The following is a 102043-nucleotide window of genomic DNA, read 5'->3' as shown; positions in this document are numbered from 1 at the left end:
AACAGAATTGACTGCAAATACTGTAGCTAATGGAAAAAAAATGACCAAAGATCTCATGCAATCAGTTAGTGCTCAGAATGTGTGTTGGAGATCAGTCTCAGCTACTACTATGCCAGGTTTTAGAGCATTATCTATACAACTGACTTAGTTAAAGCTACTTTTAGGTTTTTCAGGTTGCTTGGCTGTGGCAGCCAACTTGAATCAGGTTAACTTTAAAAGTTAGTCAGATGTATGCACATACACAGAGGCAAAAACAATAGCTTCTCAGCGGTGGGCAAGAATTAGGATTTTTAATGACAGTTATTTCTTTAGATCAAGCATAGAGACAAATTATGGAACCTTCAACCAAAATGTTTAGAATCAGAAATTTGTTAGGTAGGTAGGTAGGTACATTTATTTTGTTAAAGCGTGAATCTACAGGTGTGCTATCTTAAAGCTTTAATGGTACAAGTGAGGATCTGATCACTTTTATTATGGATATCTTCATCTTTAACAGCATGTTGATCTGCGTCACAACAGCTGAGATTAATGAGAATTCCATTATTAAAATATTTAGCTTATTGAAGCAGGGACCTTATGGGTGATTGAGAATATAATTCATCCTGTGGGATGAAATTCTCTCAACACTTTTTTCCGTCTGGACTAAACTGAGCCAGCTGACTAACACAGTCAGCCTTAAAGCAACACAGTCACTGAAATCTAATTTACACAAAGGCAAAGCTGTTAATTTATGTGACGGCAATAAAATATATGCACCAAAATATTCCTGACTTTGCAGCTAAAGTCATTTCAATTTTAGCTGATGGAAAAAGCTGGAAAATTAGCAAATTGAGACATTGGCTTTTGTGAACTGGCTTCCACTTTTATGACTTTTTTTCTGTTTCTGATGACAAACTGAATTTGACAGCAAATTTAATATTTGGACAAAATAAAATAAAATAAAATAAAATAAAATAGATCAAGATTCTAATTTGAATCAAGTTTATGCTCCAAAGCTTCACAGGATCTTTATTTCTGAGCAGGCAGGACGTGTATTTACACTTTGTGGTCTGTCATGTTTGCCTGGTCAGGGTATCAGTAAAAGGTCTGATAAAGCTCAGAATAAAAACTGATAACAACACACCTGCTGTTTGCAGTTGACACAGATATCAGCGGTGGTGGAAATCTGGGTAGCTGGTTGAATGAGTCATTGTTTGGGCTGGGTTTGCTGTAAGACAGAAAACCAGAGCAACTCGCACATAATGGAAGAGGCAGGCTTCTCGTCACTGTTGCTAAGCAACCGTGGGAGCTACAGACCCAAATCCCCACGGTGGTGAGCTGATGTTGAATTAGGTGGGGTGGGAGGGGGTGAAAAGAGGAAAATCTGTGGAGGAAATGCTTCTCTATGTGGGAAGGTGAAGATGGTTTTTGTTGGGTTTTTTTTGGAGAGGGGGATTTTGTGGAGCTTGTCATCTGGGTGCTGTTCTTTTTTTATCTGTTGAAAATACAACTAAAAGAGACAGAAACAGGAAAAAACATGCGTTATATTGCTTTTTTGTGTCCCCCCAGAAAGAGACACTTAATCTTATTTTCCTCTAATCCTCACCAGTAGTACAAACACATAGATTTTAAAGAGAACAGCTGGAGAGTCTCCCATACTATATATATGAAACGAAACTCTAAATAGATATAAGCATGCTCCTTGGTGTTTTAAAAGCCATGTGTGGTGTATCTGCAGTTCTCTGAAGCAACTGCAGTGGTGCTGCTGCTGCATAAATGCAGCCTCTGCTGTGATTTGCATTTCAGCCGCAGTGAGAGTGAGATCACAAAAAGCAGCAGAGAAGGGATTGTTGAGGCTTTCCTCTCACTGCTTTGAAGCGTCCAATTTCAGCTCACTGAGAGCCCAGAACTCTGATAGGGGAAACGTGGCCCAGCGTATGCTGTCACCTGTGGGTTAGATCTTCTGCTGAGCTCGTCTCCAGACAGTAATCACATAATCACAGGGTGATGATACAAGGGTCTGCTTACAGCTGCTTAATGCCGTTGTTGTGGTCAGAATCTGTCCAGGTCTGCCGAGGCAACGCTAACTTTTTATTATACATCTGTAAGTTTCCCTTTTCTGAAGCTTAAACTAATCTATCTATTTAGTTTTTCACCTGATTTATCCATTCTGCCACGTTACACATGTGCATCTATCTAGGTGACAAAACAGGCGACGTGACTCGCTAAAGTCTTCATTAAGATGAAAAATGAATACTTGTGTCTTTGTGAGGCCATACTGTATGTCTGAATTGGCAGAATTCTCAGCTGTGTCACAAAAGCCATGCAATCATAGCGAGTATTGTGGCAAAAACAGTAAATGTGGGATATTTCGACATTAAATATAAAGACACACACCACCAAACCTTATTTGGCTTAATATTAAGAACACTTAACTGTCAGCAGGGTCAAACCAGAAAGTATCGTACACGTAAAATACAAGTTAGTGTCTTTTGGAGTTATTTGTTTGTGGATTAGCTCATCAGTTTTTGCCTTATAAGAGGTTAAACTAGCTCTATCGGGCTTCACTCACGCAGATGGTGGCATTTATGTTGGTATTCACTTCCTTATCTCTGCAGAAAAGATGTTTGCTCTTTGGAGGTCAGAAGGTTCATATTCTAGGTTTTCAGATCTGAAAACAAACACAAATTAAAGGCCTAGCATTCCTTGAAGGAATGCGAATTGCCTTTCATGCCAGAGTTTTAGGCTAAAGACATCTTGTGATGAGAAAGGAGAATTATGGTGCTTTTGGTCAAATCTTGCTAATGACATTATGCACAATCTCATGCAATATTGCAAGATATATTAGTGCTCCAAGTAAGTGTTTTTAATGGCTCAGCTACCTCCACATCAAACTTTAGCTCCGTATTTGTACATTTTATAAAATTATAGCCGCGTTTATGTTTGCTAAGGTTGCTTAGCTGTGGCTGCCATCTTGAATCAGGTTGACTCCAGAGTTGTTGTTAAAATCTGTTCATTGCTTCAGGAGATATTTTGCTAACAGACAAATAAGGTTAACTCCAATAGTTGATGTAAGGTTTTAAGCATATTCTGAGTGCAATGTAAAGCACTGTGGAGAATGACTCTCAGCTACTACCAGACCTAATTTGAGCTCAATATCTTTAAAATCGGCTGAGTTATAGCCATGTTTTGTGCTGGCTGTGGTGGCCATCTTGAATTGCTTTGACACCAAATGTTCATTAGTTTTTGATAAACATCCAGAGATTACATTCTGAGAGTTTTCATTCAATTTTTTTGCCCTTTTGCCTTCAGCTGTGGGTGATAAAGATTAAGAACACAAAATCTTAAACAGTCACTCGTCCAATTAAAGCTTTTATTTAGTAATTGTTTAAAATATCTAAAGAATGATTATTTCTAATAAAAATGGGTAAAAAAATATTCATAAACTTCAGTTTGGGACTAATCTGATAATAACAAACTACATGCTTCTATAAGTTTTAAAAACTAAAAACCTGCATGTCTGTAAGAAACAGTGATTCTCTGCTTGAAAATCACTCTACTTTTCAAGACACAAGCCATTTATTGATTGCCTTTTATATAAACGTCATTCAGTGATAGTAACATATAGAAAACACTTTTTTTCCTCCAATAAAAATTGGACTTGTGACGTGAAACTAACATCCAGGAGGTTATTCACCTTTCTTTCAGTTGTTTTTCATCAACAAACTTATTTCCCATCTGAGTGCTATGTCTTGTCTTTTTTGCCACTTAGACAAAATGTTTAGCAAGTAATTTCTTTTAAAAATAAACTATTTATGCTTATCTGACTTCCAGGTTTAGAGATTCAGTTTAATCATAATCTATATTTTTGCTTTTTTATATTTTATATTTGATTTTAGAAATGTATTTTTGCTTACTAAGATATACATATTCCTGCATCTATCAATGCAGTCATCAGCTTCTATGCCTGATTTACTTAAATTATTACTAATGGATGTTATATTTGATAGTATTTTCAGAAGAAAAATCTGCTTTGCAAAATTAGGCCGCGTGGAAACAAATCAATTATATTCTTAATATATGTTTAAATATTTTATAATTCACATCAGAGCGTAAAGAAACATAGGTTGTATTTGCTGAAATTGCAATTTTAACATAAATATCTACAAAAATTAAACTCTGATCCAAGTCCCAACATGTGAACCTCAACTACCGCAGAGGGGGGGAAGGGGGCGACGCCAACCAACTGACCTAAAACACAGCTCCATTTTACTCTTCATATTTAATGCCCAATAAAATAAAGTCCTTCTTCGATTTTTAATCGTCCAAAACGTTAAAGAAAATATTATTATTTTTCTGCTGGAAGTCGGGAACTGAGAGTTGTTTGTTTCGTCCACCCCTCTCGCTCCGGCTGAAGGTGGTACGGTCCAGAATGTGAGGCTGCACGGTCGCCCCCGCTCCAGTTCATGGTAAACCCGACGAGCCCACTCCCCGGGAATCGAACGCGTCTAACGGCTCTAATCTGGCGCGTGTCGCCGGGATGCTGGAGGAGAACCCGTGAAGCGCCGGAGGGAGCGGGGGCGGGGGTGGGGAGGAGCGGCTCCTTGACCACCACGCTTCTGTCGCCGCGAGCGGAATGAAGGTCGGCTTTGTCTCGTTTACATGTGTTATTATTGGCCGTAAACACGCAGAAATCCGGTCCGCATGAGAGGGGCTCCGTCGCCGAGTCTCAGCCGTTATTTTAAAAGCCCCTTGACGGCGGAGAAGCAGCAGCAGCAGCCACACCGGGAGCCGAACCCCCGAGCCGCGGCCGCTTGACAGGTGCCGTCGCAGGGCTCCGGCCGGAGAGATGCCGCCCGTCCAGAGGACCATGTCTGATCTTCGGACCCGAGCAGAAGGTACGTAGGAGCGGCTCGGCTCGGCTCGGTTTTATGTCTGCGGGGCGCTTCTGAAGACCGCGTTTCCCCTCTGCACGAAGATTGTCTTTGGACCCAAACTGCTCGGAGGCCGTCCGGTCTCTACTGTGGAAGTCCAGAAACTTGCCAGCCGTGATTAGGGGTCATGAAAGTTTTATGCTGAAGTCTGCAGGGACAATAAGCAGAAGGCTCTGTCGGATAGGGGAGGCATGTTGATAAAATGTGATCACCCACTCCCTTCTGCACGTTTGCAGATAAAATTATAGTCATTTATGCACCTCTGAGGAAGTGACCCAGCAACCCCCCTCCCCTCCCCTCCTCCTGACTGGGACAGCCCTGTCCGCCCCCCCGCCATCATGTGATGCTGCTCACTTGCAGCAGATACAACTTTAGAGGAAACATCAGTCCAGGGGAGGATCTCTGCAACAGTGCGGGGCTAATAAAACAGGCTCTGTGAGTTAGGCTGGGACTCCCACTGTTTCACTGCACCACCACTGGTCCTCCCCACCTCTGCTGGGTTTGCCCGGGAACAAAAATTAAGGATGCATTGCTGTAGTTGAGTTTAGCCCCTATGGCTGGACCCTAGGGTTGTGCATCTCTGGTCTGTGGCAAATACGATACACACTTAGATATGCTGCCAACGATTCGATTCGTTAAATTACGTGGGCAGCAAAATGTTACAATTCAGCTACTAATTTTGGTGCAGTTTAGCCTCTAATCCTGGTACGATGCAATTCAGTATGAGTGTGTTTCACCACGTTGAGATCCAGTGCATTATAACACGACAAAACAAAGGTATGGTCCTGTGTCATTTATTGAAGTTAAATATTCACCTAGTTAAAAAGTGACAGATCTTGCTTGAAAACTGCAAGTTTTTATACACAAAAAATAAGGCTTAGTGCTAAAAGAACAAACCTGCCAGCAGCAGACATATTTATTACTCTTAATTAACTCAGCAGTGAGCATCAAGATGTGTTTTCCTACATTATAAAGAATAAAAACAGGCCTGCGGTTGCGTTGTGGTCATTGCCGCGGTCTTGTAATCCTGAGGTTGCAGGTTCGATCCCAAGTTGCAGCAGGAAGAAAGAAAGATTGGTAAATCTTAAAGTTTGCTCGCTGTGGCAATCCCTGAAGAAGGGAGCAGCTGAAAGAACTTAACACAAGTTAAGCTTTTTTTTTTTTCTGGAATATTAGTTGATTTACAGCTTTGAGCACATTTTCAGTGTTTGTTGCTGTTTACGCTGGTGCTGCTGCAGTCCTCTTGAACTTTAGATGTCACTAAAGAGAAAACAATATGGCAAAAACTGCAGTCGGAAGAACGGCTGTCCACTGTTGAAGAAACAAACGTAACCTCACTTTTGTCATTTTTTAAATTTGTGGATGCCTGTAGAAACAAACCTGTTTCTTTACTTTTAATTAGTACAAAAACTTCACCCGATGCGTTTAGATTTAATCTACGCCCGGCCACTTTACGGACGTGTGTCCGTGAATGGGCTGATCCTCACATCCCTACCGGACACATCCAGGATCTCTGCTGGCTTCAGGTGCACAGTCTGTCAGAGTTTCTTTATGAAGTACTTTAATCCCTCACATTACTGGTTTTTGGCTGATCCTAAGCTCTGATCTCAGAACAGTGGCAGAATTTATCTGCAGCAATCAATATTATATCCCATGATTTATGAGGCTTACTGCAGTTTCTATTTTTCTTCACAGTAAATGTAAAGTGCTGCTGTGGTCTGTTTTTTATTTATTTATTTCCCTTCTTTTTTTTTTTTTTTTTTGCTTGGCCCAAGTTTGATTTATAACCTGCTAATACTCAGTCTGACTTATGGCTCATGAGTATATTATTTGGCCACTAAAGCGAGTAGTAGAGTGAATTTGGATGAACCTCGTCTCATTTGCCTGTTTTTATGTACTTCTAGCTAACTCAAAATGTTCTGCTTAAGGCAACATAAACTCACTTTATATTGATTAGGTATCCACTAATAATGTTTTGTAAATGATTATAAATGTTGTTTATCTAATAGTAACCAAACATTGTGGCCATGGTGTAAACACCAATAATATTTTCATGCAGAAACCTCCCATGTATTTACTTCAGTCACTTCTCAAGCATGTTAAATAGCTGCCAGTATGTTTGAAAGAATACTGCTATCCACTTTTATTACGTTGATTCATTCATCCTGCTCTGCCAATAACCTGACACTTCAGATGGGTTGCTACAAACACTTTTGAAAATCAAAAGTATTTAAAAAATTGAAAGTTAACTGTGTAAAGAATCTGTCTTTTATAATCTATAACAATCAAGCTTTAATTAATTTGATGACTGGCCTATTTCACTACAGACAAGTGTAAGAAAAGCACCGGTATATTCTCGAGAACTTCTGCTCATTAGCATTTTTGCAGAACATCATGCACAGCTACAGAAGTGGAACGTACACCTATGCTTTTTCTACTCTGTCTGCTGTGAGGTAGGCTTATTGGAGCATAGTTTGCACAGCCTCTGAATTATTTGAGTGTGTTGTTAGTTGGCCTTCCTACAAACCACCCGTATCTTCTGATGTTGGATACTGATCAGTCCAAACCGTTTCGATTCAGCCACAAATGGTTAGAAAATGGGTTCCACCTTCATCGTCACACACTTGAGCTGAAACCTTCACCACTTTGAAGACTGGTTGCTTCACAAGCTCACCAGAGCTGCAGAGCAGAACAAGGACGCCATAAAGTCTTTGGGTGCGGAGACAGTCGACTACTTTCAATGGCTGCCAGCGGGACACGATGGTGGAGTTCAGATCTGCTCCCCCTTCCACTGCAGCAAATCCTGTGGGGAAACGGTTCACAGCCTGCTAACTGGCAGCTCGCATCAAGCTGAATTTTCCCCACATTCATTTATCCCTGTTCCAGCTTTCAAGAATCCTATATGCTATAAACAGCCACCTTTTAGCTCCAATCTACATTCAAGTCAAAAACCCTGGAGCACGAGATAAGTCAGGCTTGCCTCGTTCTTTCAGTGAATGATTGGAAACAGCTGCAGAGAATAAGTTCTTCCCTGTTTCTCCTCGAACCTGTAACATACACATGCTGCACATTAGGATTCAAACTGCCTGTAACTGTTGTGATATTTTTTTAAGAAAACAATTCAGCGTTTTTTTGTTTTGTTTTCTGGCGAAGTGGCTGGAGTCGGTAGTAGTTCTGCGACTTTAATCTGAAACTGTAGGAGTTTGTCATCTTGTCAGCTTATCTTAACAGTAACTGCGCCGTTATTCCAGAGATGGTCTTGAGCACTGTGCTGGTAAAGGTCTAAATAATTTAATAGAAATATAGATTTTCTCTAAAATTGTTGACCGTGTGGCTGCTGCAGTCAGAAGACTAGGCGCATTAATTATGCAGCAGCTATTGCTGTCATGCTTACACTACTTTTTGAGGTTTTATTAAGTCCTTTACTTGTGTGTACCCTGTTTTCCTCCTGCTTCACTGAAAACAAGAGTCTTGTGATCCATTTTCAAATCACTTTTGTGAATGTTTAATGGAGCTAGCTCGATAACCTGTGTTGGAGCTTGGCCCTTTACGTACATACGTCATGGCTTTATATGAAGTTTTGCTTAATCACGCTCCTGTTGCACAACTTTTTCTTTTTTTCTAAGAACCTAAGTACACTCCCAGCCCTCAGTTTTATATTTTAATCACCACAGTGCATCAGGCAGACTGTTTGTAGCAAGGGCAGCCCTCTCTGCCAGGCTTACCACCTAATCCATCAGTGGCCTGTCCGTCAACTTTTCCTGCTGCACCCCCTCAGTCTTGTCCATCACGTGCCACTTCCCTTCGTGCCACTCTTCTTTACTGTGCTGTGGAAACATCCAGCATCACTGGCAGCCTGTCTGAACGCATTGCCAAAATAACCCCATCCAGTACACTCGGAGTGCATGTGACATGAGAGGCTGCATGTTTAATGTGTGAAGCAGCAGTGCAGGACGGGTACCTCTCATACACAAATGGTGATGTATACAGTAACTCTGCTAAAGAAAGAACCGATCAACAAATCCCACATGTTAAGAGTAGACAGCATCTGGTTTGTAATCTTAGCCTGCATGATTATCTGCAGACAGGTGGAATCCCCTCACAGTTTGGACTAAAGATGAGGAAAGGCAGTTAAATCTGTCATTTGTTCCCCTGCTTTTTAGTTTTGAATGTCAGAATACTTTCTTTTCTGTCAGACAAAGCAGACTGGTGTTTCTTTTAAGCATTATGCCTCTCTCTACATTTCTGTGTGTCTTAAGGTTTAATTTCCAAGTGTCAATGAAGCAGGATGTTCCCCCTGTAGCATTTCAATAACACCAGCTAAGCCTCAGCCTGTCTGAATTGTAGTAACAGCATGAAGAAGGAGACTAGAGGGGGATAGATTTCTCCCTTCTCAGGGGATCAAGAGGTACCTATGTGCCTGGTGGATAACTGGCTGATAATAATGTGGCACAAAAGCCCAATACGGCACTAAATCCCCTGTCTGGGGCCGCTGGTGTGTCATATTAAGTCCCTTCAGGCCTTTCTACTCCATGTGCCAGCACGGGACATCTCTTCCTCTCTGTTTTCCCCTTAATGTCCTTGCCTTCATCAGTTACCTGCAGCCAGAGTAATATGTGTTTCATCAGCTACTCCGTTTCACTCAGCTCAATGATTCTTCTCTTTCTTCAAGGCAAATTGTGTGGAGGAGAAGATGTAAAAAACACTCATGTGCGTCTCCACACAGAGACTGATGCAGACATAAAGCAGATGCACTTACTCAGATGCGGAGACAATCGAGACAGCTCCATTGTTCATTAATGCCTGATGCCATGCTGACCTCAGAAAGAAAAACCCCTGCACTGATGAGTGTGAGGGTCACAGTTGATAAGTTTAGTCATAATTTCACAAGTGTTTATGTCCTAGTAATTTTGGTAACCATTAACTTGACAAAGTGTTAAAACAGAGTTCAAACCATCTCTAAAAACTAATAACAAAATATAGCTACAGTTGTGATCAGTAGTTTATGCACCCATCACTGGCGTGAACTTTCCAAGTGTCAATGAAGCAGGATGTTCCCCTGCTTCATTCATAAATCAATAAGATTTATTCAAACTATTTTTCTCTCTGAGACACACAACTTCAATGAGTTTTAAGAACAAGAATTGGGTGCACTAGTTAAAATTTATTGTGAATTTTTTCTAATTCACACAGGGTCAAATTGTATTGTTAGGAAATGCATTGTATTGTTGGGAAACCCAGCTGTGTCCAAGTTTCATCCGTCTAGCTGAGTTGAGGTGAAGTTGAAGAATTAGGGGGTAGACCTCCTTCATTGTTCCATCCACTTTGTGCATTGCACCAGTACCACTGGCAGAAAAAAGCCTTATCTTCCAAACAGACTTCCTTTCATTGTGGCCAGACTTTTCAGTTTTTGCATCGTCTGACTATAAAACCTTCTCCAGGAGGCAGTTGGCTTGTCCATGTGAGCAGCTGCAAATTTCAGTGGAGCTTGAAGGTGTTGCTTTTGGAGGAACAGTTTTTTTTTTTCTTGTTGGTCACCACCCTCTCAGTCCACAGCAGTGTAAAACTGGCCTAAGGGTGGACAGTGACAATTTATGGCCTTGGTCGTTTTTTTGTTGTTCCTGAACATTTTAACTAGGTTCATGGTGACAGATGATTATTGGTCAATTCAATGAGTTCCTCCAAACAATTTTTCTTTTATTTCGGCAAAGACATATACCAGCTGCAGTCAGTCATGATCACTAACAAGAAACAACAACATAAATTCATTTTTATTTAGCAAAGCTAATTATGTAATGAATTAGGGTAACACATAAGACATTTAGTTTAGTGTTAATCTGAAAGATCTTAACCAAAACAATGAATCATAAACGAAACATTTCGTTATCCTGATGAGTTTTGAGCTGTGCTAAGCATTTAATTAGATCACTTCAAGTTTGTTCAAGATTGTATATTTTAAGCTAGCAGTAAGGAAAATAATCCAGAAGCTTTTATTTAGCCTTTAGTTATAAATGTGCAATATATCAGGTATTAACTTGTTTTTATAAACATGACAGATTCAATCAGGGGGATGTTCTCAACGATTTTTGCTATTTGCTTTGTAAAGTTTTTCTCTAGATTTTCTGTTCTAATGTTCATCTGTGTGATGCTCTCAAACAGCAGGAAAATCCAAAGAAGCTGCATAAGTAGGAGGACAGCCAGGTGTGACTGTGTCACAGCGGGATGATGAGGTCAGGCGGAGAGGTGTTGGCAGGCACTCCATAGGAAAGTAACACCATCAATGGTGGGGAAAATGAAACTCCTCCTGTCCTTGACCCCTCCCTACACCCCTCCATCCCACTGCCAACACCACACCCACCCTCCAAGAGCTTCTGCATTTTATGACCCGCATCCCATCTCAGCTAAATTTATATTCAACTGGGTCACAGTGCTGCTTCTATAGATAGATAGTTTGGTCTAAAAACATCCATAAAAATGTCCAGTATTGTTTTATAATGCAGAAGTTACAGCCCCGTCGACAGGCTTTTTTCACATCGATTTAAAGAGTACTCTGAAGTTTAGTCTGAATAAATGGGCATAAGTGATCTGGACCCAAATCCAAAAACAAGCTACCTCAAAACAAATTGTTGCTTCATCTACATGTTTTCATTTATAATCCCATAGTTTTGATACATATATGGATCATGTTCTATATACAGTGATGCCAGCAACACAAAGTCATCACCTTTATGCGTACCTGTTCTCCTGCAATCAAAGATACACCAGAACTGGTATTAATAGATGACCTGTTCAGAAGACTGAGACCTAAATCAATAAGACAAGGACTGCATCTATGGGCACAGGGAAGGTGCTTGGGTTGTGCAGATGTCTAGCTTCCTCTATAGTTGTGGCCATCAGAGGGAATGATATTTAGTTTTTTTAACAAGCTTGTAAGATCTGACACATCAGGTCCTACAGCATGGATTAATAGTCATTTAGATATTACATCTATTTATAGAAAGCCTGCGAAGGGAATGAGTCTGGTTCACGTTTTAAGTATTTCACCCATGTTTTAAACAGTTTTAATTCTGAAATTAATTACGCGTCTCCATTTGTAAATACCCCAATAATGCAGTCTTTTTTGTTCAGTGTTTAGCTTTTTTATTGAGCAAAACTGACCATAAAAATTGATAGTATTATATGTTTATTCTCTGTTCAGCCACGCAGGGATCCTGGTTGTTGAAAGAAATATTGAATAGTTGCTCTGTTCATCTCTTTTGTTTTGATCTTTTGATGAATCTAATGTCAGTTGTGTTTACTCCATGGTAGTTCAGACACTTGTCATTTCAGGCAGCATGAATAAACAGTCATATCATTTGTCTCCGGAGCCGAGTCTTACTGAACAAGTCGGACATAAAACAACAGCCCGGTTGTCACATCTGATCCGTCTAACCCTACAACAGTAACAACCATTGACTTGGTCTGTTGCAGCTGAAAGAAGCTGCTAAAGTAGTCCCTAAAATTTGTTTTACATGACTTAGTACAAATTAGTACAAATTAATGAAAATTTTACCTTTCAATGAGTAAAGCACTGGTGCATCTTTCATTTTCAGACTGACAGAGGGAAATTGAGTTGCAGCAGTGAGAAGAAAATCTAGCCATGATGATTTGTGAGAATTTAAATAGGCATTTAAAGTTTAAACAACTTACCATGAAGCCCACATAGGAAATGTTTCTTTTAGTGACGCACTTTTGTCGAGTGCTTTGAGCCAAAAGCAAACTAACTACAAGACGCTCTCGGGTATCTACACTGGTTTTGTGTTTAGTTTTAATTGGCATATATTAGCATGTGAACAAGCTGTGATAAGATATCCCTAACGTCAGCATTTTAGCACGCTCGTTTTCAGCATGTTGAAAAGCTGGTGCTTCAACCACATGGGGCCTCACCTCATTGGAAAAGGTGTTCATGCTGTGTGTGTGAGTGTGTGTGTGTTAATCCAACATCAGTTTGATACAGTAGGTGTGGTTTCAGTGAAGATGAGGAACACTGCCAGTGTGGCTGGCATTCAGAGTTTTCAGATCTTCCTTGTTTTCAGGCCTTTTGAATTGTATATACCATACGCCCTGGCTTTTGATCATTCATAAAGTCGCTCACAGTGCGACGGCTTCTCTCCCTGTAGATCCCTCGCTAAGCTCAGCCGGGCCGGCCCTGTGACGTCACTGCCAGCCCCAGCTGCCTGTGCTGTCCCCGGACTTTCCGTCCTACCATGGTCTGCCTTAGCCTATGAGGAGCCAGACTGAGCCAAACAGGAAGGGGGGATTAATTCTGCAGCTGTCCTGTTGTTGTTGTTGTGAGTGGCGGTCACAGCACTGTGATCTGATAAGCGACTTATGGATGTTGCTTAGATTAAGGCAGTACCTGCAGTCCCGATCAGCCCTTCTTTCCATTCACAAACGGTGGAAGATAGGGAGGAGCTTTCATCTCTGGGACTTCAGTTACCATGAATAGACTGTAGCTGCTTTGTCTACTGAAATATTCATCTAGCCTGAATAATCATGTAGAGATCTTTCTTTAGCAGCAGTGAGCAGATACAGTAGTACATGTTATAATAAGCTCTCTTGGCAAGGAGACAAAGACTTAAAAATTATATCAGTTTGGAAATAATTTGAGACTTATAACAATAGGTTAGGATAGCAAGCTGACACGGCTGAACTCTTTCAGCTCTCTTTGGGGTTTTGTTACATTTTGGCCTATATGTGAAACATTTCCATAAATGCCAAGTCACTTGTAATTCTTCTGTATTTTGTATTTTTTTTAGAGAAGTGTATTTTTGTTGATCTTGTTGTTAGTGACTGCGGTTTGGCTGCTTTTCATTTGCTGATGTTAGATTAGTGTTGTTGGCTTCAAGCAGCACACCCCCACCCACCTTGTTATTATTGAATACATTTTGTGGGAGCCTGATTCTGTCAATGCCACAGGCCTTTTCCCCCACACTTTATTGACCATCCTATCAGTCTCCGGGGCTCATCAGTTCTTGTTCTGTCTCTGGGTTGGACTGAACAAAAAATATTGTACAACTTGGGATTTATTGATGCCTTTCTAAAGATTTATGGATCCAGTTAATTCATCACAGTGTGATCAAAGATAGAGTATGTACTAATTGATATTAAACATAAACCAAGTTTCTGTCCTAAAAACAAAGCAAAACAAAAAAACAACACCAACAGGTTATATGCCAGAACAAGAATATTCTGTAAACTTTCTTTGCTTTTGTCTAAAATGAATATTTGACATGTTTGTTCATGTATCTGTAATGAGGAGTGCTCGGTAAGGCTGACAAGACTAACAGGAAGCCCAGCATGTCTTGGCCAAGCCTTCCTGAACAGTTTTTTTCCCCCTTCAATTGAGCACCCTGTCCAAAATGCATGCCCTTTTGTGACTATTGTTCCACCGGTCTGTATATATTGGCTGACACAAGCAATAATCTTGACATCTGGCCTTCATCCAAATGCATTTCAACTCTTGGAGGCAAAGATCCTCCCTCTGGAGGATTCCCCTTCAAGCTGTCTGTTTTCCTCTCTGTTTCTTCTGAGCTTTATTTAGCGCTTCGTTATTGTGGTTCAGTTAGCCAGATACGATACCGATTAGATATTTTGCGCAGTGTCTATCTATCTAGTGTGCCATTTTTGCTAGTTTCAGTTCTTACAAAGACATCTGTGGCAGCAGCTCACTAAAATATTCACAGCCATATTAGACCAGTATTTGCTGCCTTTGACAACTTTTGGGCTTTTCTTCTTCTTTTGCTCTCAAATCCAATTAAAGTGTTCAGCCTGTAGCCTTTAATTGGATCAGGTGTGTAAGAATAGATGCTGCAGCAAAACCTGATCAGCTTGTGAATGCTTTTGCATAATAATAAATAAAATTGGTGATCATTTCAGTCATTACCATATTCTCTTTTTAAATTGCTCAAAATTTGCAAGATGTATTAGACATTTTGTGCAAAGTCAAGGAAAGAACCTCAGTATTATTTTAAACTGTGAAGATTACTCAACTTAATGAATGAATATATATAACTTCTACCATCCAAGTTAAAAATGGAGGTGATATATTGCAGTAAAAGTTACACTAAATGCTGTACGAGTTGAGCAAAATCATCTTTAACTATTTATTATGTATCCAGTAATGGCACACCCATGCGTTCTCAAATAATTTATTAAATATTAGCACATAGAAGGTGCTCCAGTGCAAATACATTTATTTGCCCAGTTATTCTGTCAGCTACCCAGTCAGTATGTTTCTGTCTGCTGTCTGAGCCTGCCTGTCATCCTGCAGATTGACTCCACCCTCACTGTGTCGTACTGCTGCTTACTAAAGTTAGTCCACGTTCTGCCTCCCAGCCTCAGTCTCCTTGCAGTAATGGCTCCTGAATTAGTTTTCCTCTTGCTGTAGGTTCTGGCTGGAGAGGCCCTCAGGCTTGCTGTTGATGCAGCGGAACAAAAAATATCTGGATTTGATGGACCTTTTTCTTTACTTAAAGCAACACAAGGACTCTATCTTTCTTTTTTATTTTTTTTTTAAACTTTGGGCTCTCTCAGAAATGTGGAGTATAACAATGTTTTTGTAAATCAAACCCCCAACTGAGCCTTGCTTGTGGAAATCCATACAGTTAAATCTGTTGTCATGCTGGAGACGCCAGAAGAGACTTCATCGGAAACTACCAGAAGTGCCGAGCAGCAAGGTAGGAGGAAGTTACAGGACCTCAAAAAAATAAGAGTGTACATTTGAATACTACATCACTGACAAATGTTACATTCAACAAAAGACAAGAAGCAGACAAAAATGAATAATTTCTTCTACAAGGATTACTTCTTTATTGCTTTAAACTGATCTTATTTGGAACTTGTGTCAAACTTAACAACATAACCTCTAAAAACAAAACAATTAAAACATTTTTAAATGATTGTGACTTTTTTATATTTATAAATCTACACATCAGCAACTTTGTCAAAACAGTCTAGTAAAATAAAAGCAACCAAAATAAAAGAAGCGAGGTGATCAGCTTCATCAGGCTGGTTTCTGTCATTCATCATTTTTTTTTCCTCAAGGCTTGCAAGCAAAAGCTAGCCCAAGGTTTACTCTTTTGAGTTCTTCTTCTTATCTAAACTTTAATTTAACTTGTTTAGACTTGATTAAACATGTATCATTCTTTATTGTCGGCTTCAAGTGTTCCTGTAAAGCGAAACTAATTTCTCTTGATCTTGCCAAGTTATGAAGGGCAGTTTCTCAGCTCCTTGGTGCTCCGAGGCAGTTTTGGGCCCGGGAATGTGCAGAATAAATGGCAATATCCTCTCAAAACAAATCAAAAGCCCATTGTTTAGGTTTCACATACTTCTCAAAAGTTGACTTTTGGTAGACTATTCTGAGATTGCACTAAGGTGTGCCTAATCTGAGGTTTTTTTTTATTATTATATACTTTTTGTATTCATACCTAGATTCAGATATACTAAAATACCATTGAAGCAGTGTCTCCCACCTTTAGTAAAAACAATTTTAAGCAAACTTCTTCATAATATTTGAGCCATTTGGCTAACAGGCTGAATAACCCTTTGCAGAGGTACTGGAGAGGTCCTGTACTGTAAAGAGTCTAAAACAAAACAAAACAAAAATATCATTTTAACAATTTTCTTTCAGTCATACTGTACATACAGTTATTTATATATTAATAAGTTTGTTTCCAGGTCTTTGTGTCAATGCTGCTAAAGGAAAGAGAGGGGAAAAAAAGTTTAAGGTCACTAAGAAGAGTACAACCAGCAACTGGTGCATTGCAGCACCTGGCCTACTCCAGCACTGTGGCTCCTGCTGCGAAGCCTCATTCAGAACTCAGAGACGCAGCATCAATCACATCTACTTAACCACCTCCACTGGGCTGCTGCTTCACACGGGTCTTATACTGCAGAGACCGTCACCGTCTACACTAGTCCCATGTTTTTACTGTCAACATGCAGTAAACGCTAATTCCTTGATAACCAAATCTGCTCAGAGTTTTATCTTTGTTGAAAACTGTTTTCTAGTGTACAAGAGCCATAATCAGTGTATAAATTGGTGTATAGCTGGTTTCTGTTGATATCATATGGAGTAGTCACTTAAATGCCACCCGATGTGTTTTGAGGAATAATTTTGAAATGAGAGAACAGCAGAAAGAAAGAGGACTGGAATGTATTCACACGTTATAAACAAACCTGTCTCTTTGAATTTCTTGGGATCTGGGTGCACAGTGTTCACCCCAAACTGCTTTCTGAAAGTTGGGTTATCAAATTCTTTCTTCAACTTTTAGGTAATGTTTATATATAATTTGTGCCTGAAAACCATTGTATATAAAGAGTAACACACAAAATGATTTACTTTATTGTATTTGGGTTCAGAAGCCTTATCCTTCTTCAGACTTGGTGAGGCAGCTTGGTTTCGAGTAAATGTCCTTTCCTCACCTTCGCTCAGTGCAGTTCTAACCACCTGTCATTACAGCGTTTCCAGGTGAACTACTGCATGAAAGTTGTTAATTTGGGCTTGATGGGAAATTAGCTTCTTGACACAAGACTGAACTGTAACGTTTGGGTTACCTCTTCTCAAGGAAGAGCCTCCATACCACCAAGGCTGTGTTAAAACAGTACATCAGCCCCTCAAATATATAATGCTCAGTCACATGGCTTTAGGTGGAGTTTATACTTTTTCTGTAAATGCGTACAAACTACATAGATCAAAACTTTAACTTCCACGGAGATGAACCTGTTGGAGCAGAAGATTATAACCAGCCAACATCTCTCTGGCTGCACACACAAAAATAAACAAGTAAAGTAGAGGGAATCCTTAGTACAGTAGTACTGTATACATACAGCCTGTACTGGTGAACAGTGGTGTACTTTGTTCCTCTACATACTGTAAGTTGTAGACACCACTGCTGTCCTAACACACTGATTTGCTTCAACAGTAATCCGATAAAGCACCTTTGCTGATGTGACATCTTGCGTAACAAGGTCAGGATAACCAACCAGTGTTTTCCCTGGCGACCAAATGACTACGGCAGCTATTTATTTTTAGTGACAGAGCACATGGTAGAGAGAGAAACCATCAAGAGAAGATGTTAGGAGAAGTTAGATACTTCTTTAGTATTTTTATGCTAAACATTTTGTAACCAGGACTAAAAGGAGCCATGTAAATAATCTAAAAATATAAATTTGGTAATCCTCTGGGCGAAGCTAAGTGGACTATTAAAATAACAAAGGCTGTAATGGAAGATTCAGGGTTTGTGTTACATGAGTGAGAAAGTGTTAGATGTAAGGTGAGAACAAGAAAGGAAGCAAAGAGAAGAGAAAGTGGCAGCTTTGACTGAGAGGACTGCGTCAGTTTTCTACTTTGTTTCCTTGACATGACATGAAGGAAATACTGCAGTCCAGGCTAGGGTTACGACTGGGTCATATCATGTAGTGACTCAGGTTACAGTACCTCAACACTTTGAATGTTGTTGTTGTTGTTAACGCCTCAAGAAGCTGCATTCTCTCACTCGCTGCCTTTTTTCCATTTTAAACTAAATAGTTTCAAGTAATAATGTTTGTAGATATGAAAGCTATGCTATGACTGCTTTACCTCACTTCCTCTGACACCACAACCACTCCACATTACTGAAGGCTGTCCAGCCCACTGAGGATCACATTCATGCAACCTGATAGTCCAGGACTACGCTTGACTTTAGAGTTTTACAGTGGTGCTTTCTTGGGATTGCTGTGGACAGTGTTACAGATATATTTCATTCAGCTCAGTTCATTTCAATTCACTTTAATTATATAGCACCAATTCATGACTAAAGCTGAGTCAGGAAGCTAAACAAACAAGCAAAATATGCAAATACAGCAGTCTAAGCACAGGGAAAGTGTAATTTGAACCCCATGAGCATTTTTAATTCTCTTCTTAAAACAAGACTGTAAAAGGGACTTTTTTCAGTAAGAAAATGTATTTTAGGTTGGTAAAATTTTACTTTTCAGTCTTGATACTTTAGTAGAAATCATTAGTCAAACATATGAACTGCTGGAATTATAAAACAGCTGGTATACACATAAAGTATAATTTTAACTAAACATTATTTTTAGCATTTATAAATTAATTAAAATGTTTTAAAACACTGAAAATAGGTCAGATATATCTGAACATAATTTATGCTGAAATAACTGATGCAATCCCTGTCTTGTGTTGTTCCCTCCATATCATCTGGAGGGCTTTATATTGGTTTCTCAAATATAGTTGTGGTATTTTTCATTTTAAATCACACCCTGTAAGGCTAAGAGACATGTTCAGGTTTCAGGGGAGTGCCAAAATAAGAAAGCTTATCTATTATGGGGACAAGTGGAATTTAGTAAAAAATATGTTGTTTAAATGTGTCTGAGTTTATGTTTTTATCAGTTTTGTGAATCCCATTGGTCATCCTGTCCTCGGTAGGTTTTAAGCACTAGAGAACTTTAGTTCAGCGTCTGTTTTGTGTCTATCTAACATACGTATGAAGGGCGTAACTGCTGAACAGAGTTTGCATCTGTGATGTTAGATCTTGGTTACAAAGAAAGCCACTTGCCAATCAAAACTTGCAATAAGTTACATGCATAAGCATTGTTGCAGCCCACATGCAGCCCCCATCAGGTCTCAGTAGTGTTTATTTAGCCAGCAGAGTTTCAACCTACTTTGTTGAACTCAGTAGGAGCAAAGCGGGGCCTTGTGTTTCCACAGATGTAGGCAGAGTGTTTTACCCACGCAGGGAGAGGGTTTTCCAACACAGAAATGTTGCTTCTCCCAATCCTAACTATTATATTCAGAACAGGGAAAATAATTTAGAAATGACAGAGTTGTCAGTGCTTCATTTTCTGCATCAAAAACTGATGATTGATTCTTAAAATTGAGGTAATGCATGTTTTTAGTAAGACAAACACTGAGAATGATGAAGAAATAAACATGATAGTAGTAATGCACATGTTGAATTTTCTGGACTCCAGACTGAGGCAGATATATTTTATTTTGATTAGTTTTGAGGACTCTACCCAACAGGAAATTCTGAGCTTTAATCACACACTTCCTGCAACAAATAGTCCTTAAATATAAGCATGGAAATGCCTGAAATGTGTCTAAACTAATGAGACGAAACACTGATCATCAGAGGCTTTGTTTTTTAACTTCTGATTTAACTGTTTGTGGAGGAAAAGAACAACCTAAACATTAAACTGAATGTGAGCTCTAAGATTATTGAAGTTTAGCAGAGGGACTTTGTATTTCTTTACTTTTTCATCCACCTGCTTCTTCCATTGGAAGCTATCAGCCAACCAGATCCCATTTTCTCTGTGGACGTGGCTCTAATGCCTTTAATGCCTTTAATGCCTTTGTTAGGAGTGATAGATGAACTGAAACTCATCAAAGATTTGGAATAATAAAAATAAATGTCGGGCTATATATTTTTTTTCTTTAATTCAAGCTTTTTGTGGAAGTTTTATTCACACAAATGAAGCTAATAACAGCTAAAGTGTAACTTTTAGGCTCATCCCCCGAGCCACAGATAACCAGAGAATTATCAGTGTTGTTTTCACACTGTTAATATAGCACTTATATTTTTGTACTTAATTATATAACTTTCTCTCCATGAAACGTTTGTGCTGGAGATAATAGTAGGAGAGCTGGTTTCACTTACATGTCATTTGTCAAGCTCTTTTTACAAAACACTTTCTCACTCCATTAGGAGAATAGAGTAATTTTAAAGTAAAGTAAGTTTCTATATATCTTATTTGGAATGTCCTAGACACCTTTCTGAAGAATGTAATGAAAAGAATGCTTTCAAGGCCCTCTTTATTTGCTGCAGTGACAATAAAAAGGTAAAAGGTTTAAATTATGCTGTATAATCAGAGCCTCTTAAGTAGGAATGGGCATTTTAAACACAAAACACTCTTTGTGTTTGTCTGTAAATTATGTGATTTTTCTTTGAGTGTTCGACCACTGAGTTCTGCAGCTGAAATATCCTCTAATAAAACAGAAGTTTAGGACAAAATGACAGCAACAGACGGGACGATACTATAAGTTGTTTTTAGTTTCTTTTTTTTCAGGAAGGGTGGTGAGCAGGAAGTGTGTTTAAAAAAAAGTACAGTCAGTTTTTCAGACTTCAAAGACTCCTTTGAGGACTTTAGGACACATAAAAAAACCACAAAACTTGAGAAACTATCTATCTTTTGTTTGTTCTTATGGTGTTGTTTATTTTTTAACTTTAAACGAATATATCCTTTCTTTCATCCTGCAGGATATGAAAAGACAGAGGACACATCAGAGAAGACATCACTGGCTGACCAAGAAGATGCTCGACAGATATACCTCAACCGGCCTCAGTTCACAAAGTTTTGCAGCAATCGAGTCAGGTAAGGAGGGACGAATGCACAGAAGATGATGGGAAATATCAAAGCAACTTATACATTTCTGAATTTATGAGGTGCAAACAGTGCTACATGTGTGGGAGCATTGAGTCTGTCTGATTGTCGTTTCTCTCAAATGGAAATTTTGTTCTTTAGTTTTGTGTGGTGTGAAATCAAGTGACACCCACTCACAATGCTGTTACAATGGTAACTAAGAAATGGGCACAAAAACAACTGACAAACACAGTATTGTTCTTCACTAAAACCAGAGAAACAGGACACAACAGTCAATCCCTCGAAATGTTAAATCTGCGTTTTGTGAGATTTATAACAGAACAAGAAGACGGCCAAGGCCTTTTTTCCCATCTGATAAGAAGCTGATGAGCTCCTGTGTTTACTTTTTAAAGTGTAATCTCAGCTGAGTTTCATGCTGAAGCCTTTTTTTTTTTTTTTGGAGTAAATAGTTTTTAGTTTTGACCTGGTATTGGTAAACCAGCAGTCTTAAAGGCTTTCGATGGTGACCTGAGGTGTACCAAGCAGTAACCTTGAAACCCATAAGCAAAACAGTTAAATTATGGCTGGATTTGACTGTTTAGACTTTCTGTAATATCAGTCTGGTGAAGATTTCACAGTAATATTGAAAATTTCGACTTTTATACGTATTTAGTTCTTTGTGCAGCAGAGAAAGAGAACGAGCTGTTTAACAGGTACAGCTAAAGCAGTTACTTTAGTTTTATAAATTTAAATAAAATCAAATTATAAACGGAATCAAGATTTGTTTCACCAGCAAGTAATTTTACATGTTTCAGACTGACCTTTTTATCCTGTTGCTTCTCTTTGGGCAGTTCAACCTTTTTGCATCAAAGGTCAAGTTTGTTCAGGCACACCATCAAGAAATATTACTGTTCTCATTCCTGCTGCATGAGCAGCTTCAGATGTGGACAGGATCAGTGAGCGCAGACGTGGCTGTAAACTGAACTGGAACAGTATATATAAAAACACTCGGAAGTGTGTGTAAGGCTGTACTGTTTGTCTTAAGTCTTGACATGGCAAATAAAAGCAAGCAGCTCAGACATTTGCAGAGTTATACAGTTCGTTAAATGACTTAACTATGAGAAAACCAATGACTGCAGATTCTCAATTATTTTGTTTTCTTGAAGGTTTCATATCTTACTATATAAAAGCATATACTTTATTAATAAAAAAAGAATATAAAATCTGTTTTAGAAATCATTAGAAAGTGTAATCTGTGTTCTGAAGCTGAAAGTAGTTTGACAGCTGAACGCTAAAAGTTTACTACAAACACTGATCCTCTTCATTTTATACCTGTTGGTTAATTTATTTGATTTAATAAATAATAGATTAGACATACATTGCATTTTGCGCTGTTTGTCAGAAATGTAAGGACATTATATGACACCCCATCTCCAACAGTTAAGGACTATGAAGAGATGAAGTCACTTCAGCTTTTTTTTAGCTGTTCATTTTGTCAACATCTGTTGAAACTTTGTAAAAACATCAGGTGTAGCATAGTCCTTGGTCAGCTGGGTTCTTTACAGAGTCAGTCCTCTGAGTTGAACTCAAATGTACATGCATGTGCACAGCCTTGACACCTGTATAAAACCACTTTTAGGCACTTCTGCTTTTCAGGGCAGCATAACATCATGTGTTTAGAGCAGGTGCAGACCAATGTTGGGATCATTTGGTGGTTTTTCACTTTTCACAGGGCAGTGATTTTTGTCTTTCTCTTATTCAAAGGACTTGTATATAAAGAGTCAGAACGAGGAGTTATCTGGGTGAATATTTAGATAAATCGTAAGCTGTAGTTAGGTGCTAATGTGAGCCAGTATGTTATAAGCATGACAGTGTTGTATAATCAAACAGATATAACTTGATGTCTACCTCATAGCTACATCAGAATCTCAATTCTTACCTAACTTTAGCTATGATACTATGTGTTTTGTAACACACCAGATTTGGTAATGTATACATTAACATGGCTTATGTTACTGTGAAGAGATTAAAGCAGGTTTAATAGGCAGGACTTCTGATGCTGATGAACTGGCTTTTGTTGAGTTGTCCTCAGATTTCCAATTCCAAATTGTGGTCAAAGATTTGCCTCAGACCTTGGAGGCTCAGGTTCTTCTAAAGATCCAAATTGCTCAACAAGATTGGTTTCTGTCTCAAAGTGACCTGTGAAGACTCTTCCTACAGGGGCACAGCCTGTGATTAACAATAAATCTAATCCTACAGGCAGACAGAAAACACATATTTCTTGGTCTCACTTCCTCTTATTTATTTTTGCACTGCAGCAGCTCTAAAGTGACAGGCAGCGTCCTCGGCTACCATGGATTGTTTATTCAGCTGCGCTGCTTGCTGGCAGATCTGGTTGTAGTGTAAATGTGATTATTCGCTGAGATGTTGACAGTTCATCCTGTGGCAAACAGGAGTGGCTTTGCAAACCATGCCACTGTTGGGTGTCATTAAATACTGCTTGTGTGGAAAACATGGGACTGAGGTATGAATAGACACGTGGGCAGACACTCAGTGACACAGACACGCACACAGAAATTGCTATAATTGTCTTGGCCTTACTCACCTAATCAAATCAACTTCTCGTTTTACATTCCTCAGTTTATCGGTAGATTTCCCAAACAGTTAAATACTAAACTTCATGTGACAGCCACCATGTCAAAGGACTACTATTTGTAACGCTGCAAACAAACATACAGGAACATGTTGCATTTATAGTTTACTGGTCCAGTCATTGGTGTGACTTTAAGCTGTGTGTGCTGTTGTTTGCAAGACACTACCACTTTAATACCGATCTGACCATTAAATCATCCTGTAGAAATGATGTTTAATGTAATGCATTTAACTCCAAAAATCATTACAGAAATGACAGACACTTAAAGATAACTATGCTTAACATGCTTGACATACTGTTTACATTGGTAGTCATCATCTGTCAGCAGTTACTTAACATTTGCTTCAGTTTGCGGCCCCTGGAGGCCCCTACCATAAACTGCAAACAGCATATATGTGTGTTGTCATCACCAATCAGCCAACATTTAGCAGGTTTTGTTTCAAAGGATTTTCATCACCTGCTAAATGTCATCTAAGTTTTCTGTTCTGTGCACAAGTTATCTTTTGAACATTCTAGTTTTAATGCAGTTAAAAAACATCTTGTGTGTGTTGTGTTGTGTGTAGCTAAAATAAGACGAGACTATGTTATTAATGGCGGTGAAACTGTCCTGTGATCTGTAGTTTGTTGCTATAATTAGGATTTCATGAGGTATGAATGAAGGGTGGAGTTTGAAAACTCATTAGACAAACAGCAAGAGATAAGTGATCTTAAAGAAAGGACAACAGATCATTGCAAGGTAAAAACAATGAAGCCAGCCTTTTAGGGAACAACCATCAAAGCTTTCCAGACATTTGTCGTTGGACCTCGATGGACCAGCTGTTGGTAACACGCCTGAGCACTTCGGTGCTTTAAAACACCCAGTGGGATCGTTCTTTTCTATTTACATAAAGACACTCCATGTTTTTTTTGTCCCACTTGTATTTGCATATCTCATCCAGCCTATTTATTTGCCTGTTTTTACGATCATAATAATAAAACTGAGCCTATTTTGATCATTGCAAATCCACATTTATATCCTTGTTTATATTGACAACATACCTGTTGGACGGAAGGATAATAGAGCTGCACAATATATCCAAAATTTATTGTCGTTGCAAAATTAGTGAGCCCAATATCAGTATCTCAGAGACTGGTTGGACTACAATAAATCACAGGCCATAATATTTCAAGTACCATGTATTCATCTTCTGCATGCTAATTATTTATTTGGTCAATCCAGATGACTCTCACAACTGATATTATCAATGAAATAATAATCAATAATACTGCACATTGCAAGTTTTTCTAATATTGTGGAGCCCTGATAGGTAGCTGGAAGGAAGTAAAGGTTTTACTCTCTTGTCATATGTGAAATCTAAATTCTGCTAAGTTTATTACATTAATATATTCTAGCTTCTTGGCCTTTTACTGATCCAGTCTGAGTTCCTTCCTGTATTATACTTGAAGTACTTGTGTTTGCTTTTAATATTGATTATGTTCATATTTGTAAACATTTAGCCACAAAGTAAAAAGCCTGAATGTGATTAGATTTGTGGTTATTTAGGTCATGGAAAGTAAGTCTGCATTTTCCATATATTTTCTATAATTTTGCATTGTGGTTGTGGTCGTTCTCCAAAGAAAGTGGTTCTAACAGACATGCAGCAGCCTGAGGAATGGCTGTTTGCCTTTAGACAAGCAAGTGACTTTACTGATATCCTGTCTGAATGCTTTGCTGCGAGTCTGTGTATATGCAAAGCCTTGCCATTGGCTTGGCATGCAACTTGTTATAAATCTTCTCCTAAAGTGGCTGCTCTGACTGGCCCCTTTAATGCAGCTGTAAATCAGACTGCTGGAGACCTGGTTGTGGGACGACAGAAAGTTCCTCTGGTCTCAGTATCCCAGCGTCATGGCCAGTCCCACAGGAGCACAGCGACATAGTTCAAATATGTCTCCAAGTCTTTATGCCCCCTCTGCCAGCTCCAGTCTTCTCTCTAATTATTCTTTATTATTTATCATTGCTCAGTGCACTGCCTCATGCACATTTCTCTGTAAGAAGGAGATTGTTCTTGATGTTGTACTTGTATAGCTGATGCAATCTCATGAAATTATATTCCTTTACTGAAAGATGTTAAATTCCAGGTCTGTCTGTCTGTCACGTCACCAGATTTGACAACTAACCTATTTTATTCCTTTTGTTTGTCTCCTGCTCCACCGTCTGCCTCCTCGTTTCCTGCTTGATCTGGATCTTCAGCACAGCCAAATATAATGTTCTCACCTTCCTCCCTCGATTCCTCTACTCGCAGTTCAGAAGGGCAGCCAATGCTTTTTTTCTCTTCATTGCACTCCTTCAGGTAAGACGAGTTCGTTTTGCTGCTTCTGTGACACAAAAATAACCACGAAAATAGTTGAAAGCATCAAGACTGAATGAAGGCTTCTCTCATATTTACAGTTTAGCATCACACGCTGTAGTATGCTACTGGACTTTTTTTTTTTTTTATTCCTTTGCGATGACCTAGACACAGTTTTCTTGAAGGTTATGTCTGTAATTTCATATGCACTCACACACACACTCACACACACACAAACACACTCAGACACAGTGCTTTTTATATAGCCCGATAATGAATAATACATTCAAAACTTTGCAACTTGAAAAGGAAACTGCACTTTACGTACCAACTCAACACACTCACACTTCTTACTATATAAACTGTACAAAACGTGTATCTGCGTCACTGTTTGTGTCAGTGTTTTGGTCTTCTTGTGCACCCTTACTCCTGCACTGCAGTACAGAAACAACTTGTGGTGTAGGGCTATGAGTAATATTGTAGGGTTGGTTTTAAAAGTTTACCATTACATCGGTGTCACGTCTTGTCTAGGGATGGCCAGGATGTGACATGAAGGTGATCTGTCTTGCTTTTTATGAAATAAAGTGATTTATTTACTATTATTTTTGAACTTACAAGATGGAGTTTAACAACATTAGGGCCAGCTCAGGCAGAAATAACAAAGGAAACGCAAATTATCTTGATATCAATTCACTCACAAATATACAAAATAAAAAGAACCAAAGGACAATCTCTTGCTGGTTGGGATGCACAAAGAATGGATGATGACATCATCACCTCTGCTCCTCGCCTTAATGCCGTGCGGTCTCATCAGGCAGCCAATCCACATCCAGCTCTTCAGTTTTGGCTCTCCAATCGTGGCTTGGTTACCTGGACGCTAATTTGCAAACACTAGATGCCTGCACACACATACAAACACACACACACACACACCTGATGACAGCAGTCGAAACAACAGGTTAAAAAAATAAGCTTCATGTGGGCAAATAGTTTTATAACTGTTTAATTATCAGCTCTGCTTCTGTTTTGACTGCAGCCTAACGGTGTTCCACAGATCTCAACATTATTGGCACTGTTTTGATTTAGCGGAACAAAGGCTTTCCAGCAACAAAAAGAAATTCTTTGGTTTTCCTGTAAAAGTCACTACTTGTTCCCTTTAAGAATATCTTAACCTTCAGCCACTAGTTATTACTACGATTCAATTCTGAAATCTCAGGAGTTTAGAGCTTTCCAGGGAACAGAAACTGAGGTGCTTCAGGTTTTGTCTTTCTATGTGAGCTGACAGGCTGTCCCACTTTAATGGGAGCACTGTGGATGGGAAAGAAGTCCATTCAAGCAGCCAGTGTGAATCTTCATTCCCTGCCCTGTCAATGTTGTGACCTTGAATAAAACATCTATGCAGATGAGAGAGACACAAAATCAATTTTGTTCAAATTTCCTCCCAGCAGTGAAACATTGACTGTCTCCTGTGGTCCTGGCTTGGCTTTAATTATGCTGCTATTTAACTACTAAGACTTGAGAAGAGCTGTAATTATCATGTCCACATAACATTTAGAGAGTTTTTTTTAAACATTTTTATGTAAATGTAGATTTAATCTTGTTTGTTTGTTGGTGACATATGCCATTACAGAATTTTTAGATATATTTTTTCCTATACTTTGTAGTTTTTCTGTTTTATTTTATTTTCAAAGTTCAGTAATCCAACAGAGAGGTAATTTACCAATATAAGATTTCCACATCAGTGATGTGATGTGTAACAAGTGACTTGTTGAATAAGACCCACTTGCATAAGGTATTGTTGAAATGCCACAGAGACTATTTGAATGATAGGTTTACCAGTTTTAATAGTCCAGGATACCACATATAGGAGGGAAAGTATAACAAAAAAATTAACTTCAGTAGTTATTTATTGATTATTAATGTATGTTATCAGTTAGCATTGCTCTAACCTATTATAGCTGCTTGTATGGATCAAAAGTGTTTAGGAGGTAAAACAAAAAACTTGGCTTCAGTTAGAATTCAGGCAGTTTGCAGATTATATCCATTTATTTTCATGCAGTGACCCAAAGGTCACATTTCTTTTGCCTTTTTTCATTTAAAAAATTATTCATGTTTTCCCCAACTGGAATAGGTTCTTTCAGATCGGATTTGTTTTTCTGCTGGGCTGGGTCAGCCTTTTACTGAGTCCTACCAAATGTAATAGCAGCGTCAGAGGCACTGAGGCATAATCTTCAGAAAAAAATATCAAAAGTTGACGTAACTTCTTCACTTTTGCTCTTCTTTAGCAAATCCCAGATGTGTCCCCCACTGGTCGCTGGACCACTCTGGTGCCGCTGCTCTTCATTCTGGTGGTGGCTGCAGTCAAGGAGATCATTGAAGATCTGGTAAGAAAAAAAACTCAAGAATCCTCTGATTTTCTGTTTTCAGTTTTTAATTGTAAATTTTTTTAGCTTAGTTTGTTGAAATATTGTTCTTCTATAGTGTTGTTCACATTTTTCCTTGATTTATGATGCATCATGTGTTGTATAAACACTTTTTGTTTTCTAAATGATATCTGAGTTTTTAAAAATTACATCATTATTACAGAAACAGGAAAGTATTCTCTAGGTAAAATAGGTCAACAGCCCTCAGTAGCTGAAGTGGCTTATTGTGCTTTAAGGACTGTCCACATTTCCAGACTGTGTGGGCTCCCGTGCAGTCCGTCCTGAGTGCTGGACTTTACTCTGTGAAACCAAATACAAGGCGGTGATGGTTATTCGACCACAGCAGGATTCTCCTCAACTTTAGACACATCATCAGACACACTCATGCAAACATACCCATTCATCTCAGGGGTCCCAGCTGGGCCTACTGGACCTGAATACTAATTTAGTCAATTAACCTAGATACAGACTGCTCATGCACAAAGGCTGTTAGTACCAACAAAACAAAACAACTGTCTGCCCCCGAGCACGTCTGAGCTGCTGAACAGATGCTCGAGAAAAAAGCAGTGTAGGTTATTTGGTGGCAGAGGTTGATTTTAAATATCTCTTTTGAAAGGGTCTTCTGCTGTGCAACCTAACCCGAGAGCTAAAAATGGATTATTGTTTGAGAGTTTATTAAAGTGTGTATTAAAATACACAGATTTTGTTTTTAGTTTTTGTTCCACCAAAGTCTGTCTTAGCAAAGGGAGGGAATGTTGCATTCTTCTGTATTGCAGTGACACTGCAATGCGATCCCCTGTGCAGGTCCCATTGGGCAGTTACTCTATATTATCCTGTAGCGTCTATCGCGTGCCGAAGGGGCCAGCGCAGCACTTTTTCTCCTGGCCTGTTGTGAAAAACATGGGAACAGAGTGGTGATGACTCCTTCTCTATTGCTGAAGGTCACCTGCACGCACACACACACACACGTCTATTCTCTGCACTGTGCTGTCCCTCACAAGTTGACCTGACAGAGCAGCATTGACCCCCTAACTCCATGAATCATAAACAGCGTACAGCACATGCCTTCCTCTGTCGTGGGCAGTCTCTGCTGCATTGGGCTCAGGATGTTTGTTCAGAGCTGCTCAGCTGTCTTTCAGCTAAAGATGTGACAGGAGTGGGGGTATAATGGTGTGAAAGTGAGCTGGAGTGTTTTTTACTGTACTCCATGGTGTGATTTTACACAGTATCAGTTTCTGCCCTCATAGTTGACCAAAGAAGTAAATGACACAAAGCCAAAGAGGCTTCTTTAATCTTTAGCTGCTTTTTATATTTCAAAGTCTGCAGAGGCTTGATGCTGCAGTACTTTTGCGTTGCCTCTGTGTTTCACTCACTTTCTGTTGCAATGTGGTTACACACATTATCTAAATATGGAGCATATCCTTTTTCCTGCATCCACTGAGACAGCAGGAGTTTAAGAGTCAGGGATAAACAAGAGAGAAGCAGCAAAAGTTGTAGAGTTACTTCCATGAATTCTCTAAATACTAGAGGGTCTGTATGACAGTGAGGATGAATGAAAGTTGCTCTTGAACAGAGCATTGTGAATGGCTTCTGCTAGCGTAGTTTTTTTAAAGGTATAATGCAGTCCAAAAAGGACTGAATCCATGTGGCCCAGACATGTCTGTTTATTATGTTGCAGGGTCTTAAAATCGGATTGAAAAAACTGACATATTAAAGGGACATTGACGCTCACCTGTTAAAGGAGACACCATTTACTAAAGCTGAGTGTTTGCAGCAGCAGCCCTGGGTTGATTTCAGTTTGGGCCCTGTGGTATATGTAGTTTTTTTAAAGGCTGCTGAATCTCAATAATACTAAAGGACTGTTCTGGTGCTGCTTTTGTGCTTACCCACTAAAACATAAAATGAGAGGAATTTAGATTAATGACTAGATGGGACAAAATGACATAAAACCCTTAAAGAAAATGAATGTATTTGATCATGTATGCTGGTGGTTGATCATAAAAAGTAACCGCTCTAAGCTTCGATCTGAGAGTTGATAGCAGCTGTATAATTAAACAGATGTTTTTGTTACTGTAAGGCTTGAGTGACAGTCTTGGAGAATCACATTAGTTTTAAATTAAATTAGACTAAATTGATACATATATCCTCCTCTTGTAAACAGGTTGTTAGCAGAAATGGGAGTGGATACGTCCTCTCCCCGCTAATCAAAAAGAGCACACGTTGCTCTCAGGAGCTCAATTTAAAAACACAGTAATCATTTTAATGAGATGGATGCAGCAACATGTTATTACTCAGCGTGATGCTGGTTGACAAGCTGTCCCTTGGAATTAGCTGCACAAGTCACAGTTGACTGCGTGACTGTTTCACAAACAGGCAGGACATGACGGGAAGCGGTGGTGGTCATATACAGCATCTACTGTACACACCGCAAGGTTTTCAAGGAAGATTCTCTGTATCATTTGGAGCCTGATTTCAAAATTCCTTTGTCTATTTGCAGTGGAATACTTCAAATATCCTAGTTTAAATTTAAATAAAGCAAAGAAAAACCCTCCCTTGACATATTTGACCCCGCAGATATTTGAAAAGCTTCTTAATAGGTTAGTTCTTGAAATTAATCCATGCATGATCCATGCAAGAAACTTTTCTTAACTAAAGCTGTTGGGCTATAGATGGTTCCCTCAGAGCTACGTGACAGTCTTTATATCAACACTTTAATCCTTCTTGATTTTTCCATCTGTCAGATGAGCCTACAAGGAGAGCTGGTCCGAGTTAAGCATCAGATTTAGTAAGATTTAGAGCTCCTGCTGGGCCCACACATGTAAAAATGCAGCCATTGTATTGTGGAATATTGATTTGGACGAACAGCTGAATGATGTGAGTCAGCACAGTTGGAAAGGTTGTGGAAGTCCTGGTGTGAAAATCACTCCGCAGTCAGTTAAAGCCTAATCTTTCTTTGGCTTGTAAATGCAAACTCGAGTAAAGTCCATCTCTCTCGTTCTTTATTACACTTAAAATCAGAGCGGCAGCGTCATTTAGGACATATAGCTGTTGTAAAAAGTATTGGATTCATTTCTCACCAAGAGAGAAGAGGATGCTTGGAGAATTCTCTTCAAGTTGCTGTTTTCACAGTTGATCTTTTTTTGTTTACAATATTTATAACAGAGTGTAACATGTACACAAAGTAATTATTGTTCTTTGTTACAGAAACGCCACAATGCTGACAGCGTTGTCAACAAAAAGGAATGCCAAGGTACTGAAAATGTTTTTTTCTGTATGATGTATTCTAGATGTGTTATATTACAAGAAAGCAAGTAGGTTCTGATTAAAAAAAGAACATCTTAATGCATGGTTTTATGATGGCACCAGTATCGTTTCCTAACAATAGGCTCCTATTTTTCTGCATCTTCTTGTTTTGACTTCCTCTCTGTTGCTGCTGTAACTTCCTCTTCATCACTCTCATTACTCACCACAGTGCTGAGAAATGGTGCCTGGGAGATTGTGCACTGGGAAAAGGTATGTGCTCACAGTTTGTCACTCTGCTTCTTATTTTATTCATGTGGAGCTGAAAAAAATGACATGACTCTGATTACTTATTGTGCTGCTGTTACTGAAAACACACACACACACACACACACACACACACACACACACACACACACACAGAGGTTCTGACATTTTTTCTCTGCACACATCTTATACAATACAGCCTAAACTCATGAAGGCAGCGTGTCCGTGTGGATGGTTTCTGGAAGGCAGGTTTTCAATCTTTTCCTTGTAATAAAGCTATTTCATTTCTATTGCCTGAGCAGTTCAGTTAAAAAAAAAAGTCTGCAGACAAAACACCAGGCAGTGCAAGACTCAGCTCCATTTGGGCCTCGTTTGTAGCACTCCTCTTTCTGTTTGAAACTACATTATGGTTGTAGTCAAACAGTTTAACCATGTCTAGGCTTCCTGTAAACATGCTTCAATCCTTAGTTGATTAATAATCAGAATTATTTGTACAGATTTTAGATAAAATAGGCTGACATTAGAAAATCTGCAGATGTTGCTGTCTTGTGATGAAAACTTTCTTGTTATCAGCATTACTCAGTGCCTCCTTGCTAGCTTTAGTTTAGTGTGGTTAAAACGTGTGTTTACATGATCAAAGTAGGTGGAGAAATGAGAAAGGGAGAGAAAAACCACATCTCACCAAGAGGAAGAGAACGAGAACTGTGCTGCCAAAGCACTAAAGTCTGTGGAAATGGATTGAGACACAATTTTAGAGAGTTGTTTTACTGTATGTGCATAAAACCCCCCAAAAGGAAGCTACGATGCTAACTAGAGGTTCACAATATACCACATAAAGAATTCCAGCTGCTTTACATTTTCTGTTCAAGCCACAGATCCAGTGTAGGGTGGAGCATGAATTATTACTGAGGAGATGTAGAAACTCTCATACTCAGACATTATTCCAACAGTAGTCACAGTTGATCGTTGCATCAATCAGCATTGCACCATCAGTCCAAATATACTGTTACTCCACAGGAGTTCATTTGCTGTATTCATTTTCTTTGTGAGGATGTCTCATCCCAAAGCACACACAGGATTCTGTAAAGAGCCCAACTTTAAATAATTGATAGTTTTTCCTCCTCTGCATGCATATTATAGAAGCTGCTTCTGGTCCAAATTTTGTTTGGCCTTTAAGTTTTATAAAAAGTTTCTTTTTAGGGCAGCTTGAATTGGGGTCCTCACTTCTTGTTTTTGCAGAAACAAAACAGTGTTGTGTGTTTTGCATTCATATAATTTAAATTTGAATCAGAATGTGAATCAGGCTTGTATACATTTTTAAGAGTCATTAGAACGGTAGTTTAATTTAAAGCACATCTTAGCCCTATAAGTGTTTATTTAGGCTCCATGTTTCTTCTGTTTTTGTGTATTTTTTGATGCATTGGAACTGTTCAGAGTTCAGCAGTAACTGAAAGATGACTCCAGCTGTTCCACCAGTGTCTTCTCCTTACAATTAAATGTTCCTGTGCTTTAATGTTTCACCGTTCTTTTCCTTTCCAGCTGTAAATTTTTATTCCTGACGCTGATTTTGCATTTTCTGTGCTGTTTTATAGCCATCCCCCAGCAGTAACCAGTTTATTTTCACAGATTGAAGTGGGGGATAATATTAGAGTAAATGGCAGTGATTTCGTTCCTGCGGATGCTGTCATTTTATCATCCAGGTAGAGGAGACCACCCTGCTACCAGGCTGTGGAGATCTTCTCCCCCCTTTCTCCTTTTCCTCTTGCACTTTCAGCTCACCCTGAAGAAGTGATGGTTAATTATTGCTTTATTCCAACAAGTCTAAATTAGATTAAAACGTCCCTGTTTGAAAAACACACTTAAAGTAAATCCAATTTTAAAACATTTGAACACAGTTTGATGCTCTGATTTTAGTGGTAACCATCATTTCTTCAGACGGGCTGGTGGTAATGTGATTTTTGATTAGATCTGACCAGTCATGTCATCATATGCATTTATTTCTCCTTCGCCTTTTCAGAAACCATTTAGAATTGCTAAAGATTTGACTTGTAAAGGTTTTAAAAAAGATCCTGCACTGGCACAGCATTTTCTCTTTTCTTTTCTAAATGGTTAGTGAAAAGGAGAACAGATGAGCAGCCATACCTGTAAGCATACAGGACTAACCATTGTGCTCTTCACATCTCCCTGAAACTGAACCGGTTGTCTCTCTCCCCTTGTATGTTTGCTGTGTGTCTTTTTATCCTCTCCATCCCTCCTTTTTTTGTTTTCTTCCTCCTCTCTGACTCTCCTGTGCAAACAACTGCCACACTTCCTCTGTCTCGCCCCCTGCTGGTGTGTGGTTGGTAATATCAGGTGGCTGTGGGAGAAGTAGTCAGAGCTGCAAATGGGGATCACCTCCCGGCTGACCTCGTCATACTGTCGTCCAGGTCAGGAAACCAGCAACATTACCAACAACAAAAAAAAAAACAGCGGTGGGAGAGATAGGGGCTGTGTACCAACCAGGATGGACGCAAATCAGACACTTTATTTTCCACAGTAGAGGAAAGAAGGGGCCTGTGAAAGTAAAAGAAGACATTCCTTTACTTGTCTTTTCCATTTTCACTCAGTTGTGGTTTGGCATCAAACTACCAGCTGTTTATACAGAGATCTTGGCTGATGTTATGTAATGTAACTGTGGATATCTTTAAATATAAGCCTGACACATCTAACTTTGCTTAAAGTGAATTTAGACGTGCAGTGTTACATTACAGGAGCACACGCTGCTTCTGTAGCGTGCTGTTGGTTTTTGGGTGTGAATATATTTTCCCGTATTCCTGCCCATGCATGGCTCGTTTTGCACCCTGAATGTAAATATTTAATTGGATCCGTCAAGTTTGCATGCCGTCGTTTTCCAAGATGCAAAGGTGAAAAACCATCTTGGATTTCTAGATGTGCCTACTTTCCACAAGATGTTGCTGCTAATTGAATGAGCCTCCACTGGGTTCATTAACTCATAATTAGTGCTGCAGCAGTGGCCTGTTGTTTTATGAATGTTACAGATTTTTAAAATTCACTTCCACTTGCCATTAGAAGAGAATTCTGCTAATTTGATTGAGTTTAGACTCACCTTCACTGGCTTCCAGCAGTACATTAAGGGCTTTGTGTCTGGTATAAATTGAATATTCTGTTAATGGAGTTGCTAACCAGCAGCCCAGCTGAACTTTTACCCGCCGGCATGCTCTAACCCTCTGTTGCTGAGCGCAGAGTCTGTCTGGGGCCCGTTTGCCTGCTTTGTTTTGTTGTGCTTGGTTCTCGCTCCCGTCACCCCCCCCTCTGATGTCTCTGCTCTCTGTGCAGTATATTTGAGGTTTTTCTTAAAAGCCAGTTAAACTCAAAGAAAACAGCAGCACCAAACAAAGATGTTATGTCCCCGTCTTGAAGATGTTTGCTGCACATTAAACCGACGATGTCAGTAAAACATTGATGGCGTTTTTTTGCTGACATTCATCATCTTTGTTTGCAGTGCTCTAGTCTTCTGCTGTTTTTCTGTTGTAGCCCCCTTCTCTGTTCCAACTACAAAAACTCAGATACTATTAACAGTGAGAATTGATCGTTTGACAATAGTGTCCACTATTACCATTATTACAATTTATAGCCTTTTAGATTTAATATACTTTAAAATACAGTATCATTAAATACAGATTACTGCTCTATCATAAATCTACTCCAAGTGTCCATATCCTCTCCCTTCACAACAGTGAACCACAAGGTATGTGCTACATTGAAACATCTAACTTGGATGGAGAGACGAACCTTAAAATCAGACAGGTGAGTCTCTTCCTTTTAGTTCCATCTTTCTTAATATAAGTTACTGTCCATATAATGGTGGCTAAAAGGTAAATTTCTTTAATGTTGCTTTAACTACAACAACAGGGTCTCCAGGTGACCTCGGACATAAAGGACATTGAGAGTCTGGTGCGTCTCTCTGGGCGGATGGAGTGTGAAAGCCCAAACCGTCACCTGTATGAGTTTGTTGGGAACATCCGCCTGGATGGGCACAGGTGAGCTCCGTTTTAAAGCTGCTCATCATCTGCCACACGTTTCATCTCTGCGGTTCAGCAGCCAGACAGACGGCAGCGCTCAGGTGTGACGTCTGAATCTACACATTAAAGGACCTGATTCAGTTATATTTAATTAAAGCTTTACTTTGGAGACGATTTATAAATAGCTGCTAGATAGATCTATCGAAGTTTATTTTGAACATTAAACAAAAGATATATATATAGACACTGTATGCACATTTACATTAATTCAATTTTCCAGTTTTACCAACATGTATCAAAAAACACAAAATCCTGTTGTTGTTTTTTTTTTACTTATTTAAATGCCACTGAGTTCTCTTTAATTGTATTACATTTCCATCTTTTTTATCATTAGTTACTTTTACCTTGGTAATCAAAACTGCACTAATTTTTAATGAAGGTGATGTCTGTATTTTAAAAATATTTACATAATATGATAAGGATCTATTTTGTGTCTGGGTTTTTTTTGGAAAGAATCTATTATAATAACTTCTTCTTAGATTTATGATTACATGTGCAGGTCAACACATACTGATTTAGAAGTAGATAAAGTATTTGTATGATGTTTACTTTCACAGCACGGTCCCTCTGGGTCCAGACCAGATCTTGCTGCGAGGAGCCCAGCTGAGGAACACACAGTGGGTCCACGGTGTGGTGGTCTACACAGGACACGACACAAAGCTCATGCAGGTGAAACCATCAAGTTGAAGTATTCTGCAGTTACAGTCACTCTGCACTGGTAAAATGATAGAAATTAGAGAATATTTCCAAATACTAAAAAGGAATGAGTTTTTGTTTTCAGGCTGTTCATTTTCTGTACACAGTTTGTTAAAAAGGCATTCATTAGCTAAATGTTCCACTTGTCTCAGAGCAGTAAGAAGCCGTTTTTATGCTTCCCTTCTTCAAAATGTCATCTTGTGTTACCCAGAATTCCACTCGGCCTCCTCTGAAGCTGTCCAACGTGGAGCGCATCACAAACTTTCAGATCCTCGTGCTGTTTGGCTGCCTGCTGGGCATTTCTCTGGTCTGCTCTATCGGCCAAACCATCTGGAAGTACCAGTACGGCAATGACGCCTGGTACATGGACCTCAACTGTAAGAGTCCCAGCAGCCCTCGCTGCACATCTTATTCCACATATTTTATCTCGCTTGTTCATATCAGCTTATTGTTTTGGTCATTTCAAGTTCTTAAATGCTAGTATGTGTTGTGTTGTTTTATGTTGCCTCAGTTCATTTGCTTTTTGTATAACAAGTGAAATATGTGGCAATGTGGGAATAAGTGAATTCCCTGTTAACTGAGAAAACACAGTAGTGACATGGCTAAATGTGCTGTGAATGAATCTCATTGAAAGAAAAATGGTTGAATATCACTGCTCTGCTTTACTTTTTTGTTCCTTTCTAATGTTCTGTTTGATTTTTTGTTTTCTTTGTTGTCATTTGTTAACAGCTCCAGGTAACAACCATTTAAAAGCCTTGGCCATCCGTGAATGACCCTCCCTTACTAACCCCTTACTGAAGCTCTGCCTTTGCTAAGCAAATGAAGCCCCCTACCCTCACCCCGTATATGGCTGCCCTACTTTGTACGGGCCTATGCCACGGACGAGCTCATACCAGGGATCCAACAATAGGTTTTTCCCCTCCAGCTCTCTTATGCCTTTGTCTGATTATTTTCAGTGCCTGATACAAACAATGTTTCACTTTTTCTCCATTTTTCTTTTGTGCCCCGTTAAACGCTTTGCAGTTTACAAGCTTCAGATTGTCCTTTTTTTTTGTTTGTTTGTTTTTAACAGTCTCATTTTTTTTCACGAGAAACAAATAGCAGTATTTCGTTTGACTGCAAGCGAGACACAACTGTGCTCTAGAGGCTTTTTATAGAAGGAGGCTTATACATGTTTGTGACGTGAACATAATGTGTTGCAACCCATGGAGCAAGTGCTGACATTTTCTAAATGCCTCTGCCTCTTTTTTTCCTCGTGTGGATTTTTCAATGAGCAAACAGAGAAAAGAGTCGGTTGTTGAAAACCTGCTTAAATTTACTTGCATTCATGAGCCATCCTACTCATTTTAAATTACCATTACGACAGTAGAGACAGTTATTCTGTTGAGATGAAGCTCTCAGCTTGGTATGCAAAGTGTTTAACGTGACACGGTTGCCATTATTCTGTACCCTGATAGGCCTTTTTTTAGAACAGGTTGTGCCCTGGTCAATGTAAGCTTGCATTAAAACTTATATCTTTCCCTCCCACCTCCTCCAGGCTGCTATATTCATATATTGGTCTTATAGAATTTAAATAATGTCAGCAGTAGCATTAAAAGCTTATTCTAAAACATTCTGTATGATGACGGGAAGTGTAAGTTATAAAGCAAGCATTCATCTTTAAATTTCTCTTCCGTAAGGAGTTGTTGAGGCTCTGTCCAAAGCATATTATCTTACCTGTGACAAAAGAGAGGCGAAGGAGAATGTCATATTATACTGATTCCACTTTGTTTTCCTAAAATATTGTAACTTCCCTCGATCAGCAACATTTGTAGAGTAGAGTCAGGCCCAGCACTTATCACACATGCCCATGTCACAGAAACGTGTGATCATGCAGGCTGGTTGATTAATAAATTAGACTTTGACCCGGTGTAAAGTGCTGACAATAGATGTTGCAACTAATACAGGGTCTGGGAGCAAAGATTTACTGCTAATTGTTCTGCATTTATGGCTTTGCTTCAGTTTGGTCCGTTAAATTTAGCTGGAAAGATGCTTGAAAGGTCATACGCTTTTAATTTTTAAAAATAAATCTGCTTAAGTATAATCCAGAAATAGGGCTACCCATCTACAGTTTGCCAAAAGATCATGTTAGCAAGCAAAAAGTGTTTTAAAAATGTTTTGGGACAGATGAAAACAAAAAAGTATGAATTTGTGAGGAATCACACCTGATAGAGACAACACTAATGTAGTTAGCAGTAATGGATATGTTATTTCATTAAAGAAACATTTATTTTTGTCCTTCTTATGTTTTCTTCAACTACTGTTAGAAATGCACCCAAATCTTTTCATATTTATATTGAAATACCACACCCTATCAGGCACCACTGCCTTAAAACTCCTACAGATGGTTTTAGACTAATAACCAATTTTTTCTGCAGACTATCTCAGCATAATGCTTCTGTTTTTGCTGAAGGTACAGAAAAAAATTGTTTGTTCAACTTAAGATTTCAGGCAGATTTCAAACAGCTGTGGTCTTCTCCTCCAGTATGCAGTAGGGCTGCTAAATTCTCGAGCACTTGGCTTAGAATAATTAAATTAAACTGAATCTTTCTGTAAACACACTTGGAACATTTTGATATTCTCCTTAACATTTCTTTTTGTGACAAAGAAAAAGAAAATTTGCAGTCGTGACCTGCAACAACGCATGTCCTGGTTTGATAGTTTCTTTTTTTTAAAAATAACTCTAGTCTAATTCAGCATTTGCTCCTAGGAATGACTAGAATGAGACGACATAGAGCTCACTAATAACACCTAACATTCTTGGTGGCATAATCCATCCACTCTTTTCCACTTTTTGCCGGTTGAGAATGTGCTATGGACTGAATCTCCCTCCTTTGTCTTGAGAGCATCTGAAATGTTTGTCTTCCCCCTCACTTCTAAAAAGAAGTTCTCCCTCTTACATGTGTTGTCGTAGCAGTAGCTTCCATTCCTCCACTTTCTTTGTGCCATCTTTGTTTTTGAAACTGTGCCATGTGAAAGGGCTGACCCTCTCAGTTGCAAAGCTAAGCTCAAGGCTTGGGTTGAGGAAGGTAACATTTGCACCTCCTGCAAGCTGAGGAAAGGTAAATCACATCCCTCCTGTTTTCATGTTTGGTGTCAGTGGGGTTACATGTTTATCATTAGCAGCTGTTTGGGGCTTTTGCGGGACCAGCATCCTTTTGCAGTGCTTTATAGAGTTCATTGCCTGGATCATGCTGGATGCCAAGGCTGCTGCTGTGACACTAATGAGATACTTCAGTCCCTGCTCACTACTTTGAATCTCTGGGACTTTAAATTGGATTGCTAATCGGTTGAGTTAAAAGAATGAGGTTGGGTGGAAGAAAAGGTTAATTCCAGCTAATGCACAACATTGGCCCAAAACATTTTCTAGTCTTGGATAATGTTGATCCTTAGCCGGAAGGAGCCTTGGGCATTTTCATTTAACTAACTGATATTTACAAATCAACACTGATAGGTCTCTTGTGTATCATTCCCCTTTTTCCAAAACGTATCCCCTGACAGATGGCGGGGCTGCTAACTTTGGCCTCAACTTTCTCACGTTCATTATCCTTTTCAACAACCTGATACCCATCAGTCTCCTGGTCACACTGGAGGTTATCAAATTCATCCAAGCCTTTTTCATCAACTGGGTGAGTTAAAGCCACTGTGAACAATTCAACTGAGCTCTTCTTGGAGATACATGCTTAGCTTTCTCTGTAGAATCTGTAAAAGGGAACATCACTTTTCTGTTTTACCTCAGTGTTTACGTATATTCCAAAAATTACACAACTTACATGCACGTGTTTATGCTTTATTTCATAATGTTGCAGGCTGTGACCATATAAATGTCAGTAAAATAAATATAAACATTACAGTTTATTACAAAATGAGTGAAATGCATGAAGACTGGATGAATTAAGGTGGTTAAATCTTAATTTATTTACTGATGTAACCAACAGCTGGTTAAAAAACAAATGAACAGGAACAGAAATGAAGACAGAAAAGAGAAGTAAAATAAATGTTTGTATTGAATTTAGGTTTGTTAGGTTGCCACAACTCAGCGTGAGGATTTTTCAAATGTGCAGACATTTAAAAACAGGCAGGGTGTTTTAAGATACGGATTAAACATTCCCACTTAGTCCATACTTATGTGTTGTGGAAATGAAAATAATGCAACTCAGGCTCAAATCTAAGACATCCACAGTGTGATGAACGTGGCAACAGCCCTGCAGAACAGATGTCTTTTCTTTTGGTTATTCTTGGAGTGTAATTGGTGTGTTCGATGGTAGTGTATTTGCAGAACATATCCTTTATATTTTAACATATATATCATTCACGAACATTAAATGAGCTGAAATAACATCTCATAGACCACATTTTGCCAAGCTGAACAAAATATTTCTGGAGAAATCCCATAAAATTTAAGATCACCAAAGGAACTTTAAGGAACTTTATGTTTTGTGGTGCAGTAATGCTGCATTTTCTTAGAACTCTGAGTAAAAATTGCATACCTAGTCTCAGACTGAAAATCCAAGTTCAGTTTTTGTTTGGTGCTCACTGTGATGACTTTAGATTGATAATATTTTCTTTGACCGCTTTAAAAACTCGGACTGATTATACAACACTGTAGTTCCTTCAGCTTAATAGTTTGCTCCCAAAAAGCTGAAAAGAAAGTCTATAAATTATGTAAAGAGAGTAGCAAAGTCAAACATATCTGAAACCTACATAAAGTTAAACATATGATTGGAAACCAAGATTAAAGTCCTCTTACATAACCCGAGGAACTAGGCCAGCCTCAAGTGTCTTGACTGAAGAATCATTCATCTTTTTTTAACTAACCCGCAGTTTATTTTGAGTCCATTTATTCATTAAATCTTTAATGAGCTCCTCAGAAGTCATTTTTAGCCACATTTAAGATAGATGCTTTCCCAGTTTGTTCTGTTTTCTTTAAAGAGATTTGGCTGTCCAGGTAGAAGTGAAGCATCGGTTGTTTTGGGGTTTGGTTTTTGCTTTAATTGCATCGGGTGATTTCTTCCAGGACACAGACATGCTGTATGAGCCCACAAACACTCCTGCCATGGCCCGCACATCCAATCTGAATGAAGAATTAGGCCAGGTAAACAATATTATATTGTATAATTCCTGATTTAAAAGCATTTGTTTAGACTTTTAACCTTTTTTTTTTTATTCATATAGGTGAAGTACATTTTCTCTGACAAGACAGGAACGCTGACCTGCAACGTGATGCAGTTTAAGAAGTGCACCGTCGCTGGTGTGGCCTATGGGTAAGTCCGGTTTTCTTCCCCCTTTTCACTTTCCCCGACTTTCTCCTCACATCCTGTGCCGTTGCCTCCCACTTCACCTTCATTAAATGCAGAGTATGCATCAAAGTGCATCTGGCGTTTCTCTCCTTCCTCACCTTCTCATTAGCAGCTGCATCAGTGCTCCTGTGAACGTAAACTATAAATAAAACATGAACAGACACTTGCAAGCATAGACCCTTTCAACATCTTCCTCGCAGGCTCTTGTGTTTGTAAAAAAGAAGTAATTCAGCTTTTTTCCTCCGTCTCAGTTGCTCGGAGTGTTTTGTTTACATGTTAAAGTACAGTATCTTATTATAAACCAGAGTTCACAGTTCACACAGATTTTACGTTTGCACCAGCTTTACTCTCACAAATAAAACAAAACATTTTTAGTTACATTTGAACATTTCATCAAGTCGGGAATTGGTGTTTTCCACTAAAATTTAAATTTCACGCTTAGATAAATAGCCTCAACAAATGTAAAACAAGTGGGCGAGCAGGGAACCAGGAAGCAAGTGCAGGCGTGACAGTGCATGATTAATCCCATTAATACTCAATTAAAAGTGTGATTGATGAAGTACACTGAAAGACAAAAATGATCCTTTATCTTGATTTCTTGCTGCCGAGGCTTTCATCGGCTCCTTGTTGATTTTCTCTGCTGATCCTCGAGTCAACAATATCACTAAAGTGGTTAAAGTTTAACGACTGATCACAGATTACTCTTCGGATTGTCTCTGATATTTATCTTTTAGGACCGTGTGTGCTAATTAAAAGCAAATGTGAGCTTTTTCCCTTTTATAGTAATAAGTGCTACAAAATGTCTCTTTTTTGTGTCTTTAGTGTTATTTAATTGGGTCAACCTGCTGGTGAACAAGTCTTAAAAGTCGAAAATGTTTATCCTTATTCTTTTTAAACATCTCCCTCTAATGCATCTAATAAAGATGGGTAAACATGTATCTGCTGATGCCATAGTTTGGGCTGCATTTCCTCTATTTTTAGTTCAAAGAATATAAGAAAGGCGGGTTTAGTGCAGTTGAATCTGAGGGTTATTGTTGTTTATTCCTCATTCATTCATTCAAAGAAAACAAGCTCCAGTTCCTCCATGTTCTTAGACGCTTTCATAGATCTCTGGTCAATAAGGAAATATTCAGTCGTAAAAGTCTGAAGCTAGCTAATTTTTATGTTTAAATCTGAAATTAGCATGCTAGAAAACAACCTTTGAAACCATTTAAAGTTCTAAAATTGTGTAGAAGAATAAAGAATCCAAAGATAACACAGACGTATAAATGTACAAGCCTGTGCTTAGTTTCCACAGAACAGCATCGCTTGTAATTTGGTGCCAGCGCGCACACAAACCCCCCACTGACGCTGCCGCCTGCATGTGTTCCTCATCACAAATTAAGTGCTGCTGTAATTAATAAAGCTGTCCCCAAGGGCGCAGACATTAATTAATTCCACTGGATTGGAGTCCAAATCTGAAGGAGAAATAGTGTTATGTTGATGAAAGGCTCTCAAGACCCGCCTGACCGACTAGACTGGAGTAACAGCATTCTTTTACACGTCTTCAAGTGACTAAGCTTACAAAAAATTCAGTTTTGGTTATAATAATTATGATAGTTTTAAAATAATTTGTCAAGCAGATTTGTCAGATTTGTTTATGTCTATATGTTTGGTTAGACGTGTCAAGTGGACGTTTCTGTTGGCGCAGATGATTGCAATGTTTCTTTACTGAAAGGAAAAGAGCAAAAGGCTCACAGCGCTAAGTGCTCACAAATCAAACGGAGAGCTGTAATGTCCTGTGGAGCACGCTTGTTATTGTTAACAAATTCTGCACTCTCTGTCTGAGATGCAAAAATTTACATTTAGTCATAAAATGGTTTATTAATTAGAATAAAAGTGGGTCAAAACTTGCACAGAAATTCCAGACACATTTAATTAACATTCCTGAAAATATCTTCGTAGTTTGTTTTTCGGACTCTGCTGCTTTTCATCATGACTGAAACAGAACCACTTGTTTTGTAGCGGTTTGCAGCTAACGGTGGGTAAAGACAGGATCATCTTTAGCAGCTAAAGCTGTCAGCTCTGTTAAAGCTCACAGATTAATGCATCAGGAAACAGAGTAAATATTCCATGCAGAACCACCACTGAGCACCAAACCTGTTGGAGTCACACAAAGCTTTTTAATGAGTCTGCGTTATTTTATTTTATTTATTTCTTGGACTGAATTACATGTTTTTTGTTTCTCATAAATTGACTTAAGGTTATACTGCGAGTCACGAGTTAAACTTGTTGTGATGGTTAAAAGACCACACATCCAAATGCTGAGGTAACCTAAACTCCAGCTGGTTGGTGAGACATCAGTCAAACTCCATCAGTGAGGTGTGTGTCATATACTGTCATCTACTGATGGGGCATTCAATGACAAATGAAGAATCAAAACCTTTTATTTTATCAGGAGGAATCAAAATTACTTCAACAAGCAGTCAGATTTTGTAATTGTTCTGCTGGAAAGTTTCTCATGTCTTTAAAAAGGTTCATTTCAATTTATTTATGTAGCACCAATTCACAACACAAGTCATCTCAGGGAAATGTACACAACATTAACAACCAAACAACCAATTTACATGCAGTCCGAGTCAGATCTATTTATTCTCAGTTATTAGACATTTTCAGGACCTTTTGTTCTTGTGTTTGTAGTAACTTTATTATGCTTTCAGCCACGTACAAGCTCCTTTTAAAGGCACAACATGAAGGTGTTTCTGTTTTCTCCCTTCATGCTAAGCCTAATTTTAACATTTGGTGCGTGTAGTATGTAGCTCCTGGCAGTACAGTAAACCTAATAAAAGAAAATAAATAATTAGAAGGCTTGCTTTAATCCCCTAACTCTAACACCTTACATTTGACCTATCATACTTTAACCCATTTTAACTCCAAACCTGGCGTCTGAATGTTAACGTAAGACTTTGTCAACAAGATGCTTTTTGTTTCCACCTTCGCTTCAACAGTCACGTCCCTGAGGCTGAGGAGGGTAGTTTTGCAGAGGACGACTGGTAAGATGATGGGTGTACGATGGTGGTCGTTTATTTTCCTGCTTTTGTGATGTATTAGTGCTGCGTTGGCTTGTGGAAATTGTGACCTTGTTTATTTTCTGTGTGCGTGCAGTACTTTTGGAACCTGTTGTATGTGACTGTGTGTATCTGTTGATGTGAAAGGACAGTCTTAATCAAATAAACCAGAGGTTGTCATTATTTGTGGCTCAGTGAATGTCAGCGGGAATGAATTAAATGAAAACAGGCTTTTCACTGAGTAATGCATATTGTTTTTGAGGCTGAAATTACGCAGCTCGTTCTCCTGTGAACATCTGTCTAAGTTTGGCATTGGCAGCTCCACCCATTTCTAGTCTCGTTCTCACACATCTGCAACACTCACACACACAGTTCTCACAGATTTGCAGCATGGGTGTGGCTTCTCCACTTTGCATGGGGTTTTGAAGTCTGATAAGATGTTGAGTTTTGCTGCCTAAAAAGATGTTGCAGGCTTCCTTGAAGGCATGTCTCCTTATTAATGTTTTCTTCCTCTGTGAAACCTCTAAGCTAGGCTGTAGACCTGCATTTCATGAGTTGGATTTCATTGTTACTTTAACATAGATTTAAAATAATAGAGCAAAAAGAACTTGTAACAAAGCTAATGTTTCCAGGACTGAACACTGCATGGCACCAAATGTCTGACCAAACTCGGTTATAAGTATGATTTTTTTTTTCTTCTTAACTAGTAGAAGTCTAGTGTCTGTGGCTTTGTTTTGATCTGGATCTGATGCCTGATTATTGACTGTGAACAGCCAGCACTTGTGTTTCCATAGCGACAGGACCTCTGTTTTGCTGGCAGATAATCAATATCTTCCCATCCCTCTCAGCGAGTCTCGCGCCTCACAAATTTCATCGAGACAAAAAGACGTGTTAAGCTGCTCCACTGCTGCCATTAATAAAAATAAAAAAAAGGTTCTGAGCTCCCTACTCTGTTCCAGGGTGAGGAAAGAAAGAAAAAACATGTTCTGATCATTTTGACATCAATTTAACTTTTTTTTTTACATCATATAATGAATAAGTAAAACTGCTTACACTAAGATTGCTAAAAGTTATAAACCATTTAATCAAACCATCCTAATGTCTTAGCAGGAAAATCATAATTGTTTCAGTCTTTTTGACATGTTTGAATAAAACCTACAAGTGACTGATTTTTCTAAACCTTAAAGTAAAGTGAGTAAAATTAGCTTCAGTCTTACTTTTTCATTTCATTTCAGGCTTATGTTTGCTTCCCTCCTGTCTGTTTTCAGGCTGGCAGGTTGGCTCTCATGGAGCTGTACATCATATCATGTTAAATTAGAAAGATTCACGATTGCTGATGGCGTCCTCTGGAACATGCCAGTCAATCATGGGTGCCACGGGCGAAGCTGCTGTCTCCATGATCTATAGGACCAGAATCACAAATTGATCCTTGCTGGAAGACTTGCAACGAGCCGGGTGGCTTCGTGTTAATATCACTTTGACAAATTTTAAGAATAAGAAAACATAAAAAAATATTCTGAAAATACATTTTTTCTTTGTCTTTTACTATATTTCTAAGTATGTTTAGTCAGTCACTTTATCTGGGTTTGGCTCTGTTTATCCTTCTCCACATATTGTTTATATTATTAAAGCAAAGGAGCAGCACCATTTATTATCTGTGGAAATGACTGAATTTAGTAAGATTAAGACAGAGGACTAAATTAATAAATATGATTCTTTATGCATTCTGAAACAGTTATGTCCCATTTCAGGACATTGCCTCTTCAGATGATGATCTTCTGATGGTGTGACTGAATCCCAGCCGTCTCTTCATAAATGACTTTATTGAATCTCTGGAAGCCAGCATTTGCATTTTGCCTGTTTTGTAGTGGATTTAACAAAAGCCAATACTACTGGCACACAGAACTGCCTTTGCTATTAACTGTTAGAGGTTTGCCAGCACTGAGGTAATAAATCAGATGAGAAGCGGAGCCATTTTCTCAGTGACTTCTTTACAGTCTTATTCTCCTTTTCCACATGAGGCTTTACCTGTAACATGACAATATTCTTTGGTTTTGCCCTTTTATTTATAAAAGCCATCTTGATGAGTCGTTCAATTCTGGGAAATTGTAATGTGTGCATGTATTTTTTTTCAGAAACTTTTATACCATACTCCACTTTGCTTTTGGTGTTTTATGTTAGTGTTTTGATGAGCTGACCTCTCCATTTCCTCTTTCTCAGGCACAGCACACACTCATCAGACGAGGCTGGATTTAATGACCCGAGCTTACTGGAAAACCTCCAAAGTAATCACGTAAGTAATGTCAGGGATCCCCATCGCCTGCCTCCAGAGACTGCTGCTCCTGCTGAGGCCAAATTAAGAAGGATTTTGGATCTGATCGTGTGCAGTTATGAAATGTAGTCTTTCCATTTTAAGTAAACAGTTTTGGCATGTATGTCGTTCCTTCAAAATGGCAAAGTAGAGACCAAAGAGCTTAATATTGTTTTCATGAAAACAGTGCTGAGAGGTGAAATGCTGTTTCTTTGTACAATATTTAAATTAAAATCAGACAAACACCCCAATAAGCCCTTTTGGACAAGATGGAGAGAAGCCTCATTCCCTGCTTCAGAGTGAGAAACTCAAGAGACCCCGGAAGATCAAGCAAGAAACTATCTATCATAAATTACATACAATCTGCAGCGTTTGCAATCCCTTTACATGAATTAAGAGGAGCAGTAATGACCATCTGCAGTCATGAATTCGGAGAAGACTATGATTGATTTGCTCATGAGTCATTCCGCTTCAGAACCGAGTTGAGAATGTCAGATCTAATTACGTACAATATTGGCGCCAAGGGAGAATGGTAATCCCACTGTGATGTTTGCTTTGTTATGACAGCAGAATCTGTTCACACAATGGGTTTGTCTAAGGTCTGCTTCGGCTACATACTGATAGCCCCTCGCCCACTGCTAATTACCAACCACAGTTCTCAACCACAGTCTTTTTTTTAATCATTTAGAACAATTTTGCTCATGATTACTAAGTTGGGGCTTAGATGTAAGGCTTTGTTTATGATTTTAAATGGTGCAAAGCATTATAGTGCTTAAACAGACCATTGTTTTCATCTAATATTTTCTATTTTCTTTTAAAGCCTATTCCAATGAAATTTAAAAGTTTGAATTTTTTTATCATGCCTGCACATTGTTGTTCTAAGACCTTACATGAATAAAGCCAACATTACCATTGTTGAATTGTAGTTTGCAAAAAAAGGCTCTAATAAACAAAAACTAGCAGGATTTTCAGATCTAAGGACACTGATCTTCACAACTTTCATTGTAGGACTGCTGTTCTAAAACAAGGTCTGTGTAACATGAGCAAGATTTTATTAGCTCTTTAATTACTTAACAGATTCAAACTAAAAAGTCAGAGTATTTGTGCAAAGATATCAGCTTTGCAAAAAAAGTAAGGAGCTGTTTTTTCCCCCTAAATATGTAATTATTCCTTTAAATTGGGGAAACAAATGCAGATTATTTTAATCTTCTAAAACCAAAATTTAATTAACATTACTTTCACTTATATTACACTCCTGTAGGTGCTAAAATAAATGATAAATTTTCCCTAACACCTGATGTAATTAAAGTGCCAACACCTAATGGCTGTCAGGAGTGTTTTTACTGAAACTGTCCTCCTCCTGACCATTACCAGCAGTTTTGCGTGGCTGCAGGCTGTTCAGAGAAGTATTCTTGACACAGTGTTGAGGGGGATGGCAGAGTAGAAGAGAAGGGATTTAACAACTCTGACAATAATTAGCATTCCCTCTGGTGCTTTCATGTTTCCTGGATTTGCGCTCCATCTGCAGAGTTTCAGCACCTTTTGTGGGTGTTTACTCGTGGGCACGCTTACTCCTCCTGCTTCACTTTTCTCCTGACCCTTCGATGCTTTGCACTCTGAGGTGAGACAGTGTTTGTCACTGCAGCTGTGGCACAAGTTAGCCAGGAGTTAGTGGGGATGATAGCTGGCAGCATTCTGTAAACAGTTGCATCTAATCTCACAATCATAACAAAGTTCAAACGGATTTACCTCTCTGTGCTGGTTTTCACCATCCTGAGACAACGACACACGTCTCTGTGCTTCTTTTTCTATAAAGACCTACAGAAAGAAATCTTGACATTTGTGGAATATTTAAAATATGTATCCCAAACTATCTTTTTCTTATTAAAAATAACTCTAATGTTCACTAAATAACACTATATTAAAAAAAAACATTAAATCTATGAAAACAGAAGTGTAAACACAGCCATTTGTAACTCTGAGAGTTAATTTCCTGGACTTTTTTTGGGGACTGACACGCCCTTAATCTTGAGCTCTAAATTTAGTTCCCGCATAATATCTGTCTCTGTTACACTCTCATACACCCAGACATACACACCAACATGTCCTTCAGAGGGTACCTGTCAGCCCAGAGCAGATTAGCATGCTGCCAGGAGACAGAGCCGCCTCTCACAGCCACCTGGACTGGAATGGACTCTGTATTTTCACTCACAAGTGTCTCTTTGATTCACCCTCTTTGTCCCCATCATTTATTTTCGCCTTTGTTCTTTTCATCATCGTTCTCAAGGCCAACATAAAGAAAAATACGTTACACTAAGCTTTAGTAGTCAGCTTTGTGTTTGAAAAAGGCGAGTTGAACACTTTGCAGCATCCCTGAATAGTATTATCAATCTATTTGTGTATTCACTGTGTAACTGTGGGTTGCTGGAATCTGTATTGATTGCTCAGAGTGATGGTAAAGTAGGAACTGGAGTGTGCTCAGCCTGTTTTTAGCCCATTGTTAACAGTAGTTTGCAGCCAGGCTCCTGTTGGTGCTGTTGCTGGATTATTCAGGCCTTCTGTGGCCCCGAAGGCCGCTGGTTTCTCTGACTCAGTCATGGTCGCCGAGTCCAAACTGCTGGTCCTCCAGTGTTAGATAGGAGCTTCAGCAGATGCCTGTCTGAGTCCACCCCACGGCAAATTAGTCATACTGTTCTCTTCATTAATGTAAATGCCCTCAGTATGTAGGTTGGGCCCTTTTTTCCATTAGCTGAGGTTAGTTTATATTGGATGAAAAAGCATGACTAAATGTGTGTCAGAGCTTGAATCTTGCAGGCCCATGTGACCCATTGGCTTGTTACCAGTGGTTATTTGTTTCTTTAAACCTAATTGCTAAGAACTGAAGCCACATGTTTTGGAGATACTGACAAACAGGCTGGTTTTGAAAAAAATGTGACTCGAGTTTCTTTTGTCCTCAACTTTAAATCTGCAATAAATTATTTTTTATAACCCACGGATCAGGACAAGATGTTTAAAGCGCTTCTTGAAGGTCTTTTATAATTGTTCTGCGTCTGTCACATGTTTTATTTAAGAACATTAAAAGTCAATGTGCCCTTTCTGCTTTCTGTAGCCCACAGCTGCTGTTATCCTGGAGTTCATGACCATGATGGCCATCTGTCACACTGCAGTCCCCGAGCGCATGGATGGAAAAATCACCTACCAAGCTGCTTCTCCAGGTATCACACTTTCTGTGTATAATATATATATATCTTCCTTTCAGTTCATGTTGTAATTGTTAGCAGCAGTTATTCTCAAATGCATCCTACAATCTGATTAAATTTTCTGTTTATTATATAAAAGCAAGATATGCACTCTTGAGCTTTGTGTCCTAAAAGAGGTAGAGACTTTCACCATTAAATACGATACACTTGATACATGATACACTTTTAAAGGCAAGCAGCGAATTAGGAATTTAAACCATTGCATATGGGAGAGCAAAGGTGCAATATGAACTTCACTTTTCCATCAGTATCAAACACTTACGTTCACACTCCATGTGTTTAAAAGTGGGAAATAATTAGCTCTGGCACATGCAGCCTTCAGGGGGCACAAGTGTCAGAATTAAAGAAAGTGTTCCTGCGCTTCTGTCTTAGATGGTGCTCGGAGACAGTTTTACTGTATTTTTAATTCCAAACTGCTGCTGGAGAAGTTGGTAATACACCAGATCGTTAGCTACAGCTCTGCTAATCCACATCATAAAATGCTGGCCCTGCTTCCAGGTGCTTTGTAAAGATACCGAGCTTGTTGCTTCTCTGTAATGTTTAATTTTCCATTTAGTTACATTCGGCTAAGCTGAGGGAGCAGAGTGCTATGGCCTCTTGACTTCAGTATTTCATGCCATTTATATTCAATAGAGCACGCGCGAGAGCCAGAAATGCTCTGAAATAAAGTTTCCTGTTTACAAATTACATGGTGTGTGTTACTTTTGATTTCTTTAGTGGTCTTTCAGTCATTCAGAGTAACTGACCGAGGCAGCTGTCTGTCAGAAAAACATGGCCTTCGACATTATCTTCAAGTCAACAACAAATATTGGAGAAAGGAAGGAATGCCTCTCACATCCGTAAAGAAATCAAAGCAGTTTGACAGCTTCAACCAGTAGTTTTCTGCAGTCACATCAGTTGTTTTTTTATCATTGTAGAAGGATACTAACAAGTTTATTCACATCTAAATATATCCCAGGATGTCCCAACTGTGATTCTTTAAATAAAAAAAAATAATGTTCTAATTCCATGTTATCTGCAGACACTCAGTGGTTTGGGAGGTACCTTCATGTTTTACATTTTGCACTTTTTTGTCGTTGTTTCCCAGATGAAGGAGCTCTGGTGAGAGCAGCTCGAAACCTCGGCTTCGTATTTTCTGGACGAACTCCAGACAGCGTCATTGTGGAAATGGTAAGTGGAGACAAGTTGGATGGGAGCACAGCAAGCTACTGGGCTGATGGATGGATTCTCTTAAGCTTTTAAACTCGCCTCATGATGGCCTGGTGTGACTTCAAATAAGAAAAAAAGCCCAGACTATAGCATCAGACAGCGAAACTAATGACAAGAATTTAAGCTAAATCCAAGGAAGATAATGTAAAATACACAATTTAAAGCATGTGTCATTAAATACTGAGAAAAATTATAAGTTCATAAGCTGATATCAGTAATCTGGATTAGGTGATACAGTGTTGATGAATAAACTATAAAAAGTCAGCAGATATTTTGCTTTCAGACAGTTTGGTGTGCTGCTTTCAGGAATAAAAACACATCACATCTGTTGTAATTATATCCCAACCTGAGAGGGTGTGTCCTCTCCCAGACTCAGGTCACACATCCTGTCGTTAGCCTAATTACCTAACCTGATAACTGCACTCAGAAACCCTGAGGCTAAAAGGCCAGAACCATTTTAATTTTTTTTTTTTGTCTGAGGTCAGAACATTTTGTGTTTCCTTCCTCCTAATCTTCATTAGACCCTCTAAAGCTCTAAGCGTCTACTTAATCACTTTGTCTTGCACCTAGCAGTCCTCACAATTAGGGAAGTTAATTGAATTTTACCTTGTTATTTTCCCTCCGTCAGCTCAGGAGAGGCGACTGATAAACACATTTAAACTGCAATTAAGGCTGATTTGAAAAGGATGGAAGGGTCTGCTTGTGTTACTGAATATAAGCTGTCCGATAAAACAAAGATAGAGGTGTCTCTTTCAGACCATTTTAACTTGTACATTTCTTTTATTTAGCTCGGAACAGAGGAGAAATACGAACTGCTTCATGTGCTGGAGTTTACAAGGTAATTCTTTGAGAACTGTAATTATTTTAGGTATTAAATTCACTGCGGTAGTGTCTTTTTATGACTTGGAGAAACTTTTAGTTTTACTGAGATATCCATCCCTTTTTTAAATTACAGTTTGAATTTTGTTACAGCAGACATTGTGATGATTGAGCTTTGTCTTCGTGTTATTGCTCGACTCCAGAAGGGCTGTGTGTGTGTGTGTGTGTCTGTTAGCTAAATACCTCATGAATTACTTGACAGATTTTAATTAAACTTTCAGAAAGTAATCTTTAGATGTACATCTGTAACTGATTTCCTTTTGGTGTCAACCCCATCCAAAATGGCTGCCACAGCTACCTCACCTGAGAAAACGCACAAATGGCTGTAACTCAGTTTTACAGATATTGAGTTAAAGGTAAAGTTACCAACACATACTCCAGGAGCTAACACATCTTGTGAGCTCGCCCATTACATCGTTTGCAAGGTTTGATCAAAACCACAAGCATTTCTTCAAGAAATGCCACGCCTTTATTGTACCTTTTACCAGTTTGGCTTTTTTTGTTTCTTAGCGCGAGGAAGAGGATGTCGGTCATCATGCGCACCCCATCTGGGAAGATCCGCCTCTACTGCAAAGGAGCCGTGAGTGCCCGTCTCTCTCCATGGCAACGCATGACAGCCCATCATCACACATCGTTGCCACGCACACACACACACGATTCGAATGCTCCTCTCATCGCTTCTCGCTTATATCAGGAAATGTTGTCAATGGGCAGCAGAATAAAATGTCACACAAACAGACACACACACTGAGTGTCACATGAAGACGCTCAGTCTGCAGAACCTCCTGGATTGTTAGCAGCGACACTACGCTGAAAACATCATGTTTTTGTGTAGATCTAAGAATTGGAGAACAGGTTTCTGTTCAAACTCAACAATAAAAGTAAATCAAGTTCAACAAAGCAGTCATTAGTCAGGTTTACAGTTAAAATTAAAAATAATTTTGCTCAAAGAGGGCTAACATTAAGAATTATGGTTACTAAACATATTAATAGTTATGTATTTTTAAAGCTTTTCTGACATTTAGGCATGGATTATAATGTAGAAGGCTGTGTGTGTGTGCTGCTCTGTTTGAGGCCAGGATGTTACTGTTTCTCCTCTCAGGGTGTCACTAACCAATGAGAGTTTGTTTCCCTCCAGGACACAGTGATCTACGACCGTCTGGCAGACAGCTCGAGGTACAAAGAGATCACATTAAAGCACTTGGAGCAGTTTGCCACCGAGGGTGAGTGGAGAAACATCGCCCCCTGCCTTAGGTTGCCTCTAAGCTGCAGCACACGCTCCTCATTTATTTATGGTTATAATCATATTCTCCACTTTGGAATTACAATGAGTTTGATTTTCCAAAGATATTTTCCTCCAAAACAAATATTTATTTGAAGTGTGAAGGGTTTTTTTTTCCCAGGTATATTAAAATCTAGCAGTGCGCTTTTCGATGAAAACAGCAGACACTATTCCTTGTGTTCCTACTGCCCCCTTGTGAGGCACCAGGAAAATGATGTCATCAGAAATATTTGATGTGAGCTAAATATAGCACTCAGGACAGATTTTGAAGCTCTTCAGACAGTCGTTTGGAAAGAGCTGAAAATTGATCAATTCAGTTCAGTTTGTTTATATAACTCCAGTTCACAACAAAAGTCATCTCAGGGCGCTATATACAAAGAAGGAACAAATCAATAATGCAATTTAGTCCACAACAAATCCAGATTATAATCCAATTATAGTTAATTCAGTCCATATTGTAATACAATCACAGTCAGTACATTATGAAAAGTTTCTAAATAAAAAGTTAAAAAGCTTTCTGTCTTCTAACAAAGTGATGAGGTCTTTATTTAACAGGATCTTTACTATTCCTGGATAACTTACCTTTTTATTTTTGTGTCAAATAAACATAGACCAGATAGAATAGATGTGTGTAAATTAAACTCTGGTCAAATGGTGGCACATGCAATTTTTTGCATTAGTTTTCCTCTGGATGTTCAAATAAAAAATCGTTTTTATTTTTCTTCTATGGTTGATCATTTAAATGAGACGAGGGGGAAAAGGTAAAATTTGTCACGTACATCCATTAAACATGACTACACTATGAAAATGTATACATGTAGTTAGCAATCAGTCTGTAAGGAGCTCCATATGATGACATCTGTACAGAAAGTTTAAGCCACATTTTACTGATTCAGGTCCTCATGTCTCGATCTGTATTGATTCAGATTAATTCCTTCGATCTGGGTGACATTTCTAACGTTATTTAGAGAGCTACATGTTGTCAGGAGGTCATGACATCCGACCTGGGTGTTTTTAATCTTTCAGGGCTGCGCACTCTGTGCTTTGCGGTGGCGGACATCAGTGAGTCGTCCTTTCAGCACTGGCAGGAGATCCACCACAGAGCCAGCACCTCCCTTCAGAACCGAACCCTGAAGCTGGAGGAAAGCTACGAACTGATAGAAAAGGTGTGCCGAGAAAAACGCTCACATCCTGCTTTTGTGCAATTACTTCCTGTTCCCGTGACACTTTGTGTCCCTTGAACTTCTAAAAAAACAAAAAAAAAAACTTCTTCTTTCTTTAGATTTGCAAATTTTAAAAAAAGGTGAACTTAATTAAGTAAAAAAACAGCTTTAGATTTAATTACCTCCTGCGAGTTTTCATACAAACCATCCTTTGGGAAGGCATCTACAGTCAGAGTGAACTTGACATGAACTCTGGTGTAACCAGTGGGGGAAGCACAATTATGTCTGTAAACGTTCAAAAATGTGCCGATTTTGTGCGAGACTGAAGATTTTACCAGCAGGTAGTATTGGTTTTCGGTGAGGTCGGGCTGTATGGAAGCGTTAGTCAAACACAGGAAGCCACAGCTGTAAATCAGCCTCTTGGCATGTCTTGGTGGCTGCTCCCGGCTGCCCGAAACAAATGGAGGCAATCAATCATGAGGCAAACATAAAAGCTTTGAAAGAGGGAAATGTAATGAGCGCTGCTTAATGATCCGAGTGTGGCACTGCTGCTGCCAGGGGTTTGGGGTTCGTTGCAGATCGGGGCCACCCACACCTAAAAATATACACAGTGAGGCCACATGAGGGCACAATGGAGTTGTGGTCAAATGCTACAGAGAGGAAGAGACTTTTCAGCAGTGATCGAGAAGATTAATCTGAAGTCAGTCAGGTCGTGTTCAGGTATGTTATTGTGGAAGAATTTCTTTTTTTAGCATGATAAATTCTGTTTTTAGATATTAAAATTAAAGTGTAATTTTACTCCATTTCTGTTTTGTTTCTTTGAAAAACCTTTAAAATAAAATGTATTATTAAAATTTATGAATTATTTCCATTACTTTTACTGTAATAATTAATTATTTTAGTGTTGCAGCAATATTTCAACATCACAACCTTTGGATTTCTAACTTTGCTTTGTGCTTCAGTATATTACTGTAAACTACTGGAAGACATTTCTCCTGACTCCAGAGATTTGATTAAGCTTGAAAACCTAAATTAATTATTTCTGGCTAGGGCTGCACACTATATCTAGAATTTACCATCAGTTCAATATCAATATTGCAAAGGACTGCTTGGACTGCCATAAGTTATTATATTTCAAGTACTATGTATTCATATTCTATATGCTAATAATATATTTGGTCAAAGCAACACACTCTTACTGGCCTTGATGCTCACATCTGGTTTAGATGATGGCTATGACCATGCAGAAGAGAAAGTGAAGAGTTGGGAAAAACGTGGTTTATTCCAGTTGTTACTGTCATTGCAGTATTAAACAGTAATGTTGCACATCACAAGCTTCTTTAATATCATTCAATGCTACTTCTGGCCCAGTTGCACTTGACCTTGGTTAGCCATCATTTAGGAAACAGCGTTTTTCAGGAAGATCTCCTGACGACTGATCAGTTTACACACTTTAGCTCCAGTAACCTTAGTTACTTACCTTAGATTTAGACTTTTACAAGCCTCTGTCTTAATGCCCTAATGCGTCGGCTCTGAGCTGAAAAAAACACCTCCTTAAAATGATAACATAACAGCCCCACGCAGCTTCTGAGTACTCAGTGGAATCATGGTGGTTCTTTTATGATAGCCTTAGGAACATTATAACATTTAGCATCAAACAGTCAAATTGGGACAAAGCAGATAGTGTTTTGTTTGTCCCAAGGCTTTAATTCCCCATGTTATGTGATTCACAGTGATTAAACCGGACAGAACTGCAGCGGGGACAGGCGAGCAGAACTCGGGTCGCAACTTAAACAGTTTCCCCGGCCTTTCCTCCGCTGCTGGCTGCCGTCTCCCCTCAACCCCTGGGTCTTGTCAAATTTTTGGCCTCATGATGAGCCCTTACAAGTCTTTAACCAATTCCAAAGAACCACAGAGTTTCCTGGGAAAATCCAGCCAACTGTATTTGTGGCTGAGCTGGTGTGGCTAAAATCATGCCCAGAGATGTGCACCCACAGGGGCGCAGTAATTGATCCAAAACCGCCTAAGCCCATGGCGGTTTTACTTTGTAGTAAACAAACGCAGCTGATGAGAAGAAAAACACGGCTGATTGAGTGACACAACCCCGACTCAGATTTTTGTCTGACACATGAGGTTTTAAAGGCTTTCCTCTGTTATGTTCCCCACTTACAGACTTTTTTTTTTTTCCCTCTCTACTTTCTGTGGAGCAGAACCTGCAGCTCCTGGGGGCCACGGCGATCGAGGACAAGCTCCAAGATAAGGTGCCTGAAACCATCGAGACTCTAATGAAGGCCGACATTAAGATCTGGATCCTGACTGGGGACAAACAGGAAACAGCCATCAATATTGGTAAGAAACAACAGATAGGCTTTCTAGCCTTTAAACTTTGTTCTGCATGGATCCTGTTCTGACGTGTGTCATTTAAAGTGCCGTGCTGCTTCTCTCTCAAGTCATCAACGGCACACTTTTTAGATTTCTGTAGCTGTGCAGCAGGATATGTTTTTAAATCTGCCCCCTTTCACCTAGAAACACTGCTCTCACACAGACGAAAGCCCAGCTCTGCTACCAGCTGCATAATAAGAAACTGATGCTTGAATTGCTAACACATGTAAAGTAAAAAACATCCATAGCTGTTTGCATTATAGAAGCTTTTCCGTTCATGTTGCTGCATCAGGACACACTTTAGCCTTGTTTATGTACTTCCCTCTCACAGGTACCCCAGTCAGTGCCGTGGTCATTCCTCACCCAGCACCATAAACTACTGACAAGTTGAATGTTTCTCTGTCACACATATCTTGTGAAAGCATCTGTTGCAGAGTGATATATGAGCACTCCAGACTCATATGAAATAAATAAAATGCAACTATACATAAGCAGACTCCTCTCACACATCTAACTTCGTCAGACATTTTAAAGATGTTATCAGAAAGGCAAATAAGTAATGCTGGTTGACCACTCCAGTTCATTTACATGCCCTTGTATGAGAATTTTCTGATGTTAGGAAATACCAAAAGTATATCAGGCTTGGATACAGCTAACTTGGTAGCACAGAGTTTAGACAAATAGATATCAAAGGTAGCTCCGTTTGTGGCTGCACCTACCACTGAGGCCTGCCTGAATCAGCTCTTTGTGCCCACTGTGCCCAGATGTGAGGGGGCTCAGCAGAGCCTAATGCTCACTGCAAGTATTTTTACAGCTCTGCTTTTTTGACAGAGTTGCTCGGTAAAAACTCTGCTCACTATTGACTTTTCCCCGTACTGAAAGATTATATCATTGCCAAGATGATAAAGCGCTGCGCACTATTCCAAATTGGGCTTAGACACAAGAGAGTAAACACAGTTTCTTATCTGTCCACACAAATGTCAGCTCTTAATCAACATGTGATTCTTTCTGAATGCTCTCTGAAGTAAAAATATGCATCTTTAATTGTTGCTCCCCAGGCATCGCAGAGATTACTGTGACATGAGTGTTGTTTCACATTCCATAAGGCCTGTGGGACCAGAGTTTAGTTCCGCCTGCAGTGGAGAAAGGGACAGGATTTAACTTTGGTGAAATAAAAAAGAGCTCTCAAATGAGCTCAAACGTAAACACATTAAGCGGAAGGGCTGTGTTAGACATTGACGAGGGGGGAGGGAATAGAGACAGCGTTGAGATGGAGAGACATTTTCCACACAGCGGCAAATCTTTGGACGTTTGCACCTTTGCACTTAACAAAACAATCTGCCAGAGCCCAGACTGAAGCCTGTTTGGTTTTAACTCTGAGGGTGAAACTCACTCATTTCCTCTGTGTGTGTGTGTGTGTGTGTGTGTCTGCACTGTTGTATTAAACTGAGTGTTTCTGTATGTTTTGTGCATGCTCCTATCTCATTTCCACTCACAGAAAAAGCCACCCATGTATTCCCAAAAAGACAGGTTATGTGGTAACCTCCTTAAGAAAACTCAAATCTCTTTCCAGACAGAAGCAAAGTGTTGAAACCCACAAATATTTCTGTGGTTATGCCACAGATGGCTGCCTTCTCGTACATCTGCAGCACTGAACTGAAGCCTTCAGTCTTGGTTCATGAAACATTTCTGTTCTGAGAAGCTCCCTCCACCACTTGCTGCTGATCCCGAGTGTCTGTCCCAGCCAAGAGCTGAGCGGAGCGCTCCCCAGGGAGCCATGTTGGGTAACCCAGAGTTGTAACTGCCTGTTAAAACAGGAAACTGACAAACTCTTGTAAACCAAACTCATTAGTCATGTTCTAAGACACTGACTCTTGTTGTTTACATTTTAATTGCTTCCTCTTAAACTGTTGTATTGCTTGTTTGATTTTGTCAACTTATTTTTGTTGTTTAATATATTTTTTTGTTTACTATAGATAACTTAAATGGGTTATTAAACCTTTTATTAACAAAACTTTTTATAAACCAGTAGGATTGACACTTTATTAAAGATATATATTCTAACCCATATGTTTAACTACTTGTGTTTTCAAGTCTAAAAAATACTTTAAAAATGCAGAATTTAATTTTGTTATGCTCTCTTCTATCTCAGGACATTCCTGCAAACTCCTAACAAAGAACATGGGCATGCTTGTGATCAATGAAGATAGTCTGGATGTAAGTAGAAAAGATTTTGCCACAAATGCTACAACTTTAATTCTTTACAGAAATAATATTCAACCAAAATATGTACACTTCACCTCTGTTTACCTTAATATTTAACCAAAACTATGTCTTTTTAAAATGTTTTGCACCAATCTGATCCAAAAAGTTTCAGTTCCTGCTGTAAAGATCTGTTGTTGCAGGATGTCAGGGAGCTAAAGAGAAAGCAATAAATTAGTTGTGTTTCTTTTTTAAAGTCATTAAGAGACACATGACATTTTTATTAATGTAAAAACAGAATTTATGCTCCAATTAGTGCTTCTAAATACCTGAAAACAAAAAAAACTTTGACAAAAGTTAATGTAATTTCCTAAATAAAACTCTGAATACTTTTGTCACAGGCATTTGAGTATCCTCGCGTAATCTCTCCAAAATAACTGTCTCGATTTTGAAAGGATAAAGCTACAGGGAGCCTTCCTCATGAACCCACCACACATCCTCAAATCCACGTTTAACATCGTTAAGACGCCCAACAGTGAAGTCTGTTAACCCCCCCGCAGGAGGGCCTTGTCTGTTGTTCCTGGGATTGAAAAGGGCAAGTCCCTGCAATTTCAGCAAGAAAGAGCCGAGCTCAGAAGCCGAAGCCAAGACTCCGCTGGGTTCGGTTTGTCAGACATGAAGAGGAAAATGCCACGAAGTGGTGGCCGGCAGGGCAGGCGGGTGTTTCTGGGTGATGACGGACGGCCTTCACTCTGTCAGGCGTTTGTTAAGCGTGATAAATGGAGCTGAGGTAGAATGTAGGGTCGGTGCATTCACGAAGCGCACAGACCAGCGCTTCGAAATGTCAGCTTCCATTCTCCTGTGGTTGAGCAGATGCTTACTTAAGGCAGTTTGTTAAAACTCAGGAAGAGAAAGCTCTCCGCCAACAGAGAGCCAGGCCGCAGCACGAGGAGGTCTGAAAGTACTGTGAATGAGGTTTATTGGTTTCCTTTTTTTTTTTTTTTGTTGCTGTTTGAAGATTGTAATCAAAGCAAAAACTTATATTTAGTTGGGGCTAAATTTTAGTAAACTTTCTCCAAAATAAATTGTTTGGAAATACTTTTTTTGTTTTAAAACATTTTGAGAGCAGAATAGTGTTTTGAATATTGAAATATTAATTGTTGCAGAGTGCAGGTTTAGCCAGATTTGTGTCATTATTCAAATTTCTACAGAAATTTACTTTCGAAATAAAGTTTTTGATTGAAACACTAAAACATTACCTGCTGGAGTGTATGTCTAAACACTTCTAACCAAGCTGAAACAATCTCTATTTGTGGACTTCCAAGTTGAGGACAGATGATGACATTACATCCATACAAATGACCAGATTCCACATCGTGAGTGTCACGTCCTGTTGGCTGCATCACTCAAGACCTATATCAACAATGGAGCTCAGTCTTTATGGGACGCTCTTGTGGATCTCTGAATGGACACCACATACCCGCTCCAAAAACCAAACAGTAGCTCATCACATAGGCTGAACTGGTGATTATAGCCATAACAAAGAGGCTTTAGGGGGAGACATGTAGCATTAGTGGTAAAATTCCTCAGTGCAAATAAGGAGGGAAATGAGCGTACTACTTGAGGAAATGGTAAACTCTGCTTATCGCACTTTTATAATGGATTGGTTGTGTTCTAAACAAAGTGAATTCTTTCTCATACTTAAGTTGTATACAGGAGCTCATTCATGCATTGTCATGGAGATGGAATCAGAAATGGCTCTGATAACTCAGCTGGAGTAGTTGCAGTTGAACGTAAATATCAGAACCTTTGGGCCCTCTGGCCTTAACACACATGCGTCTGTCCGCTGCTCATCTCCTCATGCTGTTTTACAGATCCCATCAGGGCCGGATAAGTCCTCACAGCTGCTCTCCGCTTGTATCCTCCTGCTCGCTTTCTCTCCTGTTAATCCATCATCTCTCTCCGTGCGTGTCTCTCACTCTCCGGCTCTCGCTTTGTGAAACTCAAAGCCCCTCTCTCCAAATATTTCCCTTAAGCTGAGGTTTCAGAGTTTTGTTATGCCAAGCGAAAGTTGCACGGTCCCCACGGTACAATCTGAATGCTTTGACATATCTGACCTCCACGCCAGGCCAGACCCCTTCCTCCTCCGTTTCTGGTAATAGCCACCATTTTTTAAACTATTTCAGCTGTTTGAGCATCTGCTGAGCACTTTATGTTAAACACGTTCAGTTTCATCTTTACGTTTGACCTGCCTGATTGCTATAAAAGCTAGTATTTATATATGTTTACTTAAAACATTTAGACTTTAGTACATATATACTGCAATATTACAAAAACAGTTTTTTTTTAAATGGTTAATTTATGCTAATCATGTTATTTATTGTGCTATACCAATTTATTTGTGATTACTGTAGTGTTTTTAAGATAAAACGGTGTTGTTCAAATCCTAGTTTTTATGTGCTGATGACTTCACCATATGTGGAGAGGACAGAACGCTGAAAACAGTAATGGTCTTAGCCCTGCGTCCATTCAGACACCACAGTGGGACAGTTGGGCTTCTTGTCAGTCTTGTATTTATATCTTTTCATTGTCTCTCATCATCACGGTCGGATATAGTGTAAGGAAAACAGAATCTGTCCACAGAACTGATCAGTGTTAATGTCTCAGAGTCTGAGTGGAATATATCTGAAAATCATAATAAACATGTAAAATATCACGAGCAGCTGCTCTGCAGCAGTTTGAGATTAGTTAACAGATTTGTCTATTTTATGAATGAATAATGACTGGAACACTTATTAAGTTTGTCCTTTTAGACACAAGATTAATTATATAATAAAACTGTGCTTTCAGTGCACACTTGAACCCTCATTTTACCCGCCACATTTCTGGAGCTCAGAAGTTTGAACAAGGCCTGAAACACCTCATGATGAAAGTCACATTATCATTTGTAAACAGCGTGATGACATGAGTTCACGGAGCTCCTAAAAGCACTTACAGTACAGCAGGAAAATAATCCAAAACACAAGATAATCAATATCCAGAGTTTATTCTCAATGTAAAAGTGTTTAAATGTCTTTTAATGGACATATCAGTTATAGTTTGGTAAAATGCTGAAATAATAAAAATGATAGAGAATCAATTAAGTCTAACACCTCTGAATGGAAGATCTTGTTCTACATTATTGCGAGGATAATACAGTTACTTTGTGTGAAGTGCTATGATGCATAATATATTGACAAAAACAGTAAATCCAATATTTGTACCCATTTGAACATTAATAGAGTACACAACAGATACTTTTTTGTGTACATTCTGCCTCAAGAGCCATTTGTGAATGACATCAAAACATGACAAAAATGTTAAGACTACAGAAAATCTTTTTAACTCAGAAACCTCCAACGGGAACAAAAGGAAATCTTTGAAATGTTGGGACAGAAATGTTTGCTCATTTCCTTCAAAAACACCAACATTAAGGCTCGACATACAAGTCACTGAATGCAACCAATATTTTTTATTTTTTCTGTTGTTTCTTCATACAGTCAACAAGGGAAACACTTAGCCACCACTGTGGAATGCTGGGAGATGCCATTTACAAAGAAAACGACTTTGCTTTAATTATTGATGGAAAGAGTCTTAAATATGCTCTGACGTTCGGAGTGCGCCAGTACTTCCTGGATCTCGCTTTGTCCTGTAAAGCCGTCATATGCTGCAGGTAAGATTTACCCCTCGAGCAGTAAAATAAACCTGATACAGAAAGAAGGAGGATGGAACATTCAAATAGGGCGGCAACTACTAATAGTTTAACACCATTAAAGTCTTAGTAAAAAGTCAAATAATTCCTATTACCCAACACTGATCCTTATGTCCTCAAATGTGAAATATTTGTTTAAAACATATCACTTATTTGACACAAAGGTTAATTCTTTTTATTGAAACCTTTTAAAAAGTACGACACTAATAAATTAAAATGGTGACCTGCTGAGGCCACATAAATAACAGGAAGTGCTTCAGGATTCGAGTGACCCTGACGGCGTATAAGGCCTGAACTCAACACCATGTTGTCACAACTGCAAACCTTTACGTGCCACACTGTTACTGTGTACCTAATGTCAATTTTTACATTTATTCCCCCCCTTACCTCCACCTGCCTGAGCCTGGAGCGCGCTCTGTGGCCAAGATGATACACCAGGGGAATGAATGAGGCCTCTTAAACCTCAGAATGTAAACATTAAGAGTTTGGCTCTAAAAGACAGACCTGCAGTTTCCAACATTATCGTCAGAGAGTTGGTGCACAAAGAGAAAGCTCTGGTGTTTTACTAACACCTGCAGGCTTTGCTGGGAGGCATGAGGTTCATGATAAGTCCTGTAAATAAGGTGGTCATTTCCAACTTTTAGTGTTTTTTTTTGTTTTGTTTTTTTTTTTGTGACGTAAATATGAAAAAATAGAGAAAGTTTTTGAGACTGACTTTCAGAAATCAGCCCTTAAATTTTAAAGTAGTAGCTGAAATCTTTAAAATGAACTCAATTAATTCTAAAAGCAAATATAAAATACATGAAAGTCATTGCTGAATCATCAATGGAAGACACTTAAAATAAAACTAGCATTTCTAAAGAAAAGTATTTTGTCCCTTGCCTTGTATGGCAAAGATTAAAATTTTAGATTTTACATGATCTGTTAGCCTTCAGAGTACGTGTTGAGGATGACTCCCAGCTACCACCACTCAAAGATTCAGTTCAGTATCTGTAAAATCGACAGAGTTACAGCCATTTTTGTTTTTGCTAAGGTTGATTTGATGAGGGAATCGTCTTTAATAATATATTAAGTTGTAGATGAACATGTTCTGAGAGTTTCATTAAAATTTGTCCACTGGTTCATGAGATATTTTGCTAACAGACAGAAGTAAAAACAGACAGAATATGATTATGTGCCAGTAAATATATAAAGTGCTGTAACTGACTATAAGTTGAAGGAATCTGTGCATACAGGACAACATAAGCTAAACCGGATAATTATGGAAATCTACTTTTCCTTGATTTTAACCTAAAAACAACATTATATACACTTTGACTCATTTCTCTTGGAGAGCGGTCAAAGAACACGAAAACTTCCAATGGGTGGAGTAAATACTTTTTATGGGAGCTGGAGACAGATGTGGTTTCGTGCAGTGTCAGCAGCTGGCTGGCCTGGCACGAAGGCGCTCCAGTGGAAAGGTGTAACGCTCCCTCCTCACACCCTCGTGTTTCTCACACACATTTATTCATCTCATCCAGCCAGCAGCAGGTAATAACTGTCTGAGCACCAAGATAAGAAAGAACTTGTGATTTTAGACCAAACCTGAACATTTCGGAATTCATATTAGTTTTCGGCACACATCAATAATCATGTCTAACTGTCAGAACGTGGACTTTAAAGACTGCACTATCACCCTCCTTTGTAGAGATAGAGTTTATAGAACGGAATCACATCTGGAGGCTCAGATAGTGATGAATATGAGCTCATGTGATACAATTCCCCCCAGTGTTATAAAATAGTAATTTAATTATTCTGATTTTGAAATCTACTTTTAGAGATTTTAAGCTCTAGTTTGTAACGTTGATTACTTGACTTACTTGTCTTTTTGCTCTTTTTCTAGAGTTTCTCCTCTTCAGAAGTCCGAAGTGGTTGAGATGGTAAAGAAACAAGTGAAGGTGATCACCCTGGCCATCGGTGACGGTGCTAACGACGTGGGAATGATCCAGACGGCTCATGTCGGTGTGGGAATCTCAGGCAACGAGGGTTTGCAGGCAGCGAACTCCTCTGATTACTCTGTTGCTCAGGTGAGCAGGAAGAAAGTGGGGAAGAACCACCAGCACAATAAAGAGCTTCGCATATCTTGGTGATAAGCAAACCCATTTATAGTCACAGACAGGCAGAGAAAAAGTAAATTAACAGATGACACTGTTTGACCTAAATAATGTGAAATTAATAATTAAACGTGCTAAAACAGTGATAAGAACCCAGGCATACTTGAGCAGAAACAGAACTACAAACCAGATTATGACACTTTAACAATTAAAAACAGAAGAGATCAGAGTATGTTTACGTTGAAGCTGCATGGTTATTCGTTGGTTTAGCAGCGCTGTTACTAATTGCCATTCCTGCCACTGCCTTCTCATATAATATGTGTAAGTGATAGGTTTGCACATTGTTCCAAGTAACAATGGGGCCATATGTCTGAAAGGGCTTTAGCTTTTACAGTCAAGTACTAACACCTGTAAAACAAGCGTCTGGTGACACCTAATTCCCAACATAACTCTGCAGAAACGGTTTCTGGCTAAATGCTACTTTAAAAGCAATGCTACACATCCTGGTTACCAGTTTGTTTGAAACTCTGCATCGAAATGGGATACGTGGAAACAACAAAGTCCATTGAGTTTCAGTGTCACGGCTCCGTTAGACAGTGAAGGCTCGGTGCATCATGTTTCTTTTAAAGCTAAAGGGCGTCAGAGTTTGGGCAACAAACAGCCCACTTTCTGCACTTCAGTGTACAATTACTATTCAAGACAAGTGAATGCATCTGAAGTGTGTCCTTTAATCCATCTAGAGTGTGTTTGTCCTTCGATACCAGGTGGTCTCATAATGTCTTTAGGTTGGGTCCCTGCTTCAAATTAAATTTCACCTCCAGACTGTAACTGTAATTTGCTGACTGCAAACTGAAATCAGTCTTGGGAAATTGCATAACTTGTTTTTCCTATTCCTGTACATGAATTATGATAATGTCCCAGAGCATCAGATGTTCCTCTTGCTGCTGTAGATTTCTAGGTGGTTTGTTTCCACAATGGTCTACTTGAAGAACTCTGAGTTATCTGTCTCAGTAAGTGTAGCGTTGAGGGGTTTTGGGTCGAGGCACCTCTGCTGTCCGTCTGTCATCAGCTGAGCTCTGTTCTAACTGATGTTTGATCCAGCAAGGGAGGTCACACAAACCGAGGCCCACCTCTGAGCTTTTATTTCAACAAAGACTTCTCTGATGATGCTGAAAGATGGGCGCACCCTCAAATAAACAAACTCGTGTTACTCAAAAACAAATTAGGTCAAACTCTTCTCCTCCTACCTGCCATCAGTTTTATAAACTTAAATCCTTCGCCAAACACTTTATTTCTTTGCTTTCTACATCCTCACCACAACAACCTATGCAGAGAGAAGCAGAAATGGACTGCATCTTGCTCGTAACAATGTGAATACCTCGTTTTGAAGTTCGGATTGAAGGACAGTCATAGTTTTAAACACGTATCATTTGACATGTTTGTAAGAAGATATGAGGCTGCAGTGTTATCGCACTGATCAGCCAGAAATTTGCGCTGAATTTAAAAGTTCACCATAAACTCTAAATAATAATATAATTATGAAGCATTTATTTACCATTCCCAGTCTTAGGAGACCCGTACCCCCCATACGAACCCCTCTAATTGCAGCAGCTTAGAGCTCGGCCTTACAGACTGTAAGTGGACCTTTCTGGAATGTGTTTGTGAAAGTGTATTTGGCCAAAATGCCTCATCAGTCCTTCAGTTTTCAGTTGAAAAATGACAAAACACTTTCTTTAATGTTGAAGCTCTTCAAGCTGTTTTAGAATTCCAGACGTGATGTGTAATTATGAAGAACCATTAGACTTGTAGTGTACTCGGACTCCTGCTCTTCATTCATCATGTTGTTGCCCTCCATTTACTCCCTCCCTGCCTCCCTGCCTCGCAGTTCAAATACTTGAAGAATCTGCTGCTCGTCCACGGAGCCTGGAATTACAACCGTGTAGCCAAGTGCATCCTGTACTGTTTCTACAAGAACATTGTTCTCTACATCATTGAGGTGAGTTCTGCTTAGTGTCTTTGAAGACTGAAAGCAGAATCAAATAAAGAGCAATGAGTTTGATGAGCAGCCAGTTTGTTCTGTTGTTTGGTGAGTTTTGACATTTATGGACACAATGAACACAAATGAATACATTCACGGACTTAGACACTCAATATTTTGGAAAGAAATCTTTATATCACTAACAAAAAGTTTGTTTTTAGGAAGGTTTTCCCAATTTTTTAATCAACTTTTTTATTCGACTCCATTTTGTACATATAATAATTGGCAGTTAAAAACATTTATTTCCCTTTCATTCCCTTCTTGTCAAATAGTTTTCTTGCACTTTGCTTTTTTAAATATTTTAATGATATGATTTGTCATATTCCAACTCTTTCAGATGAACCAAATGTGGTTCTATAAGAACGTTTCACCTCATCCCCGTGAGAATGTGCAGTTCACTCAGTCACACAGCCGTGTTGTCAGTGACTGAGGTTTATATAGTTTTACACACGTTAATCCCAGCACATGTTTGTTGGTGTAGGGTGGGTTTGATGTTATCTGACAGAAACCAGAGCGAGTACAGATAGCTGCTTCAGAGGGATCACCAGGAATGACCCGGCAGGCTAAGTACTTCCTATCAGCAGCAGCTTCATCACTGTCAGTGCCCGCAGGTCTTCATCCATCTTTCCACTGATTTCTTGGATGAAAGTAGCAACCTTGGCTTTAAACTCCGACACTGCTGAGAGTTTGTCTTCCATCACAAACCAGAGATCTATACAACAAACCAGGATTTAGGGCTTAGCATAAGTACAGGTTTACCAATGTTTTTTTTTGTTGTCTTGAAGGTGGTTGACCTCTGACCTAGTTACATCATTATGATAATTTATTTACTGAACCTAAACCTACGAGTTAGAGACGCTCTAAACACTGAAGCTGACTATCCTCTTTAGGGGAAATATTGAATGGAGATGCTTTGAACCACTTATCTTTAACAGTTTTTATGAAAGCTGTAAACGTTGTACTCTTTAAATGTGTAGACTTTGCTTCTATTGTTGGAAATTTTTAAAATCACTGAAGTATATATATTTTTTTCTTTTCCTTCACACTTGTGCACCAGTTTCAGACTGTATATTTTCTTAAACTCCCCCTACAGAAAGCTTTCTCTTCAGACGTTTGTGATGCATTTAGGTTATATTCTTCGTTTTAATCTCTCATATTAAATTTAGCTTTGAGTGTATTTATTTTTCTGTTTATTCTTGGAAATTAATTGTTTTAGTTTATATTGCTGACTTGTTCCAACGCTGTTAGCTTTTGTCAATTTTCTTATCTCTTGAGTCTGAAAACTCGAGTTGACAGAGTTGATCAACAGGTTTGTTAGACTAATAAATGTGATCTTAATTGCTAGGATAACAACACATACTCTGAGTATAATGGATGTGCTTTACCATACATGTCCCGGGAGGTTTTATTGGAGAAACAGAACTGTGTTACAAAGTTAGAATGTGCTCCTTGTTGAACATTACAACCAGAGCAAAGCTTTTGTGCTGCTGAGATTTAGTCAGTAGTAAAACTCATCCTCGGTTTTTCTGTGTCCTTGAATTCAACACACTGCTTAAATGAAACCCAAGCAAGACAGATAAGAGCAAAGGAACAAAAAGAAAAGACATGATTTACACTTTGTCTCGTTTCCATGAGCGAAGCCAGTGGCAATCAACATAATCTGTTCCTGAAATTTGAGTCCTGTAACATTTTCTTTTGTTCATCTGTTTCTGTGACACTTGACCTCTGCTGCCTTTTTTAAATCCTCATTCTAGTTTATGTGCCATGAAAATTCAGCCGGCTACCCTCAGCATTCCAGTGTGTCTGCTTCTGCTTATTCTTACATACATATATATATATATATATATATATATATATATATATATATATATATATATATATATTATAAAATGTCTTTTTTTCTCCAGGCTGAAACCACACTTATGAATCTATTACACTTGTTCCGTCATGCTGCCCTTTTTTCAGATCAGGTTAAATACAAGTTATACACACAGATCTAGAATAACATTTAATTTTCAGCTAATTTGATTATCTGATGACAGCACCATTGCATTTATGAAAATGTTACATTTTAATGTTAAAGATAAAAAAAAATTCCCACCCTTCTAAACGTATACATTTCAGACAATAAAAACCCATTTAATCTTATTTTTGCTCTTCGTCTTTTATGTCAGTACTGAATTTACCTCAGCACTCGCAGAGCCTATAATCAAATCAAAACCTGTGCAGGGTTTTGTATCCAGCTACAGCTGCTTTTTGAAACTCACCGGCTCTCTTGTCAAAGGTCTTTTACAAAAACTGGAACATAACATCTATAGTTCCAGCACACCTTTTGTTGCCCTCTAAAGGCCCAAGTCCCCTCCCCTCATGCTGTGCTCCTTAAGGGGACTGAAGTAGATAATAGAGCATTTCTTGACTGTTTCACTGCCTCAGTATTTCAAATGTTCCCGTTGTGTAAGACCCTGACATATAACACACTGGCAGCCTCGGGGTTTGAGTAAAAGCTGCGTTTGTTGCCTTAATAGGTTTACATTTGAGCTCCCGTGTTTTTTCTCTTCGACTTTCAGACTAACTCTCAAGGAGAGAATCGGGGATGTTGACGGGAATTTTAACTTTTTGTTCGCAGCGTCATTGTCCGGTACAGTGAGTGTGGCAATTTGAATGCCAGGGCTGGGAGACTGGGTTCTTAGGCCCCTTTTCATCTCGCTCTCTTTCCTTTGGGTCTTTGATTCCCCATAAAAGACACAGAGCAGGAGGTTAGGGACCCTTTTGCTATTGTGGAAGATTTAAATGGGAGTTCAACTTAGTTTGAAACTCTTGGATCATCTGAGGCTTTTCTGAGAGTCATTAATAGTTAATTATTGATAAGTAAGAATGTAAGACTAGAACTTTATTCAGCGATTGGCAGGTGCAACCACTTTATAGTTTTAAAGTGTTTAAGGATTGTCATATTTGACACATGACTTTATATATTAATTGAAAATTGAAAGAATTTTAAACATGTGGCCCAGTTTTTTTTAGTGGACTTCAGGCTTTAATTCAGAATGTTGACTTTGCTAGATTTCACAACTGACTAAGGAATAGTGGTAAAAAAGAGCTGAATTCAGCCACATTAAGGCTAAGAAACGTTTCTAAAAGAAGCCATAGCAACTAAATTCAAATGAACGATCTTTGTGGCCACGCGGTTGATTGACATATTGCTGGGTGCTTCATAGTGGAGTGATGGACAAGTGGCATTTATGAGGCAATTACATGAAAGCTCATTGAGTCGAGCTTTGCGTATTTGGAGACCGCTCGGAAAAAGAGAGCAAAGCTTGCCGACCAGTTTCACTGAATTAATCCACAGAGGCCGAGACTGGTATTGTAAGAAAACCTCTCTTTATAGCTTCACATATTTCCAGCATATTTATCAGCTCCTTTATTTATTCAACATTGCTAGCTTTGTGTTCAAATTCTAACCTTAAGAATATCAGGACTCACACTGCTGGGGACAGACATCCTTCCCACCCCCACCTCCCAGCCAATATTTCTACACAAGGCCGCAGCGCTGTGCAGCAGCCTTGGAATCTGTGATTTCTCATTTGCTGATGAATATGCAAGTCTTCTTACCCGCTTGCCCCTGCCCAATCCTCCCCTTTATTGTAGCTCCCACTCTGCTCCATCGCTGTTTTCACGATGTGCAGCGAGGGAAAGAGGCCAGCCACACCCCTCCACTGAGTGGCACTCAATGAGGAGAAGAAAAGGGGAAGTAAAATCCTGCCTGGTACTTCCCCTAATGAGCAAATCAATGCATCTGTCCCTCAAGAGATGGAGAGAGTGAAAAAGAGGGAGAAGCTTTTGGGACTTTGACGACTAGGCCAAAATACTTGCACAGAAGCAGTTACCACACTCTATGAATGGGAGCCTTTTTTAACTTAGCACAACAATGTATCAGCCCAAAGGCTCTTATTGAGCAGAGCAGTAATTAATTCAGCAGTTTGACCTACCCACTAGCCTCTCGTTAGCATTGCTTGAGCCATGCTAATAGTTGAACCTGCCTCATGACTTGAGCTCCATCCATACATAACCCATAGCAACGGCATCTGAATGCATTCCTAAACAAGCCAAGATCCAAACATCTGAGACCGTTGTGGTGCTGTGAGTCGATGTCTTTGCATTCAGAGCAACATGGTCCCATATTCAGCTGAACATCCCTCCCTCCTGTTAAAGAAATAAATCATAGGAGAGTGCACCTGAGTGTGGCCTGGGATCTGTGTTAGTTGGGTGTGGCAGGGTCTGGGCATACATACAAAAAGATGGGCTTCATCTGCTGCCCCCCATCATTTGTTTTAATGCATGCGCTGACACAATGCAGTGAGACAGACCAGTGTGCAGACTGGTATTGGTTGTGCAGACAGTGGCAGCAGCGGGTGGGGCCGTCAAACAGCCTTTGTCCCCATCTGAAAATTTGTAGCAGTTCATCCCTTCATAATGACGTTAAATGAAGCGAGGAAATTCTTGGTAGGCCATGGCCAAAAACACAGCTCCCCTTATGTTCTCTTGACTGTTTTGGCATGAGCAAAAAGCCTGTTCTGGATCACAAATTGTCAAAGTGCAACACTGCGAGGTGCACATTCTGATTCAAATTGGAAAAGTTTTCAGTTTTTGCAGTCAGTTCTACTTCTAAATGTCTCAGATCGATGATCTTTGCAACAATAAATATTTTTAAAGGCTATGTTGCTTCTGTTCTATGTTCAGTACCTTATTTTGTGTTCAGGTAAATATAAGCCATTAAGCCAGAGTGATGAGTCACTTTTCCACACAGCAGATGGTTTACATTACTTTTACCTCTATTTCCAAACATAAAGTCAGTCAAAGTCTTTCTTATTGAGCTTACCTAAGTGACGTTGGCCGTGGAACTAACCTCATCTGTCTTTCACATATCATCAGGTGGAGCAAAGTGAAAAATACCAGAATGTGATTTACTGTGATAAATACAATAGACAGTTTGCAATGTGAAGTTGGAAGTCTGAGAGGCTTTACAACGTTTTGTCATTTTTTCCCTCATGGATCTGATTTTGGCCCCTCTCACTTCCTTGAATTTAAAATGTTGCCACAGTCTAATTACACGTTGATTACAGGTCACCACTTTGAACCAAACTAAACCACATCAGTTTAAGAACTGTGACAGGAAACATTCAGTTTTGTTCAGCTGAATTCCTTAAACAGTCCTCACCAGAGGATGCAGCACCTTTAAAGCAGTTCAGAGTATATATACCAGCTGGATCCGTCCTGTTTTTGAGTCATACACATAATGTGATGCATCCTGCTGCCTTTGAGTTCTGGCAACAAATAAACGAACAATAAAGAATGTGGTATGTTCTGTTAACGCAACAACCTTATCTCAAATCTAACACCAGTTATCACTAATCCGACCTGTAACTATATTTGAAAGAGCATTTTGTGGCATTTTGTGTTGTTTCACCATCTTGTTTCAGAGAGGCCTCCACTGAAGTGGTTCACTGATTCAAATTACAGCATTAGAACTACTTGTCATTATAGTTATAAAATAATGAAGTACTTAAAATTAAAATGATTATGAGTTTGGTATTTGAGTTCCAACTGCTATTATTCCACTGCCCTGACTCTTGACGTGTGATTTTTTATTTTTTATTTTTTATTTTTTGTCTTCCTCAGATCTGGTTTGCATTCGTCAATGGCTTCTCTGGACAGATTCTGTTTGAACGATGGTGTATCGGCTTGTATAATGTGGTGAGTGTTGATATTTGTGCTGTAAAAATTCCACTTTACTCTTCTACTCAGTTACCTTTTCGACTCAGAGCTGATTACCTGTAGTACCTTAAAACTAATCTGTTTTGCACCAGTATGGCATTTACATTGTGAACATTGTCTTCGTTATTTATGACCAGATGTCAAGTCCCCACTCCCTCTGTGGCCTAAGCTATGTGCTGAATGTGGAAGAACAACAGCTTTGCTTGCACCACAGAGTGTAGTTAGTAAAACCAGCTACATTTGGATGTTCAAACGATTAGGAAGACTGGAGCAACAAGTGAGCTGGCTGCTAATTTTGGGAGTCCCGCAGGGCAGTCTAACGGGACTGCTCCTAATGAACTCATATTTCATAACTGTCGTAAATTAAACAGGCAAGAAAGAAATGTGCACGTTGTACGGCAGTGAGTTCATACTCAAACTTTGAATTGGAAAGAGTTCCAATCTGTCAATAAAAATGGTTGGAAGCAATTTATTGGATGAACTGTCAATCCAGACAAATACCTCCTGTTTTATCAGTTACATAATAAACCACAACCCAGATAATGAGTGTGATACTGGGGGGTGAAAAGAGAATTTCAGTCTCTTTTTAATAATTCCCCAAACTGGGGGAATTCCTTTGGCTCAGTGGGAGTTTGTTGGAGGCAGTGGTCTGAATCCGCCCCTCTATAGAGATCTTCCTGGGCTTGGCTGTGAATAAGAAAGGAGCCCAATGGAGCATGTCCTGTTGGCCCATTGGTCCTGCAAACTGAGGCCTGCTGCCTCCCACTCCAGATGGGCCTGTGGGGATCTCACACCAACCAGCCCCTCAGTCACACAATACCAGCACTCCTCTCCCAGCAGCTGCTATATAGAACATTACACCATCTCTAAGAAATTACACTTAAATACTAGCTTCTTGGTCCAGAACATTCCAGATGTTCATTGGACGTAGGTTTTACATATGAACAGACTAAGAGCATGACGAATCAAAATAAGAAACCCCAAAAGGTTTAAGGTCAGTGGTCTTCAATAACTGAACTTAAGTGTGCTGCAAGTAGAGAATAGAGTGCAACAAAGTGTTTTAAAAGTTAACCGTATGGAGGTGATGGGAATGACACGAGACAAGCATCTGCTGTTTCAATTAGAACATTTGTAGCTTTGCCTAAAATTGTCAGATTTTATCTCAATGATTGTTGTGTTTTTGTGCTTTTTTTTCCCCTCTAATGTAGCTCTTCACCGCTTTACCGCCTCTCACTTTGGGGATATTTGAGCGCTCCTGTAGGAAAGAAAATATGCTGAAGTACCCAGAGCTCTACAAAACCTCCCAGAATGCAATGGGTTTTAATACCAAGGTAATCTTTGTTGGTCATGAGCTCTCTCTTTTGTTTTTTCTTCATCTGCATAAAATCACATTTAAACAGAATATTGTTGGTGCAGATTTTTGTTTTAGTTTTTAATTTTTTTGGAAATATTTACAATTTAACCAATGCAAATTTATTAATTTAAAATGATTTTATTCTGCATAAGCAAATGCTTCACTAGTTGAATAAAAGGGTAAAAATCCAGCTCTTTTAAACAGCTACTTTAACGTTAGTGACAGGAGAACTTCCTTTTGTTGCCGTGAGGGATTTATCTGCCGTTTCAGCGACCTGGCAGCTGGAGTTAGTGGGTCCCCCCTCATGGTCTGGCTTGGCCCAGTTTGGTCTAATCTGGCAGGTTTTTGGGGGGCTGTCTGTTAGCTTTCCCCTGCTGGTAATGAAGTCGTCTCCTCCTTCCTCCTTGCTGAGCCGCGGACTCCTGGACCCTCCTCACAGGCGTGGTGACCTGGTTAGCACCACTTGGAGGTGGATTAAAGGCGGATTGGCCATGGTGGTCAGGGGCAGGAAAGGTCAGATGGGTTTGGGGATGCAGCAGAAAGAATGAGCAAAAAGGGAATGAAGAGCATCCTGTCATTTTGTGACAGAATTTGTTGTGGAAAATTGAACAATTTGTTTAAGGAAAAGGAGTCGTTTGTTCTGAGGCCAAGGCTATCAGATCACATTAAAGCCAGACGGGATTTGACAGCACGTTCCCAGTCAGGCTTCACCCCCAGAGTTCTGACCAAAAAACTCCTCTTTGGTTTTAAAATTAAAGTAAAAGTAAATCAGATTTTATTGGGCTTTAGGGGACAGTTAAAAGTAGCAGGGCAACTCTTCCACACTTTAAAAAAAAACAAGAAGTCTTTAAAAAAAATCCAAATAGCTGTATTAACAACTAAAAATGATCTAACATTGTCACATTTTTTAAAATTAAATTATATTTAGAAACCAAAATTATTTTAAGAGTCTGAATTTGTATGTAAAATACAAAAAATATTGTTGATCAATTGTTTGGTAGTTTGGTCAAAAATGAGTTTCAAGAAATAAAGCCTTCTGCACAAACACTTATTATAAGTTTTGTAAGACATAAAGCTACATTGTTCATTTTATTTACAATAATTACTTTGTAGAATAAAGCTGAATGACCACGCTTCTTAAATTTTATATGAATTCGGCTGTACGGAGGATTCTTCCTTCATTAACTTTTTAGGTTATTTCATTAATTATTATTATTGTTTCTGTCTAAGAAGGATCACAGAATTATTTGTCTGATAGTTAGAAGCATATGAACCTCCGTTTTGTTTGGGCCATATTTTCCAAGACCCATAAATGATGACTCGGGCAGGTCAGCAAGTTGTTTTTGCTGGCTTGTCCCCTCTTTTCCCGAGATATTTTCCTTGCAGCTGGCCCGAGGCGAGGCGAGAAAATCCAGCAGGAATTTGGCCCCTGGAAACCTGTCTTTCTGCACCCCCCGGCCCTTTTGTACACAACAGATACTGTCTTTGTGAATTAAAGCTGTTTGTGTTGAGGTACAAGCAGGAAGAGGCCCGGGGTGTTATAGACTCGAGGCGGGGGGTTCAGCTTTGTCTCTCATTCACTTTTAATTACATATTCAGCACACTTCAGTCCCCACAATAAACACTCCACTTATCCAGCCTTAATAATAACTGCAGCCTAACGACAACTATCACCCCTTACACAACTCTACTGCTTCTCTTAAGCTCTTTTTCCCCCTCTTCTTACCTCACCCGTTCATAAAGGAATGGAAAGGAGAGGGCAGCTCTGGAAATATTTGGCTCCATATTAATTACTGGCTTTCATGTCTTGCTTTTTTTGGCAATTATGGCTTTCACAAAGGGCCAAATCTTCACAGGACAGAGCAGGCATTCATTCAGAGTGGATCCTACGCAACTTATAGGGGAAACAAGAAAAAGAGATACCCAGATGGGTTAAGGGCTGAAATAAAGCATCCCACTGTGACAAATTATTACAAACTTTTTAAAAACGTCATTAGCGCTCATGATTGCGGAGAGGAAGCTGGGACTTGTTTGCCCTCCCTGCAGAGTTTAGGATAAAAGCTGACAGAGAGCTGAGCTTGTCAGCGTGAGACTAATTGGCATAAATGTGATTGTTACATTTTTTTAATACATGTTTGACCACAGAGCTCAAGGACTGGGGGTTTGCTCCCCGCTCTGTGTATTGGAGTTTGTGTACACAGTGAGAGGGTGAGGTAATCCAGGGTGGGGGTGGCTGCCATGGGACTTTGTTTAGTTGGCAGGAAAGGTGATGAGGTTGTACCACTGAGGTCAACATATATAAAAATCTACTTTTTTTTCCTGTCATTTATTACTAAGCTTTTTTATTTTGCACTTACAGTATGTTACTCTGCTTTCCCCTTCATTTCCGCATCCTTCCCTGGCAGAATATTCGGAGCAACCGAACAACGTAAAGCAATGTTGCTGGTTATTTAACCTCCAGAAATCTTGTGAAACTCACATTTTTCAGTGTAAGTGAGCTTCCAGCTTGGCACCTGCCAACAGCCATTTTCAGTTCACCTCCTCCATCATCGGCAATTTACTTTCTGGCCTTGACGAAGTCTCATCCGTCAGAATTAACGCCACAGTCTGGGTCAGAACAGGGGAGGAAAAGAGGGCACAAGTGTGGAGCGATTCTTGGCCGAACAGATTTCACGGCTGTTTCATGCTACATTGCCCATTAGTGTTTTATTTGGCTCTGCCACTGAATAAAATACATTTGAAACAAGGTGGTTTTGGAGTGGGAGTATTGATTTAAACGACTCATCCAAAGGGTGCGGGTTCGCAAAGACAGACACTCACAGACGGTTTTCCAGACTCCTAATAATTACCATAAAAACGATTTAATCTCTGTCAGCTCCATCAGTCTTCCTGTGTCTGCTATGAGACCCGTTTTTGCTTATTTAAACGTTCCTCTCACTTATTACTGTCCCACCTTAAATTCTTTTAGGAAGAAAATGAAAGTTTAATGAAAAGTAGTGAGTGGATATTCTCCTCCTGCACCACAGACGTTAATGTTTGATATTCTTAAGCGTTCGGTTTTACCAGTTTTTCCTCGAAGGTCACTTCTGTCCTGTTATTTTATTCTAATAAAGTAATTATTTTAAAAGTTAAAACCTCAGCACTGATTTTGCCTGCTTGCTTTTCACTGCTAATGCCCGTACGGGGCAGCCTCTCTCCCCCTCCATAATACTCAGAGGATATACAACGTGTCTGTCAGCGGGGGGGCCATTGAGCGAGGAGGCCCCGACAAAACCGCCACTTAGCCCAGCGCTGGGCTGGCACAAAGGGCCCAGGTCAGGGGTCACCTGGAAAGCTGGAGCTCCCCACACCCTTTTCACATGCTTTTTCTTTTTTCTTCCCACTTTGTCTTTCCCTCTCACTCAACCCCCTCCCCCCTCCCTCCTCGCCCCCTTCCCCTCCGTCCCTCTCCCTCTCGCTTCTGTTTTGCAGGTCTTCTGGGCCCATTGTCTGAACGGCCTCTTCCACTCCGTCATCCTCTTCTGGTTCCCCCTTAAAGCCTTCCAGCATGGTTAGTGGCTCCCAGAGACTCTCAGTGGACGGGATAAAAAGGGAAACCGGTCAAACACACACACTCTGTCTTAATTACTGCTCTCTTCAACTGTCCGTTCATGAATTGCAAACATGTGGCGTCTCCGGTCTGAGAGACATGCGGTAACTAGCATGCGCTCATGTTTGAACCGGTCCTTTGCAGCTACAGGCACATCATTTCTTTTTTTTTTTATCATTTCCACCTACTGATAATACTTTTAGTGTCCATAAGGATGTGTCTGTACAGAAAAATGACACTTTTATGCTATTTCAAATCCATTTAGAGGAACTTCAGATGTACGAGTTTGTAAATCTAAAAAATGCAAAGTTTCTGTGTGTGTGTGTGTGCAAAGAAAATGCGGATTCTTAAGCCTGTAGGTCTTGGCTGGCCAGAGCCGAGGACCACACAAGTTTGGGTCTGCTTTCCAAACAAAGGCGCCAAGCCCGTTCACTCTGACTGACAGGCTGTCAGCACAGCCTCGGCGCTCAGAGGACATGTGACCGGCCGGAAGTAAAGGGGAGCAGAACCTCTTTGTCTGCCGACAGTCGCGCTGTTGATGTTTGAACCGCAGCCCAAACTCACATTAACGTTTGGTTTGTTTTAATCTTATTGTAAAATATGAGTCACAGCTTCATCAGTCGAATAAGTTCGCTCTGATTCAGTACAGAATTAGCCAGGAAGTTTAATTTCTGACCATCATGAAGGAGCCACAGTTTAATATTCCAGCTTCACTTTATCTCAGATCCTGTTAACAAACTTCCAGCGTCACTTAAAGAAAAAAACCTGACAAGTTATTCATTTTTTTCTCTCTGAGTGTTTAGCAATAAAGCTCCCTCAGTTAGGCACTCAGAACGATATCCGGTGCGCTGCGTGACACACACAGACTTGAAGAAAGACAGTGATCTGTCTCTAAAAGCCTCTTTTTGCTGATTCTCCTAACAGATACGGTGTTTGGCAGCGGACAAACTCCAGACTATCTCCTCTTAGGGAACATGGTTTATACAGTAAGTACATCAATCTTCTTGAGTTGTTGCCGAGTCCAGTGTTGGTGAAGAACCATCAGAAATGCTTTTCTTACTCGTGAATTCTTTTCTTCTGTCTTTCATTTGATGATGAAGATAAAGCAAACATCAGGTTTTATCTATGAAGCATTTTACAAAACATTACAAAGCGCTTCAGATACATGGTTTTAAATATACAGTATATGATCAAATTCTATTAAAAAATCACAGATTACCAAATGTCAGAGGTTTAATGAGACTGTGGTTTGTGTTTCTACAGTTTGTGGTCATCACAGTTTGTCTGAAAGCCGGTCTCGAGACCTCGTCCTGGACCATGGTAAGGAAAGGACTTTTACTTTCACCTGTTAAAGTTCTGTGAGCTCCATCATTTAATATGGCTGCTGATCCTTGTGATACGTTTTACACACTTTCCGTATCTCTGAATGTCTTTACGGTTTTGCTCCTGGGGGGCTTGTAAGAGTGAAACCGGTGAAATGTATGGAAACTCATTCAAGTTGGCACTCTTAGGCCCACATGACAAAAACCGCTCAACAAATCTAACTGTAACATTTATAAGTACAGTTTCAGCCCTCTGTACACTGAATAAAAATGCTTTTGTTTTTCAACAGTTCAGTCACATCGCCATCTGGGGAAGCATCGTCCTGTGGGTGGTGTTTTTCCTGATCTACTCCTCCCTGTGGCCCCTCATAACTCTGGCACCCGACATGTCAGGCGAGGTAAACAAACAAACGCTTTCATGTGGTCGGATGCGTACATCTTTCCTCAGCACTGCCGGTGTAATCCTCTGACCCCGACAGACCCGTAGCACCTTATGACTTACTTTCTGCTGGTGGGAAAGTCCTGAGGAAAAAACTCCACCAGGTTTTTACAAGTCGGGCCAGAGGAGTGTAAACTGTCAGACCTCTGGCTTGTGTTGCTTAATGACTTAATTGGGCCAATTTTCCTCAGTGTTTGTGTTACATTTCCCTCTCTGGGCTCTGAGTATCCACAGATGATGCAGAAATAATGAAGAGGTCTGCTAATTAAACGAGGAAAAATGGAGTCCAAAACCTCCACAGTCTTCACAAACAAACTGAGTTTAAATGTTCTTTATAGTTTCATTAAATACCACAAATATTAAAAAGTGCCATTTTCTTTTAAAAGTTGTTTTTTTGGACATGTGAATGGAGCAGATTTACTGGTTCACTGCAGGTGTTCAGGAGGAAACTCATAAACATTTGACATTTCCCAGTTCAACCTGGGGGGAGGGGGGCCGAGGTGTCTTTTCATTAAAGAACAAAAACTCAGTAGGAGCTTATTTAGGACAAAAAGGCTGAATACAACCTGCCGAGGAGGAAAATAACCTCCTACAGTAAATATTGTCTTTGCAAGGATGCTGGTAAACAGATTACATCATCTTTTATTATTGGGGCCTTTTAACAATGAAAACATTGTAAAACAGAAAACTCTGCCTCAGGAACAGTTCTTGTTGTGCATATAATTACTTAAAGATAAATAAATAAATTCCAAATGAAGAAAGCACAAACTTGGATTAGCTCTGCTGAAAATTACTTCATAGGTAATAAAAGTACAACCAAGTTAGTGATCAGTGAAAACAAATCAGGAACTATCTGGAAATATTTAAAAATGCAACACTTTGCATTTCAAATAAGAAATTCTTACTCTTATGATAAATTAAAATGTTGCACAGGAAGAGTTTTTTTTTTCATTTTATAAGAAAGAGCAGTATTGAAAACGTTTAGGAACAAATCTGTTTGACGTTCAGATTAAATTAGATCAAACCGGCTCAACAGTCAGTTTTCTTAGGTTCAGGTCAGGATAAATGGATTCTCAGTCTCATCCTGAAATCAAACTTATTTTCCAGGTTTTGTTTTAAACTAATTAAATTAGGTTTACAGGATGAACATTAGGAGGACATTTAATCCATCCAGTCTTCAATGATCATTGTCAGAATGTGCAAAATTAAAGAGATTTCTTTCGAGGCTCATTTTAATGTCAAATGTTTGCTTTGCAGTTGTGTTTTGGTTGATGGTTAAAGTTTCCACTTTTCAAAAGAAAGCTTTTTTTGTTTGTTTGTGGCGATGTTCTTCAGTCTTTGAACGTCAGATAAAAATCTCTGTTACTCCCAGTATGTTTGGTTTTGATGTGGAACCACTACAACAGTATTTTGGACGTTTTATATACGCCCCTGTGGGCCGGGTATTTGTACGCAGAGGACCTAATAAACAACATAACGACATGCACATGAGCTGAAACGGCTCAATGTTTTTCCCTCCCTCGCTCGGTCACACGGACACACCAGCTACAGGTATGTTAGATCCGTGCAGGGTTCAGTCTGCACACCCTGCTGCTGTCATCCATGCCCCGCAGCAGCCCACTGAAGACAGTAATGGTGTCCTGTGGGTAGATGGGAACTCTATGCCCAGCTCTAATTCAGGGACAGCAGTATATCATGGAACGGCGACACATCCCTCTGAAACCTGAGAACACATCAGAGACACAATCTCCACTGAGGAGCAGGATTATTGACCCACATATTTCACTGCGGCCTATTCAATGTTTACCTGAATCTTCAGAAAATATTTGCCCTCTGTCCTTCGAACTATTTTCTTTCTCTCTCTCTCAACATTTTCCTCCGCTCTCTCCTGTTTCACCCCCACTCGGCTCTGCCGGCTGAACAACGGCCTGAGGGCCAACCGCAAAACAGACACCAGAACGCTCTCTCCTGTTTCTGCTCTCGCTCAGTACCCAGCTCCAAACACTAAGCAGAGCTCAGCCTCATGTGGGCGCATTAATCAGTGTCGGGGAAAATGTTCTTTGGACAAATGACGCAGCAGGTGCAGGATCCATCCGTAAAACGCCCTGAAACAGCAGGCATGCTGGGCACAGGTACTCCCAGACGGGCTCAGCCTCAAACTAGGCATCTCATCCCGCTTTTCAGCTGACAAAAGTCCAGCGCAGATATCAAAGAAAATGTCCGATTATTCTGTTCAGGCAGTGAAATCTGCCTCGCTAAGAGGCTTAGCTTCCCCTCAGGAGATGCTTCCCATCGGCTCTGCGGCTCCGACCTGCTGGCTGCTGAGCTGCCTCTCCCGGCTCCTGACACACACCTTTGCTGTTTTTCTGTTTGGCTGCTCTGTCAGAGTCACACGTCTGTCAGCAGCTCGTGAATTTTACCCTCCGGCCTGTGCTCAGCAGAGTCTTCCACAGTGATAAGAAACATTTTTTGAGAACAGAATCACTTTACAAAGTCATTTGTTAATGTGTAGCATGCTGGGAATATTATTTATGTCCAGTTGTTGAACTGTTGATGGGATTATAATCAGGGCTGGAACCTAAAATCAGTTTGTAAAACAGCCAAACATATTTGTATTATTTACAGTCATTCTAACAGGCTGCTTTATATTTTGGGTCAGATTTATTTAGTTTGGTTTTTGTTGAATTTAGTGTTCATTTTGGGAAACTTTATCAAACTTTTTTTTAGTTCATATCAGCTTTTTTCTCTTGTTGCTGTTTACAACAGCAGCATTAACTTTGCCTTTGTAATTTTTATACAGAAAAAACATACAAACATCTTTTTTTATTTTAGTCCCATAACAAAGATGTATATTTTATTCCATGTTGGAGGAAAACAGAAGAGCAGTGGTCTCACTTCCATTACTTCTTGTTAGAAAAACAGATATCATTTATCCAAGCAACATGAAGAATAAAAAGCAGAAGAATTTGTTGGTTTTGCTCGTGGCTTTTGGGCTGTAATGACCCAGCAGGGCAGCCATTAGAGCGGTTGCCTCACAGCGAGGAGGTCGCAGGTTCTCCTCCTGGCCTATGGGTGGAGTTTCATGTTCTCCTCGTGCACGGGTGGGTTTTCTCCGGGTGCTCTGGTTTCCTCCCACAGATCAAAAACATGCATGTTAGGTTAACTGGTAACTCCAAATTGTCCCTGGGTGTGAGTGGGAGCGTGTCCCTGTGATGGACTGGAGACCTGTCCAGGTGTCCCCCTCACCTTGGAGAGCGGCGCCAGCTCCCCGTGACCCGGACAGGAGAAGCAGGTTAAAGGAAATGGATGGATGTGACTTCACTGCTTTAATCCGTCTCCTCATTATGATGTGATGATGGTTTTGCATTTTTTGCTTGATTGTGGTTGATAAATTTCCAAAGTACACTATCATTTTTCGTTTTCTGCGTTTTTACCCTTTCATGTCACCAAATGCTTGTTGGGTTTTTAAATTGTTATTATTTCTACATAATTACAAAAGCAGCAGAGAAGAAGTGTATTTCTCGTTTCAGACAGATTATCCATCAACGGTCCTGTGCAGTTTGCAGTTGTAGCTGTTTATTGTTATTTGCAGTGGACCTTAAAGGATGTTTGACAGTTGAAAAGAAGCTGCCGAAATTCCTCAAAAAAGCAAAACAGCCTTCCCAGTGATGGATGCACTTGTCTGTCACATAGAGGTTGTAAACATGGATGCAATAAATTGCCTCTCTTTGTCCATCTTTCATGTAGCACGCTGAGCTGTTCCTCAAAAAAAAACATTTTAAACCAGTGGATAGACGCGGAAACAACACGTTTGATTAATTGTCGAATATGTTTGCAAAGACTGGTGGCATGTTTTTGTGTCTGTAATGTAAGATGTTAAGAATTTTCATTCTTTGTGCTGACAGAAAAGGGGATTATTGAACAGTTTTCATCACTGCTTGACTAATGTGGTATTTTTGGATCCGAACTGCTTTTCAAGGCTCATGAGCGGGTGGTTTTAGGACTTTTTGTTCTTCTTGTGCTCTCTTGGCTAATGATTGATAAAAAAACAAAACACAGGCTTGGTGTAATAACTTTGATATACAGTATCTCCTACAGGCAGCCATGAGACTACTGAGTGTTTAAAAACAGCCTTCTTTCACTGTTTTTCCAGTCTTGCTGTCTTTGGTAGGAGATGCCTAGAACAGAATGAAGGTCCATCTGAGAAACTCGTTGTTTTCAGTTTTTATGGTTGATTTTCATTACCAGTTTGTTCCTGTTCAAGGTTGTAGGGAGCTGGGGCCTGTCTCCAGCGGTCATTGGACAGAGGATGGGACACACCTGAACAGGTCACCAGTCCATCACAGAGCCACATAGAGACAGATGAGACATTCATACACACACTGACGCCTAGGGACAATTTAGAGTTGCCCGTTCCTAACAGGCATGTTTTTGGTCTGTAGGAGAAAGCTGACACATGTTCAGGGAGAACCTGTAAACTCCACACAGAAAGACCCCAGCCAGGAGTCCAACCTGCACCCTTCCTGCTGCAAGGCAACAGTGCTAACCAAACGCATTCTCCAGAACGTCTTGAAATGTTTCTCAGAGGTTCCCAATGTCCTCGCTTGAGTCACAGATGCTCATAGTCTTGTTCTTTGAATTTTGAACATGTTAAAAAAGTCATCGCTGGTGTCTCCAAAAGTCTCAAGAGCAGTAGAGCTGTACTCCTTTGACAGAAAAATGTCCACGTCTAAAAACCACGCCAATGGTGGATAATAAGTCTTTATTGGCAACAAAATAATGTTTAAGGGCTAGAATCCAGTTTTACAAGCATGGCTTCTTGGTCATTTGGTCTCAAACACTCAGAATTCAGTGAAGCTACAAACGAAAAAATTGCCTTTTTTCTCATAATTTTTAGCCTATCACAACACACCCCTCCACGCCAGAGGACAATACTGTCTGTCCAGCCAGACGAGTTTATTAGTTTGTCCTAAAATCTACAGCCGGGCTCCCTGGACCTCTCTCACGCCGCCCGGCTCCCGGGGGCCCCCTGGTATGAGACACGCAGCGTCAGCGTCCACCAACACTGCTGGCTGCGCTCGAAGTCCTGGAGCCGTTCCAGATGCCCTCAGACAAACACGTGTTGTTTGGAACTACTCGGATCTGTTTGGATTTAGAAACTGTGACGACAAAATGATAAATGTGGTTTATTTAGGCTTTAGCTTTACTTTATTACTTAGACTTTCCACAGTTGGGCTTTATGTTTATCTAAGTTAATCTATAAGATTTTACTGCCTATTTTTTAAAATATGGGATTAGGTTTGATATATATACACATCATTTGTAGCTCAGAGTTACTATAAATTATGATAAATAAATATTGTATGTAGATTGAACTCCTGAACGGCATCATTTATTTTTGCGCTGCTTGACTTTGATTTGCTGTGTACACACCCCAGGTTTATTTTCAAAAGGATCTCAGGACAGCTTAAACACGCCTGCTAAAATGTGAGATGCAATGATGAAAATGAAAATAATTAAACCGATTCACAACCTCAAAGGAAAACAATAAAAACTGTAAATGTTCCCACCAGGGCTGCATAAATTTAAAAATGACATGAACATTTCCTACGCTCCTTTCTTTTTGTTTAGCTTTCTGGTGACAAAGAAAGCTTTTATTTATCTGAGTTTTATCTCAAAATCTAGGAATAAAATATATTTTTGATTTGTTTGGAGTGTTTTGTCTGACATCGAAGTCAATTTGCAGGTAAAGGCAAACAGATTAGGTAATTTGGGCAAACTGAGTACTTCCACTGATGTGTGTGTGTGTGTGTGTGCATCCTGAGGGTCGTGCCGTGTCACATTTCAGGACAGATGCCGTCGAGGGGCCTCGGCAGTCTTAAAGAAGTGGCGCGTTACGATGCAGGGAACTCGAGTTGGACACTTTGACGTGTAATGACAGAAAGTTTCAGCGTCCCGGGCCAAAGCAAACAAGTCAGAGAGCTTGAAGCATTTGTCTCCACCACGGCGATCCGCAGTCTGCTCGCCTCTTTGAACTCAAAACACAGCCTCATTACTCACGAAATAAACATTTGTTACTTACAGTTTTAAAATAACTCATTACTTACTTCATTAAAAAGGAGTTATGGAACACAAGAAACCTCTGTTGAGGGGATTGCTTTTACACAGCTGTGGCTTTAAGCCACCAATTAATCAGGGATATTATTAGCAGAATATGGTATCGTGATAAAAAATGTTTCAACCTTAGAGTTAAAAAAAAGAAGCACACCTACAGACTTCAGGTTTCCTGCCGTGTTGATCTTATTTTATCTGAGTGTTAATCATTACATCTTTTATGCTCCGTAGATAAAACCTTACATCAAATAAAGGCCTAAAATTCCCTGAAGGAATGCATATCACCCGCCGCCTTTTTTACCAGAGGGTTAAACTCAGATCAGTTTATGGTGAGAAGGGACTGAATTATAATCGATTTCATCAAACCTCATAAATTACGTTCTGTGAGGTCTCTGAGGAGGACTCTCAGCTACTACCACATCACTTTACCTCAAAATAGGTCAATTTGACAATTAGAGCCATTTCTGTGTTGACTAAGGTTGATTAGCTGTGGTGGCCATCTTGCTGTAGATGTTCATCCAATTGTTACTTCCTGAGAGTTTCATTAAAAGCCGTTCATTGGTTCTTGAGATATTTTACTAACACAGACACAGACTTTTCAGCAGTGGCAGTAATAACTGCTGTAATAAACATATTATTCTGAGCTCTACAAACAACATTTATTTGTCTTTTGCTCTTTAATAACAGAGGGTCTCAACGCAACACACGGCTGAAATGTTTTTCTAAAAACAGGACAGGTTCTTCCTCAGCCCTGAAGGGCTCTAAGGTGAATGGGATCATTTAGTCGTGGAGGATTAGCTCACCTTGAGCGCGTTATTTGAACCCACGGTCTCTGTTTCAGTAACACAACAGTTTGTTTGGAGCAGCTTTTGTCATGAATGCGACAGTGAAGTGGATGGAGATGGTCGGCCTTTATCAGGTGTTTCTTCTCTTAAAAAACTCCTCTTTTTATCCGGTGAGCAGCTGAACTCTGCATTGTCTGTAGTGAGCTGATATAAGTGTGTGTGTGTGTGTGCGTGTGTGTGTGTGTTCACACAACAGGCCAAAATGATGTTCAGCTCAGGGGTCTTCTGGATGGGCCTGTTCTTCATCCCGGTCACTTCACTGATCTTCGACTTGGCCTACAAAGTGTGAGTTTTCTCTCTGCTCTCCTTGTTCTTCGTCACACCATCACACACACACACACACACACACACACACACACACACACTTAAAGCAGGGAATTCCTCCAGTATCTCTCCTATCGCCAGAAGAAATTCTTCCTGCGTTTTTGATCAGGCTTGGTTCACATCAGCTCACAGCAGATTCGTTGTCAACTTTTATTTGTCATTTATGCTTCTGATGTCAGTTTGTAAACATCCCATCATGTTACGTGTCTGTCACCTGTTTGTTTTATTGAATCTTGATGGTTTGCAGTGTGAAGAAGGCGTGTTTTAAGACCCTGGTGGATGAGGTGCAGGAGCTGGAGGCTTTATCTAAAGACCCTGGAGCGGTGGTGCATGGAAAAAGGTACTTTCTCCCCATTTCACCATTCATGTCATTTCTTTTTTGGCTTAATGATTTATGGGGAAATAGATCAGAATCTAGTTCTATTTAATAAAAGGTAGTTTATAATAAAAGTGAAGCCAGAAAGTAAAATAAGACAAGTGTAAAAACCTCGTATCTGTTTAAAATATCACTTTATTCTTACTGTTTACTGTATGTAATAATATACATTTAAGATTTATTTCCTGGCCAATGAAAACATTTCTTCACCAGATTACAGGTTTCGTAACTCGTACTCATGTGACTTTCACAAGAGAATCAGAGAAACTGAAACAACCTTCCCTAAATCTTTGGTGGTTGTACTTTTTACAGAAACGATTTTAGTATTCTGACTTTTCTGCTTGTTTTACAGTTTAATGATACAAAAGTGCCTGAAAACTACGTCAGTGTGAACTTTCCACCACCAGTTACATGCAACAATATCCTCAAATCTCCGAAGCCAAACTTGCTTTTCTGTCTTAGTAGGTTTTTTTTTTTTTTGGTTGAACCCAAAGTTTAAGCAAAAATTGTCCACATTTACCAAAAGTTAGTTTGGTCTCTCACATCCAAGACTTACAGCTTCATCTTACATAAACAAAGTAAAGAACTTGTGCCTCAGTAGCTTCATGATTTATACATACAAGAATTTTAGATTTAGGTTTGAGTTCAACAATGCAAGTAACTATATAAATAACATATTTAGTTGCAAAATCTTTCCCATTATTGTGATGTAGTCATTTAGCAGATTTCTTAGTGTTTACAGTTAATTCAGCCAAGTAATTAACTTGCATAAATAAAATCCTAATTGTGCCATGAAGTAGTCTTCATCGTTGACCTGTTTGTCAGATTAACACAAAGTTAAAAAGACTAATTTGTGTTGTCTCAGGGCAGGATGTGTCCCCCCAACCCTGTCAGCTTCACTCAGCTGGAGCTCTCCCTCTTCTGACTAAAATATGAATCATCTTTTCCATGTTCTCGAGATCAGTTTGGATGAAGAATCAGCCTGTCCTCCCAAGTCCCTCAAAATGTCACGAAAAATCCACGGCTTTTCTGCCAGCAGTACTCCTGGGTGGACGGGAGAAATCTTCCAATTGCTGCTAAATTGCAGGATTTTGACTGTAATATCTGTAATCATGTCATAAGAGTGGTTCTCTCCCCTTTCCCCCCTCCACCCAAACATGGGATGTGTGATTTTTGAGGACCAGTCCTGCTTTATTAAAGGCTCGCAGCATTTACAGTGAATTAGTCGAAGCAGGTCTGGTGTACTCATCAACACGGAGCAGATCAGTGTGAGACGTCCTGTTGGCTGAAAGTGATCCTCCTGCCTGGCTGCTGTCCCAGACCCCGCAGGCTGCAGCCGCACACGCACACAACAAACATGTAGACACATACAAACACATGAAGAAGTGTTCCACACACAGATGTATGTTGTTTCACACATCTACACTGATTTCTTTTAGCCAGCCTGCTGTTTCACATCCTTCAGGCTCTCATCCAGCCCGTCCTCTCGCAGCTCCACACTTTAGCTTCTCTCCAGGATTTCTGAGCTGTTTGCAGGTCCGATCACTCGGACCGTCCCGATGCATGGGTCATTAACACTCACTGTTTCTGTGTGTGTGTGTGTGTGTGTAGCTTGACGGAGAGGGCTCAGCTCCTGAAGAACGTCTTCAAGAAGAGCACAGTCAGTATGTACCGGTCCGACTCCATGCAGCAGAACCTGCTCCGTAAGTTACTCACAAATTCATCTCTCTCTCTCTTCTTTTTGTCCAAATAAGTTTGTGTGTTTGTGTAGCGTTAACACACAAGTCACCTGAGTGAATTTTAGTGAAGTAAAGACATGACAAGTTGTACAGAAAAGGCCTAAACTTCCCTGACGAGCAGCATGTCGGGAGGAAAAACTAACAGGTATTAAAGCTCAGACAGAATCAGCTCTGGGTGGGCTGCCATCTCACCTTTATTTAGTTATTTATTTTCCTTAACCATCTTTCTGTTGGTGTTTTTATTATGATTTACTCCTCAGAGTGGAGGCAGCATATTATCCTTCATCAGTTTGAGATTTCCAGAGTAGCCTGACTGTAGATACAGACCGATTATTGGACAAAATCAGCAACTGGAGCTTCTTGTACAGATTTAATCCATTACCAAGTGAGTAAATTAAGGTGCAGCAGCTGCTACAACCAGCTCACTGTAGCCTACAAGAAAAAAAATTCATAAAAACTCAAAAAGATAAATGTTGTAAATCAGCCATCAGCTGCTGTGATTTCTGAAAATCAGCATCAGTCTTCAGACTCCTGCCTGTCGACCTTTACTTAAACTAAACTGAGCTTCCAGCCTTACACTGTATCTCTAACAAATGGTTTATATATTTATATTTTCTAAATCTATTTGAAACAGCGTTTCTGTTTTTAAAAAATCAAAGGAACCATCTCTGCTCAGACATGAATCTGTAACCAGGTCGGCTCCTGTCGGTGGTTCTGTCAGGGAGTTTCTGTGCAGTTAATAAACTGCTTTGTTGTTGGTTTTGTTGGTCCTGTACAAAATAAGCAGCTCAGACAGTGTTTGTTTCTGCTTTCAAATCTGGACCTAAATCACAGAGGAGAGGACTCAGTGAGGGGAGGGGGGTAAAAATCTGTCAGGCTTCTTTTTCTGTGTCGACGGTAAAAAGTTACAGATCTGAATGAAAAATCCCAGCTCAGGTCCTGAAACATGAAAACGATTCAGTCTCCATGAGAGGGAGAGAGAAATCTGAAATCATTCAGAGGAAAAGTCAATTTATTTTAATTTAAAAAAGGTCCAATCTGAGCTGTCAGCATAAAACTGCCCAATGAGGGTTTTTGGGTTTTTTTTTTGGCATTTTATGGCTTTCTGGGTTTTTTTGTTTTTTGGTTTTTGGTTTTTGGTTTTTGTGTGTGTGTATTTGTCTGATCTGTGTGTTTTTGTGTGTGTGTTTTTGTCTGATCAGTGTGTTTGTGTGTGTGTGTAAATTTGTCTGATCAGTGTGTTTTTGTGTGTGTATTTGTCTGATCTGTGTGTTTTTGTGTGTGTGTTTTTGTCTGATCAGTGTGTTTGTGTGTGTGTGTAAATTTGTCTGATCAGTGTGTTTTTGTGTGTGTATTTGTCTGATCAGTGTTTTTGTGTGTGTGTATTTGCCTGATCAGTGTGTTTTTGTGTGTGTGTATTTGTCTGATCAGTGTGTTTTTTGTTTGTCCCGTAGGTGGGGATGAGATCGTTGTTGTGTGAAACCTTTTTCTTTTTGTTTTTAACTCATTATTCAAACCTCACCCAGCTCTGTAGCTGCCTTTTAGACGCCGCTCTCCCCTCCGTCTCTGTAGCTTCACTTCCTGTCCTCCCTACTCGTGCTCCTCTGTGTGTCGAGCGAGATAACCATGAAATGATGAAATGTTGCGCTGTTGTTCTCCCACAATGCACTCATGCCAGCGGGGTCCTTTGAACTTCCCCGCTGGCCTCCGGCTTCTGAGCGAGTCATTTGACACCTGAAGGTGAGTCAGGGGTCAAAGGTCAAGTGAGACCCTGTGGGAGAGTGGAGGTGTAGATGATAGACTTCAGATAAACTTCATGGGGGAGCTGGCTGTTGTTTCTGTTTTAGACTCGATACATTTTAGTTTTTACAGAAAATCTTTAGGAAATCAGCTTTTTTTTTACCAAGAAAACAGCTGTTACTCATTTGTTATACGAACAACACAAAACACCAACATCCTGACAGAAATCTGCCCTGATTGTTCTTTTTATTCTTTTTATTTTCGCCTTTTTTTTTGCTTTTAATCAAGATTGAGCCAGCAGATACAGAAGAAGAAGAGCTTCTGAATTGATACAGAGGAGGAGAAGATGAACTTTAGCTCATTTATATTTCCACACACTCAGCTGCAGATTCACAAAGCAGCGTTATTATATATTGTTATATCATCACTGCTGAAATATACATTTTTCACATCTAACTGCTAAAACGCTTGTGTCCATCCATAATTCTGACAGGTTGAAAAACGTTCAGTATTTTCCTAATAAATCTTGCTGAGTTCTCGCTCTTCGATTTTGACTCTTTAAGTGCTCTCATGTGCGAACAACTTGCTCCGGACTCCTCCTTCAGCCCCTGTTCACGCGTACGTGCCTCACAGCGGGAGATTTCTCTGCTGCAGATACGTTTTCACAGCATGAAGGGAGAAGCTGTGAGCAACGCTCGGGATTCCTAACGTTCTTTAAAGAAAAAACAAAAGGTTGAGGATCCTTGTTTTGTTCAGATTAAATTAACTGTGTCCTCTCCGTGTTTGGCAGACGGGAAACGTTCTGATTTTGACAAGAAAAAAAAGCTGATTTCCCAAACATTTTCTTTAGATTTAGTTTCTTCGTTAATCCTTTTTTAAACATGCCTCATGTGTCGTTTTTGTCCTGATCTTTGATACGACAGCTCGCTTTAACGGCTTCGCCTGGTTTTCAGATGGTTACGCCTTCTCTCAAGACGAGAACGGAGTCGTGTCCCAGTCCGAGGTCATCAGAGCGTACGACACGACTAAACAGAGGACCAGCGAGTGGTGAGCTTCCTGGCCGAACACCTTGGAGCCGCAGCTGCTGTTTCCGCCGGTGGTGACACCTCCGTCACCAAGGGAAGTTATGGACGACGTGAAGAAAGAGACGTTGTCATATTTAAAAAAAACAAAAAAAACAACACAAGGAACGAAACAATGTGTTCACTATCAGCTGTATTTGTGTGTCCAGCAGAAATGATGAGCACTGAAGTTCTTCACTGTCAGAGCGAACCTCTCCTTATTATTGAATGACAGATTTTAGCACTGAGCCAGAAAGCCTAAAACCATTGTTTGAAATCACGTCTAAACACTGTAAAAAAAACAACAAAACCAACTAAAATCACCGGACAAAGAATAGCTTAGAGGAGTTGAGTGCCAAAGAGCAGTCGTCGTTACAATCGTCATGAATTCGGAAAACTTCAAAGCGTATGCAACTAAATGTACTCCCACGCTGAGCGGACCACTCCCGGGCAAATGTTTGTAACGTTTTCAGTTTCTTTGTGCACTTAAGTGAGCGTCTCATGTGTAAGGCCTTACATTTGCTCATGCCTTCATCGTTTGTTCTTTTTAAACGCGTTCATTTATTGACATTTTTATGTTTTTTAGTTCGATTTCAGACGTGCAGATCTCGTGCCTGGTTTGCTTGCTCGCTTTTAATTCGTGGTTTTCTTCCGGCGACCAGCTGTAGTCCCGTTTGCACCGCTCCTGTCGCTGACAGCCGAAGGGCGGCGCTGCACGCCACAGACCCCTCCCGTCTCCACAATCACAGCAGTGCCTACCTGAAAAGATTCCCTCTTAGAGTAAAGAGATAGCCAAGACTAGCTTAGTGCTTCGTGCGAACTCACAAAGACGAAATCACTGTCTCCCCGCCGCAGTATTGCACTCCTACAGTGTTGAAACTACAGATTCGTTCCAGCAGAGGAAGAAGCTCACAGTGGCTGTAGTGTTTCCCTTGGAAATGGAGATTTTTATCCCTCTAACATAAGTGCCATTAGCTTAAGGGAGAGAGAAATCTTAGCCTGGAAACTCCACGACAGTATCGAAACTACTCTGTCTCTGTAGTTATTTTGTGGATTTGTATTTTTATATTGGAGATATATGACTTTTGCATTAATTGGCTTTGTAATGAATCGTCTGTAACTTTGAATTCTTTTCTTCTTCCTTGGATAAACTGGCAGGATGATGTGATGAGGAAACGTCTTGTTCTTAATATTAATATTGTTCCAGCTTGATTTATTTATATTTGACTACTTAGTGTCTGTGTGATTGCTTTCTTCTCCCTATGGGAGATCAGGTTTCTGATTGTGTGTGTGTGTGTGTCGGTTCATAGCCTGCATGTGCATGTGTTGTACGTGTGTGAATGAGTGTGTGTGTGTCACCTCTACTGTGGATACTGTCTCTGTCTGCGCTGCATGTCCGTGTCCTCTGTGTGAGACGGGGAGTTTAAGGCGTCTTGATGTTTCTTTTATTTTGTGTGTGTGTGTGTGTGTGTACAGTGATGCTCGCTCATGTTGTCCGTCTGCACGACTTCAGGTATACTTCTGATTCATCTTTGTGTGCTGCTGCATGGCCCGTATGGGGAGCGGGAGCCTGTCGGTGTGTGTGTGTGTGTGTGTGTGTGTGTTCAGACTCGCGGCTTCGACAGAAGGTGTTGCACAATGCACTCGATGTACCTTTACAGTTGTGGATACCTGCTATTATCTAGTTTGGGTTTGTTTTCTTCACGCTGTGTAGCTCTACTTTACAGGAATGCTCTTCTGTGTTTATAGTTTCTGATTCTTTTTCTTTTTTTCTTTTTATTCATTTTCTCTCTGCTTCTTATCGGTGTGAAAACTTAATTGTCAGAACTTTTCCAAACAGCTGAATGTAGATGTCGTCATTGTGGAAGGCTTGGACTGTTGCTTCGACTTTGTTTGTTTAGTTTTTTTTTCCAGAAAAACAAAACTCTGTTGTCCGTGAAGGCTGCATGAATGGAAAACACAAACTGTTCTCTGACGTGTTAACTGTGCTGCTTTGATTCCCCCTCAAGTGTTGATCACTTTGCAAACGAGAAAAAACAATAACACACCTTTAACTTTTCTTTTTAATATCTGTTTTACTTTATGTTCTTTTGTTCAATGATTGTTCTGCATGTTGGGACTGCAAACTTATAAATGTTGTCTTTTACTGCCATGAAGGACTACTGAAATAAACTACAATCATGGAGGAACATACATGCTTCCAATTCTTCTGTATTGGTACTGTTAGCATCCATCCATCCATCCATCCATCCATCCCCTTTCCGGGTCATGGGGAGCTGGTGTCTGTGTGAGACACAGGGGACAGCCTGGACAGGTTGTAAGTCCATCACAGAGACGCATGGAGACAAAACAGACAATCATTCACGCTCTCACTCTCACTGAGGGACAGTTCAGAGTTCCATCCATGGACAGTGATCCTGTTTCTCTTTATTCTTTGTCTTTTCCTTCCATATCCTTTTTTTTAACATATAACTACTTCTGCATATTTTATTTAAACAAGTCAGGTGTCAAGAAGGTCAGCTCATTCAAGACATTTCAGATGTGGCTTTTTGTAACTTTTATTTAAATTGTTTAACTTAATTGGAAAATCTTTCTCCACAGAAACACATGGAGATCTCCAGTTCCTTCAAGAACTTTGTTCTCTTTGAAATCTCTTTCAGCGTACTTTCTGTTTTTGTCTTCTTGTGCTACTTTTAGCTCATGTTGTGTTGTTAGAAATTTAGCTGTGTAGCTAGTGTTTAATTTTAGCTTCTGTTCTGCTCCTTTTAGCTTCACCAACTCAGTTTCAGCTTCTGCAGCAAAGTCATTCATGCCTTTTTGCAGAAAGTTCTGTTTCTCTAGCTTTAAGGTCAAAAATATCATCTGAACGAAGCTCAGAATCCTAACAAATCCAGACTCTTGGTATCAGTTTTTTACTTCTTAGTGTCTGATCGTACAAAGACTGTAATCTGTTCCTGTAACGGATGAGCACCCAGGCTTCCACCCCCGGGGCCCCGTTCTGTATTTGCTGTAAAAACATAACAGACGCCATCTTTTAAAGGGATCCAAGGATAGCACGTTGATTAAAGAGGCGGCCCCGAATCAAATGGAGGTGACGTTTATTGTGCTTCGGTTCTGCTCCAACAAAACTCAGAGGATTCAGTAACATCACTGAACCTTTGAAACGTCTGGGTTTCTGAAGAAAAGGCAGGTAAACTTCAGGTAAATAAACTGCAAATATACACAGCAGGTTTCTAATTTCTTAATCGTACCTCTATTATAGATCAATTTATTGTTAATTTTTTTTAAAAGTAACTATTTTCAGTTATCATTCTTTTAGTTTCTAAGTGTAAGAATTTCCAACCTCTAGTTTGTTTTTGCAAACTGAGTATTTTGGTTAATATAAGCAATTAGTTTAAATAATTTTGCAGAATAAATAGGAATAAAAGAAGTAAAATAATTTAAGATGCATTTAGACAAAAAAAAGAAAGCCGTAAATAGCGTTTTAAAGTTGTAGTTGTGAGGCTTTGGATCCTGGTTTACGCTGTGATGACTGTGGTCACTGGTGGTGGCCTCCAAATGATTTATTGCTTCAACACTCACTTGATGAGCGGCTGCTTTTTCAGAACAGAACAAAGGAGCACTTGATGTATCTGATTACAGATCAGCCAAACAAACCCACGTTGTTTTAATAAAGAGGGTCACTGGGAAATAATTGCTGTTTACTGCGTTTGCTGCTGCTTGTCCCACGACTTCCTGAGAAACTTTAAAGCTGGTCCACAACAAAAGATATAAAATGTAACGGCTTCTTTTTTTTCCCCCTTCTTTTGACATAGTTTGGATAAATGAGTGTGGTTATTCTGAAAGCATGGCGGTGAATACGTCGTTTCCCAGGACTGTGCTGAAACCATGACCACAAATGCTAACAAGGGGGTTTGATTACATGAAAAACCTTCAGAATAAAAACTGGGATGTGTTCTTGATCTCATTATCAGTGTAAATAAAGGCTCTTGTGGCTTTCTTAGAAGTTTTAAAAGGTTTAAAAGAAGCAAAATTTATCAATTTAAACCTAAAACAGAGTGTGGGAGAAAAGATAATCCTGGTCCGGCTGAGGGAGAACAGACAGGCAAAGACTCACTTTATCTTTCCAAAAGATTATGATAAAGCTGTGAAAGCGTGTTCTCCACTTGTATTTGTCTTTTATGAGCCAGATGTGGAATGTGTTGCTGCCCTTTAAGCGGATCTGCTGAGATATCGAGCTGCATTCTGTGACAGAAACACAAACGGTCTCTGGATGTGGCGGGAAAGCTCCTCGGACCGAGCGATTCCCAGATCCGTTTCACGGTCAGGTAACCGGCACACGGAGCGGCCTTTGTGGAGGTTTTCCCTTCACCTGCTGCTGCAACCCAAGCCTGCGCTTTCTGCAGGGAGTCGTCTTTAACACTGTGACCACGCCACGCTCGTTGAACACTGACAATGACTGATCTCAGCGCTGCATTCCTGCTGGGAAGTCTGGCGCAGGAAAAGGCAACAGGTAGCATTCAGCAGCGGCGATGAACCCGCCGCTCCGGTTTCCTTTCTGTCTGAGGGACCATCAGGTGCCTTTTTGTGCTCAAACGGCAAAAAAACACAATGTTTGAACAAACTCCACCAGGATCAGTCCACACAAGTTACAAGAGACAACTTTTATTTGAATTAGGGAATCAATATTAGGATTTAACTGAAACCAGGGAAAACATGCTGTACAATAATCTGCAGAAGTTCACATTTCCTCTAAATGAAAATGTACTTTTTTAGAAATCCTTTTTGACGTCAAAAAGTCCGTTTTCACTGTCTATTAAACATCTGAGACAGCATTCCTCAGGACAGTCTTATCTGTCTTTTGTTTTGTTTTTTTATGGGTGATATCAAGATTTTAGTCTGTGAGCTTCCATCCAAAATTCTGCTAATATAAAAGTGCATAAAGGTAACAAAATGGCCTCCGACAGGCCGGGTGTTGGGAAGCTCCCATGCTGGTAGCTCCATCATGATTTCCACTGCACCTCCCTCCTCTGTGCTCATTCACCTGCACGGAGCCCCGCAGCGCCGTGTTTGCCCCCCCCCCCCCGGTGATGTCCGTCTGCTGGAAGCCCTGTCAGCTCTGTCCAAAGTCAGCAAAGCCCTTCGCTGCTGAGAAAGCGTCGGGCTGCAGGGGGAAGAAGTACTGCTGGGGCAGCAGGAAGCTGGCGCTCTGGGTGGGGTGAGAGGGCTGCTGCAGCTGCAGCTGTGGGTGCTGAATGCCTCCCGTCATGGGCGCCGGCGGGGACGTGTAGGGGGGAGGCGGTGGCGGAGGGAGAGTCTGCGGGGCCTGGGTGGGAGAGGAGGCCGAGGAGGAGACGGTGGCGGAAACCAGGCAGCCGTGCTGCTGCTGCTGCTGCTGACCTCCCAGGGAAAACCTCCTCATGGAGCTGCCCCCGCCGGCCGAGCTGGAGCTGGTGGTGGCCGTGCTGGACTGCCGGGACGGGGCGCGCAGGCTCGGCGGCACCGTGGTCAGGATCATGGGGATGGTCTCGCCCTGGCAGCTGCGCAGCGAGAAGCGGATGGGCGGTTGGGTGGGCTGCTTGGGCCGCAGGCAGGTGCAGCAGTAGACCGCCACCAGAGAGCCAACCACAACGAAGGCGACGAAGATGCTCCCCACCATCAGGAAGGGAACGTAGATTGGCTCTGAGGGGGAGGAGACACAGGAGCCAGAACTTAATTTAATGTTGTTTATTCATGTTTGTAAAGAAAAAACCAAGAAGTGTCTCCGTGTAGACACAAACACTCATAAAACTCTGATTAAATGAAGGGAAAAGGAGGAATAATTCATGTTAAATTCAACATTTTATGTTCGGCTACATGAGAAACACAAGGTTTTAAAGTAAAGTTGGAGGCAGATTTAGTCATTTTGGGGTTGAAGGTGAAGCCAGAGGTCAATATGTTCCAACCCAGATTGATCTAAAATGTAACTTATTGTTTATCGCTGTCTTATTTTCAATAACAGCATTTAATCTCAAAATCTGTCATGTTTCAAGAACAATAAGAATTTGATTCTTGATTTCTTAAAAAACAACAACAACAACACACGCTTCTCTACTTGTTTGCAAAATATCTGCAGAGATTTGAACAAAACTTCCTGAAAGTAATCACTGTGTTTATGACCGATTAACGTTTCGGAGTCGAACTGATTCAAGATGGCCGTCAGAACTTTCCCAGATGTTGAGCTCAGACTCGGTGCGTTAGAGGTGTGTCCACCTCTGGGGGAAAGTTAATGACTAAAACCTTTAACCTGCGCTGCTTTTATGTGACAAATAACTTTAAATAACTCGCCGTGTGTAAAAATGTTGTGATTGCTTCAGTTCTGAAAAGGAGCCGTCAAAGTGAACGTGCTTTATGTTTGGCAGCACAATGGGCTGGCTTGTGAGGGGAGCTTTGAACATTCCTGGACCGTAACTGATCTCCACTTTGTCCAGTTTCATCCTTGGTTCTTTAAAATAACATATAAAAAGAAAAGAGGAGGGGGATTTGTAATAAAAAACAGCACAAGAGGCGGATCTGCAGGAGCGTGCAGGTTTTCCTCTGATAAGAATCTGGAGCGTGCTGCAGGTAAGACGACTCCTCTGCAGCTCAGGTAGGAGCAGGTGGTGGAAAACTGGCCTGAACAAATACAACTTTTAAACAGGATCAGTTCATCCAACTTGAACAGCTAATAAAAAGAAAAGTAATAAAAACCTACAAATGCTCCAAACCACCAGAGAAATAACAGGGTCTGGATTCCTGGGTTAAGGATTTTTCTTTTTTTCTTCCCAAAAGAACTAATTGTTGAATTTCCCATTATTATCTGAAAGGACTACAGGGTGGTCTGACTGCAGGAAAGCCAACAGGCTCGGTTCTGACTCCTCAGCTCAGATGACCTCTGACCTCCACACACAGAAAGTCCTGAAGTCCGTCCAGTTTCAGCTTTTTTCGTGGACTTTATGATGAGTTTGTTCGTTTTATTTTGAAGCCAGTGTGGGACTGTAAACGAGCACCGTGCAAAGGAGGGACAGAAGGCTGAACTCACGCGCTGCGTACTCGGTGTTGTCCACCTCCCGGTCGTTGGTGCACACGCCCTGGTCCAGGCGCGCGTCCGCCGCCGCGCAGCAGTAGCGCAGCGCGCAGGAGCCGCAGCACACGGTGGCGTCCGCGGTGTCGAAGTCCTCCGGACACTGGAAGCCCTCATGATAGTTCCCGTTGGAGTCCAGCCAGCCGTGGCAGTACTCTCCCTGAGCGTCCGATATCCGCAGGTTCCAGGTCAGATATCCCAGCAGCAGGCAGCTCAGGAGGCGCACCATCCCGGACACCGATGAGAGGAGGAAGCTGCTCGTCCGTTAGGTCATGTCTCCAGCTCCCAGAGCGCCTCAGGGGCATTAAAAACAACAACAACAACAACAACAAACTGATCTAAATGAGTTTTAAAAGTCTCATCCCTGAAGGGGACTGTGGTCCTGCTCCGGGGTCTCCTCTGTCTCATGAAGGCTCCGCTGACCTTCTGTTGGACACGGAGCAGGAGCAGGAGCAGGAGCAGGAGCAGGAGCTGTGAGTCCACCTCAGCCGAGTTGGGCTCTTTTGTCAATCAGGAGGAGAGGGGGGGCAGGTCGGGACGGACGCGCGCACGGCACCCCTGCTTACCAGAACGTGCGCGGTCACGTGTTTGAGCGGCAGAGCAGCGAAATCAATAAAAACCTGTTGCTGAAGCTGCAGAAGTCCTAAACAACAACAACAACAACAACAACAACAACAATAATAATAATAATAATAATAATGTCCAAAAATATGACTTGTTTTTAAAACCTAAAATCATAATAATCTATTATTTTTACTTCTTTGTGCTTTAAATGACTTCCTATTTATCCAAACCAAAAAGAATGAGTGTTTGTTGTTGTTGTGTGTTGGCTGTGGTTTTATAAGTTAGTTGTGTTAAGTTTTGTTAGGTCCATATATCTGTGGTCATGTTACCCTTTTTTAATCCTTTCCTTTTTAAATTATTGTCTTCCTGATGTTCCTCTTTGCTCATTTTCATTGTCTTAGTCAACATCATGCATACCTTTGTTGTTCCGTTATCTTATTTGTGTAACGTCTTATTTTGAGTGTGTTGAAATCGTTTTTTACACGGCCCATTGTTTTTTTTCTGTCTTTACCTTTCCTGCAGCTCTTTGTCTTCATTTTAAATTTGTTGTTTTGTTTGTGAATCTAAACTGGTTATTGGTTTGTACTTCTGGACCTTTAGTGTTCCCTGTGGGCACTAAATGATGATTTGTGCTCAAATAAGCAGCCTGTGAGGAGAAGGGTGAAGCCAGCAGCAGGTCTCCATCACCTGCTGAGGCAGCGCCCCCTTGTGGCTACAAACTCAATAAGGGCAGATTAAAAACACAAACTTACAAGTAAATGTTTTATTTACACTGTAGGCCTGGATGAGTCTGTGTGCTTCTTTGCTGCTGAAGCAATAATGTACAGCATTACTGTAAATGTGTTATTACGGTAAAAATACTGTAATGATCAGATTGTACTGTAAAAGCTGTTTTTCATTACTGTAGATTTCCCAATGCATTCTGGGAAAATAAAATAGTCCTCCATCTTGAATGGAAAGGCTCTTTTTAATTCAAGAAGAATATTCTGTTTTATGCCTCTTTTAAGTTTAGGATATAAAACAATGTTTTATTTCAGCAGTGGCGCTTTTTAAAACTTGTCTCTCTGCTACTTAAGGTTAATCTTTATTCGCAAACAAAAGCTAATGTAACACCAAGTTAAAATTAGTCTTGGAAAAAAAAAAACTACATTAGACTATTTTTTAGCTTTGTTTTTTTTTTCCTTGGAAATATTTAAAAAACGTTTTTGGCGATACCTTAGCATAGCTAGCTAGTCAGTGCTCTCGGCAGCCATTTTGTAATTTCTGTGACGCTGTAGCTAGCGTTAGCATAGCATAACTGTAATCCTATTTTCTTGAAAGTTAGTCAAACAGACAAAAATGACAAAAAACCCCCCCAAAAAACAAACAAACAAAAAAAAACAACAACACATTTTTAACTGCTTTGCTGTGGAGGGCTGCAGATTATCGCTTTATTAAGGACCGACATTCCAACCATCATTGCTCAGTTTGTGTAGGTCTGTTTAGTCCAGTTTTGCACAAAATATATTGTAATGTATAAGTTCTTGTTGTGTTTGTGGACTTATGTTCAAAAGTAAAGCAGCATATTCTTTTTCCACTTGTGTATCTGTAGGCTTTCTGCAATATGGAAGCCCATTTCTGCCACTCTGATGGAAAACAAAAACAAACTTTTATCTCATAATTATGAGATACAAGTTGTTGTTTTTTTCATCAGAGTGGCGTAAATGGGCTTCCATAGTGTTGGGGGTTTTCTAAGTTACCCAAC

General features: G+C 39.9%; 2 protein-coding genes across 9 annotated transcripts; one reads left to right on the top strand and one right to left on the bottom strand.

Annotated features, from left to right (window-relative positions):
• The first annotated feature begins 4419 nt into the window (after positions 1 to 4419).
• Positions 4420 to 94824, top strand: atp8a1 (ATPase phospholipid transporting 8A1). Of its 8 annotated transcripts, none has more exons than XM_017408255.3 (38): positions 4420 to 4877; positions 21212 to 21326; positions 26198 to 26297; positions 28580 to 28678; positions 31922 to 31967; positions 32190 to 32230; positions 34577 to 34650; positions 35962 to 36031; positions 36137 to 36264; positions 36864 to 36975; positions 37214 to 37379; positions 37732 to 37737; positions 40543 to 40670; positions 42059 to 42136; positions 42217 to 42305; positions 45329 to 45373; positions 47609 to 47681; positions 50809 to 50914; positions 52047 to 52129; positions 52957 to 53006; positions 53558 to 53627; positions 54186 to 54270; positions 55356 to 55495; positions 57703 to 57841; positions 60027 to 60091; positions 63616 to 63788; positions 65710 to 65893; positions 67806 to 67916; positions 73635 to 73709; positions 74939 to 75061; positions 78556 to 78634; positions 79598 to 79659; positions 79937 to 79993; positions 80286 to 80393; positions 87590 to 87678; positions 87965 to 88057; positions 89705 to 89796; positions 92526 to 94824. In XM_017408255.3, the coding sequence occupies exons 1-38, from the start codon at positions 4829 to 4831 to the stop codon at positions 92621 to 92623; spliced, it is 3501 nt and encodes a 1166-aa protein (XP_017263744.1). In that variant the 5' UTR covers positions 4420 to 4828; the 3' UTR covers positions 92624 to 94824. The 8 variants fall into 8 exon arrangements, with proteins under 8 accessions (XP_017263744.1, XP_017263748.2, XP_024860003.1 ...); XM_017408259.3 differs by lacking the exons at positions 4420 to 4877; positions 34577 to 34650 and adding exons at positions 15300 to 15631; positions 33851 to 33924; XM_017408253.3 differs by lacking the exon at positions 4420 to 4877 and adding an exon at positions 15301 to 15631.
• Positions 94825 to 97278: 2454 nt separating this feature from the next.
• shisa3 (shisa family member 3) lies at positions 97279 to 100232 on the bottom strand. The gene is made up of 2 exons (XM_017408133.3): positions 99694 to 100232; positions 97279 to 98315 (listed from the first exon to the last, which is right to left on the bottom strand). The coding sequence occupies exons 1-2, from the start codon at positions 99962 to 99964 to the stop codon at positions 97747 to 97749; spliced, it is 840 nt and encodes a 279-aa protein (XP_017263622.1). The 5' UTR covers positions 99965 to 100232; the 3' UTR covers positions 97279 to 97746.
• Between the last annotated feature and the right edge of the window lie 1811 nt (positions 100233 to 102043).

Source organism: Kryptolebias marmoratus, linkage group LG9 (genome assembly GCF_001649575.2).
Source record: "Kryptolebias marmoratus isolate JLee-2015 linkage group LG9, ASM164957v2, whole genome shotgun sequence".
NCBI lineage: Eukaryota > Metazoa > Chordata > Actinopteri > Cyprinodontiformes > Rivulidae > Kryptolebias > Kryptolebias marmoratus.
This window is presented reverse-complemented; position numbering and strand designations above follow the sequence as displayed.

What these genes read in the sequence shown, in the direction of transcription:
- shisa3 (XM_017408133.3), bottom strand. Translation starts at nt 99,964, where the DNA reads ATGGTGCGCCTCCTGAGCTGCCTGCTGCTGGGATATCTGACCTGGAAC. An exon ending in CAACACCGAGTACGCAGCGC is followed by an intron (nt 98,316 to 99,693) that starts GTGAGTTCAGCC and finishes CCTCCCCCTCAG; the next exon opens with AGCCAATCTACGTTCCCTTC.
- atp8a1 (XM_017408259.3), top strand. Translation starts at nt 15,574, where the DNA reads ATGCTGGAGACGCCAGAAGAGACTTCATCGGAAACTACCAGAAGTGCC. An exon ending in TTTTGCAGCAATCGAGTCAG is followed by an intron (nt 21,327 to 26,197) that starts GTAAGGAGGGAC and finishes CTGGATCTTCAG; the next exon opens with CACAGCCAAATATAATGTTC. An exon ending in CCTTAAAGCCTTCCAGCATG is followed by an intron (nt 78,635 to 79,597) that starts GTTAGTGGCTCC and finishes TTCTCCTAACAG; the next exon opens with ATACGGTGTTTGGCAGCGGA.